This window comes from Schistocerca piceifrons, chromosome 11 (assembly GCF_021461385.2).
Source record: "Schistocerca piceifrons isolate TAMUIC-IGC-003096 chromosome 11, iqSchPice1.1, whole genome shotgun sequence".
Taxonomy (NCBI): Eukaryota; Metazoa; Arthropoda; class Insecta; order Orthoptera; family Acrididae; genus Schistocerca; species Schistocerca piceifrons.
Genome location: NC_060148.1, coordinates 62561361 through 62686635, shown reverse-complemented (window position 1 = coordinate 62686635; position 125275 = coordinate 62561361). Strand labels below are relative to the sequence as shown.

The 125275-nt window shown below is 44.1% G+C and overlaps 1 protein-coding gene across 1 annotated transcript; it reads left to right on the top strand.

Annotated features, from left to right (window-relative positions):
* The first annotated feature begins 14165 nt into the window (after positions 1–14165).
* LOC124720251 (ankyrin repeat and protein kinase domain-containing protein 1-like) lies at positions 14166–119703 on the top strand. The gene is made up of 4 exons (XM_047245570.1): positions 14166–14268; positions 96129–96705; positions 108181–108321; positions 119163–119703. The coding sequence occupies exons 2-4, from the start codon at positions 96140–96142 to the stop codon at positions 119641–119643; spliced, it is 1188 nt and encodes a 395-aa protein (XP_047101526.1). The 5' UTR covers positions 14166–14268; positions 96129–96139; the 3' UTR covers positions 119644–119703.
* Positions 119704–125275: the final 5572 nt, after the last annotated feature.

The following is a 125275-nucleotide window of genomic DNA, read 5'->3' as shown; positions in this document are numbered from 1 at the left end:
CTTTTTTCATTCTAATATTCACAGAGTTACAGCTATCCCTCTTGCACCAGATGCGGTAGAAACTGAACTGGTCACACTTGAGAATATTGCTATAAATAATGGCTATAGGCCTCAGTTGGTAAGACAGATGTATAACAAGGAAATAAATAAAAATAATATTACGTCTTCCACCCTATTAGATGACAAACAGGTGGCAACGATTTCTATCCCTTACATAGGCAATATAAGTTACAAATTGGGGCGTTTACTCAGAGCCCATAATTTCAGGGTCGTCTATTCTACTAATAATAGTTTACATAGGAATTTAATTTACTCCTTGCAGAGTAAGTGCGATACACTTTCCCAATCAGGAGTATATAAAATTACATGCGCGGATTGTTCAAAATTTTACATCGGGCAAACGGGACGAGCTCTGGGTCTCAGGTATAAAGAGCATATCCCTACCAGAAGCGGTGAGGGTACTAAGGGCTCTACTTATGCGGAACACCTTGTGCAAACGGCTCATGCGCCGAGCCCTCCAGTAAATATCGCGTTACTTCATGCCGAGGTTAAGGGCTTAAAACTGGATGTTTTGTAAGAAATACAGATGTTTAAGCATCCACAACATGTTAAAGACAATATCCTCAATGACCAACTCCTACTAAGAAATAGAAAATTTTTGAAGGTTTCGCGCCTTTACTTTGTTCTTCATACTTGTAAATCTGATGATCTGGGGATTATCACACGCGCGCGCTGATTGGCGAGCGCGGTTGGTCAAGCTGTTCATCTTCTTTCTTTTTATCCTCATTTTCCTTTTACGATGAAGGTGGTTTTAGCCTGTTGAACACCTCACGTTTTATCCCTATATCTTTATTACCACGACGTCTTTAGATTACGTCCCCTCACCCCCCCCCCCCCCATGCTAACTACTGGCTTTAGGTATAGTTTCTAAGAGTACCTCCTGTTGTCATAGGAAGCTTCATACACTCCTGGAAATTGAAATAAGAACACCGTGAATTCATTGTCCCAGGAAGGGGAAACTTTATTGACACATTCCTGGGGTCAGATACATCACATGATCACACTGACAGAACCACAGGCACATAGACACAGGCAACAGAGCATGCACAATGTCGGCACTAGTACAGTGTATATCCACCTTTCGCAGCAATGCAGGCTGCTATTCTCCCATGGAGACGATCGTAGAGATGCTGGATGTAGTCCTGTGGAACGGCTTGCCATGCCATTTCCACCTGGCGCCTCAGTTGGACCAGCGTTCGTGCTGGACGTGCAGACCGCGTGAGACGACGCTTCATCCAGTCCCAAACATACTCAATGGGGGACAGATCCGGAGATCTTGCTGGCCAGGGTAGTTGACTTACACCTTCTAGAGCACGTTGGGTGGCACGGGATACATGCGGACGTGCATTGTCCTGTTGGAACAGCAAGTTCCCTTGCCGGTCTAGGAATGGTAGAACGATGGGTTCGATGACGGTTTGGATGTACCGTGCACTATTCAGTGTCCCCTCGACGATCACCAGTGGTGTACGGCCAGTGTAGGAGATCGCTCCCCACACCATGATGCCGGGTGTTGGCCCTGTGTGCCTCGGTCGTATGCAGTCCTGATTGTGGCGCTCACCTGCACGGCGCCAAACACGCATACGACCATCATTGGCACCAAGGCAGAAGCGACTCTCATCGCTGAAGACGACACGTCTCCATTCGTCCCTCCATTCACGCCTGTCGCGACACCACTGGAGGCGGGCTGCACGATGTTGGGGCGTGAGCGGAAGACGGCCTAACGGTGTGCGGGACCGTAGCCCAGCTTCATGGAGACGGTTTCGAATGGTCCTTGCCGATACCCCAGGAGCAACAGTGTCCCTAATTTGCTGGGAAGTGGCGGTGCGGTCCCCTACGGCACTGCGTAGGATCCTACGGTCTTGGCGTGCATACGTGTGTCGCTGCGGTCCGGTCCCAGGTCGACGGGCACGTGCACCTTCCGCCGACCACTGGCGACAACATCGATGCACTGTGGAGACCTCACGCCCCACGTGTTGAGCAATTCGGCGGTACGTCCACCCGGCCTCCCGCATGCCCACTATACGCCCTCGCTCAAAGTCCGTCAACTGCACATACGGTTCACGTCCACGCTGTCGCGGCATGCTACCAGTGTTAAAGACTGCGATGGAGCTCCGTATGCCACGGCAAACTGGCTGACACTGACGGCGGCGGTGCACAAATGCTGCGCAGCTAGCGCCATTCGACGGCCAACACCGCGGTTCCTGGTGTGTCCGCTGTGCCGTGCGTGTGATCATTGCTTGTACAGCCCTCTCGCAGTGTCCGGAGCAAGTATGGTGGGTGTGACACACCGGTGTCAATGTGTTCTTTTTTCCATTTCCAGGAGTGTATATAAGTTCCTTTACTAGCATAAGCAACCGTCTGCGGTTATTTTTAGGTTTCATCTCCTGTTTAGCTCGTCTCTTGTTCTATCCATTTCATTTTTTGATATACGTTGATCCACGGTTGGGAATATATGGGCTATTTAGGCCCGACCCATGTATAAGGTTTCTCCTATTCGTGTGCGCGCGCATTCAAGTAACTTCCCTTGTCTTGCTGATGTGCTTAGGTAGCGGGTCTGGCTTCTAAGTGAGCGACCGTTTGTAGCTGCAGTTTATGGCAGGTCATGGCCCATAGAACATAGGCCGGTGTGAGGTGGAGAGTACACCATTAAGGTAAGTAGTTCTTTTGACTTTGTACATATGTACTGTTTGTGTTTTCCTTTTCTTTTTCGTTTATAAATGTAAAGCTATGGTATTCTTTTAATCATTGACAAAGGTCTTCTTAGGCACTTGTGGGTTTTATTGTTGTTCTGAAGAAGGTGTAGTTATCTACGCCGAAACCTGAGTTAACGCCTAACACTAGGTGCTTTTTTCGCAATCGAGGCGGGTTTTTAGTTTTTTAACATATTCATCAATGCCACCTATGAAAACGCCCTTGACAGATCCCAATGGCCGGCCGCTGTGACCGAGCGGTTCTAGGCGCTTCAGTCCGGAACAGTGCGACTGCTTCGGTCGCAGGTTCGAATCCTGCCTCGGGCATGAATGTGTGTGATGTCCTATAGTTAGGTTTAAGTAGTTCTAAGTTCTAGGGGACTGATGACCTCAGATGTTAAGTCCCATACTTCTCAGAGCCAATTGAACCATTCGACCCAAATGCAGTCAGATCACCAAGCAAACTCTGCTAGTGTCGGATAAACGCTAAGAAGGAGACAGTCATACGGCACATAAACAAAGTAGTAATAATGTAACATTCTATTCGCCTTCATTGGGACGCATAAAATGATATGGCAGGTACTTCAGCAGATCTGAAAAATCCGTTGTTATACAGAAACTACTAGCAGGCACAGAACGCAGCTAAGTGCGTGGACAGAACATGTGGATATTAGTTCTTTCCCCCTCCAAAAAAAGCTAGTTAGAGAAAAATTATTCCTTTTCAGTTTGAAGCATTGTAGCAGTCAGTTCAGCCTTTAGAAACAACAACAAAAGCTAAAGGTTTCTTTGCTCGTGTAAAAACAAATAAGATATTTGCGTCCCAACAAAGAGACAATGATAAATAAGAGGTTAAACAAAGTGCAGGTTAGGATGACAAAGAAGTGCCAGTGTGAGTCAAAATTAGCGCAAAGAGTGCAATGGCAGAAGTGTTCGATGAATTCGTAAATAAAATATCGCCAATGGATCTGACTAAAAATAGTAAGAATTTCACGTCTTACATAAAGAAGCGATCGCGGAATACAAGGAAAACGAAGAGTGCTCAGCAGAGGAAAGGCATCTGGACGAGATAACTGTGAGATACTGCAGAGATTAACCGAAAGAATTTCCGCTCTGACAGCGGCAGTTTACTGTGCCCGAACTGGTGTAATTGTGTCCTGCCCGCGACGTAATAATGTACTATTTTCCTTTCCTATCGAAATATCAAAAGTTGAAGATATAAATTAATCTTTGTGCCAATTAACTGCGCTGCAAGTCAGCGAATATCTACGTCTAGGATAATGAGAACGGCGTAGCATTATCGTCTGTATTTTGTCCTGTATAAGAACGCGCGCTCGTCTTTTCTTTCTCTCTTTAGTTGCGCACCTTTCCGACAGCATCCTGCACTATCAGACTCCTATGTTCTTCCATTTTGTTTCAAACGAACTGAAATTGTATTCCTGTTAGGAATTTGTTTAGTTGTGTCATTATTATCGGCAATTGCAATTACCGAAATGACTTTACTACCAATATTTTTCTTTCGCTCCAGAATCGAGCTGAGATTACTGTAATTTCTACCTGTTACGCCGAAATACGGCAGAATTCTTTATTTTGTTCAAAACTGTGAGATTAGTGTTCTAGATGTCAGATGTCTCTATAAAAACCTTACTTTGTGAAATAATATTTGCTTAATTTGGCATTTCCGCTTTCATTTCATAGTAATGGTTACCAATCCCCAATTTATAAAATGTCACAGATCTTTCTTCACTACATTTTTCTTACGTTGTCAACGCGATACCCACGAAATTAATTTAGAACTGATCTGAATTTTATCGCGAGGCGAGAACACAATTTTCCATTCCCCTGAGATTTTAAGATCGCAAACTAAACGTTTTTCCAGCACGTTAAGAGTCTACTGATCTTCACTTCAAACAACACAAAAGGTAAAAAAGATTAAGAAAGTGATTTGTGTATGCGAATGAGATATTTAAATTAATTTTACTTTTCATTTAGTAGCTTTCCTCCTGACTAATCAATTATTGATTACACATTCCAAAAAATAACAAACTTATTAATTATATATATATTATTATCCGATGTTATTCAATCTGTATATTGAGCAAGCAGTAAAGGGAAAAAAAGATAAATTCCGAGTAGGTATTAAAATCCATGGAGAAGAAATAAAAACTTTGAGGTTCGCCGATGACATTATAATTCTGTCAGACACAGCAGAGGACTTGGAAGAGCAGTTGAACGGAATGGACAGTGTCTTGAAAGGAGGATATAAGATGAACATTAACAAAAGCAAAACGAGGATAATGGAGAATGTAGTCGAATTAAGTCGGGTGATGCGGAGGCAATTAGATTAGGAGGGGGAGGAGGAGGAGATTAGTGTTTAACGTCCCGTCGACAACGAGGTCATTAGAGACGGAGCGCAAGCTCGGGTGAGGGAAGGATGGGGAAGGATATCGGCCGTGCCCTTTCAAAGGAACCATCCCGGCATTTGCCTGAAGCGATTTAGGGAAATCACGGAAAACCTAAATCATGATGGCAGGAGACGGGATTGAACCGTCCTCCTCCCGAATGCGAGTCCAGTGTGCTAACCACTGCGCCACCTTTAGATTAGGAAATGACACACTTAAAGTAGTAAAGGAGTTTTGCTATTTGGGGAGAAAAATAACTGATGATGGTCGAAGTAGGGAGGATATAAAATGTAGACTGGCAATGGCAAGGAAAGCGTTTGTGAAGAAGAGAAATTTGTTAACATCAATTATAGATTTAAGTGTCAGGAAATCGTTTCTGAAAGTATTTGTATGGAGTGTAGCCATGTATGGAAGTGAAACATGTACGATAAATAGTTTGGACAAGAAGAAAATAGAAGCTTTCGAAATGTGGTGCTACAGAAGAATGCTGAAGATTAGATGGGTAGATTACATAACTAATGAGGAGGTATTGAAGAGAATTGGGGAGAAGAAGTGTTTGTGGCACAACATGACTAGAAGAAGGGATCGGTTGGTAGGACGTGTTGTGAGGCATCAGGGGATCAAAAATTTAGCATTGGAGGGCAGCGTGGAGGGTAAAAATCGTAGAGGGAGACGAAGAGATGTATACTCTAAGCAGATTCAGAAGGATGTAGGCTGCAGTAGGTACTGGGAGATGAAGAAGCTTGCACAGGATAGAGTAGCATGGAGAGCTGCATCAAATCAGTCTCAGGACTGAAGACCACAACAGCAACATTATTATTTTACCGGCCACGAATGCTCAACGGAACCGACCGGCCGCCGTGTCTTCCTCAACCCACAGGCGTCGCTGGTGGCGGATCGGAGTGGCATGTGGTCAGCACACCGCTCTCCCGGCCGTATGTCAGTTTTCGAGACCGGAGACGCTACTTCTCAACCAAGTAGCAGTTCCTCAGTTTTGCGTCACGAGGTCTGAATGCTCCCCGCTATAACGGTACTTTGCGGGCAGGCGTGTCAGTTATCATATTAATTAAAATCGGGGATAAATAGACTTTATTTTGGAAGAATTAAAAAGGGGAAAGTAATACGAAACTTTAATAACTACACAGTATTACTAAGAAGCAATATAATGAAAAGTAATAAAAAGCAAAGTAGCAAAGATCAAGCGGGACAGAAAGATATAGGGGCGCGTTTGTTTTTTTAATACATATAAAAGAACATGTAACACATTATTGAGCTCTCTGCCTTCAGTTATCGCGATAGGGCTAGTCGATGAAAAAGTGGTACGCGACTGCGAAATTCGTTAAGGAGATTATTTATAGACTCTTCAAGCACGTGTAAAATACATTACGTGTGACGTGATCAGAGACGTTTATTGTCGGGTACAGTGAAAATGATTCCGACAACATAGTTCGAACTTTGTGTTAGCTGGGAAAAATACTCTTGGGAAACTATTATGGTTGTGGAACCCACGAAAATTGTACGCAACGGAAAGCTATAGTTTACGTAATTCTGCATTTCATAAAAGTGTCAAAACGCGTGTGCGCGGAACATTAAGAGAATCTTATACTTGGACGGTTGCGGGGGTAACTGATAAAAATAGTTCGCTTATTAACTACCAGATATTAATTAACGCTGACCTAAAATACTAAAAACAGTGCATACACCGTTAAATTGAACCCTGCGTGTGAAAGACAATCACATCGATCATTTCGAGAGCGAAGAATAGACATTTAAGTGCCGATATTTGGACATTATATGACACGCGTTATTCAGAACACGATATCGACCATCCTAATACTGAAAAAAAGGATAGGATCGTCACCTCCAATTCCGATTCATATTTCATATTTAGTAGGCGAAAAAAAAATGGTTCAAATGGCTCGGAGCACTATGGCATTTAACTTCTAAGATCATCAGTCGCCTAGAACTTAGAACTACTTAAACCTAACTAACCTAAGGACATCACAAACATCCATGCCCGAGGCAGGATTCGAACCTGCGACCGTAGCAGTCGCGCGGTTCCAGACTGTAGCGCCTAGAACCGCTCGGCCACCCCGGCCGGCAGTAGGTGAAAAGAAAAGTGTTAATAAACAGACTACATTTCAGTTTTATCCACGATTTTGGCTTCATTACGTAGTCTTGACTACACGATAAACAATATCTGTGGAAGTTGTATACAACGCATAATCATAATATTTAGCCAACCAATATTGTGGGACACCAAAACTGTAAATGCATGAAATTTGTTCTTACAGCGGATGTATAATGTGTGAGTGCGACGAACTATATTGGGAAACTGAACATCCATCACGTACTTGCATGTTTATCTGCGAAAATGGTCCTTGTCGGTACATCAGCATAGAGTTCAAATGGTTCTGAGCACTATGGGACTTAACATGTATGGTCATCAGTCCACTAGAACTTAGAACTACTTAGCCGGCCGCGGTGGTCTAGCGGTTCTAGGGGCTCAGTCCGGAACCGCGCGACTGCTACGGTCGCAGGTTCGAATCCTGCCTGGGGCGTGGACGTCTGTGATGTCCTTAGGTTAGTTAGGTTTAAGTAGTTCTAAGTTCTAGGGGACTGATGACCACAGATGTTAAGTCGCATAGTGCTCAGAGCCAGCCATTTAGAACTACTTAAACCTAACTAACCTAAGGACATCACACAACACCCAGTCATCACGAGGCATAGGAAATACCTGACCCCGCCAGGAATCGAACCCGGGAACCCGGGCGCGGGAAGCGAGAACGCATAGAGTTCGAGTAGAATCGCTGGAACATTGCAAACCATTCAGATTAATCGAACATCTAAATGCGCACAATGCTGGTATCACCAGGATGTGTTCTGTCTCCTCACCCCCTTGGCGGTAATTGAATTAAGAGTCAGTCTGGAATAACATTTAAATGAATTGACGACCATTGGGCTAGCGTCACGAATTTTCAAACGTCCACTGCCATGTATGAATGCGAGTGACACCACGAGTGCTAACGTGGATCGAGGGGTGTCGTCGTGATCGTATTGAATGACACTGAGCGGTCACCCCGCTTGCCAACAGCTCTCGGCAGACCGGATGGTCACCCATCCCAGTGCTAGCCCAGCCCGACAGCGCTTCGGTGATATGACGGCAGCGGTTGGCCCTAGAGTACCAGGCAGTTGGGAGCAAAAAAGTGCAGGTGATCCACGTTTTCGGGACGGACCGTTGTACAGGCGCAGTAAATCGTGGGCCTGTATCACTGTCGCCGGTCAGCTGTACAGTTAGGGAGCGCGCTTCACGCTGAGCTCGCCGTGTTCAACGCCTGCAGGAGCCACAGTGTGCGGCAGGTCGGATGCCGCGTTGCCCCAGGCGAACAGGAAGGCGTTGGACGGCAGCCACGCAGTCTCGCTCGGAGAGCAGATTGTGGGCTCGGCGTGTGTGCAGCCACGGCTCTGCAGAAGCTACGGCTGGCTCTGCCCGTTCTTCGGAGCGGTACGGAACCGCCAGGTGTAGAGAACAGCCAGGAGCGCCTCGCTGGAGCGCTGTTAGGGCCCTGCGTCATCACCTCCGCGTTATGCGGGTCATCAGACCGTCAATCTTATTTCACAGTCGCCTCAATAGGAAACTGTGGTACCGCCATCTACGACGTTGAAAAGAGTATGCGCGATTAATACACTACTGGCCATTAAAATTCCTACACCAAGAACAAAAACAGATGATAAACGGGCATTCATTGGACAAATATATTATACTAGAACTGACATGTGATTACATTTTCACGCAGTTTGGGTGCATAGATGCTGAGAAATCAGTACCCAGAACAACCGCCTCTGGTCGTAATAACGGCCTTGATACGCCTGGGCATTGAGTCAAAGAGAGCTCGAATGGCGTGTTCAGGTACAGCTGCCCGTGCAGCTTCAACACGATACCGCAGTTCACCAAGAGTAGTGACCGGCGTATTGTGACGAGCCAGTTGCTCGGCCACCATTGACCACACGTTTTCAATTGATGAGAGATCAGGAGAATGTGCTGGCCAGGGCAGCAGTTGAACATTTTCTGTATCCAGAAAGGTCCGTACAGAGCCTGCAACATGCGGTCGTGCATTATCCTGCTGAAATGTAGGGTTGCGCAGGGATCGAATGAAGGGTAGAGCCACGGGTAGTAACACATCTGAAATGTAACGTCCACTGTTCAAAGTGCCGTCAATGCGAACAAGAGGTGACCGAGACGTGTAACCAATGGCACCCCATACCATCACGCCAGGTGATACGCCAGTATGGCGATGACGAATACGCGCTTCCAATGTGCGTTCACCGCGATGTCGCCAAACACGGATGCGAGCATCATGATGCCATTCGTGCACCCAGGTCCGTCGTCGAGTACACCATCGCAGGCGCTCCTGTCTGTGATGCAGCGTCAAGGGTAACAGCAGCCACGGTCTCCGAGCTGATAGTCCGTGCTGCTGCAAACGTCATCGAACTGTTCGTGCAGATGGTTGTTGTCTTGCAAACGTCCCTATCTGTTGACTCAGGGATCGTGACGTGGCTGCGCGATCCGTTACAGCCGTGCGGATAAGATGCCTGTCATCTCGACTGCTAGTGATACGAGGCTGTTGAGATCCAGCGCGGCATTCCGTATAACCCTCCTGAACCCACCTATTCCTATTTCTGCTAACAGTCATTGGATCTCGAGCAACGCGAGCAGCAATATCGCGATACGACAAACCGCAATCGCGATAGGCTACAATCCGACCTTTATCAAAGTTGGAAACGTGATGGTACGCATTTCTCCTGCTTACACGAGGCATCACAACAACGTTTCACCAGGCAACGTCAGTCAACTGCTGTTTGTGTATGAGAGATCGGTGGGAAACTTTCGTCATGTCAGCACGTTGTAGATGTCGCCACCTGCGCCAACCTTGTGTGAATGCTCTGGAAAGCTAATCATCTGCATATCACAGCATCTTCTTCCTGTCGGTTAAATTTCGCGTCTGCAGCACGTCATCTTCGTGGTGTAGCAATTTTAACGGCCAGTAGTGTATTTGTGCTGCAGGCCATTTCTGAAGTCTGCTCGTTTCCTGGTGTCGGTGCGGTTATGGATTCTTGTCAGGACCGCACATTCTAAGGCCGGTCGGACTCTATACAAATATATACCGCCTGTTAATGAACATGTGCACCAGCAGTGGGGAGTGAACGCTCGTATTGCCTGCCGGCCGTAGCGTTATTGCTTCCAAACACTGCTGGGGGTCTTAACGCTGTTCTATAAAGTTAAGTGCAATTTGGGAATCATTCTGAGTCATTATGTCCGTTAGTTAAATGGGGCCACCTTGTTAATATTGGCGTTTCCGTAAGTCATTTTATTGGTTGACTTATTACTAGCTTTTCTTATTCAACACCTATGCTAATCATTTGTGTATGTTTAATGAACGTGGAACTTGTTATTATTCCTATGTGTAAGTTTTGCGACCTTGGTGGCCGATTTTGTAGTTTTAGTATAAGCATGTTTCACTGTGGACGTTTATGTGTTATGATGTGGCTGTGTAACTTTAGTGTTATTAGTCTCTTGAGACATGGTTAAACAACAACGATTGTTTGTTATTGATTATTCACGGTGCCTACTATCAATGATTTTGTTTGCGGACGCAAAATAATATGATTCTTATTTGTGTTTATGTAATTCAATCAAAGTGAAGACTTTTACATTACATCAGTAAGAGGGCAAATGTCCGAATTGAAGTTTATAATAAAGTCTGTTTTGAGTCAAATTAAAATAGTAAAACAATCACAGACTTGTCCGTCACCAGTGAACCCGGGCTTCCTATTTCCTCTAAATAACTGTGGTGAGACTGAAATTTTGATTTTCTAACGAATTGAGTAGTACCACGGTTCCCCAGGCTTTACACCTAGATCATTCCACGAACCGAATGCCAGTAATTATGATGCCTATGAAATGCGCCCACAAAATTAGCGGTACTTCTGTAGAGGGCATGCCTGTACTGACACCGTAATTATATTCTATGGCTGCAGATCGCTTACACGCAATCCTTACGCCATTAAAGGCGACGTTATGTTGCAGAAAGAAATTCTGTTCAGAAAATTTGATGCTCACTTCAAAGCTAATTCCACTTTCTGAGTAGACAGAATGGCCTTATAAGACAGCGGAATAGCTGGATACTTACGAGAAGGGCTTACATATTCCTGCCACTTATTAACTGCACTACTAATTATGCCGACATAATAAAAGGCTGTTTAGTACTTCATAGTCACACATTCATCTGTACTCACCATACCTTCTCTAGTAAGGCACCAGGACGCTAACGTTAGTATGTAGACCTATTGCTGTGATTGTCATAAAAAAGGTGGCTGCGATTAGAAAATAGTTCAAGCTCGTTTTTATAGACAACGAATTTAACACTGTAGAAACAGCAGTAACAACATTAGTAAACAGCCTTGTTTGCATCGTTACGGATTCCACTTCAAATTTATAAACCGATATATAACAATCCTGTATTTTATTTTATTAAAACGTGCAAAGCACGACTCATACTGAATAATGTTCACAGGCCACTAGAAATTGTATCATCTAGTTGCAAGCAAATTAAAACACAGAAATCCAATGGCACATTAGCATCAGAACGATGAAATTAAATACGGAATTTGCTTTCCATCAGCCAGTCAAAGGGGAGGAAGTTGACAGTCATTAACGACCAGCAAAAGATATGTCATGTCGAGCAATAACCTACAGTAGCATGAGAGACATCGTAGGGCGATCTCCACACATTGGTGATGTGTTTTCTCTCTGCCTATGTCTCTTTTACGCACATACGCACGCACGCACAAACACACACACACGCGCGCGCTCGTACGCACACGCACACAAACAAAGAATTTTGTGTTAGGGAAGTCGCAGCTTCCATGGAGACTTATCCACAGGTGTGGAACTGACTTCAAGTGTGCCCCAGGTAAGTGTGTTGCGATCCTTCCTACTCATCTTGCATCTCAATGACTTCGCTAAAATACTAAAAGTAATCTCAGTGTCTATGCAGATGAAGCGACAAGTGCAGGAAATATTGCGAACTTGCTTTGTTGTACAGAAATGTGCAATTGCTCATATCAAAAAGACGCTGGAATGTTCTATTCTATAATTGTAGTGTCAGTATCAATTCCCTTCAGTCAGCTCATGAAAAGAACTCAGTGTGGGAATATGAAACGAAATGACCAGATAGGCTCTGTCTTAGGTAAGACAGGTAGCAAACTTTGGTTTGCAGTCAGGACTTTGGGTAGCAACAAAGGAGACTGCTTACAAATCTCTCGTGCTGTGCGTCATAGAACAGTGATAAAGTGTGTACGATCCATTACAGATAAGACTGCTAGGAAGTATTGAACGTATACAGAGAACGGCAGCACGAACAACCAAAGGTGTGTTTGACTCACGAGAGAGTGCCATGCAGATGCTGAAACCCAGAACTGGCAGACGATGATATACAGGGTGTTACAACAAGGTACGGCCAAACTTTCAGGAAACATTCCTCACACACAAAGAAAGAAAATATGTCATGTGGACATGTGTCCGGAAACGCTTACTTTCCATGTTAGAGCTCATTTTTTTACTTCTCTTCAAATCACATTAATCATGGAATGGAAACACACAGCAACAGAATGTACTAGCGTGATTTCAAACACTTTGTTACAGGAAATGTTCAAAATGTCCTCCGTTAGCGAGGATACATGCATCCACCCTCCGTCGCATGGAATCCCTGATGTGCTGATGCAGCCCTGGAGAATGGCGTATTGTATCACAGCCGTCCACAATACGAGCACGAAGAGTCTCTACATTTGGTACCGGGTTTGCGTAGACAAGAGCTTTCAAATGCCCCCATAAATGAAAGTCAAGAGGGTTAAGGTCAGGAGAGCGTGGAGGCCACGGAATTGGCACGCCTCTACCAGTCCATCGGTCACCGAATCTGTTGTTGAGAAGCTTATGAACACTTTGAGTGAAATGTTCAGGAGCTCTATCGTGCATGAACCACATGTTGTGTCGTACTTGTAAAGGCACATGTTCTAGCAGCACAGGTAGAGTATACCGTATGAAATCATGGCGGTGAATCAAGGAAGGACAGTACACACTGACGATACTAAAATGAGCTCTAACATAGAAATTAAGCGTTTCCGGACACATGTCCACATAACATCTTTTCTTTATTTGTGTGTGAGGAATGTTTCCTGAAAGTTTGACCGTACCTTTTTGTAACACGCTGTAGAACAACTATTCTGAGAAAGCCTACCTCCAAAGTTTGAGGAATAGTTGAGAGTATTGAAGTGAGGTATCTGGGAACATAGACCAGCCTCCCATGTATCACTATCGTAGAGCCAGCGAAAACAGATCAGACTGATACAGCGCACAGAGAGGCTTTAAAGCAGTCATTTCTTCCGCTCTCTGGAATGGAATAGAAAGAAAAGCAGTGACTGTTACTGCGTAAGTAGCCTCTACCATGGACTTGATAGAGGCTTTCTGTGTGTATTTACAAACACACACACACACGTATCTACTCAGATGGGCACATACAAACACATGTGCTGTTTATGGAAATGCTATTTATCAGTATCGTCACTCATAAATGTGTCCTGGCAGTTGGTTGTTTCGAATGTTGTCCTGTGCTGTGCTATGTATCAGTGTGTTACAGTACGCGAACAACTGATAGAGAATTTTTCCTCTTTTTCGAATAGTACACTTCGATTACTCTGACTGAGAATTGCCTTCTAATGCCGCTATATATTTGTTAATCTGACCATCCCAGACTTCTCTACCATAGCTTGGATGCTTGCTGGAAGAAACTTATTTTCCTTAATAGCTGATGCGGCAGGTCCCTGATTACGAGACTACATCACGCCGTTAGTTTTTCTGAACACGCGACAGAGTGCAGTTGGTACCGCCGTCCACTCAGCCGTTGGCAGCACTGATGGCGTGGTGACCTCCAGACACTTCTGTGCAGCGCCGCATTACTTGCGAACGAGTTGCAGAGTGAGGACGTGAACGGAGAATTGCTGCTGCTGCTGCTGCTGCTGCGCGGACAAGTTTCTTTGACACTCCCACATCGTTAGTTAAGGTAAGGACGACTTCTTTTAATTCGTGCGCATTTTTACAATTTATCTTATTGCGTAGCGATGGTTGTTTTACGTTCTCAGTCACTTCACCGTCGAGTCCAGTACAGATAAAGCTTTTTCTGTTATCATGCTCTCAAAATGTTCGGGAATTTCGTGTTAAGAATGTTGCGTGTATTAGCAGGCCCACCGTCGTTCCCGTAAATTCTGGCGCTTCACAGATTGTAGCCACGTCTTTGAAAATTACTGGGCGGTTGCGAATAGGGTGCCGCTAGGACGATTCCACTTTCTTAAAACGTAGGGAACGACATAATTATAGTACTGCAAGAGCCTGCCGTCCTTATTACTCGGGAATACCGATACAGCATAGCGCGACATAATACTTATTTTTTAGTCTAACAAACTGTTTTCCTTCTATAAATTTCCTTTACTTCACATCTATGGTCGCAGCCGGCCACGGTGGCCAAGCGGTTCTAGGCGCTTCAGTCCGGAACCGCGCAACCACTACGGTCGCAGGTTCGAATCCTGCCTCGGGCATGGATGTGCGTGATGTCCATAGGTTAGTTAGGTTTAAGTAGTTCTGAGTTCTAGGGGACTGATGACCTCAGATGTTAAGTTCCATAGTGCTCAGAGCCATCTATGGTCGCAAATTTTTTTGTCGTCAGATTACGAGTTTCGATCTATAGTTATCCTCTTCAGATCTGTTTTATAAAAACATATCCTAATATACTGGTGCCATGTTTTTATAAAACAGATCTGGAGAGGTCATTACAGACCGAAACCGGTAGTCTCATGAGAAAAATAAATTTGTGACCATAGACCTGAAGTAAAGGTCACCATTCAATTCGTGGCGCCGGCCGGTGTGGCCGTGCGGTTCTAGGCGCTACAGTCTGGAACCGCGCAACCACTGCGGTCGCAGGTTCGAATCCTGCCTCGGGCCTGGATGTGTGTGCTGTCCTTACGTTAGTTTGGTTTAATTACTAGGGCTATCCGCAAAGTACATTACGTTTTGGAATTAAAAATAAATAAAGTATTGGAATTTTTTTTTATTATATACAGATGAAAGCCACACTTAAATACTACTTTTCTACATAGTTGCCATTTAAATTAAGGCACTTATCGTAGCGATGGACGAGCTCGGAAATTCCTTCGTCGTAAAATTCGGCCGCCTGCGCCTTCAACCACGTGGTTAGCTCTTCCTGAAGCTGTGCGTCGTCATCAAAACGCTGCATAGCCAACCACTTCTTCATTGCTGGGAATAAGTGGAAGTCGCTCGGTGCCAGATCGGGACTGTACTGCGGATGAGGAAACAACTCCCACTTAATAGATTCGAGAACTTCACGAGTGGCGTTTGCCTTGTGGGCCCGGGCGTTGTCGTGAATCGGCAAGATCTTTAGCCCAACTTCCCCTGCGCTTGTTTTGTATTGCTCTTCTGAGGTTGTGCAGAGTTTGGCAATACCTTTGAGAGTCTATTGTAGTGCCTCTTTCCAGGAAATCCACAAAAATCGTATTTCTACCGGGTTACTGATTAACCACGTGGTTGAAGGCGCAGGCGGCCGAATTTTACGACGAAGGAATTTCCAAGCTCGTCCATCGCTACGATAAGTGCCTTAATTTAAATGGCAACTATGTAGAAAAGTAAAGTGTGGCTTTCATCTGTATATAATAAAGAAATTTCCAATACTTTATTTATTTTTAATTCCAAAACGTAATGTACTTTGTGGATAGCCCTCGTAGTTCTAAGTTCTAGGCGACTGATGACCTCAGAAGTTAAGTCGCATAGTGCTCAGACCCATTTGAACCACTTTTTGAATTCGTGGAAATGTCGCAGCTTGTTTTCCTTTATTTTCAGTAGACGGGGTGTCAGGACAAAACTTGAATAACTGCTGAACGGAATAATTCGTTTGTGTAAAACTTACCACAGTCTGTTATACCTATCACACGAGATTGTCAGAATGAGACATTTTTTGAGACGCCCTCAACGCGCCATTGCGGCAGTTCAGCATATTTTAGCAGGACTCAAGTTTACGATAACCACCAGCTTCATAAAGATTTAGTCCAACACGACGTATGCCCAGCTTTTAGCACCTGGTACTGTATCACCAAATCGCGGCGTGTGACGTCACGCAAATGTACAGCAAAGCACTTGAGAATTAAATGTTGATAGTATTAATAATTGTTTTTTAGAATAAAAGTTTGGTAATATCCGAAATCCGTTGCGAGCGTGCGTCTCTCGTGGCACCAGAGATCGATTAGTTTTCGACTTTGTTTACATCATTGAATCAGGACATTAATCGGCAGTGATGTAATTGCAAGCATTCTATCTGCGGGAGACACAAGCGCTGCCCTCTAGCCTGCATTCTTTTTCTTTCCTTTATATTGTGGTGTGTCTATTATGGCGTGAAAGAACTTTACTTTGAGAAAACACTATCTATATCTTTCCAAGTACCTCCCTGTGTTACCGCACATTACGTGTCACTAGAGATGGGCAAACTGAAACACGTAACTGTTTCGAAACAAATGAAACAGTACAATGTAATGTTTCGATACGCTGTTTCGGATCAGTGAAACAGTTTTGTGTTTTGTAATAGTACTGGAGGCGGGAACAAACTGCAGAAACAACGGATACGCTGCTGGGATTCCCAAATTTCGTTAGTATGGATAATATATACCCGGCCCGCTAATATTCATGCACACATTGTGGAGAATAGGCACATTGACTATAGACTCACGAATAAAGCCACATAATTCGAAAAAATAACGAAATATAAGAGAAAAAATTTTTTGTCCCTCAAGGTGTTTCAAATCATTAGTATAAATCCACCATGCTTCCCAGCTCTTCCCGTTCACCATTATATTATCAATGATCCGTCAATCACATTGCTTGAAAGTACATCCAATTTACGTATATGTCTAAAAACTGCCACACTACGCCTTTTCTAATTCAAAATGTTGTAGGTTTACTTGAGTTTTTTTAATGTGATTACTGTGCGTGAACAGAGAAGCATTTTTATAGGAGATGTGTAATTTAACTGAATGTTTTTCACACTTTTATTATTTTGAATGCGAATAGTGTGCTTTATTTTATTGTTTGTTAGTGTTTATAAAGCATATATTACGCCATTTCGGAATAGAGCAGTCAATTAGAAACGAAACTTTATTTTCGGAAATCTTAAGCATCATGCTGTTGTGTGTCAAAAAGATTTCGACACTCTTGAAATAGTTCGATGAAGTAGTATGTTAAACGTATTTCCGTATCTGTGCCGTGCCCGAATCTCGTCCGAGACAAAGTGAAATGAAGCATCACTGTTTCGATACAGTTAGTCCGTCCAAGCACAAGTGGACTGAAACAGCGTTATTTTGAAACAGCGATACAGTTTCTGTGTCTGGCTCGAGATCGAATCTGGTCCGGTTATCCGACGCAGTGCGGAATGAAACACCACTGTTTCGAAACAGTGACACATAGCAGTTTCGAAACAGTGAAACAGTTCCACGTATCGATACACTGTATCGAAACATAGAAACAGTGGCCAAGTCTACGTGTCACTGTTCCCATTTGTTGTGAGAATGCAGCACACGCAACGTGTCTAGTTGCTTTCAACGCTCAGAGTGAAAGCCAAGCAGTCTTCAATACGTATCCCCTGTGCAGAAAACAGCACCGAGGTCGCAGATCTGTGGTTTTGAGACTAATAAAATGCTAGCGAGGGACTTTTACTACATGGCAGAGTCTGTTACTTTTTTGGGGTGCCAGTCGTGTTTATTCTAGCAGAACACGGGAAACTGTGAATTACAATCTTTTCCACCGTCTGTTTAACAATTCACACGTAACTGATTATTTAACAAGCCCTCTCTGCTAACACCGGTCATTGATCAGAGATTTACTTATTCTTTTCACTGTTCAAATGGCTCTGAGCACTATGGGACTTAACTGCTGTGGTCATCAGTCCCCTAGAACTTAGAACTACTTGAACCTAACTAACCTAAGGACATCACACACATCCATGCCCGAGGCAAGATTCGAACTTGCGACCGTAGCGGTCGCGCGGCTCCAGACTGTAGCGCCTAGAACCGCTCGGCCACTCCGGCCGGCTTTTCACTGTTCTGGAGTTAACATTTCCCTATACAATCCAGCCATTGTTGATCACACCAGACAATGTATCCGTCCGTGCCTTATGACTGCTCTTTTCGGAGTGATTAAGCACCACACCCGCACTCCAGTTCGCTTGTTCGCGCGTTTCAGTGACCCGAAGTGCTTCGTCTCTATTTTTGTTTAACTTTTGTTCTTAGTTTTGCTCATTGTTATGAATTTTGAAATAAGCGGCGATACCCTGCTATTTAGATATGCTTTTATTTGAGTGTCAAGGAACTTTAATGCACAGTCTTCATAATATTAATAATAAAAAAAGTTGGCGTTTTGGCACGCCGTCTCCGAACAGAGCAGCCAGTCACAGTGGCAGACAACAGCTCGGGCGGTCTTCCACACTAAAGGGGTAGCGGTCATTATCACCTGCTACTGGTACCTAACGTTACTGATTACTAGACATGTTGTTGTTGTTGTTGTCTTCAGTCCTGAGACTGGTTTGATGCAGCTCTCCATGCCGTACAGTAGGCGCAACAACAACGGAGGGGTATCTGTTGAGAGGCCAGACAAACGTGTGGTTCCTGAAGAGGGGCAGCAGCTTTTTCAGTAGTTGCAGGGGCAACAGTCTGGATGATTGACTGATCTGGCCTTGCAACACTAACCAAAACGGCCTTGCTGTGCTGGTACTGCGAACGGCTGAAAGCAAGGGGAAACTACAGCCGTAATTTTTCCCGAGGGCATGCAGCTTTACTGATTACTAGACATGGGCAAACTGAAACACGTAACTGTTTCGAAACAAATGAGACAGTACAATATAATGTTTCGAAAAGCTGTTTCGAAACAGTGAAACAGTTCGTGTTTCGTAATTGTATAGGCCCACACATTATATCATATTGAGTGTCTACTGTACAAATATTGCCATATAAACACAAATAAGCTCGAGAGAGCGCCAATCATATCGCTGAAAGTATGAAAATTTCACTTAGGTGTCTTGGCAGTCTCGTATTTGCTACAGCAAATGCGCTGTTTTCGTGTCATGTGACTTTCATATTTTCAATTGGGTGAGGTCAGAGTTTGTATGTTTGACGTAACAGATTTTGCCAAACTCGTTTCCCTGTATTCTAGTGCCTAATTTTGATAGATTTCATGAGTGATGATCTGTATGTCCTCTTCAAAAGGTATATCATAGAATATAATTTATTGAGATAGCATTCTGGGAAGCGAGGCACTGAATTAACACTTATGAGTGTGCCACTCACACTTTTCTTACTCACAGTTAAATTTTCCATTGTTTGCGGTATGTTTCCTTGAAGTATAAAATCCAAACTAAAGTTTAAAACAATTCATACAGTGTAATGCCTTTGTGAGACCTATATCATGGCAGATCTGGCTCTACGCTACTTACAATTCTTGTTAAGGAAGTTTGTTTGAAGTACAGGTATATCAAGATCCCTCAAGTACTCACAACAAGCAGATATATTATCATTTTATTACAAACTTCCCCAGGAAACCAGAGATAAAGTTAAGTTGCTGTCGAAATGCAATTTTTATCACAGCATCTGAAAGCCAAAAACAAAAGTATCAAAGTACTGTTGTTGGTTTGCCTGAGAATTATCTATGACACACAAGTTAGATGCCTATAGTGTGTAATAACCAAACATAGCACATTTACAACAGACAAACATATACATACATAAATCAGATAATTATTCTCGAACACATAAATAAATGAATGTACTCAAAAAAAATTAAACTCACTGAATGGTGAGCAAATACGGAGGTGTCTTCTGCGTGCAACAAATCTGAGAAAAATGATCTCATAAGGTAGCTACATCTAAGATTTAGTGGGCAAAACAAAATCCAGTCAAATACAAATTCAGTGCATATTTGCCAGAGAACAAAATCATCTGAAATTTTACTGTTTCATTTCTGTGTAGATCTACTGTATCTGTTCTAAGTTGTAGTTTAGAAATATCATTTTTGATACTTTTTAGCTTGAAAGCTGTTATTGTTTGCCCGTGCTTTTAAAATATGCGCTCACATGGAACAGAGGTGGCCATAACACAAAGACGCCGTTTCATTGTTTCAAACAGCGTAGGAAACAACACACAATTTTCTTTCCACCACAGCAATGGATCTTGTGATTCGTGTATCAGTGGCATCTTCATACATTTATCAAGCTTGACTGTAGTTGCAGAAAGTGTATGATATAAGAGATGTGTAATTTAACTGAATGTTTTTCACATTTTTATTATTTTGAATGCGAATAATGTGCGTTATTTTATTGTTTGTTGTGTTTATAAAGGAGATATTACGCCATTTCGGAATAGGGCAGTCAATTAGAAACGAATCTTTATTTTCGGAAGCCTTAAGCTTCGTGAAACCAGATGGCATTTATAAAAGTCGAGGGGCATGAAAGAGAAGCAGCGGTTGGGAAGGGAATGAGACAGGGTTGTAGCCTTTTCCCGATGTTATTCAATCTGTATATTGAGCAAGCAGTAAAAGAAACAAAAGAAAAATTCGAAGTAGGTATTAAAACCATGGAGAAGAAATAAAAACTTTAAGGTTAGCCGATGACATTGTAATTCTGTTAAAGACAGCAAAGGACTTGGAAGAGCAGTTGAACGGAATGGACAGTGTCTTGAAACGAGGATATAAGATGAACATCAACAAAAGCAAAACGACGATAATGGAATGTAGTCGAATTAAGTTGGATGATGCTGAGGAAATTAGATTAGGAAATGAGACACTTAAAGTAGTAAAGGAGTTTTGCTATTTGGGGAGCAAAATAACTGATGATGGTCGAAGTAGAGAGGATATAAAATGTAGACTGGCAACGGCAAGGAAAGCGTTTGTGAAGAAGAGAAATTTGTTAAGATCGAGTATAGATTTAAGTGTCAGGAAGTCGTTTCTGAAAGTATTTGTATGGAGTGTAGCCATGTATGGAAGTGTAACATGGACGATAAATAGTTTGGACTAGAAGAGAATAGAAGCTTTCGAAATGTGGTGCTACAGAAGAATGCTGAAGATTCGATGGGTAGATCACATACCTAATGAGGAGGTATTGAATAGAATTGGGGAGAAGAGCAGTTTGTGGCACAACTTGACAAGAAGAAGGTACCAGTTGGTAGGACATGTTCTAAGGCATCAAGGGATTACAGATTTAGCATTGGAGGGCAGCGTGGAGGGTAAAAATCGAAGAGGGAGACCAAGAGATGAATGCACAAAGCAGATTCTGAAGGATGTAGGTTGCAGTAAGTACTGGGAGATGAAGAAGCTTGCACAGGATAGAGTAGCATGGAGAGCTGCATCAAACCAGTCTCAGGACTGAAGACGACAACAACAACAAACCGTGCCCGAATCTCGTCCGAGACAAGAGCGGAATGAAACGTCACTGTTTCGACACAATTAGTCCGTTCCAAGCACAAGTGGACTGAATCAGCGTTATTTTGAAACAGCGATACAGTTTCTGTGTCTGGCTCGAGATCGAATCTGGTCCCGGTATCCGACACAGAGCGGTATGAAACACCACTGTTTCGAAACAGTGAAACATAGCCGTTTCGAAACACTGAGACAGTTCCACGTATCGATACACTGTATCGAAACATAGAAACAATGTCCAAGTCTACTGATTACGTCAGCTGGTAAATGCTGCGATCTGAACTGCTCCGAGGACGGGGACCACTCTCGTAATGAAATGATAAACAAGTTAGAATGAGGTTTTGATTTGGACGAAATTAATAAGAAAGACTTATGCACTACTGGCCATTAAAATTGCTACACCACGAAAATGACGTGCTACATACGCGAAATTTAACCGACAGGAAGAAGATGCTGTGATATGCAAATGATTAGCTTTCCACAGCTTCCACACAAGGTTGGCGCCGGTGGCGACACCTACAACGTGCTGACATGAGGAAAGTTTCCAACCGATTTCTCATACACAAACAGCAGTTGACCGGCGTTGCCTGGTGAAACGTTGTTGTGATGCCTCGTGTAAGGAGGAGAAATACATAGCATCACGTTTCCTACTTTGATAAAGGTCGGATTGTAGCCTATCGCGATTGCGGTTTATCGTAGCGCGACGTTGCTGCTCGTGTTGGTCGAGATCCAATGACTGTTAGCAGAATATGGAATTGGTGGGTTCAGGAGGGTAATACGGAACGCCGTGCTGGATCCCAATGGCTTCGTGTCACTAGCAGTCGAGATGATAGGCATCTTATCCGCATGGCTGTAACGGATCGTGCAGCCACGTCTCGATCCCTGAGTCAACAGATGGAGACGTTTGCAAGACAACAACCATCTGCACGAACAGTTGGACGACGTTTGCAGCAGCATGGATTATCAGCTCGGAGACCGTGGCTGCGGTTACCCTTGACGCTGCATCGCAGACAGGAGCGCCCGCGATGGTGTACTCAATGACGAACCTGGGAGCACGAATGGCGAAACGTCATTTTTTCGGATGAATCCAGGATTTGTTTACAGCATCGTGTTGGTCGCATCCGCGTTTGGCGACATCGCGGTGAACGCACATTGTAAGCGTGTATTCGTCATCGCCATACTGGTGTATCACCCCTCGTGATGGTGTGGGGTTCCATTGGTTACACGTGTCGGTCACCTCTTGTTCGCATTGAAGACACTTTGAAAAGTGGATGTTACATTTCAGATGTGTTACGACCCGCGGCTCGGTACCCTTCATTCGATCGCTGCAAAACCCTACATTTGAGCAGGATAATACACGACCGCATGTTGCAGGTCCTGTACGGGCCTTTCTGGATACAGAAAATGTTCGACTGCTGCCCTGGCCAGCACATTCTCCAGATGTCTCATCAATTGAAAACGTCTGGTCAATGGTGGCCGAGCAACTGGCTCGTCTCAATATGCCAGTCACTACTCATGATGAACTGTGGTATCGTGTTGAAGCTGCATGGGCAGCTGTACCTGTACACGCCATCCGAGCTCGATGGCTACGCATATCAAGGCCGTTATTACGGCCAGAGGTGGTTGTTCTGGGTACTGATTTCTCGGGATCTATGCAGCCAAATTGCGTGAAAATGTAATCACATGGCATTTCTAGTATAATATATTTGTCCAATGAATACCCGTTTATCATCTGCATTTCTTCTTGATGTAGCAATTATAATGGCCAGTAGTGTATGTTGTCGCAGTAACTACGTGAAATAACGAGAAGAGAGGCAGTTCATTATTAAGCTGCGATGTCGGACTGTGAGATGCGGAAGAATTAAAAGAAAGACATTCCCGAGTAGTTCCCTCAGGAGGTTTTATAGCGGAGATAACACGCGAATCAGAGAATGGTGCTTTTTTATTTACGTAAAAACAGAATGATTTAGTGAAAAAGACGGGTGTGGCTTTGCATGCTTTATTTTTAAATCTCAGCGGACAGCTCGACATAGGATTTCACCCGGAACAAGTCCCGCCCAGTCACCCCCCTCCACGCCTATCCATGGTGTAAGGCCCTCCCCTAATCGCCCGCCAGTTCCGCAAACTGGAAGCTACATCAAAATTGTTATCGTCACAGTCCAACACGTTACACTGTGATGAAATTCAGTAATGATAAGAAATTTAACTTTTTCTGGATAGTAATATAATATGAATGTGCATTATTAAATAAATAAAAATATTTATAGAGAATTGAAAGCCTCGCCAGCAACAGAAAACAAAAAATAACGTGATGTTATTTAAGGGAATTAAGGACAAATTTTCATTAACTAATTCACTTATTATAATACGTTTATTTGAGGGAAACAGCAGAGCAAACATATAGTGCGAAAACAATGGTCTTGAATCTGTCATGTCGGTAGTAAAGCCACGGATGCAGTCGACTAACTCTGTTGTCTAAAATCACCGTTATATAGAAATAAGTGAAGGTTGTTTTGTTTATGTAGGCCCTCATAGTAGCTCACGAAAATTAAAGAATATAAGAATGCCATGAAGTTGAAATGCTTAATGAAAGCAGTAAGATATTTATTTGCTCATATGAGATACTTCGTTAGTATTTGCATGGGTAATGGGTGAATTTTTACTTATAAATTCTTCCAATGCCATACCTGCGCATTATAAACGAGGTTATAGAATTGTGGCTGTTTGTTTGTGATTAGTGACCTATATGCTGTTTCAAACGTCTCAGGAAAATAATCTGTCGTTATTCTTCGTCCTGTCTGTTTTGCCGGCCGGAGTGGCCGAGCGGTTCTAGGGGCTACAGTCTGGAACGGCGCGAACGCTACGGTCGCAAGTTCGAAACCTGCCTCGGGCATGGATGTGTGTGACGTCCTTAGGTTAGTTAGGTTTAAGTAGTTCTAAGTTCTAGGGGACTGATGACCACAGAAGTTAAGTCCCATAGTGCTCAGAGCCATTTGAACCTGTCTGTTTTAACCAAAAGATTTATTAATTTCGTAAATGTCATTCAAACCATTTTTTAAAAATAATAATGATGATGTTTATGTTTGTCACAGAGCAGTTATGGAGGAAATAAATGCTGCAGTGTTTCACGGCTGTAAAACGTCCTTCATGCGACGCTAGTTCTAAAACTTTTCAGCAAAACTATTCAGTGAATAACACGCAAAAACAGCTTTGATCTATCTAGCAAGAACAAAGTCATTGTGATGCCCTTTGGAAGTATAGTGAACATTTGTGCTTGTTTCACACATACTGTCTGAGTTGTGAAACTTTAGTATCAAGTATACTGTGGTTCCTCTTTCTCCAAGCAAATTGCTCTTTGAGGGTAGGTTTTTCGTGTTTCAGCTTTGGGTGCTTTTTCTCATATAGAAGTATGTTTCTTCATAGGCTATTCATCTCAACACTTGAGTTCTCGTATTTAAAGAATTCATTGCTAAATTGTTTTCTCTTATGTCTGCTGTGGAAGTACCTGGCTCAGATGCAGCCAATTGTGCACGTTTTTTGTAACATGACGTTTAACTATCTGGCAAAATTTAAGCCTATAGTCTATTCACCGCGAGCTGGGATGAAACATAAGCAGTGTCACCTGAGTAGAGTGACCAGACGTCCGGATTAATCCGGATATGTCCTCCATTTTAGCTCTTTGTTTGGAGTCCGGGCGGATTTTTGCAGTGTCCGGCTTTTTCGCACAGTTGAGCGTAATACAGTTAACTTTCAAAATTCGTCCCGTTCTATTGTTTTCTTAAATGCTTTACCTATTGGCACAGCCATCGTGATAAACAAGCACGAAGGTGGTATTAGCAGGTGGCACTAGGATTGTCGATGTTAACGTTGATCGCATGCAAATATCGATTATTAAAATTTTTCGTTACGTATCTTCGCTTTGTATTGGCTTGTCTTCCTGTAGTGCACGTGTGATTTGTGAGTATAATTTTGAACCGAGTGCGTTACGTAAAATACACTCCTGGAAATGGAAAAAAGAACACATTGACACCGGTGTGTCAGACCCACCATACTTGCACCGGGCACTGCGAGAGGGCTGTACAAGCAATGATCACACGCACGGCACAGCGGACACACCAGGAACCGCGGTGTTGGCCGTCGAATGGCGCTAGCTGCGCAGCATTTGTGCACCGCCGCCGTCAGTGTCAGCCAGTTTTCCGTGGCATACGGATCTCCATCGCAGTCTTTAACACTGGTAGCATGCCGCGACAGCGTGGACGTGAACCATATGTGCAGTTGACGGACTTTGAGCGAGGGCGTACAGTGGGCATGCGGGAGGCCGGGTGGACGTACCGCCGAATTGCTCAACACGTGGGGCGTGAGGTCTCCACAGTACATCGATGTTGTCGCCAGTCGTCGGCGGAAGGTGCACGTGCCCGTCGACCTGGGACCGGACCGCAGCGACGCACGGATGCACGCCAAGACCGTAGGATCCTACGCAGTGCCGTAGGGGACCGCACCGCCACTTCCCAGCAAATTAGGGACACTGTTGCTCCTGGGGTATCGGCGAGGACCATTCGCAACCGTCTCCATGAAGCTGGGCTACGGTCCCGCACACCGTTAGGCCGTCTTCCGCTCACGCCCCAACATCGTGCAGCCCGCCTCCAGTGGTGTCGCGACAGGCGTGAATGGAGGGACGAATGGAGACGTGTCGTCTTCAGCGATGAGAGTCGCTTCTGCCTTGGTGCCAATGATGGTCGTATGCGTGTTTGGCGCCGTGCAGGTGAGCGCCACAATCAGGACTGCATACGACCGAGGCACACAGGGCCAACACCCGGCATCATGGTGTGGGGAGCGATCTCCTACACTGGCCGTACACCACTGGTGATCGTCGAGGGGACACTGAATAGTGCACGGTACATCCAAACCGTCATCGAACCCATCGTTCTACCATTCCTAGACCGGCAAGGGAACTTGCTGTTCCAACAGGACAATGCACGTCCGCATGTATCCCGTGCCACCCAACGTGCTCTAGAAGTGTAAGTCAACTACCCTGGCCAGCAAGATCTCCGGATCTGTCCCCCATTGAGCATGTTTGGGACTGGATGAAGCGTCGTCTCACGCGGTCTGCACGTCCAGCACGAACGCTGGTCCAACTGAGGCGCCAGGTGGAAATGGCATGGCAAGCCGTTCCACAGGACTACATCCAGCATCTCTACGATCGTTTCCATGGGAGAATAGCAGCCTGCACTGCTGCGAAAGGTGGATATACACTGTACTAGTGCCGACATTGTACATGCTCTGTTGCCTGTGTCTATGTGCCTGTGGTTCTGTCAGTGTGATCATGTGATGTATCTGACCCCAGGAATGTGTCAATAAAGTTTCCCCTTCCTGAGACAATGAATTCACGGTGTTCTTATTTCAATTTCCAGGAGTGTATTTGGCTATTCCTAAACGAAAGTGTACATTTTCTGATGTCCTTTCCTGCAAATATCCGGCTTTCAAGAAAGGGAGAAATGAATTTGAAGCGGAATGTAAGATATGTGGAGCTGGAACGTACGTATCAGTGGCCAATAAATGTAATAAATAATTCGACAGGTTAACTGTCATGTTTTTATTTCATTGTTTCATAGTCATTCAATTTATTTGTATTCGGAAGGTTAAAGTGCAGTTTACATGTTGTCAGCTGCTGCTGTAATTGTGCGTCGAATGAAGGGAGGTGAACGGTCTTACGTTTTTCGCTTTGTAAACGATTCCGTGTTGTTGACACAGTGTGCGATTTGCAAGGGGGGGATGGGGGGGATTTCCCCCCCTCTGCATCAGACCATCCCCTCCTCTGGTTTTAGTTTATGCATCCCTACCTGGGATGTTTATTTCCCACACACTGGAGTAAAACTTTACATATAATTTAAATTTGTGGAGCCGAAGTTTTTAATAAGTCTTACTATTAATATGTTTCAGTTTTCTATCATCAGAATAAGTACAACTTTTCACAAATGTGCCTTTACTTTTTGAATTCCCCTCATATATCTGTATCCGTATGTAGATGATTTTGTAAATAAGCTTTACTTATAATGTACTTTTAAAGATATAACAAGGGATTCTTTTCTGATAGTGCATACGCGTCAATAGTGAGTTTCGGCATTAACATCTATTTATAAACAGCTGTTTAACCATGCGTAACACCACGGTCCAAGCTAGTAACATATATAATTCTACTAACCCACACAGACATCCCCCCCCCCCCCCCCCCCACTGGTAAAAGCACAAATCGCACCCTGTGTTGACATAACTAAACAACTGACACCACACTGTCACCACAATCAATGTTTTTAATTTAAAATAAATCAATACTGCTCTGGGAAAAACCACCAGTCCGCCAGCAACAATTAACTTCTAGTTTTACCAGTAATTCCCAGCAGTCACGTAACTTGTCCAAAGCTGATGGGCGGTATCCTGATCTGCAGTTGACTCGTTTGATGTGTCCTCCTTTTTCTTCCTTTGCCCTCCTTTCTGAAGCTGTTTGTCCTCCTTTTTAGACAATTGCGTCTGGTCACCGTACACGTGAGCGACTACGCTCGTTTCCACTAGACTTGGCCAGTGTTTCTGTGTTTCGATACAGTGTATCGATACGTGGAACTGTTTCAGTGTTTCGGAACGGCTGTGGTTCACTGTTTCGAAACAGTGGTGTTTCATTCCGCCCCTGTCTCGGATATCCGGACCAGATTCGATCTCGAGCCAGACACAGAAACTGTATCGTTGTTTCAAAATAAGGCTGTTTCAGTCCACCTGTGCTTGGAACGGACTGATTGTATCGAAACAGTGATGTTTCATTCCGCTCTGTGTCGTACGAGATTCGGGCTCGGCACGGATACTGAAACACAACACTTCATTGAAACACTTTCAAGAGTGTCGAATTCTTTTTGACAAGCAATAGAATGAAGCTTAAGATATCCGAAAATAAAGCTTCGTTTCTAGCTGACTGTCCTATTACGAAATGGCGTAACATCTGCTTTATAAACACTAACCAAACAATGAAACAACGCATACTATTTCCATTCAAAATAATAAATAATTGAAAATCATTCGATTAAATTACACTTTTTTTATAACATACGCTTCTCTTTCATGTACAGTAATCGTATTAAGAAACGCAAGTACGCCTACAACATTTTGAAGAAAAAAAGGCTTAGAGTGACAGTTATTAGACACATACATAAATTTGATGTAGGTATAGTTGCAAGCAATCTGTTTGACATATCACTGATAGTGTAATGGTGAACAGGAAGGGCTGGGAAGCATGGTGACTTTATAGTAAAGGTTCGAAACACCTTGAAAGACAAAATTTTTTTCTGTTATATTTTGTTATTTATTCGAATTATTTGGCATTATTTGTGAGTCTATAGTCACTGTGCCTATTATCCACAATGATTCCCTTTGTGTGCATGGAAATTAGCAGGATGGGTATATTACCCATACTAAGGGAATGTGGGAATCCCAGTAGCATATCCGTTGTTTCTGCAGTTTGCTCCCACCTCCAGTTCCGTCCGTGGTGGTTCTTCTGGCTTCAGCTATGGCTGTCCTCAGCCAACTGAAAAGTATGAAAGTCACACGACACGAAAGCAGCGCATTTGCTGCAGGAAACACGAAACTGCCAAGACGCCCAAGTGATAGTTTCATACTTTCTGCGAAATGATTAGCGCTCTCGCACCTCACTTGTGTTTATATGGACATACTTATACAGTAGACATTCAAGATGATTAAATGTGTACGTTTATTAGATTACAAAACACAAACTGTTTCACTGTTTCGAAACAGCGTATCGAAACATTACATTGTACTGTTTCATTTGTTTCGAAACAGTTAAGTGTTTCAGTTTGCCCATCTCTAGTTTCCAGAGAAAGCATTCGCTGTTCACCCTGTAGAAAATCCTTGGCGCACGCTTTGCGGCTGGCGGCGTTCGGCTGGCTGCCGAGCTGTCACAGCGGACCGCGAGAAACCTGGGCAACAATGTACGAAGTAAATTTAACAATAATGTTAAACTGAGTTCATTTTGTCGAAGCAGATTTATTTTCATTCAGGTTGCTAACAAAACGCTCCATTCAAACAATTAATTCTTAATTTTAATAACAATACCAGTAATAATAATGATACAGGACGAAACAAGCTTCACTCTGTCGAACTTTAACTGTATTCATTGAGGTTTATAACAAACCGCTCCTCTCTCTCCTCTACAATGCAGTCTAATTTCCACATTTGAGTTTCCACTTTTTCTACGACATGGAGGACGCACTTGTTCCAATCCTGTGCAGTCACTGTTCTTACTGCTTCTTTTAGCAGCACTTTAACTTCCGGCATTTTGTATGTTTTGTTTTTCGCTGCAACATAGCCATTGATTCTGTCCCACACTAACTCGATGGCGTTTAATTCACAGTGGTACGGAGGAATTCTGAGAACAGTTTTCCCTGCATTCTTCGCCATTTCATCTATTGCGTATTCGTTGTGCGCCGTTCAGTGATTTTTAACTATATCTAGAAGTTCTTTCTTCAACATACCATCCTCGAAATCGATATTTTTAGGTTTTAGCCACTGTGATATTTCGTGCTTATTGGAATTCGCATTGGGAACTTTTTCTTTTCTCCGAGAATGGTACGGCGTGTTGTTGTTGTTGTTGTGGTGGTGGTCTTCAGTCCTGAGACTGGTTTGATGCAGCTCTCCATGCTACTCTATCCTGTGCAAGCTTCTTCATCTCCCAGTACCTACTGCAACCTACATCCTTCTCAATCTGCTTACTGTATTCATCTCTTGGTCTCCCTCTACGATTTTCACCCTCCACGCTGCCCTCCAGTACTAAATTGGTGATGCCTTCATGCCTCAGAACATGCACTACCAACCGATCCCTTCTTCTAGTCAAGTTGTGCCACAAACTCCTCTTCTCCCCAGTTCTATTCAGTACCTCCTCATTAGTTATGTGATCTACCCATCTAATCTTCAGCATTCTTCTGTAGCACCACATTTCAAAAGCTTCTATTCTCTTCTTGTCCAAACTATTTATCGTCCATGTTTCACTTCCATACATGGCTACACTCCATACAAATACTTTCAGAAACGACTTCCTAACATTTAAATCAATACTCGATGTTAATAAATTTCTCCTCTTCAGAAACGCTTTCCTTGCCATTGCCAGTCTACATTTTATATCCTCTCTACTTGGACCATCATCAGTTATTTTGCTCCCCAAATAGCAAAACTCCTTTACTACTTTAAGTGTCTCATTTCCTAATCTAATTCCCTCAGCATCACCCGACTTAATTCGACTACATTCTATTATTTCTTCTCCACGGCGCTTTTGCAAGAACAATAACTGCATTTTCCTGAAACCGAGGAATAACATCTTGAAACCACTTCTCGAAGATTTCGGCGCACATCTCCTCATGATAACTCCACTTTTCTTGGATTCGAAAGTCCTCAAACATCCTTCAACGAACCTTGTTTTGCTGCCAATGTGTGCGATAATCAGACGTTTCCCTTTACCAGATGGGCCCTTGCTTCCGGTGGATAATCCGGACAGAAACGCTTGTTTTGAGGAATTTACAGTGTCATCTACCGAGACGTAACTTCGGGTATGTCCTGCGTTCACCCACGTCTCGTCCTAATAGTAAATGGGTCTCCCTTCATCTCTCAACCGTTTAATGGTTCGAAGATAACGCCGCCTCCATAAAATGATGTCATCCCTGTCTATTAGCATGCTATCGCGCCCACGCCGGACATATTTGAAATTCATTTCTCTCAATAACTTATAAAATGTAGTTCTCCGAAAATTGCCCTGATCTGCATCTTCGTTCACGACCTTAAGCACTTTGTTAATTGTTGGCAATTCGTTACGAAAAAAAAAAAAAAAATTCGTGTACTTTTCTTCGTATCGCATTTCTGTCGAAGTCATCAACACTTTTAGAAAGTTTCTGTCGTAATTTTCTTCTTGGGAGACTTCAAAGAGTGTGTGGCCTTGTACTCACTTATCACACGATACACTGAAGAAAGTCCAATACCTGTAGCGGCAGCTGTTTTCGAAACAATGTCACTCATCGACTGCTCTGGATGTAACAGTTCCGTTTTTTACACATTAAGCACCATGCGCTTCTCAGAAGAACTTAATGATTTCTTCTTTGCTCGCTTCTTTGGTGGACTCAGAACTGACAGGTCGACCTCGCTCGCTGAATCCATGGATGACATAATGAGGGCAGCCGCATGTGATGCTAATGAAATAAGTGAATATATAAAATAAGAAACCATGCGATGCTATTGGATGCGCACATAAACAGTGAATGCTCAGCCTGACTACAAACACATATACTTACTCTAATAATCAACAACTAGTCTTTCTGGCGTCTTTACAGACGAACTTAAGATATCCTGAAATCGCCGCTGTACAACACCCACTAACGAGATCACACCTGCAACTATAACGGCCACACTGACAGAGGGCCGCGCCTGCGAACCGCACAATGCATCGCCCATAAAGGACAAACGGTTGCACCCATTGCATTCGAACAAACCACAAAATTAAATTCAAACCTTCCTGAAACTTTTCTCGCTTACACCCCCACAAAAAAATTTAAAGGGGAAAAGTTTGTCGCTTACTATATTTCGGATGATGATTTGGTAAAATTCTGCATCAGACGTGAGATTTTAATTTATTACTTCACTATTACTGACTCTATTGGGCAGAAAATTTGCAGGCGTCATCAACAATTATAAAATTATCTTGCTGTGCGACACACAGTTTAGGAGATATGGCGTGATAAATATAGAGTAACGCGAAAAAACAACTTTTCCTGGAAGCTTAAATGAGTCGCTTGGATGCAAAACTGTCCATGTCCACTTTTTAAAAATATTGAGTTGGCAACTCTGGATTGTAGAGCATGACATTTTACACATGCTTGAAATGCTATTTATGCTCAAAGCTCTCCATGTCCTATGGAAAACAGCTCACGAAAAGTGTGGTTAGATTCAAAGCCGCCCACGTCCATCAGTAATTTGGGTGCAAAGCTACTTGCCTTGTCCCTTTTGACAAATCGCATTGAAGGCTGGGGTCATGTGACTGTAATGCAAGATGGCTACCGTAAGCATGTAAACATTGTATTTGTGTGGTCTCTTACAGCTGTTTATTCTGAACGTTATACACATTTTCCAAGTAAATAAATTATAAATTATGGAACATAATCAAGGCTTGACGGAAAGACAATCCGACCGTTTTAGGAAGCAGGTACGCCGTGAAGACCAGTGGAAACGAAATATGACAAAATTGAAAAGGTATGTATTATTATTGTCTTTACGTCATGCAGTAGATGGTGGAAATCTGAACATTAGAATAACGGTTCAGGGTGTTTCCTATTAATGAAAAGAAACTGGAGAATGTTTCAAAACTCCTCGAGAAACACTATGGTGAGTCCTGGAGGGAACGTGAATGCCTGTCATGGTACATGACATTACTAGGTTCCAGCGGGTCAGGGGCACCAGTTGAATCAGAATACCTAGCAGGAGAAGATGAAGACATTGTTCCAGATATGATGTATTAAGTGGATTGCAGTTTGTCAGTTGTTACACCACGTACCTTCAGAAATATTAAAAGAAATTAAAACTGAATACACAGTTTTACGTTCACCCCGTATCCTCTTCACATGTACAGCTAGTCAGGTTCAAAACTATCCATGCCCATTTCAGTTGCACGCAAAAGTGGCCATGTGCAAAGTCAGATGCAAAACTGTCGAAGTCCATTTTTATTTTGCTTGTATCTTACATGCATTAAGTTCCTGATTTTTTTTTTCAATAGCCCAAATGGTTTTGTACTAATTCATACTTATGTATACAACATACAGTGTAGAGCAGTGTGTATTTACCCAGTGAAAATAGTTTTTCTAATTTTACTCAAAACCGGTTATGGAGGACATGGGCAGTTTTGCATCTAGGCGGCTCAAATATTTTTCTTCTTCAGTGACAATAAATTTTAATGTAATGTAAAAAAAGGTGTCGGAAGGTAGTTCATTTTTTTAAATCTCTGACGCCCCTGCCTTGTACACCCCTCGACTGCACCGCTGTGGTCACGCGCCTCGCCGTGTTTACAGTACGTCTCTTGTTTCGGTGAATGGAGAATAACAAGATACTAATTTAACAATCACTCCAAGTGCAGCCGAACGCGGTAAACCACGTGGGTCAACAAATGCCCAGGCGCCGAACAAAGACCGGGGAAAACTGGTGGGTGAGTGGGCGAGACTTGTTCCGGGAGAAATCCTAGCGCTAACGATTCCTCTGTGCGGGTAGGGTGTGGCAGATCATACGGCAACACTCACGGCCGTAGTCAGTGTACTGACTCAGCCGCCTCCCCGGTGTGACGTTTGTTACGGTGCTGCGCCGTCAGGCGAAGCAGCGGGCCGCGTTGTAGCAGTGTTGGTGCCACGGAAACCTCACAGGGCAGGAATGTATGCGTTTCTGCGAGAGGTCCGGCCGCCCATTGTTGCGTGGCGCCGCGGCGGCTGGAGTGACTTGTCGCCGACCTTGTGGCGGGGGGGGGGGGGGGGGCGAGGGAAGGGTGGAAGGGGCCTGCAAGGATGCCAGCGACGAGACTGCTCCTGCCACAGGAATCGTTAGCGCTAGGATTTCACCCGGAACAAGTCCCGCCCACTCACCCCCGGTTTTCCCGGTCTTTGTTCGGCGCCTGGGCATCGTTTCAGTTGACCCACGTGGCTTACCGCGTTCGGCTGCACTTGGAGTGATTGTTACATTAATATCTTGCTAGGTCTTAAATTTTCCCAGGTAGTTAAAAGACACATTACAAGAAACGTGCACAATTGGCCTCAGCTGTGCCAAGTACTTCCACAGCAAACATTACAGAAAACAATGTAGCACTGGATTCTTTAAATACGAGAACTCAGTATCCAGATGAATAGCCTATGAAGAAACATACTTCTATGTGCGGAAAAGCACCCAAAGCTAAAACTGGATAAACCTACCCTCAAAGAATAATTTGTTTGGAGAAAGAGGAACCACAGTATACTTGACACTTAAGTTTCAGAACTCAGACAGTATATGTGAAACAAGCACCAATGTTCACTATACTTCCAGAGGGCATCAAAATTACTTTGTTGTTGCTGGATCGACCCAAGCTGATTTCGCGTGTTATTCACTGAATAGTTTTGCTGAGAAATTTTAGGGGTGAAAGAAGAACTAGCACAGCATGAAGGACGTTTTACAGCCATGAAACACCGCAGCATATATTTCCTCCATAACTGCTCTGTGACAAACATAAACATAACATTATTATTTTTTTAAAATTGTTTTTAACCAAAAGATTTATTAATTTCGTAAATGTCATTCAAACCGACAGGACAAAGAATAACGACACATTATTTTCCTGAGACGTATGCAACAGCATATAGGTCACTAATCACACAGAAACAGCTACAATTCTTTGTAACCTCGTTTATAATGCGCAGGTATGGTACTGGAAGAATTTACAAGTTAAAATTCACCCATTTCCCATGCAAATACTAACGAAATATGTCATACATGCAAATATCTTACTGCTTTCATTAGGCATTTCTACTTTATGACATTCTTATATTCTTTAACTTTCGTGAGCTACTATGAGGGCCTACATAAACAAAACAACCTTCACTTATTTCTATATAATGGTGATTTTAGACAACAGAGTTATTCGAGTGCATCCGTGGCTTTGCTGCCGACGTGACAGATTCAAGACCATTGTTTTCGCATTGTATATTTGCTCTGCTGTTTCCCTCAAATAAACGTATTATAGTAAGTGAATTAGTTAATGAAAATTTCTCCTTATTGCCCTTAAATAACATCACGTTATTTTTTGTTTTCTATTGCTGGCGATGCTTTCAATTCTGTATAAATATTTTTATTTCTTTAATAATGGAGATTCATATTACATTACTATCCAGAAAAGCTTAAATTTCTTATCGTTACTGAATTTCATCACAGTATAACACGTGTTGAACTGCGGCGATAACAACTTTGTTGTAGCTTCCAGTTTGTGGAACTGGCGGCCCTTTAGGGGAGGGCCTTACACTATGGATAGGCGTGGAGGGGGGTGAATGGGCGGGACTTGTTCCGGGTGAAATCCTAGCGCTAAGGGCACGTTCCTGCCACCCACTGCAAAGTTGCGTCAGCGTTACACTATAAACAGCTGCTACAGACCACACGTGCGCAGGCGCGGCCTTTGTGTCGGACGGCAAACGTACCGCACACACTTCATTACTGATTCTGCAGGTTGAAAATTTACAACTACGTCTTTACATACACTACTGGCAATTAAAATTGCTCCACCAAGAACAAATGCAGATGATAAACGGGTATTCATTGGACAAATATATTATACTACAACTGACATGTAATTACATTTTCACGCAATTTGCGTGCATACATCCTGAGAAATCAGTCCCCAGAACAACCACCTCTGCCCGTAATGATTGCCTTGATACGCCTGGGCATTGAGTCAAACAGAACTTGGATGGCATGTACAGGTACAGCTGCCCATGCAGCTTCAACACGATACCACAGTTCATCAAGGGTAGTGACTGGCGTATTGTGACGAGCCAGTTGCTCGGCCACCATTGACCAGACGTTTTCAGTCGGTGAGAGATCTGGAGAATGTGCTGGCCAGGGCAGCAGTCGAACATTTTCTGTATCCAGACCTGCAAGATGCGGTCGTGCATTATCCTGCTCAAATGTAGGGTTTCACAGGGATCGAATGAAGGGTAGACCCACGTAGTAACACATCTGAAATGTAACGTCAATGCGACCAAGAGGTGACCGAGACGTGTAACCAATGGCACCTCATACAATCACGCCGGGTGATACGCCAGTATGGCGATGACGAATACACGCTTCCAACGTGCGTTCACCGCGATGTCGCCAAACTCGGATGCGACCATCGTGATGCTGTAAACAGAACCTGGATTCATCCGAAAAAATGACGTTTTGCCATTCGTGCACCCAGGTTCGTCGTCGAGTACACCATCGCAGGCGCTCCTGTCTGTGATGCAGCGTCAAGGGTAACCGCAGCCACAGTCTTCGAGCTGATAGTCCGTGCTGCTGCAAACGCCGTCGAACTATTCGTGCAGATCGTTGTTGTCTTGTAAACGTCCCCATCTATTGACTCAGGGATCGAGACGTGGCTGCCATGCGGATAAGATGCCTGTCATCTCGACTGCTAGTGATACGAGGCCGTTGGGATCCAGCACGGCATTTCGTATTACCCTCCTGAACCCACCGATTCCATATTCTGCCAACAGTCGTTCGATCTCGACCAACGCGAGCAGCAATGTCGTGATACGATAAACCGCAATCGCGATAGGCAACAATCCGACCTTTATCAAAGTCGGAAACGTGATGGTACGCATTTCTCCTCCTTACACGAGGCATCACAGCAACGTTTCACCAGGCAACTGCTGTTTGTGTATGTGAAATCGGTTGGTTCAAAAATGGTTCAAATGGCTCTGAGCACTATGGGACTTAATTTCTGAGGTCATCAGTCCCCTAGAGCTTAGAACAACTTAAATCTAACTAACCTAAGGACATCACACATCCATGCCCGAGGCAGGATTCGAACCTGCGCCCCACAAACGAAGCATCATCATGATCTGTGCCTGGATACGAGTGCTGCATAGTGGCTTCTGCTAGTAAAGAGACGCCGAATGCACGTGAATGAGCTCTCCTGTCTCGTTAAGATCGTGGCTATTGCTATACATTCTGTCTTTAGTTATCGGAATAATCAGACGTTTTACGAATATATGAAAATCAAATGGCTCTCAGCACTATGGGACTTAACTGCTGAGGTTATCAGTCCCCTAGAACTTAGAACTACTTAAACCTAACTAACCTAAGGATATCACACACATCCATGCCCGAGGCAGGATTCGAACCTGCGACCGTAACCTGTTGTTAAGTGTGTGATTCGTTCCAATAAAATAATGAGAAACATCAAAGGTTCAAAGAAGACTTGAGTCTGATTTCAAACACGTACCCGACTCATACGACTTTAATTTACCCTCGATATGTTGGCGAAAATACGTGTTTAATTCCGGAGGCATGCATAAAATATCATCCGAAACTGCTAAACGCATTCTCTGAAAATTATTTCGAGCAGTTAGCTCATGAGCCCACGCGAATAGTAAACGGTTGTGAAAACACACTTGACCTCTTAGCAACAAATAATCCTGAGTTAATAATCAGTATCAAAACCGATATAGGAGTTAGTGATCACAGGGTTGTAGTACCGAGACTGAATATTGTAATCCCCAAATTCTCGAAAAATAAGCGAAAAATATACCTAACCAGAAAAGCAGATAACAATTCACTCGACGCCTTCCTGAGAGACAATCTCCAGTCATTCCAAATTAATAATGTAAGTGTAGACCAGATGTGGCTTAAATTCAAAGAAATAGTATCGGCAGCAAATGAGAGATTCATACCAAATAAATTAACAAACGACGGAGCTGATCCTCCTTGGTACACAAAACGCGTTAGAACACTGTTGCAGAAACAACGAAACAAACATGCCAAATTTATACAGACGCAAAATCCCCAAGATTGGCGATCTTTTACATTAGCTCGAAACTTAGCACGGAGTTCAATGCGAGACGTCTACAACAGTTTCCACAACGAAACTTTGTCTCGAAATCCAAAGAGATTCTGGTCGTATGTGAAGTTTGTTAGCGGCAAGAAACAATCAATGCCTTCTCTGCGCGATAACAGTGGAGATACTTCCTTTACAAAAGAAGACGAAGTTAATATTCCAGAATTCGAATTGAGAACAGCTGCCAACATGAGTAACGTAGAAGTAAATATCCTTGGAGTAGTGAAGCAACTCAAATCACTTAATAAAAGCAAGTCTTCTGGTCCAGACTGTATATCAATTAGGTTCCTTTCGGAGTATGCTGATGCATTAGCTCCATACTTAACAATCATATACAACCGTTCGCTCAACGAAAGATCCGTACCCAAAGACTGGAAAGTTGCACAGGTCACACCAATATTCAAGAAAAGTAGTAGGGGTAATGCATTAAATTACAGGCCCATATCGTTAACGTCGATATGCAACATGATTTTAGAACATATATTGTGTTCGAAGATTATGAATTACCTCGAAGGAAACGGCCTGTTGACACACAGTCAACATGGGTTTAGAAAACATCGTTCCTGTGAAACACAACTAGCTCTTTATTCCCATGAAGTGCTGAGTCCTACTGACAAGGGATTTCAGATCGATTCCGTATTCCTGGATTTCCGGAAGGCTTTTGACACTGTACCACACAAGCGGCTCGTAGTGAAATTGCTTTCTTATGGAATATCGTCTCAGTTATGTGACTGGATTTGTGATTCCCTACCAGATAGGTCACAGTTCGTAGTAATTGACGGAAAGTCATCGAGTAAAACAGAAGTGATTTCAGGCGTTCCCCAAGGTAGTGTTACAGGCCCTTTGCTGTTCCTTATCTACATAAACGATTTGGGAGACAATCTGAGCAGACGTCTTCGGTTGTTTGCAGATGTCGCTGTTGTTTATCGACTAATAATGTCATCAGAAGATCAAAACAAACTGCAAAACGATTTAAAAAAAAAATCTGATGATGCGAAAAGTGGCAGTTGACCCTAAATAACAAAAAGCGTGAGGTCATCCACATGAGTGCTAAAAGGAACTCGTTAAACTTCGGTTACACGATAAATCGGTCTAATCTAAAAGCCGTAAATTCAACTAAATGCCCAGGTATTACAATTACGAACAATTTAAATTGGAAAGAACACACCGAAAATGTTGTGGGGAAGGCTAACCAAAGGCTGCGTTTTACTGGCAGGACATTTAGAAAATGTAACAGGTTTACTAAGGAGATTGCCTACACTACGCTTGCCCGCGTCTTTTAGAATACTGCTGCGCGGTGTGGGATCCTTACCAGGTAGGACTGACGTAGTACATCGAAAAAGTTCAAAGAAAGGCAACACGTTTTGTATTATCGCGAAATATGGGAGAGAGTGTCACAGAAATGATACGGGATTTGGGCTGGAAATCATTAAAAGAAAGGCGTTTTTCGTTGCGACGGAATCTTCTCACGAAATTCCAATCACTAACTTTCTCCTCCGAATGCGAAAATATTTTTTTGGCACCGTCCTACATAGGGCGGAACGATTCCCACGATAAAATAAGGGAAATCAGAGCTCGTACGGAAAGATATAGGTGTTCATTCTTTCCGTGCGCTATACGAGATTGGCATAATAGAGAATTGTGAAGGTGGTTCGATGAACCCTCTGCCAGGCACTTAAATGTGATTTGCGGAGTATCCATGTATATAGATGTAGATGTAAAAAGCAAAAAACTGCAAATATTTTGCTTTTACCAACAAGTTGCGTTAATGTATTAATTTACTCTTTCTATAGAAGTAACAGCTCTTTAAGGTGACTTGTGGTTTTATACGGTTGTTGTAAATAGTCAAGAAAAGTAGCTTACTTTAAAGTTACAATGTTACATCATGTTACGTATACATAATCTGCAGCAAGACTAATATAAACACACTTGTTACATTGAAACCTTCCCGTCTCATCTATATCTCTTTTGTTACGCAAACTTCCCTTTTACAATAACCTATGAAACCTTCCCTTAGGATTTCTACCTCTTGCTTAATAATAACAAATGAAATCTTTCCTTCGAAATTAATTCTATTTCTCAATCTTCGCATACAAATTTAATTGCTGCTTATTAAAAGTGATTTTCTGATTATTTCGACGAAACATAGAATGTGTCGTCATCGTGGCCCTCAGTCGTTACCTGCAATAACCCACAACCGTTCCTTACCTTTTTTACTGTTCCTGGATCACCATCTGTCTGCTACATCGAACTGCGACATGAATATACTTACTCTGGTTTACTATACTCTACTAGCTGCTGGTGGGCTGTCATAATAAGTGGCTGTATTTATTACCAAAGCTGACGTTATTCTTTAATAGCAAAACTGACGTTATTCTTTATTTAATTTGACTGAAGTTGCGTAATTCACAGTTAAACTTTTTCTTGACAACAATACAATTTTGCAAAGTTTTACGTCGATGGTTTTTCAGATGGATTATAATCAGTAATGCAACATTGCTGGCAAGAATTGATTATATTCTGAAAGCGATTCTTGAAATATTTACTGTTGGTAATGAAGTGATTTTACAAACATTCAAATGGGACTTACTTTTTACAATAACCTTACAATCAGCATTCCGCAAATATACCTTCAATACTCCTGAGTTTCTCAAAAACATAATTCAGTAATATTAGTTCCTCTTATGATAATAGTTAGCTGATGTCTCTGTACATCCGTTTATAATCTCGTGTGAACCACAGCTGGTGGCTGGCAGGCACACCGCTCCTCTCAGCCTCTCGCTTCAGACCTGCTACCGACTCGCTTCACTTCTCGCTCACTACTGACTTCCTACGAACGCTAAAGTGCGGTCTCTCCCGCCAACAATGCTTTCTGGTGCAGACAATCCCTGCCACCATTACAAAATGTATCAATGCGCGGTCTTTCCCGCTCTTTTCTTAAAATGTATCCATACGCGGTCTCTCCCGCCATTTTTAAAATTATATCAATGTGCGGTCTCTCTTGCCAACAATACTTTGGTGCAGACATTCCCTGCTACCACTATTATTTCCAACATGACAAATATTAATTATTCCTTCTTAATCCTATTAATAAAATATAAACATCTTTCATAAATTGTGGTTTGACAATAGACAACAGAAATATACACGTCTTACAACATATAGAATTTCATTGCCACCGGCCTGTACGCATATCTGCAGGATGTATAAAAAAGAATCATCCGATTTGGCACGTCTATATTTATGAAACTAATAAACATATACAATGAATTTTGCTTTTTGATGAAGGGGAAACTCAAAAAGTTTATTTTCATATCTTTTTGTAGGTGTTCAATATGCCCCCGGGAGATGCAGGGCATCTGTCAATGCTGCATTCAAATTGTTCCCATGCTGCAGCGAGCATGTCTTGACTTACAGCTTCCACAACTGCTGTTCTGGATGTCTCAGTCCATTCATCGTTGTTGGTAATGGAGGCACACAAGCAGACTCTTTTATAAACCCCCAGAAGACACAATCCCATACAGTCAACACCGGTGACCTTGGAGGCCAGTGATGTAAGGATGAATCGTTTGGTCCAGTGCGACCGATCCATCGTTCAATAATCTTTTGATTTAGAAATTCCCAGGTTTCCAGATGCCAGTGTGGCGGTGCCCCCATCCTGTTGGTTAATGAAGTCGTTCGTATCAGTTTCCAACTGTTGAGAAAGAAAGTTCTCATGCATATCGAGATATTGGCTTCCACTAACAGTGTTGTCGGAAAAGAAAAATGGAACATACTCCTTTTCCCGTCAAACTGCACAAAACACATTACATTTTGAGAGTCCCTCTTATGTTGTATAACTTCATCTCGTTGTTCCATATCCCATTTTCTCCCATCATGACGGTTCACCTTTCCATTTAAATGGAATGCTGCCTCGTCGCTAAATACTATGCGCGGAAGAAAATTGTCATCCTGCATCTTGCCAAGAGCGAAATTACAGAAGTCCACGAAAACCTTTTCACTCGAGATCGGTCAGACTCTCGGGGACGGCCCGGCGATTTGCCTTTACACAAACAACTTGTTTCTCGGAATTGTTCATGCCATCGTCTGATGCTCTGTGCTGTAGGAGGATCCACACCTCACCTAGTACGAAAGTCACGCTGACATTACTGACCCAGTCCGGAAAGAACACAAAACGCCTTCTGTCGTCGTGACACATTTTTACTTGAACTGAAGTGGGAGTACCATGTAAAACTCGATAATTCGCTCTTTCCAACAGTTGTTATTGTTGTTGTTGTTGTGGTCTTCAGTCCTCAGACTGGTTTGAGGCAGCTCTCCATGCTACTCTATCCTGTGCAAGCTTCTTCATCTCCTAGTACATACTGCAACCTACATCGTTCTGAATCTGCTTAGTGTATTCATCTCTTGGTCTCCCACTACGATTTCTACCCTCCACGCTGCCCTCCAATACTAAATTGGTGATCCGTTGATGCCTCAGAACATGTCCTACCAACCGATCCCTCCTTCTAGTCAAGGTGTGCCACAAATTTCTCTTCTCGCCAATTCTAGTCAATACCTCCTCATTAGTTATGTGATCTACCCATCTAATCTTCAGCATTCTTCTATAGCACCACATTTCGAAAGCTTTTATTCTCTTCTTGTCCAAACTATTTCTCATCGATGTTTCACTTCCATACATGGCTACACTCTATACAAATACTTTCAGAAACGACTTCCTAACACTTAAATCTATACTCGATGTTAACAAATTTCTCTTCTTCAGAAACGCTTTCTTGCCATTGCCAGTCTACATTTTATATCCTCCCTACTTCGACCATCATCAGTTATTTTGCTCCCCAAATAGCAAAACTCCTTTACTATTTTAAGTGTCTCATTTCCTAATCTAATTCCGTCAGCATCACCCGAGTTAACTCGACTACATTCCATTATCCTCGTTTTGCTTTTGTTGATGTTCATCTTATATCCTCCTTTCAAAATACTGTCCACCTTTAAGTGCATATATGAGTTCAATTCTGTAACTACATCTACATCTACATGATTACTCTGCAATTCACATTTAAGTGCTTGGCAGAGGGTTCATCGAACCACAATCATACTATCTCTCTACCATTCCACTCCCGAACAGCGCGCGGGAAAAACGAACACCTAAACCTTTTTGTTCGAGCTCTGATTTCTCTTATTTTATTTTGATGATCATCCCTACCTATGTAGGTTGGGCTCAACAAAATATTTTCGCATTCGGAAGAGAAAGTTGGTGACTGAAATTTCGTAAATAGATCTCGCCGCGACGAAAAACGTCTTTGCTTTAATGACTTCCATTCCAACTCGCGTGTCACATCTGCCACACTCTCCCCTATTACGTGATAATACAAAACTAGCTGCCCTTTTTGTGCACCCTTTAGATGTCCTCCGTCAATCCCACCTGGTAAGGATCCCACAACGCGCAGCAATATTCTAACAGATGACGAACGAGTGTAGTGTAAGCTGTCTCTTTAGTGGGCTTGTTGCATCTTCTAAGTGTCCTGCCAATGAAACGCAACTTTTGGCTCGCCTTCCCCACAATATTATCTATATGGTCTTTCCAACTGAAGTTGTTAACAAATTTCTCTTCTTCAGAAACGATTTCCTTGCCAGTGCCAGTCTACATTTTATATTCGCTCCACTTCGACTATCGTCTTTATTTTTCTCCCCAGATAGCAAAACTCATTAACTACTTTAAGTGTCTGACTTCCTAATCTAACTCCCTCAGCGTCACCTGATGTAATTCGACTACATTCCATTATCGTCGTTTTGCTTTTGTTGATGTTCATCTTATATCCTTCTTTCAAGACACTGTCCATTCCGTTCAACTGCTCTTCCAAGTCCTTTGCTGCCTCTGACTGAATTACAGTGTCATCGGCAAACCTCAAAGTTTTTATTCCTTCTTCATGGGTTTTAATACCTACACCAAATTTTTCTTTTGTTTCCTTTACTGCTTGCTCAGTATACAGATTGAAGAACATCGGGGAGAGGCTACAACCCTGTCTCACTCCCTTCCCAACGACTGCTTCCCTTGCAAGGCATCTCAGATTCGGTCGATAATGTTCATGTTGGTGTTTAAACTCAGAAGAGTGTTCCTGGAGCCACTGTTCAGCAGTTCTGGACGTCTGGGGTGTCGCATTGTTCTGGTAGTATTGCCCAAGTCCGGCGGAATGTACGATGGACATGACTGGATGCAGGTGACCACACTGGATGCTTACGTACATGTCACCTTTGAGAGTTGTATATAGGCGTATCAGGAGTCCCATATCACTCCAACTGCACACGCCCCACACCATTACAGAGCCTCCACCAGCATGAACAGTCCTCTGCTGACATGCAGCGTCCATACTCGTTCGTACACGTCCGTCCGCTCGGTACTGTCCCAAACGAGACTCGTCCGACCAGCCAACATGATTCGAGTCATCAACAGTCCAATGTTGGTGTTGAGCGCCCAGTCGAGGCGTAATGCTGTCTATCGTCCAGTCATCAAGGGTACACGAATGGGCCCATATCGACTATCTTTCGTTGAATGGTCCGCACGCTGACACTAGTTGACGGTCCAGTATTGAATCCGGTCGGAGTGGCCGCACGGTTCTAGGCGCTACAGTCTGGAGCCGACTAGGTGTTGTGTGATGTCCTTAGGTTAGTTAGGTTGAAGTAGTTCTAAGTTCCAGGGGACTGATGACCATAGATGTTAAGTCCCATAGTGCTCAGAGCCATTTGAACCATTTTTTTTCTGGAGCCAAGCGACCACTACGGTCGCAGGTTCGAATCCTGCCTCGGGCATTGATGTGTGTCATGTCCTTAGGTTAGTTAAGTTTAAGTAGTTCTAAGTCTAGGGTACCGTTGACCTCAGAAGTTAAGTCACACAGTGCTCAGAGCCAGCCAGTATTGAAATCTGCAGCAATTTGGGGGAATGTTGCACTTCTGTCACGTGCAACGGTTCTCATCAGTCGTCGTTGGTCCCGTTCCCTCAGGATCTTTTACCGGTCGCATAAATTTGATGTTTTACCGGATTCCTGATGTTTACAGTACACTCGTGAAATGGTCACACGAGGAAATCCCCGCTTCATCACCACCTCGGTGATGCTGTGTCCCATCGCTCGTGCGCCGACTATACCACCACGTTCAAACTCACTTAAATCTTGATAACCTGCCGTTGTAGCAGCAGTTACCGATCTAACAACTGCGTCAGGCACTTGCTGTCTTATACAGCGTGATTCTCGAACATATGCAAATATTTTAATGGGTTATTCTACAAGGTAAACTAAAGAAAGAAGTTCATGTAAACATAACGTCCGCAAATATTTAGTTACGGATTTACGGCTAATAAAAGATTTTGCCTGAAATTTAGTAACTTCGCTAATATGAAGCTATCGCAAAACTGTACGAGGTTAAGGTGAAGCACCTTTACCATGGGGGCCTGCCAGGTGGCCGAGCGGTTCTAGGCGCTTCAGTCTGGAACCGCGCGACCGCTACGGTCGCTGGTTCGACTCCTGCCTCAGGCATGGATGTGTGTGATGTCCTTATGTTACTTAGGTTTAAGTAGTCCTACGTTCTAGGGGACTGAAGACCTCAGATGTTAAGTCCCATAGTGCTCAGAGCCATTTTGAACCATTACCATGGGTTTATTTTAATGGGGATGGATGAATGACATAGTTTATGAGGAGAAAGCCAATACAAGTGAGGCTTTACTTGGTCGCTTTGTGAATGCAACAGACAAAATTAAGAACAACCTGTCTAACTGAAAGGAGCAACAAAATCTGTTCATACACGTGCAGCTAAATGCACTGAATTCGGTGGAGACATGTTTAAACTTTCATTGTGAATGTATTGTTGAATGGTATGTGCACTATACAACTTCCTTAACAGTTACATTTGATTTTTCTGGTTTAACATGAATTCCCGTGTGCTATGGTATTAATAAAAGCAGATTTTCTGACACATTCATACATTTTCAGTTAATGTTATTACCATCATTTTTCCAAAATTAAATTCTCTACAACTTCTGTTGAAAACTTTGTGCAATTGTCTGAGATTCAAATGGTTCAAATGGCTCTGAGCACTATGGGACTCAGCTGCTGAGGTCATTAGTCCCCTAGAACTTAGAACTAGTTAAAACTAACTAACCTAAGGACATCACAAACATCCATGTCCGAGGCAGGATTCGAACCTGCGACCGTAGCGGTCTTGCGGTTCCAGACTGCAGCGCCTTTAACCGCACGGCCACTTCGGCCGGCTTGTCTGGGATTTAAAAAGCAAATTGGGCCAAGTAGTTAATAAACATTTTACGAAATTACGTCTTCGCTTCTCTGGAAGTTCTGGAAAACTACTGGAGATACACGTCTGGGACATGTTTTATTAGATTCACCAGACCAATAAAAACAAAGTAAATGGAAATCGTGCTTTACTTTTAGTTCGTATCGTTTTGCAATGGCTTCATATTAGCGAAGTTGCTGAATTTGAGGCAGAATCATTCATTAGCCATAACTCCCATTTGTGGACCTATGTTTACATGAACTTTTTTCTTTATTTTTATTTGTGCAATAGCATATTAAAATATTTGCATATCTTCGTCAATCACCTTGTCTAGGCGTTGCCCGACCGCAGCGCCGTATTCTGCCTGTTTACATATATCTGTATTTGAATACGCATGCCTGTTCCAGTTTCTTTGGCGCTTCAGTGTAGAATGAGCTTAGAACTTGATGCTGCAAAGTAGTGATATGGATGTGAAATGGTACTGGATGATGGCAGTCCTTTAGGGAAGAGAAAATTCGTGCAAATATGGTATTCTACACAACGTAAAGATTTCAGAGTCACTTATTTTCGCGGAAAATTTGCGTTCATCCAACTGAAACCGTATGTACGACAAAATTTATAAAGCGAAACGAGATAAACCGCGAGCACCACGTGACCACGAGGCCACACAGTCAGCAGGAGAGCTTCCTCCAGCAGCTGCGTGGCGGGACGAGGCGGCGGCAGCTGGAGGCGCCACACTGACTGGAAAAGTCTGGACTCCAGGACCGTCTGGAGGGGGGGGGGGGGGGGGGGGGATGCGACGGGCAGCCGCGCCGTTCTGACCTACTGGTGGAAGGATCCACACTAGAGACGGGCAAACTCGTTCATCCTTAGGAACTACTTCACTGGTGATCGTTCTTTTTTTGAGAACCGTTCATTTTTACTCGTTCACTGTTCATTTGTGCTTGGTATATAGTTCTTATGAATAACTGAAAACTAGTAGCGTAGGTGACTGAAGGATGGAGGGCCCCAAGAGGGGGGACTTGCCTCGCCCCTGGAGTATAGAGTTTTTATTCATTACAGAATTCTTACACACTTTTATACGTAATTCCTGCGATTCTGCAGAACATCTCGTTTAGCCAACCGTAGCCTTGTGTGGCTGATCGCAGGGAAATAATATAGGGTGGCGCACGGAAAACCGGCCCCGAGTACAGACTGCTCGCCAATTACGGACGATGTGTAGCCCGTTACGAGCAGATACAACAAACAGACAAACATGTAATAATTAGGCAGTGAAGAAATAACGAGCTAATGCAAGCAACAATAACGAAACAATCGATGACGATGTGTAGAGAGCTGGAGAAGAGAACATGAAAATCTCACGCGACGCGCATTGGCTATAGCTCATGTAGTCTTGTAAACCTGTTGGTGGCTGTTTCCCAACTTAATAGACCCCAAGTGTCTTGTATAAAATTCTTCGTTTCGACTTCCACTGCATAGCTATGCTACGTTATAAACAATAATCGTTTACGCGCTATATATACTTCACGTTGCCTCTGAGTTCGTAGGCGAAGTAGAGACTTTGTGGAAGCATAAAATAAAATGCGGTTTTCTCATCATACTTGCGTCACACGCTTAGTAAAAATTAGTTTTCTATGTTGCATTATTAAAGTTAATGCAGCAATAATAATAATAATTAAGTGCGCAGTAATAAAGTTCGTGGTTTGAAAGCTCCTTCTGAACAAATGTTTTTGAGATAATAAGTAAATACGATTTTATGGCAATCTAAGTCTTTTCAAATGGAGAGGCTCCGCTTTTCCTACTGAGCCAAAATGACCCACAACCCACTTTTTTTTTTCAAAGAAACCAAGCTTCCAGGTAATGCAAATTGCAAACAACCAAACTTAAAAATAATTAGAGCCGTTCTAAATGTAATGTTTTGTATATGAAAGATAACACGAAAATCGTTTTATATGAATTTTCTTACACTAAAAATTAAGCAAATTATTGAAAGTTAATTGCTAAATCAAGTCGATGAAACCAAAAAATATATGAATAAAAAAAAAAAAAAAAAACTTGCCTTGTTATAAGTATGTCTTCTGCTGTTCATCGATATAATGAAGTGAGCTGATAGGCCCTTTTGTTACCTGAAAAGACGTACCTATTACATACAACGTAATTTTTATGTAATTTACGTAACTATAAAATACTTTTTGATTACCGGTCGTCGACGCTGAATAGCCAGAGCCAAGTGCAAGAACAGTTTGGAACACATGTAAAATGGGCGAGCGCAGTGAACGAAACGAACAACTGGATACTGAACTAACTAGGAGCAGTCGCCAGTGGAACTGAGACAGGTGGTCATGCGAAGAACGACGAGTGCGGCCGAGGGAGGCCGAGACTGAGACGAGCACGCGACCGAGGCTGCAGCGAGAACTGCCGAAGTGGCCGCCTCGACCGAAGTGAACTATGAACCGATCGTTCCTCGTTCGCGGGAACTACAGTATAAGTAGAGAGCCGCGACCGAAGTGAACTATGAACCGATCGTTCCTTGGAATTCTTTCCTCGGTCCTTTCGTTCATCTTGGTGAACCGTTCCTTTGCACCCGTTCGTTCGCGAGCTACCCATCCCTACTCCAGGACCGTCTGGGGGGAGGGGGGGGGGGGGGGAAACCGACGGGCAGCCGCGCCGTTCTGACCTACTGGTGGAAGGATCCACACATCCACACTCCCCACCCAAGTGGCGGACGTACATAACCCCATCTCTGCATGTGAAGGAAGGCGAGGGAAAGTCGGTGACCGAGCAGTGCATATTAGTTTCTCGGATACCTGCCGCCCAGCCACTGTCAGCTTCAGAATCTCCGCAAGTTCGTAGCTGTAGCTACTTGTTTGCAAACATTCTTTTTCAAGTAGTCGATGATGTGTCCGGTTTATGCCAGAGTCCTGAACAGTTCGCGATTCTTCAAATTTTACTTCTTAAGAGTCGAACCTTTACGCTCGACTTAGACGAATCGTTCATTGCTTCTGTTTTACACTTTCATTAATTCAAGGTTCTACTTGAAAAACCTGTAATAATGACTCTGAAACATGTCAGAATACAAATCGTTTAAGTTAAAACATGTTAACAATTTTTCGAATTATACGTTACTGTAATTCCTTCATGCAGACTCTTCTCATGACGCCATTAGGTACAAGACTATTTTTACATCTGGTAGACTTCACTTTTGTTTTATCTCTGAACGTTGGTTCTCTACAGTATAACGTAAGTTGTAGCTTATTTCTGGATTTTTTACGTGGATATAGAAGCATAATCTGTCATATCATGTAAAAAAAATACACTACTGGCCATTAAAATTGCTACACACGAAGGTGACGTGCTACAGACGCGAAATTTAACCGACAGGAAGAAGATGCTGTGATATGCTAATGATTAGCTTTTCAGAGCATTCACACAAGGCTGGCGCCGGTGGCGACACCTACAACGTGCTGACATGAGGAATGTTTCCAACCGATTTCTCATACACAAACAGTAGTTGACCGGCGTTGCCTGGTGAAACGTTGTTGTGATGCCTCGTGTAAGGAGAGAAATGCGTACCATCACGTTTCCAACTTTGATAAAGGTCGCATTGTAGCCTATCGCGATTGCGCTTTATCGTATCGCGACATTGCTGCTTGCGTTGGTCGAGATCCAATGACTGTTAGCAGAATATGGAATCGGTGGGTTTAGGAGGGTAATACGCAACGCCGTGCTGGATCCCAACGGCCTCGTATCACTAGCAGTCGAGATGACAGGCATCTTTTCCGCATGGCTGTAACGGATCGTGCAGCCTGAGTCAGCAGATGGGGACATTCGCAAGACAACAACCATCTGCACGAACAGTTCCACGACGTTTGCAGCAGCACGGACTATCAGCTCAGTGGCCGTGGCTGCGGTTACCCTTGACGCTGCATCACAGACAGGAGCGCCTGCGATGGTGTACTCGACGACGAACTTGGGTGCGGGAATGGCAAAACGTCATCTTTTCGGATGAATCCAGATTCTGTTTACAGCATCACGATGGTCGCATCCGTGTTTCGCGACATCGCGGTGAACGCACATGGGAAGCGTGTATTCGTCATCGCCATACTGGCGTATCACCCGGCGTGACGGTATGGGGTGCCATTGGTTACACGTCTCGGTCACCTCTTGTTCCCATTGACGGCACTTTGAACAGTGGACGATACATTTCAGATGTGTTACGACCCGTGGCTCGGTACCCTTCATTCGATCCCTGCAGAACCCTACATTTGAGCAGGATAATGCACACCCGCATGTTGCAGGTCCTGTATGGGCCTTTCTGGATACAGAAAATGTTCGATTGCTGCCCTGGCCAGCACATTCTCCAGATGTCTCATCAATTGAAAACGTCTGGTCAATGTTGGCTGAGCAACTGGCTCGTCACAATACGCCAGTCACTACTCTTGATGAACTGTGGTATCGTGCTGAAGCTGCACGGGCAGCTGTACCTGTACACGCCATCCGAGCTCTGTTTGACTCAATGCCCAGGCGTATCAAGGCCGTTATTACAGCCAGAGGTGGTTATTGTGGGTACTGATTTCTCAGGATCTATGCACCCAAATTGCGTGAAAATGTAATCACATGTCAGTTTTAGTATAACATATTTGTCCAATGAAAATTGCTACACCAAGAAGAAGTGCAGATGATAAACGTGTATTCATTGGACAATTATATTATACTAGAAGTGACATGAGATTACATTTTCACGCAAATTCGGTGCATAGATCCTGAGAAATCGGTACCCAGAACAAGCATCTCTGTCCGTAATAACGCCTTGATACGCCTGGGCATTGAGTGAAACAGAGCTTGGATGGCGTGCCCATGCAGCTTCAACACGATACCACAGTTCATCAAGAGTAGTGACTGCGGAATTGTGACGAGCCAGTTGCTTGGCCACCCTTGACCAGACGTTTTCAGTTGGTCAGAGATCTGGAGAATGTGCTGGCCAGGGCAGCAGTCGAACATTTTCTGTATCCAGAAAGGTGCGTACAGGACCTGCAAAATGCAGTCGTGCATTATCATGCTGAAATGTAGGCTTTCACAGAGGTTGAATGAAGGGTCGTAACGCATCTGAAATGTAACGTCCACGGTTCAAAGTGCCGTCAATGCGAACAAGAGGTGACCGAGACGTGTAACCAATGGCACCCCTTCCATCACGCCGGGTAATGCGCCACTATGGCGATAACGAATACACGCTTCCAATGTGCGTTCACCGCGATGTCACCAAACACGGATGCGACCATCATGATGCTGTAAACAGAACCTGAATTCATCCGAAAAATGACGTTTTGCCATTCGTGCTCCCAGGTTCGTCATCGAGTACACCATCGCAGGCGCTCCTGTCTGTGATGGAGCGTCAAGGGTAACCGCAGCCACGGTCTCCGAGTTGATAGTCCGTGCTGCTGCAAATGTCGTCGAACTGTTCGTGCAGATGGTTGTTGTCTTGCAGACGTCCCCATCTGTTGACTCAGGGATCGAGACGTGGCTGCACGATCCGTTACAGCCATGCGGATAAGATGCCTGTCATCTCGCTGCTAGTGATACGAGGCCGTCGGGATCCAGCACGGCGCTCGGTATTACCCTCCTGAACCCACCGCTTCCATATTCTGAAAAGCTAATCATTTGCATATCACGGCGTCTTCTTCCTGTCGGTTAAATTTCGCGTCTGTAGCACGTTATCTTCGTGGTGCAGCAATTTTAATGGCCAGTAGTGTATATAAGGCTATAAGTTGTATATAAGGCTATAATTGTCTGGCTCAGTTGTTACATCGGTTACTGCTGCTACAATGATAGGTTATCAAGATTTGAAATTATTGCAAATTCCAACAGTGGGCCATCAACAAGTGCCAGCCAGCGAACCGTTCAATGAAACATCATCGACGTTAGCTTTTGGAGCTGAAGGCCCACTCGTGTACCCTTAAAGACTGCACGACACAAAGCATTATACCTCGCCTGGTTCCGTCAGCACCGACATTGGACTATTGATGACTGGAAACATGTCGCGTGGTCAGACAAGTCTTTTAGCATATTGTATCGACTGGATGGGTGTTAGTGGGTATGACGACAATGAGATCGATCTATGGACCCTGCATGGCAGCAGGGGACTGTTCAAGCTGGTGGAGGCTGTGTAATGGTGTGGGGCGTGTGCAGTTGAAGTGATATGGGACCCCCTGATACGTCTAGATACAACTCTGACAAGTGACACGTACGTATACATCCTGTCTGATCACCTGCGCCAGCCAAAGTGGCCGAGCTGTTCTAGGCGCTCCAGTATGGAACCGCGCGACCACTACAGTCGCAGGTTCGAATCCTGCCTCGGGCATGGATGTGTGTGACGTTCTTAGGTTAGTTAGGTTTAAGTAGTTAAGTTCTAGGGGACTGATGACCTCAGCAGTCAAGTCCCATAGTGCTCAGAGCCATTTTGAACCAATATGATCACCTGCATCCATTCGTGTCCATTGTGCATTCCGACGTACTTGGGGAATTCCAGCAGGACAATGCGACACCCCACACTTCGAAAACTGCTACAGAGTGGCTCCAGGAACACTCTACTGAGTTTAAACACTTCCGCTGGCCACCAGACTCGCGAAACGTGAACATTATTGAGCACATGTGGGATGTCTTGCGATGTGCTGTTCAGAAGAGAACTGCATCCCCTCGTACTCCTATGCATTTATGGATAACCCTGCTGAATTCGGCGCGCTCGCGGTGCTCCTACACGGTACTAGGCAGGTGTATCAATTTCGTTGGTTCTTCAGGGTAAAATGAGAAATAAATATGTGGACATGAAGAATAAAAACGTAGAACGTTGGTGAAGTCTGTTCGATCGAGAAATCTTTAAGGGTTTCTAACATATAAAATTGGGAGCCATGTTGACAGGAATACTCTCTTTCAAATCCTGAAGGTGGCAGGGGTAAAATACAGGGAGCGAAAGGCTATTTACAATTTGTACAGAAACCAGATGGCAGTTGTAAGAGTCGAGGGACACGAAAGGGAAGCAGTGGTTGGGAAGGGAGTGAGACAGGATTGTAGCCTCTCCCCGATGTTATTCAATCTGTATATTGAGCAAGCAGTGAAGGAAACAAAAGAAAAATTCGGAGTAGGTATTAAAATCCGTGGAGAAGAAATAAAAACTTTGAGGTTTGCCGATGACATTGTTATTCTGTCATAGACAGCAAAGGACTTGGAAGAGCAGTCGAACAGAATGGACAGTGTCTTGAAAGGAGAGTATAAGATGAACATCAACAAAAGCAAAACGAGGATAATGGAATGTAGTCGAATTAAGTCAGGTGATGCTGAGGGAATTAGATTAGGAAATGAGACACTTAAAGTAGTAAAGGAGTTTTGCTATGTGGGGAGCAAACTAACTGATGATGGTCCAAGTAGAGAGGATATAAAATGTAGACTGGCAATGGCAAGGAAAGCGTTTCTGAAGAAGAGAAATTTGTTAACATCGATTATAGATTTAAGTGTCAGGAAGTCGTTTCTGAAAGTATTTGTATGGAGTGTAGCCATGTATGGAAGTGGAACACGGACGATAAATAGTTTGGACAAGAAGAGAATAGAATCTTTCGAAATGTGGTGCTACAGAAGAATGCTGAAGTTTAGATGGGTAGATCACATAACTAATGAGGAGGCATTGAATAGAATTGGGGAGAAGAGGAGTTAGTGGCACAACTTGACAAGAAGAAGGGATCGGGTGGTATGGCATGTTGTGAGGCATCAAGGGATCACAAATTTAGCATTGGAGGGCAGCGTGGAGGGTAAAAATCGAAGAGGGAGACCAAGAGATGAATACACTAAGCATATTCAGAAGGATGTAGGTTGCAGTAAGTACTGGGACATGAAGAAGCTTGCACAGGATAGAGTAGCATGGAGAGCTAAATCAAACCAGTCTCAGGACTGAAGACAACAACAACAACAACAACAACAACCTTTCGAGCACGCTCCGGTATTCCTTTATTCAGTTCCCTGGCGTAGTTTACCGCTAGAATGTTATGTTATTACCGAGTGAATCAAGAACTCTGCAGTGCATCGTATGACGCAGCAATGACGCTGTAAGACAGTTGCGTTGTGAGACTTTGCCGGATAGCTCAGCGAGAAAGAGAACCTTCTGAGGCAGATGAGGGTCGTGCAGCTTGAAGCCTTGTTCTGATTACGGACGTCAGAACTGCCAGCAGATTAAAATGTGGCCGACGTCGTGCTGCAGTAAGCGGTATCGTTGCTGGGCATCTTTTAAAAAGAAATCCTATGAGCAGACGTGTTGTGGCCACAGAGCGGCAGGAAGCAAGCGCCTGTCGTTGGAGGTGATAACCGAGCGCCGGCAGCTCAGGGTCGGCAGAGGCGGGGACTTCCCCGTGGAGGGGAAGCAGTGCGGCCTCCCTGGCGGGTCTTTTTTCTCTGTTTGGCGGTGGGATTCGCAGGGGCCGGGGGGGGGGGGGGGGGCAGTGAGGGAGCGGGAGGGGAAGCTGGCGCAGTGGCGAGCGGAGGAGATGTCGGCCGCAAGTGCAGCTGTGGGCAAACCACCTCTGCGCATCCTCATTATCGGTGGGTGCTCATATAAGCGTGTGTTTGTGCTTCGAATACGTGGAGCTCCACTTCTTTTATTTTAGTTTATTTATACAGGCTGTTACAAAAAGGTACGGCCAAACCTTCAGGAAACTTTCCTCACATACATAGATGTTATGTGGACATGTGTCCGGAAACGCTTAATTTCCATGTTAGAGCTCATTTTAGTTTCGTCAGTATGTACTGTACTTCCTCGATTCACCGCCAGTTGGCCCAATTGAAGGAAGGTAATGTTGACTTCGGTGCTCGTGTTGACATGCGACTCATTGCTCTACAGTACTAGCATCGAGCACGTCAGTACGTGGCATCAACAGGTTAGTGTTCATCACGAACGTGATTTTGCAGTCAGTGCAATGTTTACAAATGCGGAGTTGGCAGATGCCCATTTGATGTATCGATTAGCACGGGGCAATAGCCGTGGCGCGGTACGTTTGTATCGAGACGGATTTCCAGAACGAAGGTGTCCCGACAGGAAGACGTTCGAAGCGATTGATCGGCGTCTTAGGGAGCACGGAACATTCCAGCCTATGACTGGCGACTGGGGAAGACCTAGAACGACGAGGACACCTGCAATGGACGAGGCAATTCTTCGTGCAGTTGACGATAACACTAATGTCAGCGTCAGAGAAGTTGCTGCTGTACAAGGTAACGTTGACCACGTCACTGTGTGGAGAGTGCTACGGGAGAACCAGTTGTTTCCGTACCGTGTACAGCGTGTGCAGGCACTATCAGCAGCTGATTAGCCTCCACAGGTACGCTTCTGCGAATGGTTCATCTGACAATGTGCCAATCCTCATTTCAGTGCAAATGTTGTCTTTACGGATGAGGCCTCATTCCGATGTGATCGAATTGTAAATTTTCACTATCAACAAGCGTCGGCGGACGAGAATCCGCACGCAATTGTGCAATCACGTCAACAACACAGATTTTCTGTGAACGTTTGGGCAGGCGTTGTTGGTGATGTCTCGATTGGGCCCCATGTTCTTCCACCTACGCTCAATGGAGCACGTTATCATGATTTCATATGGGATACTCTACCTGTGCTGCTAGAACATGTGCCTCTACAAGTACGACACAACATGTGGTTCATGCACGATGGAGCTCCTGCACATTTCAGTCGAAGTGTTTGCACGCTTCTCAACAACAGATTCGGTGACCGATGGGTTGATAGAGGCGGACCAATTCCGTGGCCTCCACGCTCTCCTGACCTCAACCCTCTCGACTTTCATTTATGGGGGCAGTTGAAAGCTCTTGTCTACGCAACCCCGGCACCAAATGTAGAGACTCTTCGTTCTCGTATTGTGGATGGCTGTGATACAATACGCCATTCTCCAGGACTGCATCAGCGCATCAGGGATTCCGTGCGACGGAGGGTGGATGTGTGTATCCTCGCTAACGGAGGACATTTTGAACATTTCCTGTAACAAAGTGTTTGAAGTCACGCTGGTACGTTCTGTTGCTGTGTGTTTCCATTCCATGATTAATGTGATTTGAAGAGAAGTAATAAAATGAGCTCTAACATGGAAAGCAAGCCTTTCCGGACACATGTCCACATGACATATTTTCTTTCTTTATGTGTGAGGAATGTTTCCTGAAAGTTTGGTCTTACCTTTTTGTAACACCCTGTATATTGCAAGTGCCAAAGAAAAATAAAAAGAAATAAGAAATACAATGAGTGTGGTGCAAATAATTTGCAATATGTCGAGGGAAGTGATATATTGTATCTGGATGTGTAATATAACTAATGTGGGATGTTGGTTGGTAATGGCCTATTTATACCTATTTCAGGTCAGAAGGTCTCCGTAGAACCTTGAGCTATTCTCGTCTGAAATGGTTTATGCTTATGTATGTTAATTGTGTTTCTGTGTATTGGTATATTACTGGGAGTGTGGCAAGTCAGGACACTACATGATATTCAGCAGCTGTTTGCTTGTCCAGTTGTTGATAGTTGCAGTGTATTCTAGGTGATACCTTAGATACATACACCTGGTATTATGCATATTAAATACTGACTGAGCCTTTGATACATGGGATACATGAATTTTAGCTTTACATGAGAAATACATTTATGTTTGTAAATTTGTTAGTGGTAATATAATGTAGTTCATTGCTACTTGAATGCATTATTCCTTAAATAAGTTATACATTTTTACTTTTGTACATACTTTATACAGAAAACAAAAGCGCGCGTTAGCGACCTCGGCCATGGAGGCAGGCTACACTGGAACTCGGTGATGAAAATTTTGGTCGTTTTCGTCGGCTGTGTCGGAAGAAAAGAAAAGCTGAGGTGTGGCACCTGGCCAACGGCGCCAGTTTTGAATGACTTTTTCTGGAGTCTCTCTCAGCTCCCGCGTGACGCCGTTAACAAAAAAAGTTGCAAAAGAATAAATAAAATAAACCGGCGGCACGATAGCCAGCGTGTTCGGTCAGAGGACTGGGTATCATCTGCATGGATACTCTGCAAACCACATTTAAGTGCCTGGCAGAGGATTCATCGAACCACCTCCACAATTCTCCGTTATTCCAATCTCGTATAACGCGCGGAACGAAGGAACGCCTCTATCTTTCTGTACGAGATCTGATTTCCCTTATTTTATCATGGTGATCGTTTCTCGCTTCATAGGTCGGCGTAACAAAATATTTTCGCATTGGGAAGAGGAAGTTGGTGATTGGAATTTCGTGAGAAGATTCCGCAGCAACGAAAAACGCCTTTCTTTTGATGACGTCCACCCCAAATCCTGTATCATCTGTGACACCCTCTGCCCTATTTCACGATAACACAAAACGTGCTGCCCATCTTTGAACTTTTTCGATGTACTCCATCAATCCTATCTGGTAAGGATCCCACACCGCGCAGCGGTATTTTATGAGAGGACGGACAAGCGTAGTGTAGGCAGTAGTCTCCTTAGTAGATATGTTACATTTTCTAACTGTCCTGCCAATAAAACGCAGTCTTTTCTTGCCCTTACCCACAACATCGTCTATGTATTCCTTCCAATTTAAAGTTATTCATAATTGTAATTCCTAGGTATTTAGTTGAATTTTTTGCCTTTAGATTTGACTGATTTATCGTGTAACCAAATTTTAACTGATTCCTTTTAGCACTCATGTGGATGACCTCACAATTGCCAATTTTCACACCATACAGCTATCTTCTCTAAATCGTTTTGCTATTTGTTTTGATCTTCTGACGACTTTACTAGTCAATAAACGACAGCGTCATCTACAAACAACCTAAGACAGTTGCTCAGATAGTCTCTTAAATCGTTTACATAGATAAGGTACAGCAAAGGGCCATTTACACTACCTTGGGGAAGCCGCTAGTGTGTTACAGTGTCAAAAGCCATCAGGAAATACGGAATCAGTCTGAAATATGTTGTCAATAGCACTCAGCAGTTCATGCGAGTATAGAGCTAGTTTTTTCTCGAGAACGATGTTTTCTAAATCCATGTTGACTGTGTGTCAATAGACCGTTTTCTTGTGTTCGAACACAATGTAAGTTCCCAAATCCTGCTGCATATCATCGTCAGTGACATGGGCCTGTAATTTATTGGATTACTCGTAGCTACCTTTCTTAAATACTGGTGTGACCTGTGCAACTTTCCAGCTTTTGGATACGGGTCTTTCGTCGAGCGAACGGTTCTATATGGTTGTTAAGTATGGAGGTATTGCATTAGCATACTCTGAAAGGAACCTAATTGGTATACGGTCTGGACCGTAGCACTTCACATACGACCAAAATTTCTTTGGATTCTCTGCCAGCTTTAGTTGTGGAAACTTTTATAAGCTTCTCGCATTCAAGTCCGCAATAAACTTCAAGCTTCTATAAAAGATCGCCAATCTTAGAGAGTTTGCGTCTGTTTAAATTTGCCATCAACAAGTGTCAGCCTACGAAACATTCAACGAAACATCGTCGACATTGGCTTTTGGAGCCGAAGGTCCAGTCGTGTGACCTTGATGACTGTACCACAAAGCTTTGCGCCTCCTCTTAGCCTGTCAACACTGACGTTGGTCTGTTGATGACTGCGAACACGTTGCCTGATCGGACGAGCTTCGTTTCAGATTGTATCGAGTCGATGGATACACGGTTAAGGAGACAACCTCATGAATTCATGGACCCTGCATGTCAGCAGGGGACTGTTCGAGCTGGTGGAGGATGTGTAATGATGTGCAGTGTGTGTAGTTAAGAGTGATAAGGAAACGCTGATACGTCTACGTACGACTCTGAGAGGTGACATACAGGGTGTTACAAAAAGGTACGGCCAAACTTTCAGGAAACATTCCTCACAGACTAAGAAAGGAAATATGTTATGTGGACATGTGTCCGGAAACGTTTACTTTCCATGTTAGAGCTCGTTTTATTACTTCTCTTCAAAGCACATTAACCATGGAATGGAAACACACAGCGACAAAACGTACCAGCGTGACTTCAAACACTTTTTTACAGGAAATGTTCAAAATGTCCTCCGTTAGCGAGGATACATGGATCCACCCTCCGTCGCATGGAATCCCTGATGCGCTGATGCAGTCCTGGAGAATGGCGTATTATATCACAGCCGTCCACAATACGAGCACGAAGAGTCTCTACATTTGGTACCGGGGTTGCGTAGACAAGAGCTTTCAAATACCCCCATAAATGAAAGTCAATACGATTGAGGTCAGGAGAGCGTGGAAGCCATGGAATTGGTCCGTCTCTACCAATCCGTCAGTCACGAATCCGATGTTGAGAAGCGTACGAACACTTCGACTGAAATGTGCAGGAGCTCCATCGTGCATGAACCACATGTTGTGTCGTACTTGTAAAGGCACATGTTCTAGCAGCACAGGTAGAGTATCCCATATGAAATCATGATAACGTGCTCCATTGAGCATAGGTGGAAGAACAAACTAAAATGAGCTCTAACATGGAAATTAAGCGTTTCCGGACACATGTCCACATAACGTCTTTTGTTTCTTTGTGTGTGAGGAATGTTTACTGAAAGTTTGGCCGTACCTTTCTGTAACACCCTGTATATGTAAGCATCCACTCTGATCACCTGCTTCCATTCATGTCCATTGTGCATTCCTACGAACTTTTGCAGTTCCAACAGGACAATGCGCTGTAATGGTGTGGGGCGCTTGCAGTTGGAGTGATATGGGACCCCTGATACGACTGTGACAGGTGACACGTCCGTAAGCATCCTGTCTGATCAGCTGCATCCATTCATGTCTACTGTGCAATCCGACGGAATTGGTCAATTACAGCAGGACAATGCGGCACCTCACACGTCCAGAATTGCTGCAAAGTGACTCCAGAAACACTCTCCTGAGTTTGAAGAGTTCTGCTGGCCACCAGACTGCCCAGACATGAATATTATTGAGCATGTCTGCGATGCCCTGCATCGTGCTGTTCAGAAGAAATTTTCACCCCCTTGTACTCTTACGGATTTATGGGCAGCCCTGCAGGATTCATGGTGTCTGTTGCTTCCAGCACTACTTCAGCCATTAGTCCATGCTACGTCGTGTTGCGGCACTTCTGCGTGGTCGCGGGGGCCCTACTTGATATTAGGCAGAGGTAGCAGTTTCTATGGCTCTTCAGTGTATTTTTCCCTCGTGTGGAACCAGTCATATAAAACTTTAGGAAAGATGTAGCCGGTATTTGACTGAATGGCGTTCTTTGTTACGCTACCTGGATTTCAGTCTCGGGCCATTTTCAGGTGATAGGTTTTTCCAAAATCATGTACTTTTCTGATAATTTTTGATAATTGTAACAGTTGAAAATGTCCAAAGGCTGAAATCTAGATGATGCAATAAAGCATGCCATTCAGTCAAACGGCGGTTACGTTTAGCCGCAACACGAGGTGCATTCAACTTCTAACGCCTCCGAATTTTTTCCTCCGGGCTGGAAAGAGATAGAAACATGCGCATTGTTTTAAAATGAGGCCACGTTCATTGTCAATACGCCCCAGAGATGGCAGCACCGTACAGCAGATGGCATTTTACCGCCAGCGACGAGAATGAGAACTGTTTTAAATACTTAAAATGGCGACGTTTTCCTTACTTGAACAGCGTGCAATCATTCGTTTTCTGAATTTGCGTGGTGTGAAACCAACTGAAATTCATCGACAACTGAAGGAGACACGTGGTGATGGAGTTATGGATGTGTCGGAAGTGCGTTCGTGGGTGTGACAGTTTAATGAAGGCAGAACATCGTGTGACAACAAACCGAAACAACCTCGGGGTCGCACAAGCCGGTCTGACGACATGATCGAGAAAGTGGAGAGAATTGTTTTGCGGGATCGCCGAATGACTGTTGAACAGATCGCCTCCAGAGTTGGCATTTCTGTGGGTTCTGTGCACACAATCCTGCATGACGACCTGAAAATGCGAAAAGTGTCATCCAGGTGGATGCCACGAATGCTGACGGACGACCACACGGCTGCCCCTGTGGCATGTTGCCAAGCAATGTTGACGCGCAACGACAGCAAGAATGGGACTTTCTTTTCGTCGGTTGACATTGGATGAGACATGGATGCCATTTTTCAATCCAGAAACAAAGCGCCAGTCAGCTCAATGGAAGAACACAGATTCACCGCCACCAAAAAAATTTCGGGTAACCGCCAGTGCTGAAAAAATGATGGTGTCCGTGTTCTGGGACAGCGAGGGCGTAATCCTTACCCATTGCGTTCCAAAGGGCACAATGGTAACAGGTGCATCCTACGAAAATGTTTTAAAGAACAAATTCCTTCCTGTACTGCAACAAAAACGTCCGGGAAGGACTGCGCGTGTGCTGTTTCACCGAGACAACGCACCCGCACATCGAGCTAACGTTATGCAACAGTTTCTTCGTGATAACAGCTTTGAAGTGATTCCTCATGCTCCCTACTCACCTGACCTGGCTCCTAGTGACTTTTGGCTTTTTCCAACAATGAAAGACACTCTCCGTGGCCTCACATTCACCCGCCGTGCTGCTGTTGCCTCAGCGATTTTCCAGTGGTCAAAACAGACTCCTAAAGAAGCCTTCGCCGCTGCCATGGAATCATGGCGTCAGCGTTGTGAAAAATGTGTACGTCTGCAGGGCGATTACGTCGAGAAGTAACGCCAGTTTCACCGATTTCGGGTGAGTAGTTAATTAGAAAAAAAATCGGAGGCCTTAGAACTTGAATGCACCTCGTATAACAATCAGGCTGTGTTACGACTGGGGAGCACGCATGTCATTTCATGCTTCCTGAACCATTGATTCAGTTGTCTGCAAATGTTCTCTTAAATGGTTGCCAATTATCTTTGCAGAATGGACAAGCCATCCGGAGTGGTAATTCCACGTGCATTGTCGTTTCACAACTGCGGCGGCCTGTTATAAGTACGGCAGCGTATCTCTTAGATACTTGAGGTCACTTAGAGCCTCATCGATACAACAGGCGGCACTCATGAGATTCCTACAAAGGATGCACTGCACCAAAGACGTTGTCTATCCACTTCTCTTTCGCAACGTGGAATTTCATTAGAGCAGTAGAGTCTATAGCGAAGATTGTTTCGCCCACGCATTGTAAACGACGTTTCACGCGTAAATATGAACTTGTACAGAAACGTCGCGCCAGTTTAAAGTACTCGTAGATACAATTCGGAGAAGTGCAACCGATTCTAAATGTACCGGGTGGTTATAGTTAAATTGGCCATATTTAAAATGTTATAACACAAAAACTAATTACCGGACGAGTACCAAACTTGGTAGCACTAATGGCGGGAGCATGGGGTGCATGATTTCCACGCGTCACAGGGCCTCCGTTGAGTTACAACTGTGGCCACCAGGTGCCCTGATCAGTCATCGTAATCTCACACAGCTGACGAGTCGCAGGAGCAGGGCCTTATTGGTGAAGCTCCGTTATCAAAACAACAGTAATGTAGTACACTCCTGGAAATTGAAATAAGAACACCGTGAATTCATTGTCCCAGGAAGGGGAAACTTTATTGACACATTCCTGGGGTCAGATACATCACATGATCACACTGACAGAACCACAGGCACATAGACACAGGCAACAGAGCATGCACAATGTCGGCACTAGTACAGTGTATATCCACTTTTCGCAGCAATGCAGGCTGCTATTCTCCCATGGAGACGATCGTAGAGATGCTGGATGTAGTCCTGTGGAACGGCTTGCCATGCCATTTCCACCTGGCGCCTCAGTTGGACCAGCGTTCGTGCTGGACGTGCAGACCGCGTGAGACGACGCTTCATCCAGTCCCAAACATGCTCAATGGGGGACAGATCCGGAGATATTGCTGGCCAGGGTAGTTGACTTACACCTTCTAGAGCACGTTGGGTGGCACGGGATACATGCGGACGTGCATTGTCCTGTTGGAACAGCAAGTTCCCTTGCCGGTCTAGGAATGGTAGAACGATGGGTTCGATGACGGATTGGATGTACCGTGCACTATTCAGTGTCCCCTCGACGATCACCAGTGGTGTACGGCCAGTGTAGGAGATCGCTCCCCACACCATGATGCCGGGTGTTGGCCCTGTGTGCCTCGGTCGTATGCAGTCCTGATTGTGGCGCTCACCTGCACGGCGCCAAACACGCATACGACCATCATTGGCACCAAGGCAGAAGCGACTCTCATCGCTGAAGACGACACGTCTCCATTCGTCCCTCCATTCACGCCTGTCGCGACACCACTGGAGGCGGGCTGCACGATGTTGGGGCGTGAGCGGAAGACGGCCTAACGGTGTGCGGGACCGTAGCCCAGCTTCATGGAGACGGTTGCGAATGGTCCTCGCCGATACCCCAGGAGCAACAGTGTCCCTAATTTGCTGGGAAGTGGCGGTGCGGTCCCCTTCGGCACTGCGTAGGATCCTACGGTCTTGGCGTGCATCCGTGCGTCGCTGCGGTCCGGTCCCAGGTCGACGGGCACGTGCACCTTCCGCCGACCACTGGCGACAACATCGATGTACTGTGGAGACCTCACGCCCTACGTCTTGAGCAATTCGGCGGCACGTCCACCCGGCCTCCCGCATGCTCACTATACGCCGTCGCTCAAAGTCCGTCAAATGCACATACGGTTCACGTCCACGCTGTCGCGGCATGCTACCAGTGTTAAAGACTGCGGTGGAGCTCCGTATGCCACGGCAAACTGGCTGACACTGACGGCGGCGGTGCACAAATGCTGCGCAGCTAGCGTCATTCGACGGCCAACACCGCGGTTCCTGGTGTGTCCGCTGTGCCGTGCGTGTGATCATTGCTTGTACAGCCCTCTCGCAGTGTCCGGAGCAAGTATGGTGGGTCTGACACACCGGTGTCAATGTGTTCTTTTTTCCATTTCCAGGAGTGTAGTTGCCCTTCGAGAATATCGCCGGCTGAAAAGATTACAGAAGGGTCCTCTTTCCCCGCATCCTGTGCGGAGCTTGGTGAAAAAGTTCGAATCAACTGGAGAACACCGCGAAGAGGACGACGACCGGTTGCACCACAGGTGGTTGACGAAATCCCTGTCGCTATGGAAGACAATTCCAGATCGTCAGGCAGTGCGCGTGCTGAGTCTCGAGAGTCAAACATCCCATTGTCCACTGTACGGAAGATACTTCGAACCATTCTCAAATGGTATGTGTACGAGGTCCGTATCGTACAGTAGCTCCTTACTTAGCTTGCATTTATCGCGAATCTCTTTCCCGACGTAAAGTCCCGAGCGACTGGAAAAAAGCACAGGTGACGCCTGTATATGGGGTGTTACAAAAAGGTAAGGCCAAACTTTCAGGAAACATTCCTCACACACAAAGAAAGAAAATATGTTATGTGGACATGGGTCCGGAAACGCTTACTTTCCATGTTAGAGCTCATTTTATTACTTCTCTTCAAATCACATTAATCATGGAATGGAAACACACAGCAACAGAACGTACCAGCGTGACGTCAAACACTTTGTTACAGGAAATGTTCAAAATGTCCTCCGTTAGCGAGGATACGTGCATCCACCCTCCGTCCCATGGAATCCCTGATGCGCTGATGCAGCCCTGGAGAATGGCGTATTGTATCACAGCCGTCCACAATACGAGCACGAAGAGTCTCTACATTTGGTACCGGGGTTGCGTAGACAAGAGCTTTCAAATGCCCCCATGAATGGAAGTCAAGAGGGTTGAGGTCAGGAGAGCGTGGAGGCCACGGAATTCGACTGAAATGTGCAGGAGCTCCATCGTGCATGAACCACATATTGTGTCGTACTTGCAAAGGCACATGTTCTAACAGCACAGGTAGAGTATCCCGTATGAAATCATGATAACGTGGTCCATTGAGCGTAGGTGGAAGAATATGGGGCCCAATCAAGACATCACCAACAATGGCTGCCCACACTGTACAGCAATGAGTCGCATGTCTGACATACTGACGAAACTAAAATGAGCTCTAACATGGAAATTAAGCGTTTCCAGACACATGTCCAGATAACATCTTTTCTTTATTTGTGTGTGAGGAATGTTTCCTGAAAGTTTGGCCGTGCCTTTTTGTAACACCCTGTATAAGAAGGGTAGAAGGACGGATCCTCAAAATTACAGATCAATATACTTAACATCGGTTTGTTGCAGGATTCTCGAACATAGTTCGAATATAATGAATTTCCTTGAGACAGAGAATTTGCTGACCATGCATCAGCACGGCTTTAGAAAGTATCACTCCTGCGAAACGCGACTCGCCCTTTTTTCACATGATATCTTGCGAACCGTGGATGAAGGGTACCAGACGGATGCCATATTCCTTGACTTCCGGAAAGCGTTTGACTCGGTGCCCCACTGCAGACTCCTAACTATGGTACGAGCATATGGGGTTGGTTCCCAAGTATGTGAGTGGTTCGAAGACTCCGTAAGTAATACAACCCTGTACGTTGTCGTCGATGGTGAGTGTTCATCGGAGGTGAGGGCATCATCTGGAGTGCCCCAGGGAAGTGTGGTGGTCCGCTGTTGTTTTCTATCTATGTAAATGATCTTTTGGATAGGGTGGATAGCAATGTGCGGCTGTTTGCTGATGATGCAAAGGTGTCACCGTTGAGTGACTGTAGGAGGGTACAAGATGACTTGGACAGGATTTGTGATTGGTGTAAAGAATGGCAGCTAACTCTAAATATAGATACATGTAAATTAATCCAGATGAATAGGAAAAAGAACCCCGTAATGTTTGAATACTCCATTAGCAGTGTAGCGCTTGACACAGTCACGTCGATTAAATATTTGGGCGTACCATTGCAGAGCGAAATGATGTGGGACAAGCATGTAATGGCAGTTGTGTGGAAGGCGGATAGTCGTCTTCGGTTCATTGGTAGAATTTTGGGAAGACGTGGGTCACCTGTAAAGGAGACCGCTTATGAAACACTAATACGACCTATTCTCGAGTACTGCTCGAGCGTTTGGGATCCCTATCATGTCGGATTGAGGGAGGACATAGAAGCAATTCAGAGGCGGGCTGCTAGATTTGTTACTGGTAGGTTTGATCATCACGCGAGTGTTACGGAAATGCTTCAGGAAGTCGGGTGGGAGTCTCTAAAGGAAAGGAGGCGTTCTTTTCGTGAATCGCTACTGAGGAAATTTAGAGAACCAGCATTTGAGGCTGACTGCAGTACAATTTTACTGCTGCCAACTTACATTTCGCGGAAAGACCACAAAGATAAGATAAGAGAGATTAGGGCTCGTACAGAGGCATATAGACAGTCATTTTTCGCTCGTTCTCTTTCGGAGTGGAACAGGGAGAGAAGATGCTAGTTGCCGTACGAGGTACCCTCCGCCACGCACCGTATGGTGGATTGCGGACTATGTATGTAAATGTAGATGTAGCCAGCACTACAGGACGCACAACGACGTGTTGACTTCGCTCTCCAGTTTCTCGCAGGCATTGAAGTTGACGAGACGGGAGAGATGAACACACAAAATTGCCGAGTATGGGGATCTTCACCTCCAGTCACTGTGCATGGAGTTCATCTGTATGGTGAACGTGTGGCTTCACTGTTTCATTCACTAGTCGCCCATTTGTTTTTGTTTTTTGAACAGGTTGGCGCTTAAGGACCAAAGACGCGCAGTGTGACAGGCCAGCGTTACTGCGATACGACGTGCGGCTAGAAAAAAACCGGACTGATGCTGGAAAAAACATTTATTTACAATTATTTACCATTTCATGTTATCTCCTTCAATGTACTCTCGTCCTCGGTCTCTACACCGCTCCATACGAATTTTCCACTGTTCATAGCAATGCTGCAGATCATTTTCGGTAAGTCCATACATTACTTCCGTCGCTTTTTCTTTTACTGCTTCAACAGTCTCAAATCTAGTTCCTTTCAAAGCTGACTTGACTTTAGGGAAAAGAAAAAAGTCACAGGGGGCCAAATCAGGTGAGTAGGGTGGATGATCTAAGATGGGAATGTTGTGTTTTGCCAAAAACGTCTTCACTGATAACGCACTGTGAGCTGGGGCATTGTCTTGGTGAAGGATCCACGACTTTTTTCTCCATAAATCGTTCCGTTTTCTCCGTACTCGCTCACGTGGGGTAGCCAGGACGCTAATGTAGTAATGTTGATTCACTGTTTGTCCCTCTGGTACCCAATCAATGTGCACAATCCCTTTGATGTAAAAAAAAAAAAAACAATCATTGCCTTGAATTTCGGTTTGGACATTCGTGCTTTTTTTGTCGTGGAGAACCAGGAGTTTTCCAATGCATCGATTGGCGTTTAGTTTCGGGATCGTAAGTAAAAAACCACGATTCATCGCAAGTAATAACATTTTGTAAGAAGGTGGGATCACTTTCAATGTTTTCCAGGATGTCAGAACAAATCATTCTTCGGCGTTCCTTCTGTTCAATTGTGAGACACTTTGGAACCATTTTTGAACACACTTTGTTCATGTTGAAACTTTCATGAAGAATCTGCCTAACACATTCCTTGTCAACTCCTGTTAACTCAGACACTGCTCTGATTGTTAAACGGCGATCTTGTCGAACAAGTTTACCGATTTTTTCAATGTTTGCATCAGTTTTTGCTGACAATGGTCTGCCAGTGCGAGTGTCATCACTGGTGTCTTCGCGGCCATCTTTAAATCGTTTAAACCGCTCAAACACTTGTATTTGCGATAAACAATCATCGCCGTACACTTGTTGTAACATTACAAACGTTTCACTTGCAGATTTTCCTACACTCCTGGAAATTGAAATAAGAACACCGTGAATTCATTGTCCCAGGAAGGGGAAACTTTATTGACACATTCCTGGGGTCAGATACATCACATGATCACACTGACAGAACCACAGGCACATAGACACAGGCAACAGAGCATGCACAATGTCGGGACTAGTACAGTGTATATCCACCTTTCGCAGCAATGCAGGCTGCTATTCTCCCATGGAGACGATCGTAGAGATGCTGGATGTAGTCCTGTGGAATGGCTTGCCATGCCATTTCCACCTGGCGCCTCAGTTGGACCAGCGTTCGTGCTGGACGTGCAGACCGCGTGAGACGACGCTTCATCCAGTCCCAAACATGCTCAATGGGGGACAGATCCGGAGATCTTGCTGGCCAGGGTAGTTGACTTACACCTTCTAGAGCACGTTGGGTGGCACGGGATACATGCGGACGTGCATTGTCCTGTTGGACCAGCAAGTTCCCTTGCCGGTCTAGGAATGGTAGAACGATGGGTTCGATGACGGTTTGGATGTACCGTGCACTATTCAGTGTCCCCTCGACGATCACCAGCGGTGTACGGCCAGTGTAGGAGATCGCTCCCCACACCATGATGCCGGGTGTTGGCCCTGTGTGCCTCGGTCGTATGCAGTCCTGATTGTGGCGCTCACCTGCACGGCGCCAAACACGCATACGACCATCATTGGCACCAAGGCAGAAGCGACTCTCATCGCTGAAGACGACACGTCTCCATTCGTCCCTCCATTCACGCCTGTCGCGACACCACTGGAGGCGGGCTGCACAATGTTGGGGCGTGAGCGGAAGACGGCCTAACGGTGTGCGGGACCGTAGCCCAGCTTCATGGAGACGGTTGCGAATGGTCCTCGCCGATACCCCAGGAGCAACAGTGTCCCTAATTTGCTGGGAAGTGGCGGTGCGGTCCCCTACGGCACTGCGTAGGATCTTACGGTCTTGGCGTGCATCCGTGGGTCGCTGCGGTCCGGTCCCAGGTCGACGGGCACGTGCACCTTCCGCCGACCACTGGCGACAACATCGATGTACTGTGGAGACCTCACGCCCCACGTGTTGAGCAATTCGGCGGTACGTCCACCCGGCCTCCCGCATGCCCACTATACGCCCTCGCTCAAAGTCCGTCAACTGCACATACGGTTCACGTCCACGCTGTCGCGGCATGCTACCAGTGTTAAAGACTGCGATGGAGCTCCGTATGCCACGGCAAACTGGCTGACACTGACGGCGGCGGTGCACAAATGCTGCGCAGCTAGCGCCATTCGACGGCCAACACCGCGGTTCCTGGTGTGTCCGCTGTGCCGTGCGTGTGATCATTGCTTGTACAGCCCTCTCGCAGTGTCCGGAGCAAGTATGGTGGGTCTGACACACCGGTGTCAATGTGTTCTTTTTTCCATTTCCAGGAGTGTAGTTTGAAACAAAATTTGATGTTAACACGCTGTTCTTTCTGTACACTCAACATTTTCCGACGCACAGACAAAACGTCAACTACTTAAAACAGACGCCACGGGCAGACTGAGTGCAGGAGGCAGATGAAACTCGAGCAGTAGGCGGAGCGAGAGTCACGTGACAGGCCACGCGACTTTCAGCCTTATTGCATTCGTTTTATTGTTTCACCAGTACTAGTCCGGTTTTTTTCTAGCCACACCTCGTATGCTTTGCTGACTTGTCATACACGCCCTACAGGAGAGAGACGCATTGAGCCCAACAGTTTTTGTGCAAGGGGGGGGGGGGGGGGCACCGCACATCGGTTCTCAGAAACACATTTGCAAACGATCGAATTATCAGCCGATTGTTTCCAAATGCTTGGCCGCCACGACCATCTGATCTCACTCCCTGTGATTTCTGATTGTGGGGCTACCTGAAGGACCGGGTTTTCCAGGGCGATGTTGTCTGATCAGAAGATCATGTGTCGTTGATATTGTGGGAACTAAAGCAAAATAGGCCTTTTTTTATATTTCAATGTCCTTCAAGACAAACAAAAAAGTAGGTTTTTTTAGGCTACAGCGGTGGACAATATGTGTGGTGACGAAGGTGAGTTACGTTCAAGTACATAATGGGGGAGTGTACAGCTGGAAGATCACATATCACTGATATCATAATGAAAGAAAAATAGGATTTATGGCCGGCCAGAGTGGCCGAGCGGTTCTAGGCGCTACAGTCTGGAACCGTGAGACCGCTACGGTCGCAGGTTCGAATCCTGCCTCGGGCGTGGATGTGTGTGATGTCCTTAGATTAGTTAGGTTTAAGTAGTTCTAAGTTCTAGGGGACTGATGACCTCAGAAGTTAAGTCCCATAGTGCTCAGAGCCATTTGAACCATTTTTTTTAAGGATTTATGCATCTACATCTACATGTACATGATTACTCTGCAATTCACATGTAAGTGCTTGGCAGAGGGTTGATCGAACCACAATCACTATCTCTCTACCATTCCACTCCCGAACAGCGCGCGGGAAAGACGAACACCTAAACCTTTCTGTTCGAGCTCTGATTTCTCTTATTTTATTTTGATGATCTTTCCTACCTATGTAGGTTGGGCTCAACAAAATACTGTTGCGCGGTGTGGGATCCTTACCAGGTGGGATTGACGGAGGACATCGAAAGGATGCAAAAAAGGGCAGCTCGTTTTGTATTATCACGTAATAGGGGAGAGAGTGTGGCAGATATGATACGCGAGTTGGGATGAAAGTCATTAAAGCAAAGACGTTTTTCGTCGCGGCGAGATCTATTTACGAAATTTCAGTCACCAACTTTCTCTTCTGAATGCGAAAATATTTTGTTGAACCCAACCTACATAGGTAGGAATGATCATCAAAATAGAATAGAAATCAGAGCTCGAACAGCAAGGTTTAGGTGTTCGTTTTTCCCGCGCGCTGTTCGGGAGTGGAATGGTAGAGAGATAGTATGATTGTGGTTCGATGAACCCTCTGCCAAACACTTAAATGTGAATTGCAGAGTAATCATGTAGAAGTAGATGTAGAATTGAACTCATATATGCACTTAAAGGTGGACAGTATTTTGAAAGGAGGATATAAGATGAACATCAACAAAAGCAAAACGAGGATAATGGAATGCAGTCGAGTTAACTCGGGTGATGCTGACGGAATTAGATTAGGAAATGAGACACTTAAAGTAGTAAAGGAGTTTTGCTATTTGGGGAGCAAAATAACTGATGATGGTCGAAGTAGGAAGGATATAAAATGTAGACTGGCAATGGCAAGAAAGCGTTTCTGAAGAAGAGAAATTTGTTAACATCGAGTATAGATTTAAGTGTCAGGAAGTCGTTTCTGGAAGTATTTGTATGGAGTGTAGCCATGTATGGATGTGAAACATGGACGATAAATAGTTTGGACAAGAAGAGAATAGAAGATTTCGAAATGTGGTGCTACAGAAGAATGCTCAAGATTAGATGGGTAGATCACATAACTAATGAGGAGGTATTGAATAGAATTGGGGAGAAGAGGAGTTTATGGCACAACTTGATTAGAAGAAGGGATGGGTTGGTAGTGCATGTTCTGAGGCATGAAGGCATCACCAATTTAGTACTGGAGGGCAGCGTGGAGGGTAAAAATCGTAGAGGGAGACCAAGAGAAGAATACACTAAGCAGATTCAGAACGATGTAGGTTGCAATAGGTACTGGGAGATGAAGAAGCTTGCACAGGGTAGAGTAGCATGGAGAGCTGCATCAAACCAGTCTCTGGACTGAAGACCACAAGAACAATATGCACTTGAAGAACAGCAAGGAACTGCGTAGTTGTCTTGAAGTTAGGCTCCTAATGGGTTAAGCGTCCTCAAGTGGTTTGTATAATCTCACCGCAAAAAAAACGAGACAGAGATTAAGTGGTGTCCATTACTGTTATCAGTTTACGTGGCAAATATCTGAAGGCCAGGGTACAATCTGTCCTTCCGGAACGTGGGAAATAAAAATATATCGATTGAAATTATTAACAACGCCTTGTGAACTCTACAAATTCCTTGCATTTCAAAGGATGTTTGGTCGTATGTTTTTGTGTGTAATAAACGCGGTTGAAAGAGCTAAACGAGGCGCAACTTTCAAGAAAACAAAAACCAAACGAACTGCAAGAACCATTCAGCTCAGGAAATAAGAAAAAAGTAAATCAGTGAAGCGTCAGTAACAGTTATTTGAAGTTAATGTATCCGCTATATACACGTCAACTGACCCATACAGGAAAAGCGATCGTATTTCACAAAGTCAGCCTAGCTACCGATTTCATTATTGGCATAAATAAGTTGATTTATTTATGTAACAAAAATCTGTCCTTTCTGAAGTGTCTAAGTAATTAACGATTACATGACATGATGAGAAATAATGGTGGTGTGACATTTGTTTCATGTTAGAGCTTTCTGAATTCTTCGTCTGCATAATTTGTTTACTTATTCTTTGCAGGAAGTAGTCGCACCTCGTTTCTCCGAATATATTTTCTAGAAAACTTTTGAGTTCACAGTATCTGCGTCGACTTCTTTCAAGTAATTACAAAGCACACTTCTCCCGGACAGCGTTATGCTTACTTTACATAATAGGAAGCAGCTGGTAAACGTCAGAAAGCCCCACACACAGTGTAACCGAATAGCGCGCGAGAAATACTGCACTTACAGGCCTATGCCGTCGACACACGTCAACGTTGAGCGTGCCAGGTTCAACGTGCTGCTGAACGCTCAGGAACGATGCGACTTGTGCACACGGTACGTGGGCCCCAACGTGGTATACGCGATCACAACGCACTACAGCGGCAGTTTGAGGGATGTTTCTAGTTCGTAATTCACACAGATTACTGAACGGGCGCGCGTAAAATTCCCACGTTAGGTCTATTACAGCGCACATTTCCTCCATCGTCCACGAAAAGGAAAGTACCATGTCCAATCAATAAGGACACAGGCTGATAAAAGTTCCACTACAAGCAGTGCGGTACAAAGTTGTAATACTTCTCCGCATAAGACAAACATTATTTCATCATTCCGACATTTTAGTAAAACCCCAAAGTCAGCATTACTTGATCACTGTTCCTACCCAGTAGCAGAATCTTTGCAACATGTGAATTACGAAGCGTAAAAGAAAAAGGAGCGAAATATCTTTATACAATTAGCGCTAGCCAATCGAACAAAGTCACCCCTTTAAAAAAAGGTGAACTTATATTGGTATATACCGTGTGATCAAAAAGTCAGTATAAATTTAAAAAATTTAATAAACAGCGGAATAATGTAGATAGAGAGGTAAAAATCGACACGCATGCTTGGAATGGCATGGGGTTTTATTAGAACCAAAAACACAAAGTTCACAAAATGTCCGACAGATGGCGCAACTGCTACCGTGACGGGTGAGAGGTACGCCGATATGTTACAGAATCGCATCATCCCCAGCCTGGCTGATAAACACCTGCTGGAACGTACGATGTTTATGCAGGATGGCGCTCCACCCCATATTGCTAGATGCGTGAAAGATCTCTTGCGCGCGTCGTTTGGTGATGATCGTGTGCTCAGCCGCCACTTTCGTCATGCTTGGCCTCCCAGGTCCCCAGACCTCAGTCCGTGCGATTATTGGCTTTGGGGTTACCTGAAGTCGCAAGTGTATCGTGATCGACCGACATCTCTAGGGATGCCGAAAGACAACATCCGACGCCAATGCCTCACCATAACTCCGGACATGCTTTACAGTCCTGTTCACAACATTATTCCTAGACTACAGCTATTGTTGACGAATGATGGTGGACATATTGAGCGTTTCTTGTAAAGAACATCATCTTTCCTTTGTCTTACTTTGTTATGCTAATTATTGCTATTCTGATCAGATGAAGCCTCAACTGTTGGACATTTTTTGAACTTTTGTATTTTTTTTTTTTTTGTTCTAATAAAACCTCATGTGATTCCAAGCATGGCCGAGCGGTTCTAGGCGCTACACTCTCGAAACGCGCGACCGCTACGGTCGCAGGTTCGGGCATGGATGCGTGTGATGTCCTTAGGTTAGTTAGGTTTAAGCAGTTCTAAGTTCTAGAGGACTGATGACCTCAGAAGTTAAGTACCATAGTGCTCAGAGCCATTTGAACCATTTGAATTTTGATTCCAAGCATGTGTGTCAATTTGTACCTATTTACATTATTCCGTGATTTATTCAGTTTTCAATTTTATACTGACTTTTTGATCACCCGTTATTTTGTCGCTACCAGTTTCAACGCTTCATTGCGTCATCTTCAGGCTCCATTCGCAATGAAGCGTTGAAACTGGTAGCGACAAAATAATATAAAGTCATAAGAACGGCTGTAGGTGTTTTTATTTTTTGTCACGGTAGTAAACGGCCGTCGTCGCAGAGACCTCCTGCTAAAAGGATGGACATACAGAAATTTTTCATTGCTGCCATTCCCTTGCACAGCTGATGGTTGTTCTTAACCGCAATTGCGAGTACATTTCACCAATTGCAATCTGTTTAGCAACACATTTTGATGCTTCCCATTCCTCGGTATCATATGTCTGTACGAGAGTCATAAGATGGATTACATAAGCCAACTCACACAGCGCACTCGTCAGCTAAAGCTGTGACACCTGACAGTAAACACTCGAGATAAGCGATAATCTGGTGGTGCCACCTCTGGACTGTCCCGCTTGCAGCAAGTGCGAGACGTGATGACGTCAAGCAGACCCACCATCGGCCGTCAGGTATATAAAGATCTTGGCAGAAGTTGTGGTTACACTGTCTTCGCCTACGCTGACGGGACGCCTTCTGCGCTGGTTTCACTGCCTGACGTCATTCCTCCCCACGCTTTAGGGTGAGTAGAGCCTCTCCAGCAGTCACTTGTTCAAATGGCTCTGAGGGCTATGGGACTTCACATCTGAGGTCATCAGTCCCCTAGAACTACTTAAACCTAACTAACCTAAGGAGATCACACACATCCGTGCCCGAGGCAGGATTCGAACCTGCGACCGTAGCGCTCGTGCGGTTCCAGACTGAAGCGCCTAGAACCGCTCGGCCACAGAGGCCGCCGCACTCTCTTGTCCAGTGTTTCTTTCTTCAGGTGCCACTCGGCTTTGTGAGGCGATAGTTCGTCTTCAGACTTCAGGCTCGATTAAGTGTGTATGCGGCAGCTGTGTAGTTAGTGGATTAACGCAGTGCAAGACCGTAATACACGCAGCTGTTTTCATTAGCGGCCACGTTTGCAGTCGCGATGCCCAAGTCTTTCAGCCGTCTAGCGTCTCACGCCCCGTACCCATACCACTACTAAGTCACTTTCGACAACTTTTTACCTAATTTTCAAAGCGATATGCTCCGCAGCTGCGATGAATTTTTTGAAAGATTTCTTGAAGCCTTCAGCCGCGCGGGATTAGCCGCGCGGTCTCAGGCGCTGCAGTCATGCACTGTGCGGCTGGTCCCGGCGGAGGTTCGAGTCCTCCCTCGGGCATGGGTGTGTTTGTTTGTCCTTAGGATAATTTAGGTTAAGTAGTGTGTAAGCTTAGCGACTGATGACCTTAGCAGTTAAGTCCTATAAGATTTCACACACATTTGAACATTTGAAGCCTTCAGCTGTCACTCTCTTAATTTCCTGTACTATTGTACGATTTAGGCCTTAGACCATTTTCAAGTATTTTATGGGTGGTTTTTTAATAGCAGATTATGTCACGTACGTCGTTGCTCCTATGGCACCATGTTATGCTCATAAAATAAATCCGAGGTGTTCATGCTATTTTGGGAGCACGCTACTTTCGAGTAATAGCATGAACACCTCGGATTTATTTTATGAGCATAACGTGGTGTCATATGGACAACGACGTACGTGACATAATCTGCTACTAAAAAACCATCCATAAAATACTTGAAAATGGCCTAAGGTCATAATTGTACAATCGTACAGGTAATAAAGAGAATGACAGCTGAAGGCTTCAAGAAATCTTTCAAAAAACTTCTTATATGTTTAAGAGTTGGAAAAAAATGTTTTTGCTTGAGCTCAAAAACACCAGTCACTATAAATTATCGTAAGTTAGGCTGCATAGAGATCGAATTTAATTTGTATACTCTTTCACTGAAAGATTTTCGTTGATATGAGTAAAAAATTCATGCGAGCTCTCATCATACATAAACCTAAGAGCAGTCCAGTTTCGCAAAAACCATCTCACAGCTACGCCTTGACCAAACCCTGGATGTGTCGTTGTATACTGTATTCGAGGCACGTTCTTCAGTATCGAACGGATTGCAGAAGAGCTCAGACAACACAACTGTGAAAAAAGTAACAGCTAACTTATGAGAAAGATTGTACGTCAGTTTATGCCTGGACCAACGTACCAGTGTTTCGGACGTCTACATGTAACTCTAATTCTAGCTGAAATCACAACCATAGAAGCATAATTCAAAACAGGAAGTGGAACATGTTCTACCTTCTCCGTACTGCCACTTTGGCTCCATTAAGGAAATAGCATGTAATTACCTCCAATGTTATAAACCGCTGCGATTCACAGGCTACAAGAACATTATTTTGGGCGGAATGTATATGTGATCGAATTATCTAAAATCGCTGCAGTACTGCATTAAACATCAACGTCCTGCACAAACAAAGAGGGGTTGCTGCTTCCAGTCAAACCATTCATATGTTGAGATATCTCACATAAATTAGCCATCTCCTGACTGGCATTGAGACAAACTTTAGAAGATGGAATCAGTCCATTCTGAATCCTAGTAGTAGACTATACGTATTTTTTGACACTTTTTAATGCTCTGCACTGCAGAAGGAGACAGGTGCCGAAAAGCCTTAGGAAATAATTAAGTGACTCAAATCGTTTTCAGTTTCATAGGAATTTTGGAGTATGTGTGAGGGAGTGAATGTATTTTGAGCTACGGCAACGGGGATGGGGGGGGGGGGGGGATGAACAGAACAAGAGGTAGCACCACATTTGTCAGTAAAATGGAAGCAAGGCTTCACCTAGGCATGTTTTGCTGTTGTTCTGTTGCAGTCTATCAGATACTTGAGAAGGAGTTGCAGTGTGACTGCAGCGGTTATTCTGTGGCAATGTTTGCCATTAAGGCACCATTGACTGTAGCAGCCGAAGACAAGCCCACTGTCTGAACCACCTCCTACAAGGCGACACGCTCAAATAGCTGTCAATGGCAGAGCAAAACAGATTCCAGGTGCAATATGTCATATTCGTAAACAACAGGGAAGTTTGTTTATAGGGCCTCTGTAATGTCCCCACAGCAAATACTCTCTACCACGCATCAATTAATCATTTTCAATCAAGCGATCCACATTCATTCACTTTGGAAAAGTTATCTGATCTGATTTTCTCGTAATATATGCGGCGACAGCTCGTCGACGCCAAAGTATTTTCTAGTGTATTTATTCTTTGAAATAAAAGAGATGCATATATGCATTCTCCATGGTTGAGAGAGTCGTAACTAGGACAGCTTCTGCAGTATCTGTTGAGGGATGACGTGTTTCTGAGAGATACGTGTTCTGCTTTTCTTCTCGCTAAAGCGAGCCAATTAACATTTGTGCCGCTAGCGGTTTGTTTTGATGAGAAAGAGATTGTAAAAGGAAAATAATTAAGGTGTGGAATTACCGGAGATCTGGACATGTAATGGAGATGGATTTAATACACGATTTCCTCCATAAATAAGGTTTGTGACTTTTTTATTCTGGAGTGAATGAACGAATGAGTTTTTTTCTGAATCAATTGTTGATCACGCTGGCCCTGTAATTAGCGGGGAAGTTTCAGCTGTGTCGAAGAGAGCCTGCAATCACTGAGTCTGTGTTACATCGTCCAAAAAGGCTTCGTACACATCTGGAATTCGCAATTTTTCGTAAAAGGAACAAACTGTCTAAACGATTGATTCTCCCGACTGACTGCAGTGTTTAACAGTAATAATAAATGTAAAGATCTCTTACAGCAAGCCAGCCGCTGATTACCAAGACGAAGGACTCCACCAAAGATTCTATTTGGCTGATTCTTTTTATCACTATATCACGTAATGAAATCTTATATTAAAACCTATCCATTGATAAAGGAGAGAAAGAGAGAGAGCGAATGAAAGTAGAGATAATACTAAGAATCCTCCATTAGTCTAATTTTTCGCCTGTCTTGTCACGGATATGCCAAGAACTGGGAGGGCCTTACTTTACTGTATAGACTTATGTGTGAAGGTGAGGGGATCTTAAAGACAACAGATACACGTCCATGCAGACAAGACATTACACAGAGATAGCGGCTATCTGCATTGATCATCTTAGATTAAAGAGACGGCAACTTCTTATACGAACATTAAAATGTTAAACCCCGTAACTCCGACTTAAGAGCATTTGTGGTCAAGCTAGAGAGGGTTCTTGATTCACTTTATAGGTAGTACCAAAAATTACTTATATGTGCTGACTTCAATATGAATTTTGTTTATGATGGTACAAGACAAAGGATGTTGGTGGATCTCCCAAATTCATATGATCTGATGCAAACTGTGTTTTTTCCCAACTAGGGTGCAGGGGAACAGTAACACAGCCATAGACAATATTTTTATTCATTCTTCATTTCTAGATGGGCATTCTGTTAATGAAAGGGTGAATGGCCTTTCAGACCTTGATGCACAAATTTTAACACTAAAAGGCTTTTGTACTCAAATGTCACACATAATTACAAACTATGTAGAAAAGTTAATCCAACAGCAATAAAGAGTTTTCTAAACTTCGTAAAGGAACAAGAGTGACAGGATCTTTACAGTGCTGAAATACATGACAAATACAGTGCTTTCCTTAACACACTGCTCAAGCTCTTTCAGAGTTGCTTTCCATTAGAACATTCTAAACGGGGTACTAGCAGTAAAAGGCAGCCCGGGTGGCTGCCAAGTGGGAAAAGGATATCACGTAGAATAAAGCGGGAATTACATCAAAATGTTAGAAGTAGTCATAATCAAGCAACAGTAGCCCATTACAAATAATACTGCAATGTGATTAAACCTGTTATTAGAAAGGTAAAGAATATGTGGTATGCAAATAGAGCAGCTAATTTAAAGACTAAAATTAAAACCATATGGTCAGTTGTGAAGGAAGTGTCTGGTCAGCAGCACAAGGTCGACGATATAAAGTCAGTTCGTAGTAAAAATATTTCTGTTACTGATAAATCAGATATATGTACAGTATTTGACATTCATTTTCTGAGCTTTGGTGGTGAATTAAATAAAACTTTAGTTTCTATGGGGAATCATATAACTCTGTTAGCAAATACCTTTCCGAGACTGATGTCTGAAATACTCCTCTGTGATACAGGCAAGGGGGAGACTGAGTGAATAATTAAATCACTGTAGACTAAGGACTCTCATGGTTATGATGGAGTGCCTAGCAGAATATTGAAGTGCTCTGCAGCACATGTTAGCTCTGTATTTAGCCATATTTGTAATTTTTCCTCTAGGAATCGTCTGTTTCCCGAACGATTAAAGTACTAAGTACTAAATCCACTTTATGAAAAGGGAGAGAGGGATAATGTAGCCAATTTTAGACCTATTTCTACGCCATCAGTGTTTGATAATGTTATTGAAAAGGCTGTGTATCTAAGGATAATTGATCATTTTATATCATATGATTTGCTATCAAATGTACAGATCGGCTTTAGAAGTCGTTTAATAAATGATAATCCTATATTCTCTTTTCTCTGTGAGGTACTAGATGGGTTAAACGAAAAGTTTCAAACGCTAGGCCTATTTCTTTATTTAACTAAGGCGTTTGATCGTGTTGATGACAAAATATTGCTCCAGAAGTTGGGCCATTACGGAATATGGGGACTAGCTCACAATTACTTCACATCTTACTTAAGCAACAGACAGCAAAAGGTCATTAATCACAATTTTGAGAATGGCTGTGATGTGGGGTACGGTCAAGTGTGGGGGGGGGGGGGGGGGGGGCACAAGGACCACTCCTGTTCCTCATTTATATAAATGATACGCCCTCTAGTATTACGGGTAACTCTAAAATATTTCTGTTTGCTGATGACGCTAGCTTGGTAGTAAAGGATGTGTGCAACATTGGCTTGGTTTCAAATAGTTCAGTACGAGACGTAAATTCATGGCTTGTGGAAAATAAACTGAAGCTAAACCACAGTAAGACTCAGTTTTTACAGTTTATAACACAAAATTCAACAAAACCCGACGTTTTAATTTCATAGAATGATTGGTGAAGCTGAACAGTTCAAATTTCTAGGTGTCAGATAGATAGTATGCTGTCGCGGAAAGCCCACATTCGCCATTTTTACTATTCGAACGGTATATGAAATAAGTGACCATTCGACACGAAAATTATTCTACTTTGCTTATTTTCATTCGCTTATGTCGTGTGGTATTACATTTTGGGGTAACTCTTCCCGTTCTAAAAGGATATTTTTGGCGGAGAAACGGGCAGTTCGGGCAATAAGTGGTGAAGTTCGAGAACCTCCTGTCGACCGCTGTTCACTAGTATGGGTATTTTGACATTGGCCTCTCAATATATAAATATTCCTTATGGTCATTTCTTGTTAACAATATTACCTTATTCCCAAGAATAAGCAGCTTTCACTCAGCTAATATCCGGCACAAATCAGACCTGCATTTGGATTGCACCTACTTAACTCTTATGCAGAAAGGTGTGCTGTATACTGCTGCACCCATTTTCAATAAGCTTCCACTAGAATTCAAAAATCTTAGCAGTAATCCACGCATTTCAAATCGAAACTGAAGAGTTTCCTCATGGGCCAAACCTAGTCTGTCGAGGAGTTCTTTGAAAAATTAAACTGATTATTATATTATATTGTTGTTTGATTTACATAAACTTATAGCTTGTCTTTTTTAGGTTCATAAACATTTAATTTTTATCTGTTATTACTTATACGTAGTAATTGCATGTACTAACACTTTTAATGACCTTGGAGATTTGCTCCTCAATTTGGTCCTAGGGAACTTGGTGCGTAAATAAATATTTAAAAAAAACATGAAGTGAGAGGGATCAGTGGTGTAGTAAAGTAGCAGTGTAGTACCTTCTGGCCTAGTTATTACCACCATTTTGTAAGACTTCATGATAAAACGATACTGCTGTGCATAAATGGTTGAAATGGCTCTGAGCACTATGGGACTTAACATCTTAGGTCATCAGTTCCCTAGAACTTAGAACTACTTAAACCTAACTAACCTAAGGACATCACACACATCCATGCCCGAGGCAGGATTCGAACCTGCGACCGTAGCAGCAGCACGGTTCCGGACTGGAGCGCCTAGAACCGCTCGGCCACAACGGCCGGCTGTGCATAAATAAGTTAAGTAAATAAGGTCTCCCGCAATTATGAGCATCTGTTAGTAGTATGGATTTGAGGTTTCTGGTGCAGTTTTTATGTCAATTTGATATGCAGATTAATTAAATTCATCAATTAATCACTCCCACCCCCACCCAAACCCGCACCTAATCACATCCACCCCTGCCCCCAGATGACATCTCGAGTTTACTCAGCCTAACACAATGAGACCACCAGAGGTATTTGGAATTGATGGGATATTAAAAATGGCTGTGCCTTTTCTGGGGCTCGAACCCTGGTGCTCCTGGACAGAAAGCCCAAGATCACCCCCAAACACCTGGAAACTGCCCAGATGCGGGAGAGGATGGTTAGGTCACGAGACTGATACAAAGATCGATCCTAATTACATTATTAATTACAAAGATCAGACCTACTTACACAACTATATGCGTAGCGCTACACAAGGACGGAACAAAAGCCCGCAGCAGTCCACCACTCGGCGATGCTCAACAATTGTATCCGACGTCACCGCATCTATAATCGAGCATCTATTAAAAAAAAGCAAAACACATTTGCGACCGTAATACATGTCGAAACAACAGTCGCATCTCATTATTTTGTGACGTCCACCGAAGTGTAGCGCTAACAACACAAATGTTCAGCAGAGACACGCCGAGCCTGCGTAAAGCAGTTTCTTCCAGCTTGTTGAACAAATTACGCGACCTCAGAGCGTATGTCGCGTTCAGTGTACGCAAATAAACTCTCACTCACGTGTGTATAACAAACATTTCAGGCAACTTTTCACGCCATCGGCAAACATGTCGGAAAAAAACACATTCCCTTAGAGTTTGACAACAAGAAGCTATAATTCAAGAGAACGTAGCTGTTTTGTACACTATGACAGGTATCCTTCTATCAATGTGATGCTATAAAAAGAAGGAACGCTTGTCAAGTATCATTCCGTGGCGCCCTAGCCATCTCTTCCACCCGCTAGGCCGCACGTCATTGATACCAGTTTGACAGGCTAATTAATGTACGGCGACTACCTATAATTTTTTTTTTTTCAACAGTCGGATTACACGCGTCAAGTAGGTCAACCGGGAATCTATGGAGGGAACATGTTCTTCTTTTGGACGAACACTATTGAGAAATGACATCTGAAGTTGACAACTGAGGGATTCAACAATCCACAGCATATACTGTGCGTAAGGACCGCGCTATGAAAAAACACGATCGTCACGCCTATGTCACCATCACCCTGCATAAGAAGCAGTCTTGAGTGTACAGGTACACACGGTCGCTGATAGTGTTACGCTTTCAGACAGAAATGCTGTCCGCAATTCAAAATCAAGTCTATCCGTTCTACCACGTACCCAAGTTGTATCATGTAGAGACGTCTTTTAACGATTACAGCTACTGGTAATTCATATTCGTGCCACTCTGGCATCTCGAAACGAGTCACCCATTTTATTTTCGAACCTATCTGCTAAGGATACCACACACCAAGGACTCCAACGCTGTTTTTAGACAGTCCCTGTGCATCTTCTAACTGGTCCTAAGTCTCTGCCCCACCGTCCGTGCAGCTTCCTCCATGTGATTGTCTTAATTTAAGTCTGACCTGTACGGAAGTCGGAGAAAGCTATATCTAAGACCTTCTGCATCCTGTGGGGAAACAGGACGAGCTGAGTTAATGCGACAGGAGCTCGTTTTGACCACTCAGTGGAAATGGGAACATCGTGTCATAGCTGCACCAACCGTGCTATACCATGCCGTCCAACCAGAAAAATAGTGCGTTTGCGCTAGATGTTGGCAGCTGTACTACATTTACAAGCAATTTTGGAACACGGAAGGATAAGTAATGTCGAGATCGCATGTATAGAAGGGCAGAAAGTCGATAAATTGACGGAAAATACGTATAAGTTGAGGGGAAATAAGCCGACATGCGGGGAAATTGAGGAAGTACTTGCATGTCTTCTGATTGGTGCAGAACAATTATTGTACATGGGAACGAGTATACGGCAGCAAGGGAAATGAGGGAAAACGGCGAGATCGAAGCATCGGTAACTGGGGATACATTCTTTTATTTTTCGTCGAGGCAATATTCCGCTCTATGTCTATTGACGTAACAGTGACTCTCGCGAGTTGACTCCTGTCTTTGATGCTTTCCTGGAAAAAAGAGAGCCATATGCCTCTCCACTTACTTGCGTATGCGTTAAAGGATGACAGAGAGTGGATCGAGTGAAAGGGTGAGATTGAGTTGTAGCGAGGTAGCTTTTAACGATACGAGGTGCATTCAAGTTCTAAGGCCTCCGATTTTTTTTCTAATTAACTTCTCACCCGAAATCGATGACACTGGCGTTACTTCTCGACGTAATCGCCCTGCAGACGTACACATTTTTCACAACGCTGACGCCATGATTCCGTGGCAGCGGCGAAGGCGTCTTTAGGAGTCTATTTTGACCACTGGAAAATCGCTGAGGCAATAGCACGGCTGGTGAATGTGCGGCCACGGAGAGTGTCTTTCATTGTTGGAAAAAGCCAAAAGTCACTAGGAGGCAGGTCAGGTGAGTAGGGAGCATGAGGAATCACTTCAAAGTTGTTATCACGAAGAAACTGTTGCGTAACGTTAGCTCGATGTGCGGGTGCGTTGTCTCGGTGAAACAGCACACGCGCAGCCCTTCCCGGACGTTTTTGTTGCAGTGCAGGAAGGAATTTGTTCTCCAAAACATTTTCGTAGGATGCACCTGTTACCGTAGTGCCCTTTGGAACGCAATGGGTAAGGATTACGCCCTCGCTGTCCCAGAACATGGACACCATCATTTTTTCAGCACTGGCGGTTACCCGAAATTTTTTTGGTGGCGATGAATCTGTGTGCTTCCATTGAGCTGACTGGCGCTTTGTTTCTGGATTGAAAAATGGCATCCATGTCTCATCCAATGTCAACCGACGAAAAGAAAGTCCCATTCTTGCTGTCGTTGCGCGTCAACATTGCTCGGCATCCGTCAGCATTCGTGGCACCCACCTGGATGACACTTTTCGCATTTTCAGGTCGTCATGCGGGATTGTGTGCACAGAACCCACAGAAATGCCAACTCTGGAGGCGATCTGTTCAACAGTCATTCGGCGATCCCCCAAAACAATTCTCTCCACTTTCTCGATCGTGTCGTCAGACCAGCTTGTGCGACCCCGAGGTTGTTTCGGTTTGTCGTCACACGATGTTCTGCCTTCATTAAGCTGTTGCACCCACGAACGCAGTTTCGACACATTCATAACTCCATCACCACATGTCTACTTCAACTGTCGATGAATTTCAATTGGTTTCACACCACGCAAATTCAGAAAACGAAAGATTGCACGCTGTTCAAGTAAGGAAAACGTCGCCATTTTAAGTATTTAAAACAGTTATCATTCTCGCCGCTGGCGGTAAAATTCCATCTGCCTTACAGTGCTGCCATCTCTGGGACGTATTGACAATGAACGCGGCCTCATTTTAAAACAATGCGCATGTTTCTATCTCTTTCCAGTCCGGAGAAAAAAAATCGGAGGCCTTAGAACTTGAATGCACCTCGTAACGCGGGATTACCCGAGCGGTCTCAGGCGCCGCAGTCGTGGACTGTGCGGCTGGTCCCGGCGGAGGTTCGAGTCCTCCCTTGGGCATGGGTGTGTATGTGTTTGTCCTTAGGATAATTTAGGTTAAGTAGTGTGTAAGGTTGGGGACTGATAACGTTAGCAGTTGAGTCCCATAAGATTTCACACACATTTTTAATGGTAGAGTGATGATGCATTCTAGAGAGAGGGGGGCATGTCACTGTAGGCCACTTGACCATGTTTTCCATTGTTTTGTCGGGATACATCAGTTGCTGTGACACAATTTGCCTTCAACTCGCATACAGTTGCGTGTTCTGTGTATGACTTAGAGAGCTGCCTATTTGCGATCGTTAGCATCAAACCTCTCGGTCATCAGAGGACTTCCATCCTCTTTCGACACATTCCTCTAGGCGAACGATTTATGCGAGGCACTCAATCCCCCTGCTGGATCTTGGGCGTTAAATCGAGTCTTCAGTTTCGTAACTACGGTGATTCTAATTCAGCCACAGGTGTTTGTGAGTCACTACAATCCCCACGTATACATATGCTTGACAGATGTCCTGTTTGCGGTGTAAACAGGACATGACGTCTAATTTCAAACACCGCTGCTATGTGTTTGTCGCTTTACTAAAGATCATTTTATACAGGGCGAGTCACCTAACGTTACCGCTGGATATATTTCGTAAGCCACATCAAATACTGACGAACCGATTCCACAGACCAAACATGAGGAGAGGGGCTAGGGTAATTGTTTAATACTAACCATACAAAAATGCACGGAAGTATGTTTTTTAACACAAACCTACGTTTTTTTAAATGGAACCCCGTTAGTTTTGTTAGCACATCTGAACATATAAACAAATACGTAATCGGTACCGTTTTTTTCGTTGTATAATGTTAATTACATGCGGAGATATTGTAACCTAAAGTTGACGCTTGAGTACCACTCCTCCGCTGTTCGATCGTGTGTATCGGAGAGCACTGCAACATACATCGCGTTTCTACAGAATGATCTGCCAACGTTGCTCGAAAATGTCCCACTGGAAACGCGTCGACGTATGTGGTATCAGCATGATGGTGCACCTGCACATTCCGCAATTAACACTAGGCTGACCCTTGACAGGATGTTCGACGGGCGTTTCATAGGACGTGGAGGACGCATAAATTGGCCAGCCCGTTCTCCTGATCTTACACCTCTGGACTTCTTTCTGTGGGGTACGCTAAAGGAGAATGTGTACCGTGATGTGCCTACAACCCCAGAGGATATGAAACAACGTATTGTGGCAACCTGCGGCGACATTACACCAGATGTACTGCGGCCTGTACCACATTCATTACGCCAGAGATTGCAATTGTGTGCAGCAAATGATGGCCACCACATTGAACATCTATTGGCCTGACATGTCGGGACACACTCTATTCCACTTCGTAATTGAAAACGGAAACCACGTGTGTATGTGTTGCTCACCCCTCATGGTAATGTACATGTGCGTCAGTGAAAAAGACCAATAAAAAGGTGTTAGCATGTGGACGTAATGTGCTGTTCCAGTCTCTTCTGTACCTAAGGTCCATCACCGTTCCCTTTCGATCCCTACGTAATTCGGTGCTCTCCGGTACACACGATCGAACAGCAGAGGAATGGTACTCAAGCGTCAACTTTAGGTTACAATATCTTCGGATGTAATTAACATTTTACAATGCAACAAACGGCACTGATTACGTATTTGTTTATATGTTCATATGTGCTAACAAAACTAACGGGGTTCCATTTAAAAAAACGTAGGTTTGTGTTAAAAAACATACTTCCGTGCATTTTTGTATGGTTTGTATTAAACAATTACACTAGCCCCTCTCCTCACGTTCGGTCTGTGGAATCGGTTCGTCAGTATTTGGTGTGGTTTACGAAATATATCCAGCGGTAACGTTAGGTGACTCACCCTGTATATGACTGATGCGAGCATAGTATAAATTGTAAATCGTCATCGGATGTGAATAGTGGGGAGCTATACACCTCAGGAAAGCTATATTGTATGTGTATCACAAGCAAACGATGTTTTAAGGAAGTAGTTTTTCATGTTACAGTTTATCATCATAGTTTATCATAGAGAAACCTGCAAGCAGAATGTATGTCATGCGCTGAAAATATATTTCTTACATTGGGATAGTAACGGTGTTGCATTCCATTGAAGTAGTAGGTCGGAAACCGCAACGATCTAACATTATAGCGTGTTTTAAGTGCAGAAAATTGCAGCGTTAGGAGTGCATGTGTTTATGTTCTCTCTTACCAATACCTTCTTGGTAATGACCCAAGACACTAGAACGATAGTTTAGAACTGATGGCGCAGTTGATTTACGTAGAATGCAACATATTCTGTCCGTCTGGAGCTCCGTCATGGATATAAACCACCCGTTTCTTGTTCTTAACCGTCTGTTATATGATCACAACAGTTTCATAGCTACTGTACACCGATGATGGGTGCTAACCTCCTCGACATTCACCCATCTGGAGAAACCTTGTGCTGTTGGATGGGTGTGGGACAGCAGCTACAGCCTCGGTTCGCACTGTTCCTGCACGAAATGTGGAACGTGGCGCTCTACTTTGAGCTGCAGGGAGCGGTGCTCAAAGACAATGCGAGGAGATCTTTCGGTCTCTAACTTTATCCTAAGCAAGGGAAAATTCACTGTAACTGCCATCCACATAGAGAAAGATCGTAAGTTCCGCACTATGATCCAAGTTCAAATGGTTCAAATGGCTCTGAGCACTATGGGACTTAACGTCTGAGGTCATCAGTCCCATAGAACTTAGAACTACTTAAACTTAACTAACCTAAGGACATCACAGGATTCGAACCTGCGACCGTAGCGGCCGCGCGGTCCCAGACTGAAGCGCCTAGAACCGCTCGCCCACACCGGCCGGAATGATCGAAGTGCTACAGATATGTAGGTCGCTGTCTGGTATACTTTGATGTATGTTCGAGAATTAACGATGAATGGACATACTGCAAAGTCATCTACTTACATTCGTGATGGTACTAGCGAAGTAGTGGAGGGGCTGTTTAGCGATGAAACAGAAATTGGTAAGCATGCTGCCACGTCATTGGTCGGTGTTGAAATTGATCGCACTATCAACTACGATGCTTATTATTACAGCACATCGACGGTGTCTTTTCCATTCCAACAGTCCACGTACGCTGTTGATTACCACATAATGTTAATGGACCGATCGTGTTAATGTCAGTTTACACCGGAAACGCTTAATTTCCATGTTAGAGCTCATTTTAGTTTCGTCAGTGTGTACTGTACTTCCTCGATTCACCGCCAGTCGGCCCAATTGAAGGAAGGTAATGTCGACTTCGGTGCTTGTGTTGACATGCGACTCATTGCTCTACAGTACTAGCATCAAGCACATCAGTACGTAGCATCAACAGGTTAGTGTTCATCACGAACGTGGTTTTGCAGTCAGTGCAATGTTTACAAATGCGGAGTTGGCAGATGCCCATTTGATGTATGGATTAGCACGGGGCAATAGCCGTGGCGCGGTACGTTTGTATCGAGACAGATTTCCAGAACGAAGGTGTCCCGACGGGAAGACGTTCGAAGCAATTGATCGGCGTCTCAGGGAGCACGGAACATTCCAGCCTATGACTCGCGACTGGGGAAAACCTAGAACGACGAGAACACCTGCAATGGACGAGGCAATTCTTCGTGCAGTTGACGATAACTCTAATGTCAGCGTCAGAGAAGTTGCTGCTGTACAAGGTAACGTTGACCACGTCACTGTATGGAGAGTGCTACGGGAGAACGAGTTGTTTCCGTACCGTGTACAGCGTGTGCAGGCACTATCAGCAGCTGATTGGCCTCCACGGGTACACTTCTGCGAATGGTTCATCCAACAATGTGTCAATCCTCATTTCAGTACAAATGTTCTGAGGCTTCATTCCAACGTGATCAAATTGTAAATTTTCACAATCAACATGTGTGGGCTGACGAGAATCCGCACGCAATTGTGCAATCACGTCATCAACACAGATTTTCTGTGAACGTTTGGGCAGGCATTGTTGGTGATGTCTCGATTGGGGCCCATGTTCTTCCAGCTACACTCAATGGAGCACGTTATCACGATTTCATATGGGATACTCTACCTGTGCTGCTAGAACATGTGCCTTTACAAGTACGACACAACATGTGGTTCGTGCACGATGGAGCTCCTACACATTTCAGTGGAAGTGTTCGTACGCTTCTCAACAACAGATTCTGTGACCGATGGATTGGTAGAGGCGGACCAATTCCGTGGCCTCCACGCTCTCCTGACCTCAACCCTCTTGACTTTCATTTATGGGGGCATTTGAAAGCTCTTGCCTACGCAACCCCGGTACCAAATGTAGAGACTCTTCGTGCTCGTATTGTGGACGGCTGTGATACAATACGCCATTCTCCAGGGCTGCATCAGCGCATCAGGGATTCTATGCGACGGAGGGTAACACCATATATATATATATATATGGCAGTGCACAAAGCGTGTTACAGTAGAAAAAGAGGTGTATCAAACAACGACATAGGGGCCGTCTCTTGTGACTGATAACATATGGGAGACGGTTCTCGTACAGTACAGGCGATGAAACTTTACTTCGGCCTGTGGAAGTGTCGGCGATCACTGGCCACCTGCTCCAATGCATAAATACCTGCATATTTAATAGGATCGCTGCATATTCTCAGAGCCAGCACGTAGACCGCATTCTTTTTCGATATATCGGAAGAGAGAGAGGTGCGGTAAAAATTGAAAGTCTATCGGATGAAATTAACTGAGCTTTTATAGTTGGATATTTTTCTCTGCTGGATAGTGCAGAACAACGATGACAGAATGTTTGGGTGATAGACGTGAATAGATCCTGAGGGACGTGGATCTGCTTCGATGTTGAGTCTCCCTAATTTTCCCAGCAACAAACACCGCCGTAACTGTTCATGCTATCGTCGTGTTGCAGGAACACGCTTCATTTGACACTGACCTTACAGGTTTCAGACTGTGGTGGATATTGATCTCTCCGACTCCTGGGCAAAATTGCTAAAATTGATACCTCACTCTGGTGTGTATTACAGTACATCGCTCCGTATCAATGGCGTCTTTCCAATCCCGACCGTACATTTGATACGCTGCTGATTACCGCATAATGACTGACTGACAGCACTCTGTTCAGATGGAGGGAACCATGACGGAACACTGGATGTCTGCTACTTGTTGTTGTGGAACGTGGGATTAAATATAAAGCTCATCACCTTAATACAGTTGTTCGCAAGCATTCCTCATTGCTACACACTCGTTCTATTTCCATATGCTGCAATACCCTACCCATATCTTTTTTTAAATTTATACTTCTGGCCATTAAAATTGCTACACTAAGAAGAAATGCAGATGATAAACGGGTATTAATTGGACAAGTATATTATACTAGAACTGACATGTCATTAATTTTCACGCAATTTGGATGCATAGATCCTGAGAAATCTGTACCCAGAACAACCACCTCTGGCCGTAATAACGGCCTTGATACGCCTGGGCATTGAGTCAAACAGAGCTCGGATGGTGTGTACAGGTACAACTGCCCATGCAGCTTCAACACGATACCACAGTTCATCAAGGGTAGTGACTGGCTTATTGTGACGAGCCAGTTGCTCCGCAACCATTGACCAGACGTTTTCAATTGGTGAGTGATCTGGACAGTGTGCTTGCCAGGTCAGCAGTCGAACGTTCTCTGTATCCAGAAAGGCCCGTACAGGACCTGCAACATGCGGTCGTGCATTATCCTGCTGAAATGTAGGGTTCTGCAGCGACCGGATGAAGGGAAGAGCGACGGGTCGTAACACATCTGAAATGTAACGTCTGCTCTTCATAGTGCCGTCAATGCGAACAAGAGGTGACCGAGACGTGTAACCAGTGGCACCCCATACCATCACGCCGGGTGATAACGCCAGTATGGCGATGACGAACACGCGCTTCCAATGTGCGTTCACCGCGCTGTCGCCAAACTCGGATGCGACCATCGTGATGCTGTAAACAGAACCTGGATTCATCCCAAAAAATTACGTTTTGCCATTCGCGCACCCAGGTTCGTCGTCAAGTACACCGTCGCAGGCGCTCCTGTCTGTGATGCAGCGTCAAGGGTAACCGCAGGCGCGGTCTCCAAGCTGATAGTCCGTGCAGCTGCAAACGTCGTCGAACTGTTTGTGCAGGTGGTTGTCGTCTTGCAAACGTCCCCATCTGTTGACTCAGGGATCGAGACGTGGCTGCACGATCCGTTACAGCCATGAGGATAAAATGCCTGTCATGTCGACTGCTAGTGATACGAGGCCGTTGGTATCCAGCACGGCGTTCCGTATTACCCTCCTGAACCCACCGATTCAATATTCTGCTAACAGTTATTGAATCTCGACCGACGCGAGCAGAAATGTCGCGATACGATAAACCGCAATCGCGATAGGCTACAATCCGACCTTTATCAAAGTCGGAAACGTGATGGTACGCATTTCTCCTCCTTACACGAGGCATCACAACAACGTTTGACCAGGCAACGGCGGTCAACTGCTGTTTGTGTATGGAAACTTTCCTCATGTCAGCACGTTGTAGGTGTCGCCACCGGCGCCAGCCTTGTGTGAATGCTCTGAAAAGCTAATCATTTGCATATCACGGCCTCTTGTTCCTGTCGGTTAAATTTCGCGTCTGTAGTACGTCATCTTCGTGGTGTAGCAATTTTAATGGCCAGTAGTGTATTTCACAAATGAGAGACGCTATGGGTAGCCAGATGGTCTAAGGCGTCTCGTCACGGTCTGCCCGTGTCAGAGGTTCGAGTCCTCCCTTGGGCGTGGGCGTGTGTGTGTTTCATTCTTAACATAAGGTAGTTTAAATTACATTAAGTAGTGTGTACGCTTAGGGAGCGATGACCTCAGCAGTTTGGTCCTATAGGACCTTACCACAAATTGCCAACTTCCACAAATAAGACGACAGTACCTCTTTTATTTGTGCTACCTTACGCATGTTGTGGACAGCACCTTCCCGTGATGGTCAACCCTGGAATAGTAATCATGTACATGACTGCAAAATGAAGGAACAATGCTTTTCGAAATGGAATACCGAGACATCCGCTCCCCTTTCGATGGGGAGATGAGATTAACTGTAATCACCTTCGAAAAGTTGTTGGGAACGCCCTACAATACCTCAAACTCTTCCAGTTTCCATATGTCGTGATGTCTTCCACATTTTTATCAATGACAAGCATCACATCTGTGTCTTATTTCTACCAACCTGTGTGTGGTAGCTGTACAGTTTATGCCATTCGATTTTCATTTTCCTGTCAGAGCCAGAGGATCGAAGTGTGTTAGTGACGGTTTAGCAGCAGCTGACATTGGTTTCTAAGCCATGGCAGAAAAAAAAAACCAAAGTGTATGGCAGTGTACACTGATTGAATGTGTTACAACCGAAAAAAGGAATGTATTAAAGTGCTAATGAAGGAGCAAACAGGTAGTTTCTTGTGTGATCGTTGGATATGGTCATCCTGCAGTATAGGTGATGAAACTTTACACCGGTCTCTGGAAGCAACTTGGATCACGAACCACCTGCCCAAAAAACCAATACCTGTATATTTAAGAGGATTGTCCCATATGTTTGAGTGATAGACATGAATCCACCCTGAGAGACACATATCTCCTTCGGACTACCTGTATGCAGTTTGGAGATGCGTCGCAAAGTATTCGTCTTTCCTCCATGCCATGTATGATGTGTAGTCCTTGTAATTTTCCCAACACGAAATACCAATGTAACTACTCATACTATTTCTACTACCTCGCGTTGCAGGGCAAAGCATCGTTTGGCACTACCCTTACAAACTGTACAGAGTTAGCGGAGCTATGACACCATGTACCCATTTCCACCGAGTGGTCAAAATGCGCTCTGTTCGCATTAACTCAGCTAGTCCTGTTTCCACACAGGATGCAGAAGGTCTTAGATATAGCTTTCTCTGACATCCGTACAGGTCAGACGTAAATTAAGACAATCACATGGAGGAAGTTGCACGGACGGTGGGGCAGAGACTTAGGACCAGTTAGAAGATGCACAGGGACTGTCTAAAAACAGCGTTGGAGTCCTTGGTGTGTGGTATCCTTAGCAGATAGGTTCGAAAATAAAATGGGTGACTCGTTTCGAGATGCCAGAGTGGCACGAATATGAATTACCAGTAGCTGTAATCGTTAAAAGACGTCTCTACATGATACAACTTGGGTACGTGGTAGAACGGATAGACTTGATTTTGAATTGCGGACAGCATTTCTGTCTGAAAGCGTAACACTATCAGCGACCGTGTGTACCTGTACACTCAAGACTGCTTCTTATGCAGGGTGATGGTGACATAGGCGTGACGATCGTGTTTTTTCATAGCGCGGTCCTTACGCACAGTATATGCTGTGGATTGTTGAATCCCTCAGTTGTCAACTTCAGATGTCATTTCTCAATAGTGTTCGTCCAAAAGAAGAACATGTTCCCTCCATAGATTCCCGGTTGACCTACTTGGCGCGTGTAATCCGACTATTGAAAAAAAAAAAAATAGGTAGTCGCCATACATTAATTAGCCTGTCAAACTGATATCAATGACGTGCGGCCTAGCGTGTGGAAGAGATGGCTAGGGCGCCACGGAATGATACTTGACAAGCGTTCCTTCTTTTTATAGCATCACATTGGTAGAAGGATACCTGTCATAGTGTACAAAACAGCTACGTTCTCTTGAATTATAGCTTCTTGTTGTCAAACTCTAAGTGAATGTGTTTTTTTCCGACATGTTTGCCGATGGCGTGAAAAGTTGCCTGAAATGTTTGTAATACACACACGTGTGAGAGTTTATTTGCGTACACTGAACGCGACATACGCTCTGAGGTCGCGTAATTTGTTCAACAAGCTGGAAGAAACTGCTTTATGCAGGCTGGGCGTGTCTCTGCTGAACATTTGTGTAGGTAGCGGTACACTTCGGTGGACGTCACAAAATAATGAGATGCGACTGTTGTTTCGACATTTATTACGGTCGCAAATGTGTTCTGCTTTTTTTAACAGATGCTCGATTGTAGAAGCGGTGACGTCAGATACAACTGTTGAGCGTCGCCGAATAGTGGATTGCTGCGGGCGTTGGGGAGGAGGGGCGAACCTGCTGTGGTGGTCGCTGGACACAGCCGCTCTCTCTGGGTGGGCGGCATGTTCCGTCGTTATGTTTTAGAGGAACAAGTTGCTCCTGGGCAGGCAGCCGTCCTTTCACTTCCTCTCGTTTAGTTGACTATACAGGCTACTGGCGTAGGAGCGTCGCCTTAAGGTGGCGGGCAGATTGTGGAAGGCCGAGCTTTGGTGGCCAACTGGATGGGGGGGGGGGGGGGGCTATGCTACTTAATTTCCCTTTTGTGTTGCCAAGGACCACTGCCTGAAGGCATGCCGCATATCGCCCCTGGTGCGGCCTGCAACCGTACGCGTGTCGGCAGAAAAACAGCAAAGGGCGGGCAGCGGGGGCGCGAGACGCTCCACGGAGCATCGTAGAGGGGGAGGGAGGGAGGGGGAAGCGTGAGGGGAAGTGAGGAGTCTTTGATTTTGGAGAAGAACGCACCCCCTCTGCACTGTTTTAAACTCCTCTCTGTCCAACACCAGCATCTCGTCAGTACTCCCCACGAAAATGAATAAAGATAGCACCTTACACCCCAGACTTTTCCCCACCAACTTTTAGGTGTCGGGTAGAGTTTGAGTGTGTCTGTCGCTAGTTTCGAGTGGTATTGCGAAATTTTTACGCAGCAGGATAACAAATGTTGTATGGTATAGTCAGTTTTCGCACTGTATTGCGCTTTTGTTCCGTCCATGTGTAGCGCTACGCATGTAGTTGCGACCGAGCAAGGTGGCGCAGTGGTTAGACACTGGACTCGAATTCGGGAGGACGACGGTTCAATCCTGCGTCCGGCCATCCTGATTTAGGTTTTCCGTGATTTCCCTAAATCACTCCAGGCAAATGCCGGGATGGTTCTTCTGAAAGGACACAGCCGAATTCCTTCCCCATCCATCCCTAACCCGATGAGACCGATGACCTCGCTGTGTGGTCTCCTTCCCCAAACAACCCAACCCATGTAGTTGCGTAGTTAGGACCGAATTTTGTGATTAATTATGTATTTAGGATCGATGTTTGCGTCAGTTTCCCGACCAAAATAAATGAAGTACACTAACCTAACCTTCCTCTCCCACATCTTGGCAGTTTCCATGTATTAGGGGGTGCACGTGGGCTTTCCGTCCAGGAGTACCAGGGTTTGAGTTCCGGAAAGGGCACAGCCATTTCTAATATGCCGTCAATTCCAAGTGCATCTGGCAGTCTCATTATGTTAGGGGGGCGCACTTGGGCTTTCTGCCAGGGAGGACCAGGGTTCGAGTCCCAGAAAGGATACTGCCAATTTTAATTTCCCAGCGAAATTCGAAATTCCCACCAATGGGGTAGGTTGGGGGGGGTGGTGGTGGAGGGGATGGTGAGGAGGGGTCTTAGACACATGTGCAGCTGAGAAAACGAGTGATATCATCCAGGGGGATGGGCATGGTAGGGGAGGGGTTGGGCAGGGGTGGTGGTGATTATTTGATGAATTTAATTAATTTGTATGTCCATTTGATATCAAAATTGCACCAGAAACGCTGTCCCTACTACTTATGTTGTGCTGAGTAAAGGAAACAGAAGCTCTTGAGGGCTGTGTTATTGAAAATTTGTAGCTATTCACCTGTGCCATCCATTTTACAAATATAACATGGCATGGCGTTGCAGCTGACTTGTGATGGACCAAAGCCTTGTACAAGTATTGAGGGTGTAGCAGAAGGGCAAAGGGCTACTCAGTGGCGTTATGTTTTAGATCCACCTACAATGGCAGCAGTTAAGGAAGTTCAACAGAACCCCGCCTTGGACCTGGGCGCTCTTCTGGACGCTGGGGACGGGGCCGTGGTGATGTTGGTGGCGGGGGAGACGCGGCTGGCTGCGCACCGGGCCGTTCTGGCCGCTCGGAGCCCCGTCTTCGCGGCCATGTTCCAGCACAACACATTGGAGGCAAGCAGCGGCCACATCAGCATCACAGACGTGGAGGGGCCCGTGATGAGGCAGCTGTTGGCCTACCTGTACACCCTCCAGGTTCCACAGCTGCCCGCCATGGCCCTTCAGATGATGGTGGCAGCTGATAAGTACGGCTTGTCGGCCTTGAGGTCTGCCTGTGAGCAGCAGGTGTCCGCTCAGCTGACCATTGACAATGTGGCAGCTGCAGCTGTGCTGGCAGTGAGGCACTCGTGCCCTGACCTTACTTTGGCTGCTGTTGACTTTATAAAGACTCACTTTGTCCATGTGGTGGGCACACAGCGCTGGGCAGATGCTGTGCTAAACCAGCCAAAGGACGTGGTCGAAGTGAGTCGGCTGCTCACCGAGGCACCACCAGAAATGAGGTAAGCACACGAGAAGCCACTCATCTGTGTCTCCTATATATATATATGGGTCATTCCATGGTAACTCATGTTACAAAGTGATGTTTATATTATAAGATTTGGACAATTCGTGGGAGGAAATGTTTCTATTAAATATTTTTTATACCTCAAAACATACTTTATGCAGACTGCTCTATAAACCTGTATGACAATAATTGTTACATTACTATATTTATAAAACCAAATCTTATAATTATTGTTGGGAAGTCACGTTACCAAGAAATGGCTTTTGCATATGATAACATTACATTACTTACATTTCTTGTAAGTTTTACACACAATACCAGAAGATCTTATAAGTATTTTAACAAAGTCCCAAACATTTAATCTCCAATAAAATAAATATTAAAACATTGTGAACAAGTAACTCACATTACAACATATGGTAACTCGCGTTACATTGTCACAGATCACAATCAGACTTGAAATAACCACAGGAATTTACAGCACTTGGAGGGTTCACTTTTCTGACAACCTTGTCTTTAGTGTCGTACGAGGTGCATTCAAGTTCTAAGGCCTCCAATTTTTTTTCTCCGGACTGGAAAGAGATAGAAACATGCGCATTGTTTTAAAATGAGGCTGCATTCATTGTCAATACGTCCCAGAGATGGCAGCACCGTATGGCAGATGGAATTTTACCACCAGCGGCGAGAATGAGAACTGTTTTAAATACTTAAAATGGCGACGTTTTCCTTACTTGAACAGCGTGCAATCATTCGTTTTCTGAATTTGCGTGGTGTGAAACCAATTGAAATTCATCGGCAGTTGAAGGAGACATGTGGTGATGGAGTTACGGATGTGTCAAAAGTGCGTTCGTGGGTGCGACAGTTTAATGAAGGCAGAACATCGTGTGACAACAAACCAAAACAACCTCGGGGTCGCACAAGCTGGTCTGATGACACGATCGAGAAAGTGGAGAGAATTGTTTTGGGGGATCGACGAATGACTGTTGAACAGATCGCCTCCAGAGTTGGCATTTCTGTGGGTTCTGTGCACACAATCCTGCATGACGACCTGAAAATGCGAAAAGTGTCATCCAGGTGGTTGCCACGAATGCTGACGGACGACCACACGGCTGCCCGTGTGGCACGTGGCCAAGCAATGCTGACGCCCAACGACAGCACGAATGGGACTTTCTTTTCGTCGGTTGTGACAATGGATGAGACGTGGATGCCATTTTTCAATCCAGAAACAAAGTGCCAGTCAGCTCAATGGAAGCACACAGATTCACCGCCACCAAAAAAATTTCGGGTAACCGCCAGTGCTGAAAAAATGATGGTGTCCATGTTCTGGGACAGCGAGGGCGTAATCCTTACCCATTGCGTTCCAAAGGGCACTACGGTAACAGGTGCATCCTACGAAAATGTTTTGAAGAACAAATTCCTTCCTGCACTGCAACAAAAACGTCCGGGAAGGGCTGCGCGTGTGCTGTTTCACCGAGACAACGCACCCGCACATCGAGCTAACGTTACGCAACAGTTTCTTCGTGATAACAACTTTGAAGTGATTCCTCATGCTCCCTACTCACCTGACCCGGCTCCTAGTGACTTTTGACTTTTTCCAACAATGAAAGACACTCTCCATGGCCGCACATTCACCATCCGTGCTGCTGTTGCCTTGGTGATTTTCCAGTGGTCAAAACATACTCCTAAAGAAGCCTTCGCCGCTGCCATGGAATCATGGCGTCAGCGTTGTGAAAAATGTGTACGTCTGCAGGGCGATTACGTCGAGAAGTAACGCCAGTTTCATCGATTTCGGGTGAGAAGTTAATTAGAAAAAAATTGGAGGCCTTAGAACTTGAATGCACCTCGTATATCTCACCTTTAATTTCAGGCCACTTCCTAGACTTCCCATCTTTCATCATAACATCAACCTTTAACTCATCATTTTCAATTTTAGTAACATTACCAGGAAAATATGAATTGTCATATTTTACCACCACCCAGTCATCTACTTGTACATCTAGTGATTTTTCTGTTCTGTTAGTGTTTTCCTCTGCAGCTGATGAAGTGGTGTCTCCTACAACTTCATTATTATAGACTTCCAAGTGATAAATTTTAGAAATGTTCAAGAAAGGCTTGCAGTTCTTGATTAACCCTTTTAGTGCCAAATACGATCTGATCGTGATCCAGATTTTCGGCGAAAAATGCCAGTAACGATCTGATCGTGAAGCCTTTCTCATTCGCTAGGAAATACCAACAACTTTGCCTTCAAGCGGGAAAAAATGAATGAGAAAGGCATCACGATCAGATCGCTACTGGCATTTTTCGCCAAAAATCTGGATCACGATCAGATCGTATTTGGCACTAAAAGGGTTAAGGCCGAGAGATGTAGTTTTTTGCTTCTTTGGCTAAAGTCTTCTTCACCCATAAGAACTGCTGTCGCATTAGAAGAAGAATGCAACAATGCTTTTACAAATTCTGTTGCGTTGTTTACAATACATTTCCTGTTTTTCACACCAGACCTGTCTTGGCGTTTGACAGCCCCACCTATTCAACCCACTGGACCCTTCCCATGAGAAGTTGCAGAGTACTTCCATGTAATTCTTTTGGTATGACTCTTACTTAGAATTTTTATAGCCTTTGCGATATATCTGTTTTTAAACTGGGAAGCAGGACCATCTGACCAGATTGTAACTTCTCTAATATTTTTTGGTAGTTCTTCAAGAAGTCTATCAACATCGGGAATGACAGTGTTTTTTGTGTGGTCCAGATTACCAGATACCAACATGAAGGGTGAGAGTACCTGAATGCCAAATAATGGTAGTAAAAATACTAATTTGATTCTGCTGCCAATGTGCACTTTGAATTTCATCTTGACTTACACATGTAAAATTGTCAGAAAAATCGATTTGCATCATGGCAGTTAGCATCGCAGAAGGCAGTGATACCTTATCAATCTGGTAGTTCTCTTAAAGTAGCAGTGCTCTAAAAATTTAGGTCCCATGGTAAGAATGTGATCAGTAAGATTGTGTAATATTACTTCTTCCTATACTTTCAAAATTCTGCCATCACTCTCCTGCCACACATACCATTTTGCACCTTACTCTTGTACACCAGTACATAAACCAAGAAGTTTAACTGCCAATAAATCTTTACATTTCATGCACTTTCTCAACCAACAATTGGCTGTAGGCTCTGCACATATAAAAAATTCTGGCTAGTTACTGGTGTACTTAGGTATTACCTTTCTACTCTTTTACATTCACAACGTCTTTGTATCGAGGGGCCTGTCTGCTAATGTCATACCTTTCATAGAATTTGCTCACTGCACTTATTATTTCATCACTTATTTTTTGTTTAGAGATTCTTTCTACTTCTAAAGGTTCAACAGACGTATGATACAACGTTCTAATAACATATTTTTTTTTCTGGGTGATGCTGGAAGTATACATCTCACTTTTGATATGGCTTTTCCCAGTGAAGACCTATTTTTATACGGCAGAGAGGCAGAACTACTTGGTGTAACTGAAGTTGATTTCTTTAGCCGTTTCCTGTACTTGGCAACTATTTCTCGATAGCATTCTGTTTCCTGTCTGCAGAAATCCTTTCTTGTTCTCTTTTACTCAAACATTTTTCCTGTTCCTGCTTCTTTTTCCTGAATTTTTTCATAGTTCCCTTTTGTTTGATTTTATACTCTTCATAACTGCCTTCATCTTTCAATTTCTGCCTTCTCATCTTAAAGGCATTCTGCAAAAATTGGAAATTGTTGTAAAGTAGAAATAGCTATTCCCTACGGAATTTTATGTGTCATATGGAGATAAATATACATTAAATATGTGAAATATATTGTTAGTTGTGTTGCATATAATTAAGAACAAATCTGACTGCTTTAAATTATAACTAATCCTACAAAAATTATGGGAACTCACATTACATAAATAATGGTAACTCACGTTACATAAATTAAATATCCTATACCAGGAGAAGGCTTCCAGGAGGCAATTTATTTGAGATACTAAATTATCAGGTACACTTCTGTGAAGGACAGCATGGCATATAAGTTTCTATACATTAATGTATTTTGTGAAAATCTTAAAAACATTGGCATTTGGTAACTCATGTTACACATTTTGGGTTAGGTTATATAAATGTTTGTATATTTATCATCCTTAAATTGTTTGCTTCTAAAAATATACCAAAAAGAAGAAGAAGTTATGCACTTTAAAGTGATATATAAACCATAAAGAATTATTATAAATTTCATGATTTTTTACTACCATGAAATTGATCAAATCTTCTGCATGAACAAACTCAACAATATAGTCTTCAAAACAATGACTCCCACAAGTAAACGATAAGTTTTGGAGTGAAAAATCAGTCTTGCCAACAAAATTAAATGCCCAACCTACATATGTAATGGGGGAAAATATTCCCATCTGTGTGTGTGTGTTTGTGTGTGTGTGAGTGTGTGTGTTCGCGAGCGCGCACCTGTGTGCATGTGTATATACATATATGTATGCGCATGTGTGTGTGTGTGTGTGTGTGTGTTTGTGGTTGCAAGCCGAAAGTGTTTATACCATTCCGTTTCCTTAGATATGTCTCTGCTATATAATACACCTTCACTGATAGCTGTGTGCTGATAGCTGACAATGCTTTCTTTACCTTCTCACAGCAGGTTCATGGAATCTCTAAACCATTATTAGCAATTAAGTTAGCTGAAAATATATGGAAAAGCCAATTTTACAGTACCTTCATTCATTGGTTTAACCTTTAATCAAACCATCCTTATTTGGAATCAAGAGTTCTGTTATATTGCATGCAAACCACATCATTATGGAAAGTATCTAAACAATGGAGTTGTTGAAGTGTCTCCTGTATTTGGCATTCTTGCTCTGGGCACACAGCACAGAAATAGACTCACTCACATATGCAGTTTGTAACCAGACAGGGGACTGCTCAGGCCTTGTTTGGCATGATGTACAGATTATACTACCACTGTCTACTGTAGCGTTTACTTATTTGATGGCACTGCTGCTTCTGACAGTAACATAGCTATAAAGACATATTACTGTCTAAAAATAAGTGACAATGAGGAAGAAGTGACCGTGCTGTTGTAGGCGCTGCGGTCTGGAACCGCGAGACCGCTACGGTCGCAGGTTCGAATCCTGCCTCGGGCATGGATGTGTGTGATGTCCTTAGGTTAGTTAGGTTTAACTAGTTCTAAGTTCTAGGGGACTAATGACCTCAGAAGTTGAGTCCCATAGTGCTCAGAGGCATTTGAACCATTTTGAGGAAGAAGTATGTCACTCTCTACCTTCTTCAGAAAATTGTAGTATGCTGTGGAACGTATCTAGGGGAGTAGCAAAGCATTGGAAATACTCAATGCTGTAAATGATGACTTATCAAAATTTCTATATGATGTCAAGCACATCACTGTTACAATGTCAGCCCCATGTTCACGATTCACAGTAAGTATACAGGGAATGACACCTTACCACTGACAGAAGGACCTCTGCACACACCAGCAACAGAGCACGTGGCAGTCCCAGCTTTCACAAGCTTCTCCTGGCGTACCAACACAAGTGGTCAGCCTTGCATTAGTATTGATGATCGCACTGAAGGATAATAAATCTCATCGTTCCACAAGGGAAAACATGTAATTAGTAGTGCAATGTGTCAGTCAGCATAATGAAAAACTGGTGATGCTTTCACACCAACCCAGCTTGCATTAGCTACTGTGCAGGACAGTACTACAGGGTTGTGTGCTGCATAATTACTTCCATTTCCTTAGTACTCGATGCAATATTCCAGTAATTTCCATAGTAATTTTATTTTACATCCCAACTCGTACAGGCGCAATTTAATATAACCTTAAGGAACATCGACTGAATTATGCCAGGCTTCAAAGAGATGGGTATTGTTCTGAGTCAAGTTGTGTATGCATGATATTCAGAAAACAAGATTCTGTTTGCAGAGGAATAGTAGGGTGTAGGTGCTGACACCTCAAACATCCTGTGCCCTCACCACAAGACAACTAACCGACTTGATACTGGGCTTTTCCTCCACATTTCCTTCTCCTCTCTGTCCAGCTGTGGTCCAGATATTGTATTGTACTTTGATATGCTCCTTCCTACTACTCACAAATGGCCAACCTGTACTGGTTATCACACTGTACTGAAACCTGGAGATGCAGGCAACAAATCTCAAACCCCTTCCTCCACCACTCCCCAAATTCTTGCTTGAAATTCGCTATATCGTTTCTGAAGGCTGTTCACTGAATGCCACCACATTTCCTTCTACCTGAGCATTACTGTTGATCTTCCTTATTCCATCTATTGGAGCCACTCGTATGTCTCTAACAGCCTCAATATGAATGAGACATTTAGATCAAACTATTCTCTGTTATTAATTTTAATTTTAATAATCAAAACCTCAGTTGCACCGTTTACCTAGAATTTACCTGGATTTCAGTCATGATAACCCAGCCTTCTTCAGAATAACGGTAACTACCGTTTGTCCATTAATATTTATACAGTTGCTGACAGGGCCGCGAAATGTTGAAGATATTTATATTCTCTGTTACAAACCTGCCATTGCTGGTCCCAAGCCCAGGGCCCAATCTCGCAAGTCATGGGGAAGGAGGAGGGGGAGGAGTAACAACCTCATAAAAAAAAAAAACTGAGTCCATTTGGCTCCGGATGGTAGCACCCAGTTAGGGCGAAGCCCGGCCAACGGCCTCGAAGGCAGAAGAGGAAGGTCGCTTCCCAACGGCGGAGAGAGTGGGAGAGCCACTGAAACATATCAGGTGGTGGCTGTACTCCATGTTAGGGGCGGCTACCAAAGGTGTCTGTCTCCCCATGTCAGGGGCGGCCTGAACACATCTTCTGAGGCTAACAACTTCAGTCGTATAACTGGATGGACATGAGCCGTCCCACCAAAAAAAATTTTTTTAGCTCATGGAATGGGTCGCACTGTGAAATTGAGATTACCCCAGTGGTACAATCCCCCGTTGACCAAGGTCGACGCAAGCAGGCATTCGGATTCTGGGGGACATGTCAGAAAGTGCATAAGGGAAGAGTCGGAGCTCCCAAGAACCTCAAAGAAGATTAAAACTAAAAAGACTTTCAGAATTGGAACCATAAATGTACAGACAATGATTAAGACTGGTAAACTTAAACAGGTAATAGATGAGATGAAAGAGAGAAGCATTGGAATATTAGTGATAGAAGAAACAAGATACACTGACGAAGATACAGTGGAGCCAGAAGGCTTCATAATACTGAAGGGCAAACCAGGAGTTAAAGTGGGAAAGGAAAGACTTGCACCTAGATGCTTTGGTACAGGGTTCATAGTAGACAAGAGATACGAGGATGGCATAACTGAAATGAAGAGCAGGTCAGAAAGGATACCAACACTGACATTTCAAGCAGGGAACAAAAAGTATACAATAATAAAGGGGCATGCACCTGCAAATGACAAGAACAGGAAAGACAAGAAATTTGCAGATAGTTTCCAGGAAGAGCTAGATGATACATTGAAAAACATACCATAGAGACATGTAAAGATACTCGTAGGAGATTATAATCCACAGATCAGAAGAGAGAAGCAACATAAACGAGTACTGGGCGAGTACCCTGCACACCAGCAGACAAACAAAAATGGAGAAAGACTAACTGAACTGTGTCGAGAACACAAAATGAGATTGATGACAACACACTTCAGGGCCAAACCGTGTAAGAAAAGGACATGGGCAAACAAATGCGCTCGCCTTGGGGAATTCCAAATTGACCACATAGCGATCAGCTGGACAAATTCTGTCATGAACACAAAGGTCAGGAAGAACACAAGAATAGAATCGGATCACTATCTTACAGAAGTTAAGTGGCTTTGGATTCCAAACAGGTACAGACTGCCACAGACGAATAGAAGAACAGAAAACATAAAGGTAGAGAGAGACAAATTAAGACACAATCGATCCAGATATGAGGAAGGAATTGAATCATTCAATGAATGGGACGACATGAACAGAAATATGGTGAAACAGGCAGAACCATGGGTAAAGGAAGAAAAGAAACGGAAGCAATGGTGGTGGAACAAGGACTGTGAGGAAGCGGTAGAGACTAGCAGGAAGTTTTCTTAGGAGCAAGACAGGAAGCAGTCCAAACAATAAGATGGATCAGAAGACAGAAGATGAAGCAGGAACTGGACGAGATTGAGACCAACTTTAGGAAAAACAACAGCAGACACTTTTTCAGGAAATTCGAAATGAGTCTGGTTGGATACAAGGGCAGAGAACTGTTTATAAGAGATGAGAAAGGGGAGCTGGCTGTTAGAGCGAAGGAGAACTGTCGGATTTTTGCAGAGTACTTTCATGACCTGCTGAACTGTGAACCACCTAAAGAAGAGCTGGAACTGGGGACTGACACAGAAGAGAGAGAGCTATGCCCCCCAATCAGGGATGAAGTCGCACATGCCATAAACGATCTAAACAGTAATAAGGCAGTAATAAGGCAACTGGTGAAGATGGTATAGCAGCCGAGATGATAAAGTGGGGAGGCAACAAAGCAATACACAACATGACCAACATAATTCACCAGACCTGGAGAACAAAGAAGTTGCCAGAAGGATGGAAGAATGCAATTGTAGTACCAATACATAAGAAGGGGGACAAGAGAGATGCAAACAACTACTGAATAATATCGCTACTAGAGGTCGGATACAAGGTGCTATTGCTCAAGAAAGTAGAAGAACAGGTTGAAAGTACAGTTGGCGACTAGCAAGCGGTATTTTGGAAGGGAAGAGGTTGTATAGAACAGTTATTTATCCTGAAGCAACTGACAGAACTTAAAAAACAAAAAGACAGTAATAACCTTCGTGGACTTCACAAAGGCATATGACTCCATCGACAGACACTCTTGTTAGGATCCTGAAGAACAGAGGACTTGATGGAACTACACAAGAAATCATAAAAGAAATTCTGACAGACACAAAAGCAATGGTGAGATTCAGAGGAGCACTGTCGGAAGAATTTGAGATCAAGACTGTTGTCAAACGGAGATGGATTGTCACCATTGTTGTTCAGTATAGCACTGTACGAAGTGATCAGGCAGTGGAGAGCAATAAACGAGGAAAAGGGTATACGAAAGACCCATGTGGGGGACAAAAAGGACAACAGGGCTCAAGTGGATTGCCTAGCCTATGCAGATGACATAGCAGTAGTAACTGCGACAGAAGAAGACACAAAGACACAACTCGACAACTTAAGTAAGGTAGCCAGGACGGTGGGACTGAGGATCGCCTATAACAAGACAAAGACATTAAATACCACTGCAGACTGGGAAACACCAGGAGCCACTGTGCAAATGATGGACAAATTTAAATACCTGGGAGAATTTATAACAGGAAGGAACAGGAGCAAGGAGGGAATAACAGAGAAAATAAAGAAGATGAGGTCAGCCTTCTGCATGAAGAGAGAGATATACAGTAAAAAGAATATAGCCACAGAGGCAAAGATAAGTCACTACAAGGCAACAGTGAGGAATGCAGTATTATATGCTGCTGAGACGATGACACTAGGAAGAAATGGGGCAGAATAACTAGAGAAAGAAGAGAGAAAAATACTGAGAAAAATACTAGGTTCCAAAAGAGGTGGAGAGAGGTGGATGCATAGACATAGGGAAGAATTGTACCGAAACATGAGGACAATATCCCAGGAAATCAGACTCAAAAGGGCTAGGTTTGCTGGACCTGTGGTTAGGATGAGTATGGACAGAATGATAGAGAGAGAGTGTGGGAAACAACAGGGATGACAAGGGGAAAGACAGGCACCAAGTGGGTTGTTGAACTTCGGAAGGACAGGTAGGAATTGGGGATCAAGGTCGAAGGAAAGGAAAATTGAAGGAACAAATATACACCGACCAATATGCCGGAGATCAGTGACAGAGAAGAATACAGGAAAAGATTACAGTGTCACCAGTGGAGCCGACAGGAGAAACAGACACTGAAGACCTCGGAAGAAGAGCGAGAGAGAGGAAGAGAAAGAATGAAGAGGTTCTGGGAGAAGAAGAGGAAAATGCAGTCCACGAAGGGCTACCCATGGTCCTACAGAAGCCGTAACACAAGAAGAAGAAGAAGAAGATTCTCTGTTACACATTGGTTCACAGATACATACTAGTCTATTACCTTCACTTGACAAATATTAGAGTATATATGTTAATACAGTCTTTGAGATAAAACTGCTTACACTACTGCCATTTGTCATTTTAGTTGTAACTTGTACTGGAAACTCCTCACTCCAGTCTCTCTTTTTTAAAATGTAATTTAACATGAAAATTCACCACTGCTGTGTTTTCAAAAATATGTGTATGGCAGTAGTGGCCATGAGACTCCATCTGTGATGTTCAACCACCTGGCGCAGTCTTGTTATGTGACACCAGTTTTGTGATTTTCATGGTGATGAAATGGTGAAGAGGCCAGCATACACACCCAGTCTTGAGCGGAGAAAATCTCCAGGAAAGTCCCTGAGAAATGAGCCTGGAGCCTCGTGATCGAGAGTCAGCAATGCTGATGACAGACCACCAGCTTCTGACGCTAGTTTTCTTATAGTTCTACCTGCTTTACACAAAAGTAAATGCTGAAATTACTCCTCATAACTTTTTTAGGCTACTTCTTACAATTCCTGACCGTCATGTTCTTCATTTACTCGTGCTTCACGCACTATTATGGAGTAGTTGAACATCTGCTAGTCATGGTGTCAATTTATCATACAACTTCTCATTTACATTTTGTGTATGACCGTGAAACACTTCATGTTGTTTCTATAGTAAGTTGATATCCCAACTTACCACATTAAGGTTGCTCTCTCTCTCTCTCTCTCTCTCTCTCTCTGTGTGTGTGTTTATATACCTATTATGTATGTCAATCTCTTTATACACATTTCCTTCAGTGATTATTATTCATCTTGCACAGACTATAGGTTACAAATCTCCTCAAAGGCAAACATGACAGTGATCAAGGTTTTAATTACGTTTGTGATCGAATCATTATTTCATGAGTCTTTACAGAAGTGCAGTTTGTTCACTGTTTAAGCATCTTAGAGCCCACTACCTAACACATGACTGCAAACGCTCTCAACTCCACCTAATGATTATATATGTGTGCAATTGCTGCTGTAGTGACGTATTAGAACTGTTCTGTACAATAATTCTCATGTTGGACCAGCAATATTGTTGACTCATGCATGTACCATAAATTGTGCTTTATTTGTAATAACTTGTTGTTTGCCATGCTACCCTATGTTTACAGGTAATGAAGAGAAGTATTGCAGAAACTGATTAATTCAATGTTAAGTCGTTCATATTAACTAACAAACTGTTCTTGTTAGCAGTGTGTCTTCTGTTATTTTAGTAGACTATACCTCAGCTGTTCTGCCTATAGTAAACACCCCCTAACTCCAATGTGAGTTCACTCACCCATGTAGTGTCTCTCTGTGCAGCGTGACAGCGACTACAGAGAGCGAGCCCACCACCAGCACTCAGCCCCACAGCGACCAAGGGCAGACACCTATCACAGCTGTGTTCCACACTGCTCCCCACCAGAATCTTCCACTTGATGACACGACTGTCTCTCTCATGCGGTGAGTTGTGTTCCTACACATTCACAGTTTGCACACTCATAGTGCCACTTAATTGGAAATTAACCAAGTACTATGTAAAAGAATGTCATATTTCCATTTTTTAATACAGCAGGATTAACACGTGTGAGTGTTTAACTGTGGGTGCATAAGATAGACTGACTAACTTCTCTGGACTCACAGAGAGAGTTATGTTCATTCCAGGATAAGTGCCATAAACCATTTCTTTTCCCAAAGAATGTGTGTATATTCATAAAACACTGTGAGGATAAGCTTGCAAAAATGCAGATATTTTTAAATGTAAGATGACAAAGCAATGTTCATACCAAAAAACATGTTCTATGGTATTAAAGAATATGTATATATTGTTTTGGATGAGATGTTTCATTCTGTAATACATACTAATATCGAAATTAGTAAAGGTGCACACAGAATCAGATGGAAAGCAAACGAGAAAACAGTCTCAGGATGAGATATACGGCTTAAGAACAGAAGATCTATGCAGAACAAAAACATCAGGGTAAAGACTGAAGAAAACTTGTAGTATGCAACCACAACAGATTATCTTCAACCGAAAAAAGTGATGAAGTAATGAGACAAGGAAGTAAAGTAGTTGGAGGAGAACTAAACCGAATTACAAAAATTATTAAAAGGCGAGTGAAGAAGTCCATAAAGGTCGTAAGGAAATCAGATTAGGAAGCAAATTCGTGTTGCGAATGAGTATGTACAAACGCTTGTAATAAGAGGCAGAAATGAAAATTGTAATAGGACGGCCGGAGCGGGTGACGTGGTCGGGGTTCTAGGGCGTGGCTGGGTAGAAGAAGGTGGCTGTTTTTAGCACTCTTCCTCTTTATTGTTGGTTCTTCCAATACATTTTCCGCTAGCTCAGCCCCACCGCTCGTGTCGTGCTGGAGATGTGCTGATGTGCGCAGCCTGGGGAACGGGGGTGCCGCGCTCGGTCAGCGGCTGCACAGGCGGTAGGAAGTTAGCAGCATGAGGCCTGGCCCAGCTCGCCTACTGCAGACACTGCGGCTCGTGACGACGCCGGTGCAGCAGCGGGCAGCGCCCTCCGCCAGCCGGTCCTCGGCGACGGCGTCACTGATGACGACGACGTAACAGCGACCGAACGCCGAGTCGGTCAAACCGATGCCGACGCCCACCTCTGATGCCCTTAAATAGTGCAGACCACTGCTGAATCTGCCAGTTACACCGTGGCATGTTTATTAGAAGGTTCTCGATGAGTTGGCTAATGCAACCGCGCCACAAGCGGCCCGCACCTGCGTAATTCTGCTAATGCTGCGTTCTTGCTGTTGATGGCTGCCGCGCACGTACACACATACCGACATACACAAATACCGACACTCATTGCAAAACTGTGTCATCTGCATAATGCCCCAGCCAGTCTTTGTCCACCGTCTGCCGTGAGGCTGGCGCATTGTCCACTGAAACACACAAAATCACAATTTCTCACCATATTTCCTAAAAACAACCCCTTGTCCTCTACAATTCCTCCCTCGTTCGAAAAGAATTCGCCCCCGAATTCAACCAAAAAGTCAAAACAACTACAGTTCACTATTTACACTGTGTTCATTCACTTCTATCCTCAGTCTAATCTTTGTTCATAAACATTGCTCAGTGTCCTACTGCAGTGCCTCACAACTGTTCAGTGATTTTGTTTGGACCCTTAGGTTAAAGGTTGGAAGGGGTGGGATTTGGGCTACCTTCCTCTTGAGCCGATAGTACATTAATCCTACGACAAAGACAAAAAACAGGTGGCGGTGGTTGATGATCCAGTAACTAGTAAGCATTGCTTATGCTCAATACGGTACTCATGCACTCATTGAAAAAGATGTTCCATAGTTATATGTCCTTCCTGAGCTGCTAGCATCCAGTCCAAAGAGGCGAGCAAAGTCGGGTCTAATGTGCTATTCAAAAGAGTGAGATTTTCTTTCGTGTCGAATTGCACCGGTTGGTCGGGTACATAGACCAATGTGCGTGTTATGTTCATGATTGTAGCTCCAGTAATCACGGCTGGTAAACAAATAGTTGGCCCTAAAATGTCACACTGTGTGCCGTTAATTAACAGTCCCTACCCCTGCAATTCTATTCTTTGCGTACTCCCTTGCTTACCCTCCTCGTAACAAACGCAAATAACGACTGTGTTTTCCATTACTGAAAATACCCAACGTGGACCCACTTGCTGAAAGAACTGCACCGTGCCTGCTATAATTTCCTTAGGGCACTCCGCGACTGGATCTTGAGAGCGGAATACTCAAAAGGTTTGGGAACAGTGTGTAACAATTTCGCAGGGCATATGGTAACTGGACCTGTTCGACAACGCAGCAAGTCTTCTGCAGTGAGAAATGCATGAGCTTGTCTGTTACGTGCCACTGCCAGTATTTCCAGTACAGTTAATTGTACGAATTTCTGCAAAATTTCCCACTTCACTGGATACATATGCAAGGCGTAACATTCAAATTTACAATCCTTACGTGTTAATAGTATTATGATATGAATTCTCAGCAGGGTACCCGTCCGCATACTGGTAACAGTGGCCATTTTGTAGTACAGAGATAAGTGTTCATCTGGTAATGTTGTCAGCAGCTCCAGGGATGCGGGCAATTCTGATTGAACTTTCCGTAATCCTTCCCGAAGTTGTTCCGAAGGTAACAGTACCGGGGTTAAGTGCCCACGCATTACGTGCAACAAAGCCTCCTGTACTTCTGTGGCTTCTATGGGTGCTTCCGTAATACTGTCAGCAAGAAAACGGAGCAGCTTAGCTATTATCAGCTGTGAATCGATGTTATCCAACCGGTACTTGATTATACCCAAGTCATGATTGGTTGTAACGGCTGTGGCCGTAATGTGGGACATCAAGGTCGCGGCCAAAGCTCGCAATTGGCGCGTATTATTAACTACATCTTTCTCCAAACTTTCTAATTGGGTTGTGTGAAGATCTAGCATTCCCTGGTTGCTATTCACATTATACTGTACCTGCCATAGCGTTTCATTAATACCTTTAATATCTTCTGCATCAGCGGTCCCAAAAACAGTTTTTAGGATATGACCACCTGCGTCTAACCATCCTCTTTTCCTACAGACATGCGGGATTAATCCTGCAGATCCCGCAACTTAGCTTGTAAGCGTGCAAAAGCTGATCGTAGTAGCTGATATTCCACCTGTTTGTCATTAAACCTTGACTGATTACCCACAATGGAATGAAGTTCATTAAATGTATCCTCTAATTTACAGATTTTGTCTTCAACCGCCCAAATATTACAGGCCACCCTTAAGGTTCACTGTTGTCCGGACATAATTACATCCACTTGTCATGAGAACAACACACCACTTGATGTAGGACGTATCTTCAAGGCTTCAGCTAAGTTGCAGGAGCAAAACAGAATAACTATGCTGAGAAATAGTGCACACCTTCCCTCTTCCCTCTTCAGCGCAACCCATGACGCTGGAACTGCTGGTCTTACCAGAACGTCATGCCTCCTGAGAAACAGAAGAAAAACAACTCACATTAGCTCTTACTTTTTACGCATGGCCTAAGAGAATAATAGCATGTCTGATCACTTCCACAATTAACTTGGTTCTCTTGTTTATCTACTCCTTACTTATTCTATTTCTTAGATTCATCTTTCTCTCCACTTGAAGTTACTGCAGACAAAGAAGGAAATTCCTCAAAATTCCCCTTGAAAGGCCTAATTCGGCTCACATACACAATAGTAGGGCGAGTTGGAAGCTGTAATTGTACATTCACTGGCGATGTCATCTCTATCACCTGGAAAGGACCTTGATAACGGGATACAAATTTTTTCGTTTTGCCTTTTGGCACATACGGATTAGTCATCATCACCCATTGTCCTACATGATATTTGGGTGAACTTTGTCCTGTCTCTCTAACGCTTTGTGTTCATTTTTTTCACCTGCCGCCAGATTGTTTTCAACTTTGTGGATAAATCCTTAACAGCCGAAATATCAGTTCCTGGTGGGGTCTTGAGCAATTCAAACGGAGATGGCACCTTTTGACCAAACAGTACTTCATACGGAGACAATCCTGTACTTTCATGCACTTTTGAGTTATACGCCACTGTTACAAACGCCAATAGGGTATCCCAATTGTTGTGTTGTACGATGAACACTCTCGGTCCGACCATTAGCCTGCGGGGGTAACACACTCGTTCTCAATTTCTTTACATGCAACAACTTGCATAACTGTCTCATCAAATCGGACATAAAGTTTGTCCCTTGATCTGTAATTATAATTTCAGGTGTTCCGAATTTCAGTACCCATTGTTGTACTATGGCGTGAGCCACTGTTTTGGCTTGCTGGTCCAGAATAGCTGTCGGAGACACATAGCGCGAAAAATGATCTATTATTGTTAACACATAGCTATTACCCACTGGTGTTTGCACAAGCAGTCCCAACACGTCGAAGCCAAGTAATTGAAAAGGTCTATCCACTTCCGGTAGTCGTTGCAACACAATTTTCTGATGACTCAATTCCGCCTGTTGAGCACGCGGAATGCAATTCTTTACGTACTGCTCGACATCTTGCCTACGCGTTGACCACCAATAATTTTGTGCTACCCTCCTTTCCGTTGCTCTTCGACCCGAATGACCAGAAAACATTGAACCATGTGCTTGCCTTTAAATTTAACTTCACAATGTTTCTGGTACGACTATGCGTGGACTGTTCCTAGTTTTACGGTACAATATCCCTTCTTCCACAACAAACTGTCGCTGTGAGGTAAATCATTGACAATCTGTGTTGACGGTTTGTGCTTCCTCCCATTCGTTCTCATTTATTCCTGTGCATTCCATGGCGCATACTTTACGACTCAGACAATCCGCGTTTCTGTGCGATTTACCCGGTCAATGAATCACCTCAAAATCATACTCACTAAGCCGCAAACCCCACTTAGTTAATCTACTCGTTGGGTCTTTAAGCCCTAACAACCACTTAAGTGCTGCATGGTGAGTAATCATCGTTGTCCATACGAATAACAACGGAAATAGGTTATTCCGAAAATTAATGCCAATAACCCCTTCTCAGTTGTTGAGTATTTTTTTTCTGCATTGTTTAGCTGTCTGGAAGCATATGCTATCAGGTGTTCCTGCCCATCTACTTTCTGAGATAATAGAATACCCAAAGCAAAATTGCTAGTGTGACAAGATAATATAAACTGTTTACTAAAATCTGGAAAAGCCAAAACCGGACTAGTTGTTAACAATTTTTTTTAACTTTTGAAAAGCCTCTTTGCATGCTGCTGACCAGTGAAATTTTGCTCCCTTCTTAAACAACTGCATGAGGGGCCTTTGCAATTTCCGCAAATTTTCGAATATACCTCCTCTAAAAAATGGCGAGACCTAAATAAAACTGCAACTGTTACTTTTGTAGGTGTTGGAAAATTCATTACCGCCTCTACAAGTTTTGGATCCGTGTGGACACCCTCCTGTCCTATAATATGACCTAAATAACGGACTTCTTGCAACAAAAAATGACATTTTTCCATATGAAGAGTTAACCGTGCTGCTTTCAGAGGATCGAAAAGCTGGCCGTTAGTTGCCGAGCGGTTCTAGGTGCTTCAGTCTGAAACCGTGCGACCTCTACGGTCGCAGGTTCGAATCCTGCCTGAGGCATGGATGTGTGTGATGTCCTTAGGTTAGTTAGGTTGGTTCTAGGTGCTTCAGTCTGGAACCGCGCAACCTCTACGGTCACAGGTTCGAATCCTGCCTCAGGCATGGATGTATGTGATGTCCTTAGGTTAGTTAGGTTTAAGTAGTTCTAAGTTCTAGGGGACTGATGACCTGAGATGTTAAGTCCCATGGTGCTCAGAGCCATTTGAACGAACGAAAACTTCACGCAAATGGCGCACATGTTCTTCCAAGTCCTTTGAGAAAACAATTATGCCGTCCAAATATACCATACACTGATTAGGTTTCAGCCCTCGTAACACGCTATCTAGTAACCGTTGGAAGGTTGCTGGAGCATTTTCCAGTCCGAAAGGCATTTGCCGATACTGAAAATGACCTGTAGGTGTTAAAAAAGCTATCTTTGGTCGGCCTTCCGCAGCGACCTCGAACTGGTGGTACCTGCTTCGAAGAGCCAAGGTCGTGAAGTACCGACACTGACCAAAATTATCCAGAGTTTCAGCGATATTAGGCATTGGGTATGCATCCGATATAGTTTTTTGATTCAGGAAACGATAATCACAACGAAAACGATACGCCTTGCCCCCATCAGGTGATTTTTTACCCACTATTACGACAGGAGCGGACCAGGGACTACTACTGGTTTCTATTATCCCATCCCTAAGCTGTTGATTAATAAATTCTTCCATGACAGGCTGTAAACTTTTTGGAACACGATATGGACGTTTATACACCGGTGCTTCATTCCCAGTGGGGATGTAATGCTGAACTAATGGTGTGGCAGACAGTGGACCATGAGAATTAAATAACTCTTTATATTCCGTCAAAAGGTTCTCCATGACTTCTCTGTCTTGCCCTTCTAAATATGCTACTTTAAGCCCCAGTGCAGACCGATTGACAGACTCCCCCAGCATTGTGTAATCGGCTGCGAAATCCTTATCCAGTTCATCTTCCCCTATTATATCCAGATTCGCTATTATGGTATCCCATGCTAACTGCACCTCTTCAAGGCCAAAATTATCAATAGACAGGCACAACCTTTTTTCCTTCTATCTCTCGCACGTAGGACATGCTACGGCGCGTAAAACACTTCATTTTATCCAGCAGCTCATTCTCAGGCAAAGGTTCAACGACACACAACGAATTTACCAGCACCCTAGGTCCAACATCTGCCCATATTGTTTTCCCTGTACCCTTCGGTATAGTATCCCACGAGTTAACCCCAAGGGACCTTGTACGCAGTGTAGGTGGCCCACCTGACGTCTGGGCGGTTCCGTGCAGCAGTAATGGTTTTTCGGCTGCAGAACCTAGGCGAAATTGTATTCCGTCCAGTTCTACTGTACGCCAGTCCAGGTTAACTTTTGCGTGATGCACAACCAGGAAATCCAATCCGAGTATGCCATCATAGCTGCTGCCAACAACTGGAAGAACTTCTACTTTCACCTGGAAGTTCCTCATTTCCACTCAGAAGTTTAACACCGCTGATCCGAGTGACTTCACCTGTCCCCCACACATGCCACTTAACGTCCAGCGTGATGGTTTTAATTCTACTTTACCGAGTACATTTCTACTCCCCACGGATATCTAAGACCCAGTATCCAATAAAAATTTGCACGGTGTGCCCCTCACCGAGCCGTTCAGAAAAAAGTCTGCCACTGATTCTGCACTAGCATTAATCCTTACTGGGGGTGTTGCACAGTGGACACACCACCCCTTGCCCCGTTTAACTCAGGGGGGTGAGGCCCACCTTGCGGTTTCCTATCATGTTTCTGCCAGGACCCATTGCAATTACGCTCCCGACGACCCCAACGTCTGCATTTCCTGCACTGCACTTTCTTGCAATTGCATCTAATGTGTCCCATCAGACCACATCTGAAACATTTTACTTCTACATTAAACACTGCTTTCCTGTCCTGCGTCTTTGTTACTGCTTCAACTTCCTCTAACGCCACAGCGCTTCCGACTGCCTCATTGAGAGTCTTAGGGAATTCCTTCCTAATCTTGCGGGAGGTTTTGGGTTGTATTCCCAACAAAAGTGCGTCTAGTGCCCTCTGCTGAGCTTCCTGCAGAATGGCTTCATTAACCGTATCAGAATCCGTTAGCTCATAGGTATTAACATTAATTTTTCGAATTCGATCTATAAAAGATTCTATTGATTCCCCATTCCTTTGATACATTTTATTCAATTGTTCCCGATAATATCTAGACGTATTTTTCACTGATACCTTTCGAGCAACCCTTTTTTGAATACTTCAAACGTCTGAGCATCCCTTACTTCTTTATGGCATGTAATGTATGCTCTAGCATCCCCAGTTACTTTCAACTTAGCCATATGCAAAAGTGTTGCTGCACCCCAATTTCCCAATTTAGCGGCCATGCTAAGGTTCTCAAAAAAAAAAAAATCATAACATCCTCCCCAGCTTTTCCCAAGAAAGGGGTGACCAAAGACGCAGCATTAGTGTAGGGAATTACTGCATTAACAGGAAACCGTTCCTTGTTCACTTCTCTAGGCTGAGCAAGCTCTATGTCTAATTCTGACACTCGCTCAAGTAGCTGCTGAATAGCCACCTCAGCTGACACAGACTGCTCCATCACTACCAGCTATCTTATCAAGACTACAGTAAGCCCAGGAAGAAGAACAGGAAGGGAAGACGGACTATGCTACAGGTTCAGACAAACCAGCAAACGAAAAATTGGTACTTACTTGTCGTGTTGCAGGAGTTGCTGATCCATTGTTGCCCTTCTCAGGTGCCACATATCCTCGTCGATTACCAGCCACAATTTCCTCCAAATCTAGGGAGCAGACCACTACTGTCACCAATTGTAACAGGAGTGTGTGATGCGCAGGTTGCCCAACTGACACCACTTGTAATAGGATGACCGGAGCGGGTGACGTGGTCAGAGTTGTAGGGCGTGGATGGGTAGAACAAGGTGGCTGTTTTTAGCACTCTTCCGCTTTATTATTGGTTCTTCCAATACATTTTTCGGTAGCTCAGCCCCACCGCTCGTGTCGTGCTGGAGACGTGCTGATGTACGCACTTCGGGGAACGTGACACCATGCTCGGTCAGTGATTGCGCAGGCGGTAGGAGGTTAGCAGCACGAGGCCCAGCCTAGCTCGGCTACTGCAGACACTGCGGCTCGTGACAACGCCGGGAGTCGCCGGTGCAGCAGCGGGCAACGCCCTCCGCCAGCCGGTCCTCAGCGACGGCGTCACTGATGACGATGACATAACAGCGACCGAATGGCCAATCGGTCAAACCGATGCAGACGCCCAACTCCGATGCCCTTAAATAGTGCAGACCACTGCTGAATCCGCCGGTTATGCGGCGCCATGTTTATTAGAATGTTCTCAATGAGTTGGCTAATGCAACCGCATCACATGCGGTCCACGCCTGCGTATATTTGCTAATGCTGCATTCTGGCTGTTGATGGCTGCCGTGCACGTACACACATACCGACACTCGTTGCAAGACTGTGTCACCTGCATAACGTGCAAGCCGGCCTCCATCCGCTGTCTGCCGTGAGGCTGGAGCATAGTGCACTGAAACACACTAAATCACAAATTCGCACCGTATTGCCTAAAAACAACCCCTTGTCCTCTATAAAATGTAGGGGGGCGGGGGGATGAGCGAATAATTTGTCCTGCGCTGTGTAGCGGATGGTTATGGGGATGAATAAAGGATGTTATGTAAAACAACCCAGCCATGAAAGACTATAAAATAATTACTTCCAATATAAACTATACATAGCAATGAGTAAAAAAAATAAAAAGAAAACCTCTGGAAGACAATGCAGCAAAATGAGAGATAATTTTCTTACAAGAAGTGCAGTGCAATAAACGAAACTAAATTCCCTGTTGTGACACAATATGTAATGTTGGCGATGTGGCTGCAACGGAAGGTTCCATCTTTTAAAACTGCAAATACTTTACAGTTGACCCAGTTTTTAAATAGACCTTCCATTTTCTCGTCTCTACTCTGCTTACATGTGACTACTTTTTATACTGCATGTCACAGCCGCATGTAAGCAGAGTAGAGATGAATGTGAGAAAACGTGGCTCTAATGGAAGGTCTATTTAGATATTGAGTCAACTACAAAGTATTTGCAGTTTTAAAATACGTTATATATATTGACATGTAATATAGAAAGTAGTAGCATATAAGCAGAGTAAAGACGAATGTGAAATTTTCGAGTTACAATTCGGCCCATAAAATAAGGAAATCCATTGACAAAACACAGTTATGGCCTGTTGCTTGGGAACAAAGGCCTTGGAAACAGCAAAGCAAGGTCATCTGTTCACATGCTACTGTTGTGCACATCCATCGTAAATGATTCAAGGATGGTGAAGCCACATGTAAGCGACAAAATGTTGGACATCATAAAGTATGGAGCTGAAGGACTGCCCATCCCGCCCATCTGGTTCCTCCCACCCCTCCCACACCCCCCTGTAAATTAGGATAGGGTGTGATTTATGGTAGAGCTGATGAGAAAACACATCACGCCTAACTATGCAGTTTGGCATTGAAGGATTGCACCAGCACCCTTCCCCTATATATCAGGATAGGCTGTCATCAATGGTAGGTCTGATGACAGAGTACAGTGCTGGTGGAAATACAAGTGTTTTGGAACACACTGTTCTGCACACAGTGTTCAGCACCTTCAATAATAGAAGCAGTCGCATGGGTCATAGAAATTGGACCATTAGCCAGTGTATTTGTGTTTCTTGGTTGGATGAATCGCGTTTCTTGTTCCACCAGGTCAATGATTGTGCTTAGATACACCCAGACTGCACTAACCATACTCCATGCCTCAAACGTAGCTCTGTAGGGGCAGCATTATACTGTCAATGACATACAACTGAGCTTCTATGGGTCCTGTAACAGTAAATAAATCTGCTGTAACAGATTTCATTCTTTGAAATGAATTGTGACAGATTGTGTCAACTGAATTGGTTGCAGGATGGTATGTAGGAATTTTTAATCGAAAGTGAATGAAAACTTGGGTACTGGTACACATCTGTACCTTAAACGCTGACTTTGAGACTATTTTGTATGATAGAAGGGAAGTTTCTAGATTTTTAACTTGTCACTGCAAAGATGTGTATCCTAAACTACTATGATATTTTTCTTCATATGGTGTCTGTGTTTACAGTAAAGAATAAGAAACATGATGTTTTGTGCAGGCACCTTCCTGAAGAGGAGAAGGGCAGGAGGCTGATCCAGGCAGCTAAGGAGGGAGCAGTACAGACGTTGCGGTCGCTGCTGGCCGCAGGGGCGGACGTGAGGGCGACAGACAAAGACAGCAACACAGCCCTGCACTGGGCAGCAGCCATGGGGAACACAGAGGTGGTGAGGTGTCTAGTGGAGGGCGGAGCAGAAGTGGGTGCGAGGAACGACTGGCAGAACACGCCTCTGCACTCAGCTGCAAAGAATGACCGCGCAGATGTGGTGCGGCTGCTGGTGGCGTCTGCCGCCGACCCCAACGCCAAACATGAGGCTGGTTGGACGCCACTACATTGGGCGGCAGCGGGTGACCACCAAGAGGCGGCGGTTGCACTGCTGGAAGCGGGAGCTGACAAGGGGGCGAGAGATGACAGCGGGGCTACCCCTCGTCATCTCGCCAGGCAGAACAACCACCATCAACTGGCACAGTTGCTGAACTGAAGCTTGAAGTTCTACAACTGTCTAGAGTAAAACTAATAAAGGTTCACCACATTCTCTCATAATTCATTTGTACCCATTATTATATATTGCATGTAACTACTCCATTAATAGCCGGCCGGGGTGGCTAAGTGGTTCTAGGCGCTACGGTCTGGAATCGCGTGACCGCTGTGGTCACAGGTTCGAATCCTACCACGGGCATGGATGAGTGTGATGTCCTTAGGTTAGTTAGGTTTCGGTAGTAGGGGACTGATGACCTTAGAAGTTATGTCCCATAGTGCTCAGAGCCATTTGAACATTTACTCCGTTAATACCACATTAAGAGTGAGAATGAGAGATGTCTTTCATGAAATGTGAGCGTCCGTAAAAATTGATGATCGGATTTTGGATGGAGAATCTTTTTCTTTTCCCTTATACTCGCCACTGCCATGCTGTAATATGTGAGTTCATTAATGTTAGAACAAGAAACGGGATTTTTGAAATTATGACTTGACATGATGGGGAAGGGAATGGATTCCATCAAATTTCTCCATTCAAAGAAGTATTGACATTTCGAGTGTTCATACAGTGGGAGCAGGAAGACGATGGAGAGTACCTGAGGATGAGCATTTACTGCCTTTTCAGCTCTCTTTTCTCGACTGTAAGAACAAGTATGAAAACAAGAGAAAATTATCTTTAGGAATCCTTAAGGGATGGGGGATTAATTTTCATCAAATGTCAGCACTGAAAGGATGGTTAATGGTTCAAATGGGACTTAATATCTGAGGTCATCAGTCCCCTAGAACTTAGAACTACTTAAACCTAACTACCCTAAGGACATGACACACATCCATGCCCGAGGCAGGATTGGAACCTGCGATCGCGCGGTTCCGGACTGAAGCGCCTAGAACCGCTCGGCCACCACGGCCGGCAAAGGATGGTAACATGGATGCAATTGCAGCTGTAATAAGCTCCAAATATGCACTACATTCCCATGTTTATATCAATGAAACAAGTAAAACTAGAAGAGAAAAGAGCAGAACTAATGGCTAGTTGCATCACAGGTGAAGGACACAACGCCCAGAATGTAGTAGACAACAGCTGCAGAGATTCTAATCATAACAACTGATTCCAAAGCACTGATGTCTCCCCTGGCTTGCCTGCATTTATAATGTTCTAACACTGTTATAGAAGACTGCGATATGGCAACATCTCTACCTAGCACTCTCCTCAAAATCATTTCTAAAAAATAGAGAAAATTCATAATAGTCGTCACACACACATTTAGATATTGGTCTTAATAATCGTTCTGTTCCGCTGATCGAGAGTTAGAGTGATAATTTGGTCAGTAGAAACGTTCTTATGTCCAGTAAGCGGAAAGACAGCCAATTAAAATGGTTATAGCTGGCATATACTACCAATGAGTCTTATAACTCAATCAAAGTAACTCAACAAACACCTGTATCAGACTGTGAAATAACTAAGACGATCATACTCAATATCAAATTATACCAGGAGCACTCATTGGAGCACATCTTACAGATCTCATGGTCACAGATTCTTTGAGAGCTTTAAACCTCAGAGAGCTGTCTTAGTCGTCACTTAACTGGTGTGTTATTCAGCCAATCACAAAAAACCTTAGTGGCCCCAGTGTTTTGCCCAATCCTGTTGGCACCAGGAAACCACGACAAACTACACTCCTGGAAATTGAAATAAGAACACCGTGAATTCATTGTCCCAGGAAGGGGAAACTTTATTGACACATTTCTGGGGTCAGATACATCACATGATCACACTGACAGAACCACAGACACATAGACACATTCAACAGAGCATGCACAATGTCGGCACTAGTACAGTGTATATCCACCTTTCGCAGCAATGCAGGCTGCTATTCTCCCATGGAGACGATCGTAGAGATGCTGGATGTAGTCCTGTGGAACGGCTTGCCATGCCATTTCCACCTGGCGCCTCAGTTGGACCAGCGTTCGTGCTGGACGTGCAGACCGCGTGAGACGACGCTTCATCCAGTCTCAAACATGCTCAATGGGGGACAGATCCGGAGATCTTGCTGGCCAGGGTAGTTGACTTACACCTTCTAGAGCACGTTGGGTGGCATGGGATACATGCGGACGTGCATTGTCCTGTTGGAACAGCAAGTTCCCTGGCCGGTCTAGGAATGGTAGAACGATGGGTTCGATGACGGTTTGGATGTACCGTGCACTATTCAGTGTCCCCTCGACGATCACCAGTGGTGTACGGACAGTGTAGATCGCTCCCCACACCATGATGCCAGGTGTTGGCACTGTGTGCCTCGGTCGTATGCAGTCCTGATTGTGGCGCTCACCTGCACGGCGCCAAACATGCATACGACCATCATTGGCACCAAGGCAGAAGCGACTCTCATTGCTGAAGACGACACATCTCCATTCGTCCCTCCATTCACACCTGTCGCGACACCACTGGAGGCGGGCTGCATGATGTTGGGGCGTGAGCGGAAGACGGCCTAACGGTGTGCGGGACCGTAGCCCAGCTTCATGGAGACGGTTGCGAATGGTCCTCGCCGATACCCCAGGAGCAACAGTGTCCCTAATTTGCTGGGAAGTGGCGGTGCGGTCCCCTACGGCACTGCGTAGGATCCTACGGTCTTGGCGTGCATCCATGTGTCGCTGCGGTCTGGTCCCAGGTCGACGGGCACGTGCACCTTCTGCCGACCACTGGCGACAACATCGATGTACTGTGGAGACCTCACGCCCCACGTGTTGAGCAATTCGGCGGTACGTCCACCCGGCCTCCCGCATGCCCACTATACGCCCTCGCTCAAGGTCCGTCAACTGCACATACGGTTCACGTCCACGCTGTCGCGGCATGCTACCAGTGTTAAAGACTGAGATGGAGGTCCGTATGCCACGGCAAACTGACTGACACTGACGGCGGCGGTGCACAAATGCTGCGCAGCTAGCGCCATTCGACGGCCAACACCGCGGTTCCTGGTGTGTCCGCTGTGCCGTGCGTGTGATCATTGCTTGTACAGCCCTCTCGCAGTGTCCGGAGCAAGTATGGTGGGTCTGACACACCGGTGTCAATGTGTTCTTTTTTCCATTTCCAGGAGTGTTTTTTCCCTGTTCCCGCCAAAGTCTACTTAATAAAATTCGAACAGAAAACTCAATTGAAGTTCCCACAACTTCCTGCATGTGCTGTATTGTGGACAATGATGGAGAGAACATTTTAGAAAGAGCAGGAAGGTCATTGCCTATGGCCAGCTCAGTTTAAAAGCCAGATTTAAAAAATGAGATTCAACTATGAACTACAGAGCCTGTACAAAGAGGAAATAAGACAAATCGATCTGGTTCTCTAGTTACAAGTAAATGCCCAATTATTCATTCATACATTACAGAGCTTATTCTTAAAGATAAATATGGTGATAAGATGTGCAGGATGCTAATGATAAACGTAGTGAAATGAAATTAATGTACAGTAGTTCCATAACCAAATATCCTCCAACTCCCACTTGACATAAAGCAAGCAATAGCAGGTTAATCTCGTACCTTAAGTGAACATAATGAGAAACGGTGAATATGTTCCAGGCAAGGTTATGGGTGTAAAATAAGGAAACTAGCTTTCTGACTTATTTGGCAGCTTCAGAGTTGTCATTTAAATCAAAACATCTTGACATATTCATGTTTATTCACTTGTGACTGTCAGTCCCCATGTCATGTAATATAATGAATCATGCCATGTAAACAAAGATGATACATCAATTTATTCATATTACATGACACATGCCATCATGGAATCCGACATGCCATTTGTCAAGTTGTGCAGAATAACACAATGTGTCATTCAAGTTTAGGATGCATGCATCCCTACTCTGGGATACTTCTATTACAGATGCACCCCCATTCTCAGATACCTCATATTGTAGAAACATCTCACTCTGAAGAAGAACATAAATTAGTGTCTATTTGATCTGACACCCCTCACATACATGTAAAAGGGGGTGGATTTGATGAAGAAATGGTCCCCCCTGAGGAAAAAAATCAATGCCCCCTACCCAACCAGAGATAAAATTGCTTTAGAGTCCTCCCAGAAACAAATCCATCCCCAGCAATTTTATCTTCTAAAAAATTTTTTTTAACTATTACATGTATTCTCCATATGATATTATATGTTATCTACTATAGGTGGCGAATTTTCTGGGTTTTGGACACAGGATCAAGGACCTTATTCTATAAATTACAAGATGCATGTTGTCCAACACCGTGCAGCTAAGAGAGCTCACTGTGCTGGAGCAATAGGGTTAAACCGTAAAAATGCGCGAGTATGTCAAGATGTCTAGATTTAAATGTCTTTGAAGCAAACTGATAAGTTGAAAGGCTGATTCCCTTCTTTTACATCCTGCAGATGTTTCGACAGGTGAGTATCCAATCATTATCAAGGCACTAATGATGAAATATCGAGATTTTTCGAAGATGTCACCTGCCTGCATTCCTATAAGTTGTCTGAAGCAGTCCGCTACAGTATTTGAATACTGAAGAGGAACATGTATGGAGCTACATTAAACTAGTATAATGTACATCATATTCAGATAACTGTCATACAAGTTGTATGGTTCGATTGCATCTTCAATTGATGTCACAGACTTTATTCGTATCTCTGCAGTACACGTAATGTAATAGTTTGTGTGTTGATTTGTTATGTGACATTAGTAGTAATATTGACAAACGATCATGAGCCTATCATCTAGTGTCGTTTTATCACTTTACAAAACAGAGTCGAAACACCGCTTCTAATCATTTCTTTCGCACATAGATGTAATGCTACTGCTTATAAACACACTAATATCTGCCAGGTATGGACCTTCGCTCTTACATGATACTGCATGAAGCTACGGAGCATAGTTGAACTGCTTAGTCGACGAATAACTCATAACACTGGTAGTGATGTTGAAGCGAAGCAAAGTAATGGTAATGGTAAACAAAGCAAACTTTGCATTGTATCTACAAAATTCCGTCAGAAAGGAAACAAAGGAATTTCACAGAGTTAGAAAGAAGTGGTAGATTAGCTTATATGCAAGACGAGTCAGCATAATGTACGGTGTTGGATACGCTGCACTGTGTGGACAACGTACGTGAGGAGTACAACGATAACTCTACATGTTATCATCCGCAGCATGGTAAGCAACCAGTTATGAACAGATTTCGAATAAGTCCCTAGCAATATGAATGTGTAGCGAGGACAAGGCGCACTTGTTACAAAAAGGCTCAGTACAGTTTACAGGAGGTGCCTGTTAGTGACCTACTACATTATGCTCATCAAACTGAGCGTGACATAATTTACAGTTATTTCAATGGAAGCAGTGGATAGTTATACAACTTCAAACAGTGCTACAGAATTTGATATGAGATAGCGAAATTTCAGAGACTGCATCAACTTGCCGATGCACGAAAACTGTGGAATGGAATCAAAAATTTGTAGATGAGATAAACAAACGTATCCCATCTTGCAGTAAGGAATTGGTTTTCAACTCTGAGCAATCGCGATTTGATGCGGAAATGCATATGAAAGGAATTCTGGAAAATAGAGGTACCAGAGGAGTTCTATCAAGTTCAACTAACACCAATGCCTTAATAGATCTGTATTCGATCATGCTGAC

What these genes read in the sequence shown, in the direction of transcription:
- LOC124720251 (XM_047245570.1), top strand. Translation starts at nt 96,140, where the DNA reads ATGGCAGCAGTTAAGGAAGTTCAACAGAACCCCGCCTTGGACCTGGGC. An exon ending in GAGGCACCACCAGAAATGAG is followed by an intron (nt 96,706 to 108,180) that starts GTAAGCACACGA and finishes CTCTCTGTGCAG; the next exon opens with CGTGACAGCGACTACAGAGA. An exon ending in ACGACTGTCTCTCTCATGCG is followed by an intron (nt 108,322 to 119,162) that starts GTGAGTTGTGTT and finishes TGTTTTGTGCAG; the next exon opens with GCACCTTCCTGAAGAGGAGA.